At 37.0% G+C, this 144179-nt stretch overlaps 1 protein-coding gene across 4 annotated transcripts; it reads right to left on the bottom strand.

Annotated features, from left to right (window-relative positions):
* Positions 1 to 58945: 58945 nt before the first annotated feature.
* On the bottom strand, positions 58946 to 139554 carry LOC134541506 (serine-arginine protein 55). Of its 4 annotated transcripts, none has more exons than XM_063385004.1 (11): positions 139392 to 139554; positions 131438 to 131564; positions 123284 to 123354; positions 104967 to 105068; positions 103218 to 103244; positions 98120 to 98189; positions 92495 to 92568; positions 89742 to 89942; positions 87350 to 87475; positions 63284 to 63409; positions 58946 to 59552 (listed from the first exon to the last, which is right to left on the bottom strand). In XM_063385004.1, exons 2-11 carry the CDS (start codon positions 131561 to 131563, stop codon positions 59441 to 59443), a joined length of 1035 nt encoding a protein of 344 aa, XP_063241074.1. In that variant the 5' UTR covers position 131564; positions 139392 to 139554; the 3' UTR covers positions 58946 to 59440. The 4 variants fall into 4 exon arrangements, with proteins under 4 accessions (XP_063241074.1, XP_063241073.1, XP_063241076.1 ...); XM_063385003.1 differs by lacking the exon at positions 104967 to 105068 and adding an exon at positions 104827 to 104934; XM_063385006.1 differs by lacking the exons at positions 104967 to 105068; positions 131438 to 131564 and adding exons at positions 104827 to 104934; positions 131608 to 131731 and having other exon boundaries at positions 139392 to 139402.
* Positions 139555 to 144179: the final 4625 nt, after the last annotated feature.

The following is a 144179-nucleotide window of genomic DNA, read 5'->3' as shown; positions in this document are numbered from 1 at the left end:
TGAAGACTGTTTCTTTTATGTGCGAATAGTTTCCTGCACTAAGCGAAGCATGTAGAAGTCTATGACGATCAAATAATTCTTTGGGGTGGTCCCAATACACATAGTTAAAGTTCCGATCACTTTCTAGCTTTCTAACCTTCACATGCACTGCTAGTTCACTGAAGAGATTAGCAAGAATGTCGATTTTTTCACGATCTTCGTCTTTATATATGCCACTCTCCTGATCGTTATCGTGAAAATGTGCATTCGTTAACTCTAGCAGTTTTTTGTACTCCTGTAAATCTTTGTGAGAATAGCCTTTAGGCTCCCTGCGAAACAGCAATGCGTACAGACTTGGAGTCCCGTGCGTTTTGAAATCTTCTACGCACACAATATTTCCTCGTAAAAATTCTATTTCTTTAACACCGAGGAATCACTTATTATGTTTTCGGTACACTCAACGGGTCGTGTTATTATTCCGACTCGTGAAAGATCCCAGGTATTGCTGGACCATTGCATTAACTTGGTGTCCTCTTTTCCGTATTTTTTTTTTCTTGTGCATTGACTCTGTATTCGTAAAATTTTCTTCTTCTCGATCTGGTTTATATTTCCTCATCTTTACAGTTGGCATTTCGTCATCAAATTCTGTCTTCACAGTGATGGTTGGCTCTTCCTTATTTTTAAGTTCGTCGAGACGACTAGTAATTGGTTTAAATATCTCTTCATTTTCCATCTCACGTGCAAATCTGGCTCTTCTAGCAAGTAGATATTCTACACGAACAGACTGAATAGCTCGATGAAGGTCACTGGTCAAGTCCGACATTGTTCTGGCTGAAAACACATTGCAAGACCTCCTTTTATACTTTTTTATTCGTCCGCAGAAATGTATTTATTGTGGTTCGACCGACAAGCCACTGCGGCAGGTTCATCGGCACAATAAGTGGTTGCAAACCTCTATAAGATTCATGTTCTAATGTGACTCCTAAGATTGGTATACGCCTATGAAGAAGGAGCTGAACAAAACTATACTATAAATAATGGATAACGTAGGTATTTAAGACGGAATACCGAGTAGTTTGTGTTTAATTGAATGAAGTTTTTCAACCACCACGAATTATGTAACTGTAGCAATTTATTTTATTTAAATAAGAGCTAGTAACGCCTTTATTTTCCACACATTTGTGTGACGTGTTACTTCCCCCTTTTTTTCCAATGAAATAATTTTGCTACAGTCACAAATTTCTTGGAGGCTGTAGGAAATCATTCAACTAAACATAATTCAGACGCTTAGTATCAAATAAATTCTCTACTATTTAAATTTAAAGTGTTGTTCAGCCCCAACTTCAAAGATGTAAACAGTCTTATTTCGTCGCGATGAAGCAGTTCAAGTTTATCAGTCGAATTCAGACTCGGCCTGTATAACAGGTCTCGCTAGATCACCAATCACCAGTTACACAACCATGTCGCACATTGTATGGTGTGGCTGGATGTTTGCGATGCGCTCGTGTTTACTTATTACATGAATGGTATGCTGCTGTTGGCTCACGATACCGCGAGAGACGTGATGATGTGCCGAAGTCTGACCACCCAGGTCATGTGACGCAGAGCATGGGGGGGGAGTGCTAGAGATTGCATGGGGGGTCTCCACAGGGGCCACCGAGAGGATCCAAAAACCCCGGGGGCCCCCTCCCCCCTATTATAAGCGCACAGCCACCAAACGTCACAGTTACAAACAAAATCTGTAACTTCACTGTGGTCATGACTGTAAACGGGGTTTGCGTGTATCGCATTACTTGTAATGTTTACAATGTATTATATTAGCATTGTAACTTGTACTTTCATCCTATCTGTGTTAACCCAAGCATTGGAAAAGGTCTCTAAATTCAACCGGGGCCCTATAGCTCCGTACGCTGTATTATTTTTTATTTTTTTTAATTAATGTAATGTAAAATTAAAAATATTTGTAAATCTGTACATTTACATGTAAACAACTGTATCACCACAAACTAGTGCTCGCCCATCGCATTGCTTGAACCAGCTGTAACAGTGACGATATGACTACATATCTTCGCACGGTGATCGTGGGGATACACGCAAGGCTCTGGACGGAACATCCCATCATCATAACAAACAGGAGAAATGAAGAGAAGTCATACTCTGTGTATGATTTAAAAAAAAAAAACATCCAAGATTTTCACTAGCGCAGTTACATTTATTCACGTTTAGTGTTCTGGTTGCGCAATGTGTGCAACTTTACTTGGATTGTAGTGTCCTCACGGCGAGGTCATCTCAAGTCCATCTCGTGACCAATTGTGACTTTAATCTCAATGCAGCGCAATTAAGACGCATTTTTTTTTTTCACAAATACACTGTGGAATATACTCACCATGAACTTACGAAGAAACCTGGTTTCAAAATACCGAAAGATCATCGTGAACTTGCGGATTATCTTCGTAAATTTATGGCTGCTCAGTTTACTCAATTTTGACACGAATTTACAAGATTGAATTTGGAGTGTTAATTTAATCGTTAAAAAAACATTATATACACTCATTTTAATTTAATCATTATTTTGGACATACACTATTGCTAGTTTGCACTGTATGTCATAGAGAAAACACGAAGTCAGTTCTATGGCATACAGTGCAAAATAGTAATTACGTATTCCCAAAATAATTAATTTAATCATTCTTCTCCATTGCAATAATCATGCAAAGAACACTTTTTTTTCCGTGCGCTTGTATTATTAACAATTTTACAAGAAATATGTGAGCGAGTATTTCAGTACTCGCCAGACAAGAATAACATCTAACCTCGGTAATTGCAAATTATTGTGTTCTCATGTTGCAAATACAATTATAATACGAAATTCAGCCACGAAATTTAACGTACAATTCTCTAAAATAAAATATTAACACGAATCATTTTAAAACCCACATTATGATTCTAAGTATATGTTTTTATATTTGTTTTGCATAAACGAATAAAATCAGTCTGTAAATACTTCCTATTCACAAAACTTAACCTTATTGGGCTGATTGAAACTTTAAGATTTAACAGTAATAATGTTTTTATTTTTCATTGCGTCGAATATGTGTAGGCATGTAGGTTGTATTAAGAACGCTGCACTATCTCTACATTTTAAAGTTAACTGTTGTTATGCCAGGATTCTAACGTATTTTTTTAAAGTTAGCATTATTTATTTTTATGGCTATAAAGTATAATATAAAGTATTAAATTACAGTTTTACTATTATAAAGTTTTATTTTTAATACCTATGCGCGGTGTAAAGACTGCGATGTTCACGAAAGCAATATATACGAATGAATCATGTGGACCCACCATCTTTCCGTAATTTCTGTGCCATCCGCCACACATTTCCGTTCCAACAGACTTACATTCCATTCACGAAATTACTCCTACAAAATGCCGTATATCGATAGCTAAGATGATACACTTGAAAAGTAAAAATTAAGTAGTCCGAACCAAGTTTAGTTACTACGAAGACCTGGAAATCGCAAATACTGTGTTAGAAATTACAGTAAATTAATGGACATTTTACCTCAAACTAAGAGTTCTTCGAAATTTCAGATAACTGGTTCTTCGTAGAATCAACTTCTTAACTCTTTTTTTTTTGTATAACAGGATAGACGCACACGAGGAAGAAATAAGTGTATGTTTTGCACTAGTCTCGACCAGTTTTTGAACAATTTTTTTTTCGTATACCAAGATTATTCGTGTGGGTTTCATGTTCAAAACATATAAGTGAAGTTTCGCCCCTAGATTTACGAAGGTTGCCATAAAATTTACGGATATCCCTGGTCAAGAGAGTGAGCATGTTGGGAAGGAGAAATAATATTCCCTGGCGAATTCCTAAATATATAATATTTATTATATATATATACATATATATAATTCACACCAACAAAAGGAAGCAAACAGCGAGAAAAGTGGATGTATGAGGTTTCTTCCTTCCCCCCCCCCCCCCCCCCCACTTTGTAAATCTGCGGCACACTTCACTTCACAGGAAAAATTCGCGGGTTCAATGACCTCCATGATGAACTCCACAGTTCTACATACACTCGGTCAAATGCCACCCACTCATTGGCTGCTGTCTTGCGAGGCGTCCCAACGTAGCAGCCTGTGATTCGTATAAAGCTTTGGTCGGGGGTTTTCTCATCGGCCCAGAGTCATCCAGGTTGAGTTGTGAGCCGATAGCAGAAGCGCAGCACTGAGGTATAACTATAACTAACCAGTGCCGCACCAGTGAAGGGTGCGGGAAGAGGTGCGGGGATGCGTGGACGGGGTACTCACGTGAGGTGGAGCCGCGCCATGGACGCGGTGGCTGCAGCCCTCGCCGCGTGTACTCGCGCCGCGACGCGCCGCCCGCCTTATAAGCAAGTCCCTCCTCCTCCTCCCGGCCGCCAGTGACACCGGGGGAGGGGGGGGGGACACTTCCGTCACGAGCCGCCGAGGGTCGGCGGTCCCTTCCGGGTGCCGAGCGAGCCTGGAGGGGCCCGGCTTCGAGCCTGGGGAGGGGCGCGGGACACCTCCCAGGCCTTGGGACCACGCGTCGAGCGAACATTTCCACCTCACTCTGTCGTCGAGAACCTGACTCATCGTGCAGAACAGGTCTTGGCTGGATCACCAATCACTAGAGGCCGGGAAAATTCGCGGATTCATTTCACGATAGGCTAAAATATAAATAGTTATACCTCAGTTCTGCCTCTGCTATTGGCTCACAACTCACCTGGATGACTCTGGGCCAATGAGAAAACCCCCAACCAAAGCTTTATACGAATCACAGGCTGCTACGTTGGGACGTCTCACAATACAGCAGCCAAATGAGTGGGTGACATTTGAACGAGTGTACGTAGAACTATGGAGTTCATCCTACAAGTCATTGAAAACGCGGATTTTTCCGGTCCCTAATTCATGAATTGACACGTCACATTCCTAGGGGCATGCAGATTTCGCGAAAAGATTTCGGGACTAGATGGAAGTTTAAAAAAACTGTAGAATCGTCTGTGTTTAGTGATTGGAAGAGTTTCTCCCAGGTACATATCGATTGTAACAACACCAATCACAATGATTCAGTGCGGCAGTAAACGCGTCCTGAGTGGCTCGGTCAAATGAGGCAACAACTTCTCTCGAAGAAGGCCGCCAATCACAAGGAAGACACCACAGGTGCGGGTATACCTTGTTGCAGTCTAATAAGTAGAGACAGGAAAATATCGCGGATTCATTTCACGATATACTAGAATCCAAAGAACTGTACCTTTGCATTGCTTCTCTGATTGGCTCACAATTTATCTGAAGGACTTTGAGCCAATGAAAAACCTTCAACCAAAAAAAAGTATCGAATCGCAAGCGTCCCAGTTGACAGGTGTCACGAGTCAATAGCCAATGAGCAGGTGGCATTTTCCTGAGTATGTAGGGGGTTGTGGAGTATATCCTAGAGGTCATCGAAAGCGCAAATTTTTCCAGTCTCTACCAATCACCCCTTTCACATTGTGCGGTGCGGCTGGATGTTTTCGACGCATTCATGTTTGCTTTTTTACTTATACACCGGAAAAATTCGCGGATTCATTTCGTGATATGCTTAAATTGAAATAATTATACTTTTTTTTGGCTGCTTCTGCTATTGGTTCACTGTTTTGATATCGAGGACTCTGGGCCAATTAGAGACCCCCCTCCCTCAATCAAATAAGTGTCAAATCAAAAGTTACCCAGTCGAGACGCCTCACAAAGTCAGCAGCCAATGAAAAGGTGTGTTTCGTCCAAGCACGCAAGAGGATCGTGGAGTCTTATCCTGGAGGTAACTGAACCGGCGATTATTTCCAGGCCCCAGTCAAATTGGAGGTTCAGAAATTTCAGTCACGTGGGTTGTGGTAAGAGACCGGAAAAATTCGCGAATTCATTTCGTGATAGGCTAAAATTCAAACATGTGTACAATTCTGCTGGTTCTGCTATTGGTTCGCAGTTTAACTGGAGCTCTCTGGGCCAATGAGACACTATCGACCAAAGAAGCGTCGAATCACAAGCTACCTAGTGGAGACGCCTCACAATTTAGTACCCAATGAACACGCGTTTTTACTTGAGAAATGCAGAGGATAATGGAGGCAATCCTAGAGGTCATTGAATCCGCGAATTTTTCCGGTCCCTACTTATAAAACATCATTAATCGAGGTTTCCTCCGCAGCCAGCACTGCATTCTTCTGCTGGTGGAACCACGCCTGTTGAAGTTACCTTTAGTGTTTTTGCCATCACTGCCATCACTGCCATCGGGATCTGCGCCGTCGTCGCTGACGAGATCTCTGCAGTCGATGGCACAGCTTCCATGACGGTCTTCGAGGTTGTCGTCGACGATGCAAACATGATCTGCGCTGCCGTCAGGGTTCCCGTAGACGATGGAACAACTTTCATTGAGTTCAACGTTAAATCTAAAAAAATAGGTAATTATGTACTTATATATCAGATTAGTCAAACTAGGTTATCCTTACACAGTCGTAGCCAGTAACAAACTAAGAGTCGCGTCGTTTATACATAGCTTATATACTCATGGCCGCTGTAATAATATGCGAGTCAAAACAAGAACCAATTACATTAATTCACGAGTATAAAACTTGCATACACGAGTCAAAATAAAATTAAAAAAGGAATCACTAAAAATGGAAACACAATTAACCAATCAATATACATTTGCACGTACATTCTACTGATTAGGTTTGGATCCCAACAGTAGGATTCGATCGGCTGCAAAATGCAGTAGATGCAATGCCTCCAACAGTCTTTGGCTCCAACAGTATTTAGCGCCAACTGTCTTTGGCTCCAAAAGTCATTGACGCCAAACATCTTTGGCACCAAATGTATATGGCTCAAACAGCCTTTGGCTCCAACAGACTAAGCTCCAAAAGGCTTTGGCTCCAACAGCTCCAATTGCTTCAAAGTTCTCCAAATGCTCCAATGCCTCCAAAGCTACAATTGTTCCAAGTGTTTCAATGATTTAATTGTTTAAATTGCCCCAACAGTTCTATTCAGCAACGAGAGTTATTTTATCTCATACAAAAAACTTATCGCAAGTAGTTCTGCTTTTCAACAACAGATGATGTCACTTGGTCCATGCAGTGAAATTATTTTTTTTATGTGGGATGCGGGATGCTTTCTCACGATCGCAAGAGGAGGACTTCGCTAGACATCAAGGAGAAGGAAGTTCGTATTGCATAATAGTGTTTCTCAACTATCTCAAGACATATTTATCGACAGAGTAATGAATCTCTTGTGTTTGAATTCCACAAAATAAAATAAAATTGTAAAAGTGCTTATTTGGTAACAGGAATTCACTAAGTAAGTGAAACTCTGAATATCATTGCTTATCTCATTACAAAAAAAAATACATGCAGGTATTGTCTTCTCAATAATAACCAATAATGCTCGGAGGAAACCAACAATATAATGACAGGAATAATCAGGAGCAAACGGAGAAAACCGAAAAAATATTCACAGGAATATTCAGGTAGCTACACCATGAGAAAGCTAACGCACGTTTTTCCTAAATCAAGATCAGTGAACCACAAAAAAAATATAAAAAATTAAATAATTAAAAATTAAAATAAATTTAAAATGTAAAATATACAAATTCAAAAAATTAATTAATTAAAAACTACAAAATTACAAAAAATTCTGGCTTGTACTAGAACTCTTTCTTTGCTGAACAAAACAACTTAGCGCACGAAATGTAAACTAACACCGCCACTGGCTCGTGGTTCCCACAACTCTGAACAAATACGAAAGTCGCAAAAGAATAAGTTCTATTAAGGTATTCACGAACGCCTGTAAGGTGCTGCTACGTAACTTCAGAAGTGAGAAATAGCAACTGTTAGTACTTTAAGACAGTCGGTACTGTACGAACTTCCCCTAAATGATGAGGAAAGGGTGGATAAGGAAATGGGGTAGAGGGAATATGTAAAGTTTGTAAAACATCTGAAAATAAATAATGTTTCGTAAAACTTTAATTGAAGATAAGTAAGAAAAAAGAGTAAGTGCTTCTTTTTTTTTTTTTTACAAAATTGAAAAAATACTTAAGGTTCAAGAAGCAACTTTTCAGTTACTATTCGTGTCACAGAATTTTTTAGGAATAAAAATTTTAGACAATTCCGTTCTCTTTTAAACATTACATAATACAAATATCTCTATTTCGAGAAACTACGAAAAAACGAAAAAAAAAAAAAGAAAAAAAAGTCAAACATTATTGTGGTTTTTCGGCCACCAAATGTTTTCCTGAAGTCGGTCATGTTGGATAACTTAGTTTTTTTTTAAGTTGGCAACATTATACAAAAATTACAAAATAAAATTTTTCTACATCACTTTTGCAAAGTACAATACATAAACTGACTGTACTATATGAGGAATAGTAAGGAATGATTTTTTCAATTGAAAATTATTAACAGTAGTAGGGTTAAGTCGAGGTGACGATCATCCGAGCGTAATGAAAAGTGTAACGCTCAGGAGTGGGGCGTTCGATGGTAGAATAAATAAGATAGACAACTGTAAGACTCTTTGCAGGTATATTGTCGCCATGTTTGTTACAATTGTTAATCTAAGATGGTAACCAATGACGTGTACTTTATTTTCTTGTTCCATTGGTTATGTGACAAATTGAATATTTGGTTTTATCGATCAAGTGGACCATTGAAGTGTGAATTCTCACCACAAACGCGGGTGGCGGCCACATACTGTTTCCACTAAGTTTACCGCCAGATAGCTGTCAAGAAAGCAGGTCACGTGAAATTATCAATGTATACCGGTAAAATTGTAATACTGTTCCAGATTCTTGTTTCGAATGCAAATACTTACTTAAGTCAGTATTATATTTTTCGGTAGTCTCTTTAGAAGGAACTGCTCAATATTGTACTTATTTCAACATCGGCTGGTTACAAATGAGATAAATATCGACAGAATTTTTTAATTAAGTTTTATAAATGGTGCAACAAACCTTCCAGTTACTGTTAAAATATCAAAATTGCCTATACAAGATAGTGGCGTTGTTAAAATCGTATTTTAAACCAAATATCAAAGTATTTTATAAAATTTTACACCGCTAAAAAGTCATATTAGTAGTGTGTTGTAGCCGGTCCGGAAACTGGCTTCTGGCTGTGGTTAAGTTGTCGGTGTCAGCCATCTTGGATTGTGACGTCACGGCGGCCATCTTGGATGGGTGTGACCTTGACCTTTGACCTTGACCTTGACCCCGGCGGCCATTTTGTAACCGCCATCTTGGATCCGCCATCTTGGATGACATCATTTAGTTTTCTCGAACTTTCCGCCATTTTGAATTATGACGTCACCATTCCAATTTCCGTTACGCCCGCCATCTTTAACTTTTTTTATTTATTATCCAATTTTAAGGAAAAAAAATTTAAAATTTATAAAAAAATTCAATTAATAAAATTTTAATAAATTAAAAAAAAACATACATTTACAACATGGAGCTCGGAGTCCTCGGTTCGAACCCGACGAGGTCAAAAAAAAAAAATGGCGACAGGCTCCATCCTCAATGGTGGCTGCAGGCAGACTGACCCCCACCACTTTTTTCAAAGCATATATATCGCCAGTGAGCATGACGTCATGTCCGCCATCTTGAAAATCCGTAATTTTAATGCTAGAGATTCGGGAAAAGTTCCAAAATTCATTAAATAAATCACTCATTAATTTACATATTGATTCGATCCGCTCCTGTCCTCGGTTCGATACCCGATCGATGCAAAAATGTTTAATTTTATGTAAAAAATAATATTTTCAATAAACCATGTTCATCATTCTTAAAGAGACTTTAAATCCTCTACTACCATCATCCTATCAGACATCAAGACCAACATATTGGTAATTTATAATTTTAATGCTAGATATTCGGGAAAAAGTTCAAAATTCATTAAATAAATTTGTAATCTATATACTGATTGATTAGATCGACTAAGGTCCTTGGTTCGATCCCTGGCCGATACAAAACAACTTTAAGTTTTAAAAAAAGTACCACTTAAGTGACAGGTTTGAGAAAATAAAAAAACCGCAAGTTCTTTAAAAAAACCTTTATTACACAAATACTACACTACTACAAGTACAAAAAATACACAGACAAATTACTAAAGTTTTGTGGATTCCTTGATTCAAACAGTCTTCTTAATGGATTGAAGGCTTCCATGAGCTTCATGGGACAGTGTAAACAGGTGAAGTACTTTCACGTGAACCTTCAACTGCGTGTAACACTATCCTTAAAAATACTGAATAAATTATGCTGAGTAAATAGTGTTCAAAAAGGTAATCTAAAAATTATAGCCAAGGATGGATGCAAAGGTTAAATTAGCAGGTAATAAATTTTAATACAATTCGTTTAATCCTGGGTAAAAGCCTCACGTAAAACATTCTTTCACATACAAAATTAATTCTGAGTATTTTATTTAATACTGATAGCAAGAATAATTAGCGGTACAAATGCCACGGCAAAATACGTGAACACATATCCATGTTTTCTTTAGGATTAAATACTTGATAGAATACATAATATTAACTTGATAGATACTTGATGGAAAGAAATTTTACAATTAAGTATAAACGCTTACACACAGGGGTAATGAATGTCGTGAACACTAACATGCCTCATTAGAGAATACAAAAACGTCAAATGAACATGCAGGCGACCGCGGCCTAACCTACACTAGGCGGTATAAGCTTACTGTAAAGCATGATAAAGCATGATATAAAAGGAAAATTCACAAATTAATACATTAAATACATTACGTAAAAACAAGTCCTAACGAAGACTGTAGACCAGACGGGGAGAGACGTCAAACAAACTATGCAAGGTACTAATACAAAAAATGATCAAGGAAAACAATAAGTGCCAAATAGAATTTAGACGGTGACGGCCGAAATGGAATTTATAATACAGCTATTACCAAGTACCATTTACATTACTGTAAGGGTCACCACCTTACAACACTTACGTGCATTCTCCCCGCTGTCACACACTCTCTCTCTAAAGCAAGTATCTGACTACATGCTTAATTCACGACCAGCACCGACTGACTGCTAACGAACAACAAGAGCCTTCAAGGCATTACACCTAGTTTTAATTAAGCAAGAGGGCGCCACGCGCATGCGCGGACACCTCACGAGGGGAAGTCAGACACAGCACTGGACGCAGAGAGGGGGGGGGGAAATAGGAAGGGAAGGAGCGCCGAAGTCCGCCGCGCGGCGCGAAGTTCAAATGACGCGCACCGACCACTTCAACTCCCCCACCCTTGACGAACGCAACCGCGAGCCTCGCCAACCAAGTCACAAGGACACGAGGAACTGCAGGTCCGGTCACAACACTCTTGAAGTAACTCAAATGTCAAGTCAACACAATTCTATGTGTGTACAAATACAAACAATGTTTCTAAATAACAATTTCTTGAAGTGAGTTCAACACATTTCTATGTGTATACAAATACAAACAATGTTTCTAAATAACAATTTCTTGAAGTGAGTTCATGACTGGCATAATTTTCCGTGTAGGACACCTAGTAAGGATTCTCAGTGTATCCACAGAAACAAAGAGTCTTCAGCGTTTCCACTGAAATAAAGACTCTTCAGCGCTGAAGAGAAAGTTTAGAGTACGGGACGTCCCTAATAAATTCAATATCGGACAGCATCTTCTTCATCACAGAGTAGCAGGAACATCAAGCCTTCACCCAGCGCGAACCCAGGGCAAGAACAGCGGGCGTCCCCACCGCCTGCCCACGCTCGGCGCCTGGCAGGCAGGGCCATCCGAAGCGGCCGCTGCAGAAGAGTCAGTCTCCGCACGCGTCACGGCCCCTCACGGGCAGGAGACGGCGGCGACTCCATGCCACCGCTCCTCATCGGTGACGTGACGGCGACCAACGTCCCAGCAAGCAAGTGGCCTTGCAGACACGACGAACCCGGCGGGCGGCTGCGGTCACGATATCTCGGGCAGGGCGAGGAGCGTCGGGTGCGCTGCGGCGCGAAGTCCTCTTCTGGGCGTGGCGGGAGCATCGGTGGGAGGAAAGGAAAAAAAAAAAGAGAAGGAAACACGAACACCCAAACAACAACAAAAAAACTAAGTCTAAAAAAAAGAAAAAAAGTTATTGATGAAATTTCTTTAATTGACCCACATGGGCCTTTTTATATTTTCTAGAACCAGAAGGGTTACGCAATAGGACCGTGTTGTCTCCCAAAAATTTATCAATCAACAACAAAAGCAGAAATCAATTTTGAATTAACATTATCAGCCAGTTTTGGCAATTTAAAATTCTTTAAGAGTACCAAGTCATTAACAGCAAAACCATGTGGTCTCCGCGTAGCATTATAAGAGGCGGCTACAGCCTCGCGGGCCCTCTTAAGATTACAACTCACATCGTCAAGCATGGCCTCCAGGGAATCACTGTCAGAGGCGAGTTCCAGAGGCGGCAGTCCCCAGGAGTTAAGCAAAGGATGGGTCAACTCACGGCCCATGAAGGGGATGGAAGGGGGAAACCCTGTCGCCATATGGACAGCAGAATTAAACGCCACGTTGATGAATTCAAGGTCACTGTCCCACAATGACTGGTCATCCCTGTAATAAGCAGTAAGAGTGGCTTTAAGCACCTTGTTTACACGTTCAGACTGATTACCCTGGGGGCAATAGGGACTACTGTAAATGGGTTTAATAGCCCATTCAAAACACATATCCTTAAATAATACCGACCGGAAGTAACGGGCATTATCACAGGTTATCATAGCAGGAGCACCAAAAAATTTCCACACTTGCTCTCTTAAGGCTTTAACAATACTAGTCGCCTTCATATTTTTTAAGGGAAGTAGCAACACAAATTTGGAAAAGATGTCCAGAACCACTAGAATGCAAATATTTCCCTTTTTGGAGCGTGTAAGGGGGCCAAAAATATCCATATGCAGAACGTGCCATGGAGCAACCGGGGGATCCGCACAATACAGGCCAACCTTGGCACATTGCGGGGGTTTAGAAACCTGACAGTCAACACAGGACCTCACTGGTGACGCACGTCTGCTCGTAGTTCGGGCCATGCCAGATGCGCGCTGATGCGGCGGAACGTTTTTTCGATACCCAAGTGAGCACCCAACAATGAGTCATGAAAGTACTTAAGAACCATCGGACGAAGGGAGGCAGGGACCACTGCCTTCCTCTGCTTGCCTGACTTCCCTGTGTAATAAATTACACCTTGTTCCTCTACGTAGGGCGTAACAGTGCCATGATGCAAATCCCTGCGTATGTGAACGCACAGCGGGTCATCCTTCTGACAATCCCGGATACTAAGGAAAGACTCTGGGAAGACCTTGCACACCGCGGCACTAATCGGCTCAGAACAGGATACTGGCAAGGCACTGGTGTCAAACTCCTCAGGGGTAAACATCCGTGACAACGTGTCCGCGACCACATTGTCACTACCCTTAAGATGGTGTAGCCTAAAGTTAAAACGGGACAGCCGTAACACCCAGAGCCCTAATTTTCCTAGATGGTTAGGGTGGTTAAATAACCAGCTAAGTGCCTGATTGTCAGTGTACAGGTCAAATTCCTGACAGTCCAGGTACGAGGCGAACTTCTCAACGCCGAACAAGCATGCAAGCGCCTCCTTCTCATAAACGCCGAGACGCCTTTCTCCGTCTGTCAACGATCGGCTAGCATAAGCTATGGGACGTAATCTATCATTTTCGAGGTGACCTAGGACGGCTCCTAGAGCAATGCTAGACGCATCGACCTGAAGTGCGAACCTACGCTGAAAATCCGGAAGGATCAAAACGGGAGGAGAAGAGACAAGGGCCTTAAGATTATCAAAGGCTTTCTGTTGTGCGTCACCCCATTCAAAGGCTGTGTTTTTCTTGCGCAGCTTATTCAACGGACCACAGACCGCAGCATAGTCCGGTATAAAGCGTGCATAGTAACCTGTCATGCCTAGGAATCTCTGAATTCCCTTGACGCTTTTAGGGGGCGGAAAATTAACTATGGGTAAAACCTTGTCAGGGTCCATAATGAGCTTTCCCTTAGAAATAATGTAACCAAGGAACTTAACATGGTCCTGGGCCAAACGAAGTTTGTCAGGATTAACAGTTAACCCAGCCGCTCGAAGACGGTCAAACACCTGAGTTAGATGTTGTTTGTGCTCTTCTAAGCTAGCGCTATAAACAATAATGTCATCAATATAGTTAAAGACAAATTTATACTTCAAATCAGAAAGAATATGGTCCAGCACGCGGCTCATGGCCTGACTACCAAAAGAAACGCCCATGGGCACCCTATTGAACTGAAATTGTCCCCAAGGGGTAGAAAATGCGGTGTATTTACGGCAATCGGGATGCAAGAGGATTTGATGGAAACTGGCGTTCAAATCGATGACGGAAAAAATGGCTGCCTCTCCTAGGTGTTGTAGAGCGCTCTCTACCGTCGGTAATTCGTAAGAGTCCTGAATGACCTTATCATTTAGAGATTTGAAGTTGTGAACCAAGCGAAATTCTCCAGCCTCCTTTTTAGGAACTAGAAAAGTAGGCGAGCTAAAATCAGAAATAGATGGGGCAATGACCCCAGCTTCCATGAGGCGATCGACAATAATCTTCATTTTTTGTAGTTTAGGGGGTGATACTCTGTGGCCTTTGGCCTTAACAGGCGTGCGATCCTTTAAATAAAACTTATATGGCAATACATCACACCTACCTATACGACTGTTTATTACGTCAGGATAACTACTGAAAACGTCCGAAATCAGAGAGTCTCTGAAGGTCACGTCACTCATGTCAGGACAAGACATGACTTCAGGGGCGGCATTCTGCGGAATTAATTTAATTTTTAATGAAGGATGAAAGCCAAAAACAAGATGCTGATTAGCCACGTCAATCAAACAACGAGTTTTCCCCAGAAAATCCAGACCAAGGATAAGTGAATGACACAAACCAGGAATAACGTAAAAATGCCAATTCCAGGAAAATCCGGCAATTTTAATGTGAAGCTCAACTGTCATGTTAGCGCGTACTACTTCTCCGTTAGCTACACAAATAATGACGTCAGGGCACGTAGTCACACGGCCCCGCAATGCAGGAAATTTATTACATAAGGAATCAAAAAAATCAGCACTCAACAAAGAACGAGTGGCTCCGGAATCCACTAATGCCGGAACAATATCACTAAACAAATTAACATGAACAAAATTGTAAAATTTATGAAAGGCGGCTTTTCTCTGACGACGATCGCGGCGACCGCTCATACGCCCTGATCGGGGCCCGTTTCCCGGACACTGATCCCTATAGTGCCCTGCGCGGTTGCACCTAAAACATTTGCGTAAATCACAGCTCACAGCGGGCTGCGTGCACTCAGACACCGCGTGACCGAACTTTCCGCAGTTGGCACACCTAGACCGGCTGGCCTTAAGGCCGGGCGCAATAGTGGGAGGGGGGCGCCTGTCGGTAGCGCGGTCGGAGCCGACAAGGGGCTCGGTTACACTAACCGCACAATCAACGAGCTGCGGCGCGCGCGTAGCACGAGCGGACTGAGAATAAACATTCACAGCAGGCTTAAATTCTAAGTTTTTAGGCTTATAAAACCGCGATGTAGGTGCAATGGGGAATTCCTCCTTATATTTTCTAACTGCCAGCAAGCGATTCTCCACTTCAGAGCTCCACTTGCGTAAAGCATTCAAAGTCGTGGGAGGACTAAGCATGGCGCTATGTTGAAGCACAAGCGGAGAGACATTCCCTAATATAGTTTGTACTAACTCAGTTTCCGTGAGATTTAAATTTAGAACGGCCGCATAATTGGCCACGGAATTAATAAACTGAAGAGTGGGCTCGTTAGGCAATTGAAACCTAAATACTAAGTCCCGTTTACAGCTCTCAAGCACACGTGGAGGACAGGCAAATTGCAAAACTGAGCTCTTGAACTGAGCAAAAGAAAGATTCTGAGTAATTGCGTCAGTAAGTAATTGCAAAAATGCGGCTCCACAGAGACTCAGCAGGGCCTTTAACAATTCTGCCTCACTAACTAATTTCAGCCCTTCAAGACGTGATGCCGCACTTAAAAAATCCAAAACAGCTCGTGGCTTGCAGCTATCAAGCCGAGGAAGAAGCTTAAGGTTAGAAAAAAATATTTTTGTATTAAATTTTGAGTTCAAGGCGGGGCCAGAAGGGGGTGGGAACTGCCGAGACGGTACCTAATCAGCTGATTCCCAGGAGTTACGAACATGCTGGACGAGTAGGCTCCTCAAAACAGCAACAGTAGCGCCCTCCTCGAAGGAAACGCCCTCCTCTGAGAGGATTTGAACCAGCTCGTCACGGCGCAGACGATACACCCATCCCGTGACCGGTGACCCCATGGTGCATGCAAGACAAAAGAGAAAAACAAAAACGTTAATAGTCAGCATAACAAAGCAGAGTTGCGCAGTTGAAGGCTTCCATGAGCTTCATGGGACAGTGTAAACAGGTGAAGTACTTTCACGTGAACCTTCAACTGCATGTAACACTATCCTTAAAAATACTGAATAAATTATGCTGAGTAAATAGTGTTCAAAAATGTAATCTAAAAATTATAGCCAAGGATGGATGCAAAGGTTAAATTAGCAGGTAATAAATTTTAATACAATTCGTTTAATCCTGGGCAAAAGCCTCACGTAAAACATTCTTTCACATACAAAATTAATTCTGAGTATTTTATTTAATACTGATAGCCAGAAAAATTAGCGGTACAAATGCCACGGCAAAATACGTGAACACATATCCATGTTTTCTTTAGGATTAAATACTTGATAGAATACATAATATTAACTTGATAGATACTTGATGGAAAGAAATTTTACAATTAAGTATAAACGCTTACACACAGGGGTAATGAATGTCGTGAACACTAACATGCCTCATTAGAGAATACAAAAACGTCTAATGAACATGCAGGCGACCGCGGCCTAACCTACACTAGGCGGTATAAGCTTACTGTAAAGCATGATAAAGCATGATATAAAAGGAAAATTCACAAATTAATACATTAAATACATTACGTAAAAACAAGTCCTAACGAAGACTGTAGACCAGACGGGGAGAGACGTCAAACAAACTATGCAAGGTACTAATACAAAAAATGATCAAGGAAAACAATAAGTGCCAAATAGAATTTAGACGGTGACGGCCGAAATGGAATTTATAATACAGCTATTACCAAGTACCGTTTACATTACTGTAAGGGTCACCACCTTACAACACTTACGTGCATTCTCCCCGCTGTCACACACTCTCTCTCTAAAGCAAGTATCTGACTACATGCTTAATTCACGACCAGCACCGACTGACTGCTAACGAACAACAAGAGCCTTCAAGGCATTACACCTAGTTTTAATTAAGCAAGAGGGCGCCACGCGCATGCGTGGACACCTCACGAGGGGAAGTCAGACACAGCACTGGACGCAGAGAGGGGGGGGAAAATAGGAAGGGAAGGAGCGCCGAAGCCCGCCGCGCGGCGCGAAGTTCAAATGACGCGCACCGACCACTTCAGGATGAAGTAAGTCTTTTGCATGTTTGTAAATGTCTATTCAGTTTATCAGGTCGACATATTGGTACACCACAATTTTCACACAAAGACGAATTATCGACTTCATTAAAAGTACAGTGATATATTTCGTGTCGTTGTGCACTTTGAATATTTGCCAATGTTTTGTTACAAAATATACAGCTTGATTCCGATGAATGTACAGCCAGTCTATCACAATTCCTGAGGTGCCGTTTTAATCTTCCATATTGTACAAACTTGCTTAAACACCTGTTGCACTGATATTTAATGCGTTCAGAGTTATTACTACAATTGTTTATTACATAATCCCGTAATTTCAAGTTTTTGATCTTCTCACAGTACGTGCAGTCGGGTGATGGAACACCGCTGGATGCTCCTTCCTTCATTAATGCCACTGGAACTGTTGACAACCATTGTAACACTGCTGACATGTTAACTTCTGAAGCCGTTGAGGTCTGCTCTGCAGAAGATGTTGTACGCGTCGAAATCTCCTGCTGTGCTGAGAGAGCAGGTGTAGCTGTAGTCATCGTTGTCATCGTGCTCTGCACTGATGATGGTAGACGTTCGATCCAGGTTGGTGTAGATAGTGGTAATGTTGCCATCGAGTTCTCAAGAATAGCTAGATACCGGTCTATTATGTTATACAAGTCTAACTATCCGATCCGTTCATCACCACAGTCAGAGACGGACTGAAGTTCATATCACCAGGGTCTCACTTATATAGTCTCATCACTGGTACAACACATAGGTCAAAACAATAACCATGTTCATTATACTCGCACTTAACTTTCTCGGAGCATTTTTTATAATGATGATGTAAGCTATCGAGACGTGAAATTAGTTTATTACATTTTATACACTGAAACATTATTCTTTGAGCATTATTCTGACAGCTGCTTCTTTCATGTCTGCGCGCATTTGAAGGTTTAGTAAAAGATGAGCCACAATATTTGCATTGGTGCGCTGTACGCTCTTCATTAATCGATGTCTGGAATGCAGATGATGAAACTTCAGCTGATGGTGGAACAGCACGTATCGTTGTCTCCTCTGCAGTCGGTATCAGGATCTCCACCGCTGTCGCGGTCTCCTCTGCAGTCGGTATCGGGATCTCCGACTCCATCATCATTGCTGCCATCGAGGTCCCCGCTGCTGACGGTAAACAGTCTATTCCGGTTGACATAACTAAACCTCACGAAACTACCTGAAGAGAGCAAGTCCGTACTGCACCGCGGTCAGAGGTGAACTGCGGGTCCAGTTGTCTGAACCTCGCTTATATATACCCGCGGTCTACTGGTATACTACATGAGTCAAAATATTGTCTGTATTTAAAATTATTTTTTTTATTAGGTACCTAAAAATTATAGAAATAAAAAACACACAAGTTCAAGTTTTACACATTTATTTATAAAAATTACACAAATGCATGTTAGGTTAAGGAATTAAGCATTTTCGCAAGCAAAGTCTTTAATGCCGCACGAACTGCCTCTTCAACTCCGGTTCCAACTGGTTCGCAGGTCACGGGATCAGGAACACAGGTTTCCAGCTGGTCATCTTCTGCGATGTCGTCATCTCGAGCGAGACATGGTCGATGGCATCTGTGACCACGTATGCGCCTTGGCTTTACTGCAGTGCTAGTTGGGACAGATTCACTGTCTGAACTTCGACGACGAGACGAACGTCGTTTGGACGTCTGCGTAGAAGCATCACAGGTCGCAACAGGTTGCAACACGCTCATGTTTGGTGTTGCACGTGCAGACGAGGCGACTACCTCAGCGATGCTAGCAGGAAGGATTGTGTGAGGTCTAATGTGATAGACGGCACAGTTTCCAGGTTGGCGACAATCTAATAGCAGCTGAGTCGGTTCGTAGGACACAGGAAAGAGCGCAAACCGCCAATGCTGAGCGTCTCCATCACAGGTTTCTGTATATGTACGTAGATACCCGGAATCCCAGTAGCTGTACTTGACACTGCTGAAGCTAGGTCGTACTCTCACGTACACGTTAGCAGGATGAAACGTAAACATCTTCTTGCGGGTAGAACGACAACTGAAGGCACGTACATATGTACGACATTTATATATGCGGACTCCTACTAACACTGTGTGTGCCATTTCTGCATTAACTGCGAATTTGTACAGGCACAGACACGTTCAAACTTGTCACGTGGCTGCACGTCGTATATTGCACTAAGCTTGCGCAGGGAAGGACAGCCATATTCATCCTGCAAATCTACGATTTCAGCTGCTCCGTCGTCACACAGTTCTCGTAGCCATTTCTTCTGTTCAGGTCCGGCAACGTAAATTATTTCGTTTTGAAATAATAAATCTTGAAGTGTGTTTTTCACTTGGTGGTACGGGATTTTACCTTCGTCCCACTCTAGTCCGTGATAATATTTACATAGCCATTCGTTCGACCGTTTACTTTTTTCGTCTAGTAGTTTCCAAGGATACGGGGGTCGGAAGCTGCGGGTTCGAGTCCAGCCGTCGTGAGTGACGGCAATTTCTTTGAGAACAAAGCTGTTTTGGCTCTGGAAACCTTGCAGGTTGCAGTACATCTTGTCGCTAGCAATGCTCGATCGTAACTGAATTATCGTAGAAAACGAAACAGTATTTAAGTCAGAATTTTCACAAGTTTGTCTCGACAATTGTACGATGCAAGCCGATCGTGAAGTATCAGACAAAAAGCATAGGTGTTTGGTCGAATATTTCCGCTAGTCGTTATCTCGATCCTACAGTCGATGATGTTTGAATTTATACGATCATCCTGTTTGGAAACGTCAAACACCATTAACGGAGCCTTGTTCTTGAAACTGTCGGGACTCAGTATCGGTGACTGTCTCCGGCCATAGTAAGCTTGCTGAAACTTGGCATACATTTGATATGCGAGAAGAAATCTTCCACTTTCAAAGTCCATGTTCATATCAACGTACGGATAACTTTCGCTGTTTAAAAATATTTTTACATTACGTAATTGACAGTTATCGAATAAGGAGCGACTTACTCCTGCATTGAGCTGTCTTCCGGTCTGAAGCCCGACGATGATGTATCTTGGTTTTTCCGTAGTGAAGCTGGACTTTACTATCCAATTGATACGCTGACTATGAGGCAAGCCAGGATAAGTTTCCAGGCTCCAGGATCGGAATGGCACATCGAAGTTCTTGCCATTTTCTATGTTCTTCAACATCTTGACTCGTTCAACGGTGCTCACTTGGATGTGGGCAGCATCCACTCGATAGACTGTAGTGTTAGCGAGACATCTTGAGGGTTTTCTGCAGCGACGACAATTGCATTAATGTGCGTGTTGGCTAGAAGCAGTACGAGCTCTTGTTTCGAATTAATGATTATATGCTTGTAGTCCTCAGCGAAGCCGAGAAGCATGGACAGAGGAACACAAACTTCGAACTTTCCTTCGGCATAAACCGGAAGCTTATATTCATCCTCGAGAGCCCAACCGGCCATCTTTGCAGCAGTCAGTTCATTTGGTGTGAGCGAAAGGTAATTTTTCATAGCAGATGTTATGCCTACATCTCTTGTCTGGTCTACTTCGACGCCATTGAGTACATATGTAATGCGCTCGATGAGGTGAAGAATACCATTGCAGGATATTGACGTTGTTGTTGGATGTATACCATCCGCTTTTGTCAGCGTGCCTCTTATACGTAGAAATGACTGCGAAGGTAAAGTACAAATATCTTGGTGCTGTACAGCAATGCGTACTTCTGATGGTAGTGCGTACGGTCCGAGCAGGAAAGGCTGGTACTCGTGCAATTCCATTTTCGTAATGCTGTCATCAAAAATTACCGGATCTTCCACGTTGAGGATTTCGTCTTCCATATTTATTCGGCACTTGTCCAATACTAAGAAGATACTTTATGCTGTCAGGTGTTAATGCACCGATGTCTGGTAGAGAACTGATCTTATTCAAGCCAATGTGATTTCTTTTATAACTGTTCGATTTTACGAACTTTATGCCCATCGCTTCAAGTGCAGACGTAATGTAATTTCTTCGTCTTGAAAATTCACCAATCGTCCTCGCTGGTCAATGATTCTGACGACGACTTCGTGTGCGCACTTTACGACGACTGGAACGTAAATGATACTTTGCGGTACTTCGACCAGTTTATATCCTGGCGGGACCATCGTCGAAAACTCGTGCAGCATGTTGCTTAGTCTTCCGTTGCGATACGTTCCACTTGCCAAATTACAGTTTATTCTTATGACATTCACAGGCAAAATGTTTACTGCGCGTGTAGATTCGTACGTTCTTCCTGCGTCATACACCTTTGATTCGAATCCTAACATCGAACCTATGGTCCCAGGTTTTGTAAAGTCGACAATTTCACTGCATGTTAGAATGCTTTTTTGAGTGTTTGGATTTCCACGCAGTTGAAAGTCTACATCCTGTGGTAACATATCCCTGATGTAATTTGCAAAGTCGTCAATTTCGTAAGAGCCAACAGGTAACCGTATTTCATGAGCAGTCTCATCGCTTTTCAGGAAGCAGATCTTGCAATTTTCTTCGTCGATATTCGGTATGGCATTATACGTTTAAAAATCTACGAGTCCAATACACCATTCTACGTCTAAATCCAGAGGTGGGAAATGAACCGCCCACAGCTCAGATGCGTGACCTGTCAAGGTAAGTGTTATCGACATGACTAATAAATTATCATTATTGCACAACCTTTAAATAGCAATTTTTATTTGTCAGCTAATTTTTGTTTGTTAAAAAGCGAAGACACAAGTGTCCGCAGTTTGTTTGATTAGGTTTCTGTTCAGTTTCGTAATTGTAAAACAACGTAGTGGACCTGCCCAGGTACCGCCTAAGTTCAGGCGGAGGCCGTAAATTTCCAAAACTATTGTAGTACTCGGCCATTTTTCCAGACTTTACATAGGCCACCCAGTGCGTGCCGCGACCCGCCGACGTGTCTAAATTAATGATGGCACGTTCGTGCGTTTTTGGCTTGCTGGGCAAAGTGTCTCGCATAAACACGCCGCGGAAATTTGGTATTTTAAGTTTGCGTGCGTACCTGATCAAATCTATATTGGTGAGCGGGCGTTTCGGCAAAGAACTTAGGATTTTTTCATTCGTTTCTTCCTCATGCCTCGACCTGATTTGTGAGGTTGCAAGTAGAGTCCTGCGCCGTTTTTTTTACCCATGGCAATGGCTTCCATGCTGGCATTGTGTCGCTGTGCTTCTTTTAACTGCTTGCGCTCATTCTTCGAAGTGTTGACTGCCCGCACTATACCGCTCGTTGCACCGATGAGGCCGCCGAGAGCACCCAATGCAGGCAAAAGCAAAGGAAGAAATCCTCCTATAATCTTCTTGTCGAGAGTCTGTAATTTTGCTTGGCTTTTTGCACGCCTGCACCAGTCTTGCGTTTGGTCCTGCGTGAGTTAGTCTTTGACTTAATAGAGCTGGCTTGACGAGCACCCAGTCCTAATTTCGTCTTTGCCTTCATGATTTTGGAAACGCCCCACGCTGCGATTTTTTCTCCAAGTCCCGCGTTCGACGATTTACTTATATCTTCGGCTTCCTGTGCCAATACCTCGTCGTCCCGGTGTCTGGATTTCAGATCCTTGCTTAATGAATATGCGATATCGTGCTGCTTGCACTTTTCGTCCAGAGAATTAATGCCCACGTCACCGCGAGCTAACCTTTTCGCTAGTTTAGTGCCGGGGCCGCAGAATCTGTAGCCGGGAATGTGTAGCTCGAATGGCAGATTGTTTATCAGCGAGATCACGAGTCCTGCACCGATGTGTTTTTGTTCTTACCTTTTCGAGTCATTACGCACAACTGACCAGAAAGTATAAATGTGTTTGATTTTATACAATTACTTTAGTACAAGGCAGGTCGTCAAGCAAGACGTGTGTTTGCCCGTGCGCATTACGCAAGACGATGTATTTAGTGCGCGTGAATCACGACATGGCTTACTGTTGCCTTCTGCCGTACGTTGCATAATGGCGGGTCCGTCCAACTGCGGCAAAACGTGCGTTCTGCTGAGTTTACTGGAGGAACCAAACGGTCTTCGGTTCGAGAACGTTTACTTGTATTCCAAGTCGTTGCAACAGCCAAAGTACCAGCGCCTAGCTACTGTTCTACGCTCGGTGGATGGTCTGGAGTATTTTCCTTTTAGCGATAATACCGATGTTGTACCTCCAAGCGAAACAAAAGCCAATTCCGTGTTTGTTTTCGACGATGTAATGTGCGAGAAACAAGGTATAATACAAGATTACTTTTCCATGGGCAGACACGCCAAGGTAGACTGCGTATACCTGTGTCAGACGTACAGTCGTATTCCAAAACATCTCCTACGAGACAACGCAAATGACATAGTTTTGTTTCGCATGGACGAACTTATTCACGCGACGCTTATGATGATCACGTAAACGCCGACATGACATTCCAGGAATTCAAAGACTTGTGCTCCTTGTGTTGGAAAGAAGAACACGGATTCCTAGTTATAGTCAAAGACTGGCCTCTATATAAGGGCAGGTACAGACGAGGTTTCGATCAGTTTATCGTCAAACATGAGTCATAGCATTTCCAAATTTGGACGCAGCAGTCGAGACTTACGTACTGCTCTCAAGCCTCATGATGACGTTATCCGCAAATACATTTCGCTACAGGCTCAAAAGGTAGAAAGTGTGAAAAAGGAATTACTAGAGTATCTCGTTGCCATCGACCAGTGCGTGGAAGCCTCGGATTCTCGCATTCGCGGCATGATCGAAGTATCGAATGCACAAAGACGCTACGATTTGCGAACTTTTCAAAGTAGTCTGAAAGCATCACTATCTCACTTGTCAACAAATTCAGATTTAGCCAAACACAAGAAAGAAGTTTCTGTGAACGAATAAAAAAGTATAAAAGGAGGTCTTGCAATATGTTTCCAGCCAGTACAATGTCGGACCTGGCCAGTGATCTTCATCGAGCTATACAGTCTGTTCGTGAAAAATATTTACTTGCTAGACGAACCAGACTTGCACGTGAGATGGAAAATGAGGAGATATTTAAACCAATCACTAGTCGCCTCGACGAACTTAAAAACAAGGAAGAACCAGCCATCTTTGTGAAAACAGAAGTTGAAGATGAAATGCCAACTATAAAGAAGAGAAAGTATGAACCAGATCGAGAAGAAGAGGACTTGACAAGTACAGAGTCCGTGCACAAGAAGAAAATACCAAAAACATGACACCAAGTTAATGCAATGGTCCGACCATACCTGATATCGTTTACGAGTCGGAATAATGACACGACCTATGGAGTGTACAGAAAACATAATAAGTGGTTCATCGGTGCTAAAGAAATAGACTTTCTACCAGGAAATATCGTGCGCGTAGAAGCGTTCAAAACGCGCGGGACTCCGGGTCTGTACGAATTGCTGTTTCGCAGGGAGCCTAAAGGATATTCTCACAAAGACTTACAAGAGTACAAAAAACTGCTAGAGCTAACCAATGCACATTTTCGCGATAACGATCCAGATAGTGGTGTATATAAAGACGAAGATCATGAAAAAATCGACATTCTCGCTAATCTCTTCAGTGAACTAACAATACATGGCGAAGGTTTAAAAAAGCTAGAAAGTGGTCAGATATTTGACTATGTATATTCGGACGACCCCAATGAATTAGTTGATCGCCTTAGAATTCTACATGCTTCGCTTAGTGTAGGAAACTATTCGCACATCAACGAAATAGTCTCCATACTTGAAGAACTGAGGGAAGCCGGCTACATACAATGAGTCGAACCGGAATCGTTCGCGAACTTCATGCTCCTGCTAGACGAAAATACCTTCGTCGCAAAGTCATAGTTCGTGGAATTGATGATTTATTCTAGGCGGACCTTGTTGAGATGATACCATATTCCCGATTGAATAAAGGTTTCAAGTACATGTTGACAGTCATCGATGTTTATAGCAAGTTCGCTTGGGCTAGACCTGTCAAATCAAAGACTGCAACTGAAGTAGCCAAGGCCATGAACAATATTTTGCGTGATGGACGTGTACCGTCGCACCTGCAAACGGACCTCGGGAAAGAATTCTACAATGCAACCTTCAAGGCGTTGATGAAGAAGTATGGCATCAAACACTACTCTACATTTTGTAAGGTCAAAGCCTCCGTTGTCGAAAGGTTTAACAGAACTTTGCGTTCCAAGATGTGGCGACATTTCACGGCTAACGGAAATTACAAGTGGCTTGACATCTTGCCGAAACTAATAAGCGAGTATAATTCCACGGTGCATTCTACCACGAAAATGAAGCCAAAGGACATAACGGACAATCGCCTGCTTCAAACAGTGTTTTCCAACACGAAGAAGAAAGATCCACGAAAGCGTAAAGCTAACGTCGGTGACATTGTGCGAATCTCCAAGCAGAAAGGTATCTTCGAGAAAGGTTTCACTGCGAACTGGAATCCTGAACTTTTCCGTGTGACACATGTTCGTGAATCAGAGCCTAGGACCTACTACCTCGAAGATTTGGACCACAAACCTATCCAAGGCGGCTTCTATGCCGAAGAGATTCAGCCTACATTGTATCCCGATACGTACTTGGTGGAGAAGATTATAAAACGAAGAAAAGGACAGTCCTACGACAAGTGGCGGGGCTTTCCACCTCGCTTTAATTCGTGGGTGGCTGATGGAAAAATCAAGGAATCCACAAGACTTTAGTAATTTGTCTGTGTATTTTTTGTACTTGTAGTAGTGTAGTATTTGTGTAATAAAGGTTTTTTTTAAAGAACTTGCGGTTTTTTTATTTTCTCAAACCTGTCACTTAAGTGGTACTTTTTTTAAAAATTAAAGTTGTTTTGTATCGGCCAGGGATCGAACCAAGGACCTTAGTCGATCTAATCAATCAGTATATAGATTACAAATTTATTTAATGAATTTTGAACTTTTTCCCGAATCTCTAGCATTAAAATTATAAATTACCAATATGTTGGTCTTGATATCTGATAGGATGATGGTAGTAGAGGATTTAAAGTCTCTTTAAGAATGATGAACATGGTTTATTGAAATTATTATTTTTTACATAAAATTAAACATTTTTGCATCGATCGGGTATCGAACCGAGGACAGGAGCGGATCGAATCAATATGTAAATTAATGAGTGATTTATTTAATGAATTTTGGAACTTTTCCCGAATCTCTAGCATTAAAATTACGGATTTTCAAGATGGCGGACATGACGTCATGCTCACTGGCGATATATATGCTTTGAAAAAAGTGGTGGGGGTCAGTCTGCCTGCAGCCACCGTTGAGGATGGAGCCTGTCGCCATTTTTAATTTTTTTTTACCTCGTCGGGTTCGAACCGAGGACTCCGAGCTCCATGTCGTAAATGTATGTTTTTTTTAATTATTAAAATTTTATTAATTGAATTTTTTTATAAATTTTAAATTTTTTCATTAAAATCGGATAATAAATAAAAAAAGTTAAAGATGGCGGGCGTAACGGAAATTGCAACGGTGACGTCATAATTCAAAATGGCGGAAAGTTCGAGAAAACTAAATGACGTCATCCAAGATGGCTGATCCAAGATGGCGGATCCAAGATGGCGGATACAAAATGGCCGCCGGGGTCAAGGTCAAGGTCAAAGGTCAAGGTCACACCCATCCAAGATGGCCGCCGTGACGTCACAATCCAAGATGGCTGACACCGACACCACAACCACAGCCAGAAGCCAGTTTCCGGACCGGCTATAACACACTACTCATATTCTTGGAAAATTACACAAAACGTTTTACCTAAAAAAATAATAAATAAATAGCAAATCTCCGAATTATCTCAATATTAAGAAACCCCTATTAAAACTTGTTTATTGTATCCAGCGGAAACTGATTTAATATCTTAAAACAAGTATGCTCGGTTGAAGTAAAACATTATTTATTTAATTAATTAAATCATAAACCAAAACTGGAGATTTGCAGTCAACCGAAAATATATTGCTTTGTCTACCCCAGTTGCCAACGGAACACAGAAATCGGAAGTCAACATCTTATGTAGTCTCCACAAAGATTAAGATATCTAGAACTAAAAAGAACCCTACGTCCGTACATTTACTGTACTTCGTAACAGTGTAGTCAATGTGTTGTCTTACAGGAAAATTACCGGATGTAAAATAACTCACACTAATATAATTATGCGTGGGCTGGGATGTTCCTGATTGATAGAAAAGGAACATCGGAATAAGTAGATTCGATATTTTTTGGATGTGATTTTTCTCTCGTAACGTAAATCGAATGAAATGGATTCACTAGAATATGTGGCGGTTGTGACATGTGACACGGCAGCTTACGAGACCTAAGATGCACATAAAGTTCTGCCATTCCCGATTACACCCGAACAATTCACCTTCGGCCAACTTCGGGATTTGTTTTATTTTTGCGCAGGAAAAATGAATCCAAATATTAAAAGTGGTCTGTGGTTAGGTTAGCTACATTAAAACATTTTAAAACAATATGGACGGTTAGTTAGGTTAGTATAGCTACATTAAAATAAACAGAGAAATATAAAATATATATAAATAAACCCGAGGTTGGCCGAAGGTGAATATTCGGGCGTGTTCGGGCAGGGACAGAACTTGATGTACATCTTAGGCTTCCCCGGCGGCTAGGTCACATTGCCTTGTTATGCCAGCTTGTCTGGACTCGGGATGGCCTGCGAGGCAAGTGATGCGTCCCGCCTACAGACGCTGCTGTTCCGGCCGTGACGGGAACACAGACGGGAAGCCTTCTTTTCACAGACGAGAGAGCCAAACGTCCGATCGTGCATTTTCAGGTTTTTTATTTTTTGTTCATTGTAAAAGGTTAGGTTAGCTACATTATAAATACTTTAAAACATTGTGGACGGTTGATTTGGTTAGGATAGCTTCATTAAAGATACTGTGAAATCATGTAAACTGTTTCCTAGCCCTGGATAGCTACATATTAAAAAGTTGTTTGCTAAGCAACCATAAAATGATTTTACAGTATTTTTAATGTAGCTATACTTACCTAATATAACCAACCATCCGAAAATGTTTTAAAGTATTTATAATGTAGCTAACCTATCCTAATCGACCGCAAAATTTAATGCCACACCGGTTTATACAATAAGATAGAACGGAAAAAAAAAAAGCGAGCATGAACTCCGGGGAACTTCGGGTGTGGCTCTCTCGTCTGTGAAATGAAGGCTTCCCAGCACAGCCACCCACGGCCACTGTCGCACTCTCCCGCGGACCAGCAGCGCGGGGCAGGTCGTGCCGGTGTGTGAAGGCCGGTTCACAGGCGCTGCTCCGCCGTCACGCGCGTGATTGTTCCCGGCGGCCCGCAAGCACGCAGCCGTCACGCGACGATGACCATAGCGCGCAGCACTCATCACCAGAGACGTCCGCTGACGTGGATCTGAATCGATCATCCTCCCCGTTTGTGACACCTCGCGCTAAATGATAAACTTTAGGGGCCGATTCCATCACGATTTCTCCAACAGATGTTTTAACTAAGGGTAGTTTGAAGTTACCTAACTCTTTTAAACAACTTTTAAGCTTTTTTTTTTTTGTTTAATATTGTGTTTTCCTAACTTAGAGCAGCTGAGCAAACGTTCCTCTAGAAATTAAATTCCAATCATTGGCCAATTTTATTTTTTTGTTCGTTTTTGGGTCATATCAGGTTAAGTTTGTAAACAAATATAGTTTATAAAGAATTAAAAATATTTGATTAACTTAAACATTTGTTATATTAATTTTACAAACAATTTTTTTTAAAAAGCAAATCAAATGTTATTTTTAGTTTAGCTTATTCATGTTAGATGCAATCGTATACCTAGCTGTAATAAAATTATGAAAAGGTCTGTACGATGTGTTCAAATGTGATGAAAAATTTAGATGTGATTGATAAGTACTATATGAAATATAATTCTAGCCTTTTAACTTTCTTGCTTAGGTTAAATTGTGAAATCGTGTTTTTTAAATAAATATATAGCTCTTTATTCGTAGTATTTAAATATGTTAGACATGAATGAGATATTAAAAACGTAAAAATGTCTATGAATTTTGTATTAATCTTTGTGGAATAAATTTAAAGGGTTCTTGCAATAATGATCAATAAGCAAAAATCGTTGGTCTATAATAGTTCGGGTTTGTTTCAAACCAATGAAAAGAAAATAATAATAGCCACATTAACAAGTGTAATCACAACCACAAATCAAAGTATTTAATAAAAAATTTGAACTTAAACTTATTGTTTTAAAAAATATAGCATAAAATTATATTTGAAAGTATTTCTTCATAAAAAAATGTATATGCGACATTTGTTTGATTTAAACACAAGCAGAATTTCACTTTCCTTTAGCACATTCTTTATTTAGTATCATTATCATCACCATCATATTTAACTAACTATTCTTGCTTGAAAATGTGGTTATGTATATGTCTTGTTTTCGTCTTCAAATATCAGCTGACACTATAGTACGGCCATTCTGGTGTGTGCTAAACAACTGTTAAGAAGTTAAACGAACGAAATAGTTCGTTTAAAGTTAAGCACCTTAAACCAAAGTAAATATTTGGTGAAATATAATTCGTTACTAAACAACGCTTAAGAGTTGTTTAGCTCCGTTTAAATTACTAACCGAGTGTTGTTAAATTATGAAAAATATCACAATGTAGTAGCACAATTTACTGTAATAGAATTGACCTAAAATAGAGGCGAAAACTTAGATAACATGCATAGTTCTTAAAATACTGTAAATCCTTGTGTGACTTAATCGCACCATTTAATTGTTACGCTAATTTTTTGAAGAATTGACGTTTAGGTAAAGGCTTCAAGGTATTTTAGAGTGGAACAAGTTTGCAAATTGTATTTTGGAAGCATATTTTACAACAGTTTGCTTACTCAGTTTGCTTCCCAACAACCACTGGTATCCTTGTAGGTCTGCAACGAGGAGTATGTAACATTTATAAATCATTAAGAAGTACTGCAGTAACTTTCCGGGTGGTCACAAAATGTATTTTAATGTGTATAAAGAGAACAAGGTATATATTTTTTCAGAACAATAAAATAACTCATTTACGGTTATTTTATTTTGCTCTTAAAATGTTTGAATATAGGAACTTTTTAAAATCCACCGAACATTGAATATAATGAATTTACATCAAATACTTTTCTTAATACTAATGATAACCATACCTAAACGCTAATAAAGTTCAATAACAGTAGGTACTGCACTGTACTTACAAAGACAAAAATTAAAATTACTGTGATTGCAATCACATACTAAACAGATAAAATGAGAAAATTCATTAATTTAGTTATTTTTAAAAAGGTTTACTACAAATTGTTATTGTAGCATTATTGTTTGAAATATAAAATCTTATCGAAATAATACTTCCCTGTTTTAAATGTGTTTAACATTTCAATCAGGCTGAACCTATTGTTAACGATGTATCAAGGCTGGGATGTGGTTGATTCAATCGTTATGTTTGGCTTATCATAATTATTTCTGCCACCTGATTACCGCTATTAAATCACGCTGAACTTGTCATTTGGCCTGCGTTGACAGGTTTCAATTACTTTTTCTTCCTGGCAAGATGCTATCAAAATTATCGGGCACGTACATGTTTGACTCGCCCGTCAGTATAAGGTGGAACGGACGTGGTCACCCTTGAAACGCCAGTCTTGTCAACGCAAGCACGCGTCAAGCATTCTGTCAGTTGATTCCGTAATCTTCTTTCCGCACAGAAATGTATTTGAAATTTAAATGTATTTGGCTGAAATTCATTACACATAATTTAATTAGTTTGTAGCGCGTAATTATGGGTAAATATTTGGGGGTTTCTGATAAAAGAGATGGAATTTGGCAGGAAAAGGAGGTGATTGCTAGTATGACGAGACGGTGGCGGGGGGGGGGGGGGGGGGGGGGGAGGTTTTCTTGGCCGCCACTCTCGTTAGAAGTGAAACTTCAAACTTCGATAACCCACCAGAACAATAAAAGAATGAAACTAAATATTCAATAATTTATTTTAATGATAAAACTAGGCAAATCAAAGTACACAGTGACATACTTGAGTACCATCGTGTGTGCTGCATGTGTAGCTGGAAGACAGCTTGAGTGTGTTTGTCGCCGTGTGTCCGCGAGGAGTATCAGGACGAGTGTCGCGGTGAGTCAGCGGCCGAACGAAAAAGTACAGCACTGTGGCATCACTTCACTAACTTTTTTTCCCAAGAAACACTCATACCCCTTCCATCATCTATCGACCCATTCCTGAGCGTTGCAATTTTCGTTACGCTCTTATGAGGGTCCGCGCCTCGACATAGTCTTCCGGCTGTAATGAAGTTTCACTGCGTTCCGTCACGTGAACATGGCTCATTAAAGATCGCGGCCATTGTGTGGGGTTGCTTAGCTTCCAGGTTGCAGCCGCGTCGAAGGCGAAGAAGATTCCACTGACGTTTCAGTCGACCTTGCAGTCGCCATCGTCAGGGTAGCAGTTACCAGCTGCAAGGTTGGCGAAATCTTCGCCTTCGACGCGGCTGGAACCTGCAGTGCCGAGCAACTCCGAGCGCGACCCAGTTTCGCTTCTGCGAGGGTGCGCGTTCTGTGGATTGGCGACGGCCGTCTTCCGCGGGGGCGGGCGTCGGTCGTGAGGTGTCCGGCCCAAGGCCTCGCTCGCCGGCGGCCCGTCACACTCCCGAGGGCCTCGTGGCGACCTGGCCTCAGCAGTCGGACCACTCGGCCTGCCCCGTTCGCGTGGGCCGAGCTGCGGCACAGGAGATGAGGACAGCGTGTCCGAAGAACAATGGGTTTACTTGGAGAACAAGCTTACTGGTTGCTAATACTGAAAGCAACTGAATCTAATTAGTTATCCATACTAAGATATCTATAGTAATACTTCTGTATTTGATATAAAAATATATCAAAATTTACTTCAGAAGTCTTTTAAACCATTAAATCTTTTACTCTTCTGTTAGAGAGGGCACGCTCCCTTTTTTTCCCCTCTCTGAATCCGCATTTGGCTGAAAGAAGTTAAGAGGAGAAGAAGATTCTTCCAGACGAAATGCAAGGAAACAATATAACTACAACAAGACGATACAAAATGATAATATACAAGATCGGTTAAGCAAGAAACCAGTTGAAGAACATTATGGAACGAGAACTGGAAATACAGAATGGAGTATTTATGCGTGATGAACATAGAAATGAAAGAAAGAAAAGATGTTTAGAACAAATAAAGTAGCCTACACGTTTGATAAAATATTCATGCCAAAGTATAAAGCTAATACACTGTTAGAAAATACAGTTAATTGACGGACTTTTCAAGGAATAAATTATCTTAAATAAACGAACGGTTCTTCGTAATTTCAGATAGCTGGATCTGCATATAAAAATTAAGCCGTATTCCACATTCATAGTTCTGCACCCCACTGTAAACAGGGTAAACAAGCAAATGTAAGGAAGAAGGGTGTTCTTGCCAAATTTGTAAATTCATGTTCAATGCAAGTGAAATCAGTGCCCATAAACTTCCGAAGCTAACAGTAAATTTACTAATATCCCTGGATAATTTGTAACCAGCGTTTTTCGTAAATTTAAGGTGAAAATTTTTACCAGAGTATCTTAGAACTAAAACAAACTCAGCGACCCGAATGAAAACCAAGTAGATTAAAGATAAATGAATTTCAAGAATGACAGTAATGAAGATAAAGAACTGGCAATTAAAAAAACAGCACTGCTATACTCCCAACAGGTATCAGATCTAGAGGTGAGAAGTCAAGAAATGCAAACTAGATTGGAATAATCTGAAATCAAGTTGCAACCAAGCGGTAACCACTGAATATACATAATGTATATAAGTCGCAAGCCAAGGTTAAATTTTCTGGCCGATTTCGCAGAAGAATTGTTGCAGTAACAAGCTGCATCGCAGCGATCGCTTCAATCGCTGGGTATCGACAGCCGTACTATGTTAACCAGCCAAGTCCAGCCACCACCCTTCTCCACCTCTCCCACCATCCAGTATCCCGGTAGCGCTTATCAGCACCGTTAGGCGACCTTGAAGAGAAGCTTACCTTACCACTGCCTTGAGAATGATTAAACACCAAGAGAAGCCAGCCACTGGGATCTTTGAATGGTGGGATTTTGTACCCGATTGGCTATGTATCGGGCCTACATTCAGTCTTGCATTTAAAATATGGTTTAGTTATTAAATGTTAAAAACCTACTTGTTCAAACTTTATTTATCACTGCGTGCTTGTCATCGGCAGCAGTACAGTCCTCAAGTTACTGCAACCATATCGTTCTATTAGTGGTCGCAACTACAACTCCTGTAGCTCGGTGCTGCACACCTCGAGGAGGTTGTGAGAAAGGTTTAACTGTTGCGGGGGAATTATTTTTTTTTTGGGGGGGGGGAGGACGAATTTCTGATTTAAATACCATGTTTCGTAACGCAGCGTTTTGACTTAGGTTATGCATAACAAAATAGTATGGTTTGCCAAAAATTAAGTAATATTTAACGAATAATTACACGAAATACATATTCCAAAGAAAAATAGTGTGGAAGTATACAATTAACAAAATATATATGTAAATATAAATGTAAATATGCATTGATAATACTGTTCGTAGTAAAATCTCTGCAGAGTGGATTAAATTACGAAAAAATATTGAAAACTGCGATTAATGTGATAGACAATTCATATGTATATTTTTTTTTACCTGTTTGCTTGTTTTTTTTTTTTTTTGTTGGTTATCTGTGTGTTCGTTTGCTTGTTTGTTTATTTATCTGTTTGTCCCAGGATAAATTTTAAAAAAATGACGAAACTTTTTTATTAGTAGGTTCTTTGGCTAATTTATAAAAATTAGGCTAATTTCACAACACAGTTTTTTGCTATTTTACAGTTTGAAGGTGAATGTTGGCGTTGTGCTAGTTAAGGTTGCGCATGCCGAGAGCCGGCAGCCTGCGCGCAGGAACCACGGTAGCAGGATGACCACCCCTGCAGATACAACCAGGAGGGCCTCCAGGTCCAGTGACATGTAGTGGTACCACATCGTGCCGACTGCTGGCGTGGTACGTACTCCGTCCACGAGACCGCGCGCTCCAAGGGGCCCTTAAAACTGTATTCCAAGACATTCGGGTAAGGTAGCGAATAAGCACTGCCATTTTGGGATTCAACTATAACCTAACTCGCGGGCCAGAACAGAATCCCAGTAAGGAAACAAAACGGCAACCGTTTTAATAAACTGTACCCTGCGTGAGCTAGAAACTGGTTTCAAAGCATTCTAGTGGATATTTCGCAAACATCAATACATTTGTTGAAGCAAAAAAAAATTAAGAGCGCAACATCATCGTACAAAAATATAACCGCCTTTCTAATTTTCTCAAGTGCTTTTTAAGTTGCTACTTTTTCTTGTTATGACCATTAAAGTGTACAAAATGTATTCCAGGATAGTTTCGCTATCATTGAGTTTCATTTGGCACACCAACACGCTTGGTACGGCACCGTCCATCATGTTCCGCTTTAGTGAGGAAAATGGGAGTAACCCGAGAAAACTCGCCGGCGTATAATTGTGAGGGGGAAAAGGAGAATCTAGAGAAAACTCCAATCTGCCCATGGCCTAATCCACCATCTTCCCCCGCGTGTTGTAACCACCGAGTTATACCCTCTCAAGGGACCCACCAGACCCATCTTGGCTAGAAGGCAAGAGATATGTCCACTCAACCATAGTCGCACGAACACGAGACAGCACACATTCGGATAGACAGTTTGCGAATTCACGACAACCTTCACCATGTTTCCATACGTGCGACAAAATAAAATTGTAAAGGAAGTTATTAAATAGATATCCCTCACAAATAATATTGATCACTCGATGCCCGAAAACTTGTAAGATAATTTTCTACGACCTAAAACACTATAAATTTACACATTCAAAAGTTAATAAAGGCTTTGCTACCAGTGGCATCTCGTCAGGGCAAGCAAGGCAAGCAGTGCTTGCCCAGGCAGTTTCCAGACATTGTATTTTTTAAATAAATATTTTATTCAGAATAGTATTTTACTTTGGCTCGTGCCGTTAGGTGTATGTATTTTTTACACTATCTTCTTGGGACCCAGTACTGTGCGCTGTGCGCTATAAGAAAAGAACTCGTTGACACACAAAATATGCTGTTTTAGAAGCGTTGCTAGGTTTAGAAGCGCTGGTAGGACCGCTTTCAGCATGAAGGCTGCCGCAGTAGTTTCCTTTCGGAAGGGGGGGGGGGGTGGCATGTTACAAAGGTTCAGGGAGGGGATTGGCTGTAAAAACACGTGGTAGAAGCTAAGAAGGTAGCGCTTTCTTGCCGAACTGAAGCGAACATGGCCGAAGCAGACGGTGGAATTCTTCCGCCGACTGCTTCGGCTATGTCCGCTAGAGTTCGGCAGGGCAGGTGGCGAGGTCGCGTTTCAGTCGGCGGTCGTCTCTCGGGGCACGCGCATCTCTCCCGCGGGCTGTTGGCTGGCAGTGCGTGGGGGATTTGTGGGCGTACGCATCCCGCGGGTGGCGTATACGGGATCCCAGCTCGAGAGTTGCAATCTCGCTGGGGTTACTGTGAATAACCAATAGCAGTCCGCGGACCAATGGCCGGCCTGTGGAGTCGTTATTATGGATATCGGGGTGAAAGGTATCCTGAATGCAGCTCGGCGCGTGGCAGAAAGCAGTTCCGTCGGCGAAGGCACCGCAGGGGAGCTCGATGTGCCCTAGATGCGAAGTGTAGACGAACTGCGGGCTGGAAATTGCGGAGCTGTGAACTGCCGCGCGCGCAACGGAACTGAACAGCATCGTAACTCTGAAGGAAGAGATGGCGGCGCCTTTAAGTTGGGGCCCTGTTGGAGCCAGTGGTAGCCTGGGCGGCGCGACCTTCAACCGTCCCGGGATTTTGGAGGACAAGAGGGTCCGACTCGCAAGATACTTAATTCGCCTGAACGACTTACCTCCACCCTGGCTTGAAAGGTCGTTGGCTGTTGACTGGAAGAAGGAAGATGAAGATGGCGCAATGTCAGGCTGCCTTTCGCCCCATACGCCCGCAGTTCGAGCCGGTTTACTGGCTCGTCTGCCCACATCTGGTTTAACTGTGGCTGCCTGGGCAGCTGGGCTGGGCTGACGAGTGAAGTCGCCCGCCCCTGGGGGCGCATGCGCCCCTGGTTAATAATAACAACCCAGGAATACCCAACATTTAAATGCAGGCCGCAAGGCCCAATCACCCAACTCCAGCATGGTTGATTTTTCAACCCCTCCAACTCTTCTTACCTGGACCCTTCTTCCCTCTTGTCCAATAGTTACCTGCTTGCTTAATGCATGTTAATTGATCCCCGCATGACCCGGCCCAGGGTTTTCCCTGTGTCTATGCAGGTTTTACCTGGGTCACATTAGCTAGCTTTTAAGCTAGGAGACCAATGGGGCGTCAGTCATAGCGCCAATCGCAGCCATGGCTGGCCTGTAAACCCCAATAGCACACGATGCACGCGCCCTTGTCCCGCATGATTAAAAACCCGCATGGTAGAGTGTATAGGCTTCGGCCTGAGACACACTTAGGTCCTCCCCTAACCTGGATCCTCCCCTTACACACTTAGAATAATTTAGGCTAGGAAAAAAAATCGTGGCATTTCAGTAATAATTGACGTGCCAGTTTCTTGGTACACGTACCAGTTAACAGAGTTTATGATCACGTATGAAGATAATTTCTTTTGTGTTGGTACGAAAAATACCAAGATTTAATTTTTACTATTCTAGTACATTTTTATGAGGTTCTTCTCTTTATTTTTTACTATTCTAGTACATTTTTATGAGATTCTTCTCTTTATTTTAAGTACTTACTTTGCCATGTGTTGTCTGTTTATATATTTTGTACCAGATATCGATGATACTACACTCCCACTTAGTATATAAGTAATGTAGAGTAGGTATTTTACTAACAGAATATTGTAAGTCAAATATTATTTTTTTTAAATAATTTATTTTAAAAAAAGTCCATTTTTCTACCTGTCGAATAGTCAATGTTCAGTTAAGAAAACTACTTAAATAGCACCATTTTCTACCTTGAAATCCATATTTTCCCGGAGTTGTTGCTTCCCCTCATGTAAACCTCACGCCTCGCCACTGTTTGCTACATCTCAAGGGGGTGGGGAACTCGACTTGGATAGACTTTACTGTATAATGTTATTTCTTCGATTTGGTAAGAAAAAAACCGGTCTGCTATAAATTTATATTATTCCAAGGATAAGTTATTGAGAAAATTTTATTTAACTATCATCACTAGGTATAACATCTTGTCAATACCAAATTACAATTTCAGTCAGACTTTACCGAACCAAGTATTTAGGGCTACGATGTTGCGGCTTCCTCGGCTGTGGCTCCAGCATCGTGATCCTTCGATATATATTCAACCGTGTCCGCCGCACGAGATGTCTATGATTGGGCGCTCCAGACGTCCAGGCAGCAGGCTGCACCCACGAGCGCAGGAGGAAGCTCCACCTCACCCCTGGCCGTGTGATTGTGGATGAAAACCACACATATCCAGTGATTAAGGCAACCCTGAAGGAGAAATGGTCGCGTGTGAGCAGATGCCGTGATGAGCTACAGTCACGACTGCCACTGGTAGTACCACAGTGCAGTCCGTGCACTCCACCAAACCGGGGTACAACATTCCATGTTACTGCAGTGGGACGAGATCCCAAAGAAATCTGTGTTCTGTGGGGGGCATGGTAGCACCGACAAGGAATTCTTGCAAGCCGAGATCGCTAAAATAGGTCTGCCTGTGCAAGGTTTTGGTTCCTGACCAACAGGCGCACCCAATACCCAATCAAAAAGGACGTTGTAGAGTTACCCCAAAATGTAAACTCAGAAAGGATTGACGCAATGTCCAACTTTGCCAGCCTCAGCATAAGAGTCGAGGATTATAGGCACCCCAAGGGTGCAGTGTGGTAATTTTCAAAGGTTTGACCACGTGGGCAAGGGCAGTAGGACTTCCTCAGGCAACAGCCTGCCCTCACGGAGAATACCGCGACCATGCAAAGTGCACGAGGTGTGATGGCTCGCGCTGTGCCAATTCCTGGGGCTGCAGGCCGTACAAGCAGGAGTCTTGGCCACACCTTCCCCAGCAGAAAAGTAAGGAAAAGGAAACGAAACAACCAGTGGGCCGCAACAGCTGCCCAATCACCCCCCTCCCCCTCCGCCCGCAAGCTAGCCCCTCAGACTAACCGATCCAGGAACAAAACTGGCGTCCCCTGAGGTACGCAGCCCCCAGCAATGCAGCAACTAAATTTTAATTCGCCAAACCAGTACATAGTTCTTTACCGATATGAGCTAGAGTATCCGGTCATGGCAAACTTAGCCAGACCTAGAGACCAACCCCTGCCCCATAGGCCCCCAAAGAAACACCATTCGGTATACAAAAACTGTAAAGCAGGGGCAAGGACAAGTGAAGGAAAAGTTCCTAATGCCCCAGCCACCGCCCCCCCCCCCCCCCCCTCCCACCACCAAGAGGATTCTAATAAAGCTGCTCCCGAGGAACAATAAGAGGCCAGCCAGATGTAGATTAAGCCACCACCAGCTGTGCTGCCAACTGCTCCACCGCAGCCAAATCCTGCAGAAAAGCTAGCGATGGGCCCGAGTGAACCAATCGAATGTATTCACCCAGGACCCTAACCCGGCACACACCCTGGAAACAATGTGTCCCTTAATGTCCATTTGATGTAATCCATCCAAGTCACTGAGGACAAAATAAATGCAACCACAGGCTTCGTGACCGCCATAGCAGCCAGCTTTAATGCTGCACACTCTTAACTTACACTGTCATTATTTTACCTCAGTTGACAGTAGATTACTTAGGTACCATCCTTTACTGGAATGCACGAGGTATTAGAAATAAAATAATCGAATTCAACGAACAACTGAATACACATAAAATTAAAATTGTGGTAGTATATGAAACTCATTTGATTTCAACCTATCTGCTCATGATCTTAAATTATGTTTAAAGGCATAACCGCAATACTAGAAGCAACTGGGGTTTTTGGCTTCTCCAAAAGCTTATCTCGGCAGGGGTTGCCTGTTGTTTAATGTCTTTTTCTATAAGTCCAAGGCATTGTAGGTAAAAATTAACATGGTTAAATGAACAGGCAATCGTTCGGCCTTGCATGGTTATTCAGTGGGGTGCTGCGTAGTTATCTGAAGCCATCCTGAAGGTTTGGGTACCATCCGGTTTTTCCCTGCACTCCTGGAAGTGGGCAGGTGCTCCGGCAATTTGTGATGTGTTCTCGCAAGTTATCTATACTAACCTCACCCCACATTGAGCACCAAATTGACTTGTCCCTGTCATTGACCTGGGGCGATCCGCCAGGCATGCCTGTGAAGTTGCAATGTGCCCTTCCGACCCGAACTTTGACATCCAGGAATAAGAAAGGATGCTTGGAGGGGGAAACAGGGTTTAGGCCGTTGTCCCCGAGGGGTTACTACAATGAGAGAAAGTTGGCTGTGGTCCCCAAAAGGTCACTACTAGAAAAGGGAGGTTGGCAGCCGTACCCGACAGGTCGCCTTTACGACTGTGGTCATAGACCCTGAAGGGTCGCTACCAGCAAGGATTAGGAAGGAAATAATGAGGCAAGCAGAAGTAATAGAAACTAATACATATAGATGGGTTTTTTTTAGTGTATGCATGATTAATGAGGACTGTATTAAAAGAGGGTATGGGAAGACATATGCCCGCGTGAAACACTACTAGCTCAAGTGTCTCGACTAATTTATTGTCTGGAAAACCTAATTATGTCGGAAGGACTCTCCCAGACTTATAAACTTACCATTATTTTTACATAGATCATTTGATTGACAAATAGGGTTTACTCCAGGGGTTCATTAGAGCTAAAAGAGGGTGCAAGTGTAAACTGGGAGTACCGCCTGAAAATTAGTATGGGGGTTGCATTGGGAACAGGAGTCTGCCTCAGGTGGTTTGGCAGCTGGTCACAATGGCGTACCGTCGCTGCATTTGGAGCAGCGGCAGGCGCTTGAAGCTCTCACAGGCTGGTCTCGTACAGGGAGGGAGGGCGGGCATGCCGAGCTGTAGGGCCAGTGAGTCCTACTGCATGTTGTTAGACAGGGAAAGGGAGGAATCGATTGGGATTGTCGAGGGAACAGACACTTGGAACATAGTTATAATGTTACCAAGTAAATTTTATTCACTGTAAGCAATTTCCAAGAACGTATACTTTCAAAATGTAATTATATACATAAAATTAATATATGTATTATGGCAAATAAGTGGTTTGTGAAACAAATAATAATAAAGAGTTGGACAGTTTTAACACCATAGTTAATATTTTTCATTGCTTATAGACTATTTTATTTTTGCCCCTTAAGAACTGGATTTGGGCTCTAGGGATATTTCAGGCACACTTTGGTATTCAATTTCAAGAAAATTGGAAATGGACCATCACTAATACAACATTTTCTAGTTTAATCATTATTTAAATCTCTACATATAAAAACAAGTAACATCACACCTACCATAATTCAAAGATATAATATATAACATGTTTGGTCATACTTATAGACCTGTGCACCTAGAGAACGAAATGTTCTTGGTTATAAGGGGGTTATGCCACTATCAGTAGCAGAGGTGCAAACCACCTGTAGTAAGTCTGTCCTAAATATTTAGTGTAACTCAGCATTGTCACAAGGGCTGTCAGCAACAACCCTCAAACAAGGGCAGATAACATTAAACTACAAGACACTGCCAATGGCACTCTCATATACAGGTTTTAAAATAAGAGGAACTAGTGCTTCCATTCCTGATCATTCAACTGCCGCCATTGCCACAAGAGCGTCAGGTCATCGGACAGGGTCCCCTAGTACTGAACCCTGGACAGGACATGTCGGCGGCCTCCATTTGCTGCAACTGTCATTGATGCAACTCTCTTAACTTTTGTTGTAATTCTGTATGGTCTTATGTGGATTAGTTTGTTGTTAAATCAATTTTTATCTCTTAAAGTTATGTTTCTGTTGCATCCTGAATTTTGAATGCCAAACAATAATTTGCTTTTTTGATCTACCTTACCTCGAATTGTTCCTGCTGCAATAGCTTTTTGATGCCTTCGTGTGTTCACTTCATTCTCCCCCCTCCAAAGTTACTTCTGCTCTACGAATACATTTATTTAATGGCCTTCATTTACCATCATTATATGAATCATTTTCTGGAACTTTGCTGTTTCCATAATTTAACTGTCCTACACTAATGGGACCATGTTGTACTATTTAAGGTCACACCACGGATTACAGCACAACCCTGTTAAAATATTCCTGATTGTAGCATCATTTTCTTAAATCCTAACATTTTCCCCATGCATTTATTTCCTGCATATAACATTTCATGAATGGTGTTTGTTTGCTTACTAAAATTTAAAAACTGGAACCAAATAAGTTTTAAAAACCCAACTATTCCAAAACTTATCCCATCTGTTAATTTTAACATGTTTTACTTGTTGTCTCTAAAGTCGGTTTACGGACGATAATTTAACGTGATGTGATAATAAAACATTGATGAAAAATTGCATACTTTTTAATTTTCAAATATTTAGTTTTTGCAAATTTAATTTAAATAATTTGTTTAAATATAATCACTAAGAATTAGTTAAAAAGCCTGCATTAACCTGTTTGATATTATAGATTTTCTCGCAGGGTGGTTGGCACGCTCGGCTCAGATGGAACGTGAATTTTTCGTGCGCGCAGCCGGCGTTCATGGATTTATAAGACGTTATCGTTATCACGTCAAAAACAAAAAGCAAAATGTGTTCCAGAACACTTATGCTACATGTTAGTAGTGATGGCTAACGCTGTGTATTTGATATATCAAAGGTACATAACTTCCACTGTTACTTGTCTGAGGGCACCTTTGTCTTGGAAGAAATAAAAAAATTTCTGGTTCCTTGGCATTCTAATGTGTTTTCAATGTATGTAAGGAGTCCTACAATATTTTGGTTTCGCCACGTGGCGAAGAAACAGAAAATTAACATTTCCCATTATACCCCCCATGAAAAAATTATCTAAACTCAAATTTTCAGAATATAGAATACAGTAGAACCCCTGTCATACACTTTTCAACGGAGGGCACAAAAATGGTGTATGATGCGGGAAAGTGTATGAAAAGGGAATGGCAATAATAATTTTTTTTCAATCTAGCATACAAGCACAATGTCAGATTAAACTCAAATACATAATGTGTAAATAATTGCATTATATGAAAGATATGAATTCATAATTATATATACATATAATAAAACCACCAGAAATGTAAAATACAGTCCATAATCAAGTAAAGCTGACATGAGAAACAGTGGCCTTACAAAATGTTATGAAGTCCTTTCTTGGAGGGCAGGAAAAGTCACCAAGCCTAAATTAGAAATTAAAAAAATTAGGCTATTGTAAAAAGAAAATCAGGAATTTATGCTTGTTTGTTTCTTTTTACAAACAACTGTATGCAACAGAACAATTTTCAATAATATTTTTAACTTGAGAAACGTAAAATACAAAACACTCCGATCGTAAGAAAACAATAACAAACAGGTATATTCAGTTCAAAGATTAATGAATGCACAAAATATGAGATCCGTGCCTTGGTAAAGCGCGTGCACCATTTTCATAATCATTGCTAGTTTGCGCCACTAGTCTCGCTTGGTGCTGGCCATAGATGCTACTAGCGAAGTGCACAGTCTTCCTGATACTATCAATATCTATGGTGAAATAAAGTTATTTTCTTACGTTTGCAAATGTAAACAATGAACGTTTTTCAAAATAAAAGCATTAAAACGTAGTTTATCAGGAGGAATATAACAAAAAAATTTGTGAATTTTGGGCTTTAACGCTTCGTAAAAACGTATGAAACGGGAAATTAATGATTTTATAAGTGTATGTTCCGGGAAAGTAAACCATTGTAAACATAGTACTTTCGGCGGGACCAAAATTAATCGGCGTATGACACGGGAAAATGTATGAAACGGGAACGTATCATCGAGGTTCTACTGTATATGCTTGTATCAATGTCATTGTATAATCAATGTCAATTTCACCACAGTATTGGGGTCGGAAGTAGTTGTGAGGCTCCTTCAAGTGTAGTTTTTTTAATGGTTCCATTATTTGGATTGTGACTACAGTGCGTACAGTACAACTAAGCATACTACCTCAGGGTGTCCAGCAAATATCTGGTTTCAAATTCCAGTACATTTCCCACATTCCCTTAAGTATTCAAGTACAGGCTTGCCTATCCTAAACTTTATAAGTTAAATAAAAATACGTCTTGTAAATGCATTGCCTTAAAAAATTTTTAATTGCCAAAAATCTTATGGTTAGAAAAAATTACTAACCTTAAATAATGGCACTTAAGCTTTAATAAATATTTCAGGTAATATATATCTACTTACTAAAACAAATTAATTGTTGACCAATAAAAAAATATGACCATGTACACCTATACAAGTGCTTTCAGAAAAGAAGTGTAGCCTAGGCCTACTACTAAAGTTTAGGTTGTTAGTATGTTAAATAAAATACAGTTTCAGAATATGTAGAAGCAATTATGTATCTTAATTATAATTTATTATCTGTTTTCAGTAAGTCAAAATGTACTCAATGACATACTTCTGAACATAATAGTGCAAGTATGTCCGCAGTTAAAAAAACTTCCTACTATGTACCATTATATATAGCGTATAGTTAAATCAACAGTATATCATTATATATATACTTATCGTAAAGTACATTTAATTTCACATTGAAAAACAGCAATTTCATAAACATTTTTCTTCAGATGTTAACATGGCCATGTACACTGTAATTTTTCTAATCTAAAAACATTGATATTAAAATATAAAGAACTAAAATACAATCTCATGATTTCATAATCCTAATCTATATTTAATTCTACATTGAATAACACCAATAATTGTAAGTAATAAAGAAAACATTTTTCAAGCGAACCTCTAAACTTCAAAATTACTGCAAAATATATTATTGACAATCAGCCTGTTTAGTAAATTAAAGCATTCAGTTACTATATTTTATTACAACTTTGCACAAAAGGAAGTACCTTAAATCACAAATGTTGCACTAAATAATATACAACACAAAAATTAAGAATTCATGAAATTCCTTACCTCACCAAGTTGACTAATGCAAAATTCGACAAGATAGGCCTACTCTTTTTCCTTCAGAATTGTCTGTATAAAACTGATGATACAGCAGTTCTGTCCAAAGTTTAATATTAAATATGCAGACAAGAAAATGATATTTTAAAAATACACACACTTGATTAAAAAATATTTTTAAAGACTAAAATTACTTTTGTAGCTTATTTATTTGCTCTTCAATTTTTTGTATTTCCACCTGAGTGTCGGTTACTAACTTTCTTCTCTTTGATTCCAATTCTTGAATTTCTCTTGCCACCTTCACTTTTTTTTCTTGACGCTCAATCTTTGAATTTTCTTCTTTCCATTTTCTTTCAAGAGCTTGTTTGTACCTCATATGGGCTTGTCTGTAAGAGTTTATCATTGCTTTTGTAACTTCTACTCTCTCTCCAACACCAGCTACAGAAACAGCATCAAAAACACAACGCTGGACGATGAGTGATTCCTCATTCATATTTTCAATGAGGCATTCAGTATTCACCGAGAAACCTCTTTCAAGGTGTGAGTTTCCATGTGAAAGTATTAACAGTTGCTGCACAAAAGATTTCAATTTTTCCCACTTTGAACCTCTAAGAAGCATCATCCAGAAAGAATCTAAACGGGTATCTGACTTATTGTAAGATTTCATCTCTGTTTTGATGAGTACATCATTACAAAATTCTTTGTAGTCTCTGGCAATATCATCTGCTGTATTAATTCCTGCTATCAAATTGCCTTCAGTTAAAATTTCCAAAGCTGAAGAAAGATAGCAGTCACCATTTCCAGCAGCTATAACAGCAGGATTCAAACACTGCAAAGATTTTGTGAGTGGAAATTTAAGTGGCGACCGAAACATAATTTTTGCCACTAGAAGCTGAAAGCAAGTTCTGCAATCTTTGCGAAAAAGTAAGAGCTCTTTCTGGTTGGCTCCATCACATTTCCTAAGAGCCTGTCATGTAGCATATACTAAATCTACTTCACATCTAATAAGATTTTCTTTTTTCATTACATCTATATCCTTGAGCTGACAACTTTCAATAATGTCCCTCTTCACAAACTTGAACATAATGTTTTTCATCAAACAAACAATTGCCTCGTAGAGGAAAGGTGCTACTGGGGCATCTGTTTGAAAGTCCCTCAAAAATGGTTCCATTTCTGTGGCCAGAGACTGGGAAAGTGTTAGCTTGGCTAGAAGCAACTTGTCTTCTACTGAAGCAGCAATTATTTGGAAGCTATGACACTTTGGTTCTTTCTTACTTCCTGCAACACATGTGACATACTTGCAAATTCCAGGTAAAATTGAAATTGCTCTAGCTGCTACATTAGCATTTTCCAGCCACCTAATGCCACAGAATTTCAATGAAAAATTTCTTTCGCCACAAACCTCTACAAAATCTGCACGGCGAGCTGGAACATCTTTAAAAAGATAGTATAGAGCACGCAGAAATTCAATTATATTCCAAGCAGTTCCTTTGATGCCAGCTTTGAAACTGTTGTGCATAACATGAAGGCCACATGAACCCATATCAAGAATTTTAGGATCTTCTCTGCCTGGTCTTAATTCTTTAGCCATGTCCCTTTGCAACTTTAAATTTACGTTCGGGCAATCCATTGACAACTGCATGAAACAATTTAGATCTAAACCTTCCAAGGCAGCCTTCAAGCCATTCAACAAGTCAGATGCTGCAGTGTGTTCTAAAAACACTGAATTCAAATATCTAGTGGTGACATGATTCTTGGAAGTGTCCCAATAGCGAAGAGATACATCCATCTGTTGTTTCTGGGCTACTTTATTCAGAGACTCGTCAAAACCCACCACAAAAAAATTAACATTTTTTACGTCATGCATTAATTCTTCATGGAAATAATATCCAAGCCCATACACTATTGCATAAGAAGTTTTCGACTTCTGCAATTGCATACCCTTAGCAATTTCGCTATCTGGGAACATAAGTGTAAACAAACTCACACTTTTTGCTGCACTTCTCAGTGAAGCATGCGATACTACTGTTTGCAAACACCACAGAATTTCCGCTTTTGTACAGCTGTCCTTTGCTAGAAAATCTTTCATACTAACACTACTCACCTGTTGCTGCACATCTGAGTTTACATCTAATGCATTTAAATCTTGGATGCAAATATTCTTTGTAGAGTGAGACGTTTGAGGAGTGGAAGCACTGGAACACATTTCCTCACTTTGTGACTTATTAGCTAGAGTTGAAAATGAACGAATTGACACAGTTTTCAATTTGTCATTCAATGCCCTCTTATGTTCCATGCCTTTACTATGGCTTACTACAGCTTGCCTGCCCATACTATCGACTTTAAAAACGACACGACACAATGTACAGCGTGCAAGGTATATATCTGTAGGGCATGGCGAAACCCAGCTGAATTCTTCAGTCCATCTGTGTTTGAACTTAGTCTTTCCCCTTCCTGCGCGACCCATCTTACAAAAAGTGCAAAATTATTATTTTCACGTACTTGTTACTCCTCGCCGAGTTTTGCAGCACAGTTATTTTTAGACGTCTATGCACACACAGGTCACATATATTATAAACTGACACTACAACTGAACGAATTTACGCCAACATTTCATGCCATGGCCTCTCCATAACCTCTTTTAAGTATCATCACAATAATTCACTAGGCCTTCAACAAAACGGTACGTATTCGACAGTATAAGATACAAACGGTAAACAAATTCACGGACAACATTTAATTTAACGCAAAATGCCTACTGCAAACATCACTTTTCACAGTTTAGAAATGTAAAATTCAAACAAAACAAATATGGCGAACGAGTGAAAGTTCATTTCACAGAGTCAAGAACAATGCCTATGCAGGGCAGCCAACAGCACTTAACAGAACATCTCAATGTTTTACCCATGTTAGCTCCTGCCAGCACAAGCGCCATTTTCTGATTAGATTGGCTTGTTTGGAATTACACCGCTTTTGCGCATGCACGAAATGTATTTTATTTTTCACGCTAGCCAAATTGTCTGGCTGGCACTACTTTTGTCTCTCTATTCTATAACATTTGTATAGGGGATGGCACTCGTGCGCTGTATACTTCTTGCTCGCGCTGCACTGCAGCAATAGAACAGTCACGGGAAAGAAGTGATCATAGCACTGCTGCATTGTTTTTTTTGCCCTATATAGCGTCTATGCACGGTAGCCCACGGGCATAAGCGATTGTGCATTGCCATACACCAGTTTCCCGTTTTCCACGTAAATACCGTACATTCCCGCACAATCCCGAGCATTTACACAAACAAGTACATTTCCAGTACTTCCCGGAATTTCCCGATTGCTGGACATCCTGTACCTGTGTATCAGTGCAATCATAGTTGCATCTCTAGCTTGACAGCAAACTTGAGCATTCTCCACGTTCCACAATTATTTTCCAGCATGTGGCCAGCTGGTTCTCTTCGCCTTCGCCACAACCTTTTAGTCTAGCCACATTACCTCCTCTCTTGAGGGGCGTGTACGGAGTTTTGCACACATCTGATGTTGCACTGTCGTCAGATTCGCTGCGGCAGTACCTCACTCTGCCATGACATCGAGCTTTTGTTCTGCAAGCCAAACTTAGGTTTAAATCTCTTGAACCATTGCAAAACAATGGTATGTTACTCAAAATCTTGATTGGGAAATAATGGACATTGATCTAAATGATTTCCTAAAAAAAACACATTACACATGTGTAGGGACAGGTACTTTTCGCGAATTTGGCCCTTTTTTTTTTTTTTACGAAAAAATGAATTTTGTGATTTTCCACTGTATCGTCACGAATTTGGTCAAAATTTCATTATTTGAAGCTTAAATTGCCACAAACACATATAATTTAGACATAATTCATCTTCCGTTCTTAACACCAGCGCACCAATAAAAAAGAAAACAATAAAACACTACATGAAAATACATTTCACCGTGACAACAACATTATTAGGCAAAACTAGGTAAACAATTTTTCTCCAGCCATAACCACAAATACCTCATTCGGTGGCAATAATATCACGGCGAGGTTAATGACCACAGATGACGGTAATCCAGGACCGTTTATATTTTGCATTTTAACATTACAAGCTTCAACATTTGTTTCTCGTGCCATGAAGTTATCAAAACAATGTGTTACCAACATAGCAGTACGAGAATGCGAGAAAGAACACGAACGTTTAAGAACAATAAATTGTTGTTCAATCATTCGATCAATCGTGTTCGATAAATAAAAACGATACCGCGTTCAAAAACGCCTAAATTTTGATATCAACAAAAATTACAAGTGTGTTTTTTTCTTCATAATTTACTTAACCATAAAATACTTCAGGCAATTTTAAACTGCAACAAACAAATTGATGGATGTAATTTTTTTTTCTTTGGTTGTGTTAGGTTACTGCACATGCGTGCAATTATTATTGTTCGGTGGCTATTCGTTGCGGTAACTGAACGAATATTGTGTTGACAGTTTTCTCGCTGCTTCGCGATGCCGAAGTATGACAAACACATTAGATAGGGCCAAAGAATTTTTTTTTGATGGTCTCTATTCGACAGATAAGGCAGTTTAATTTTGTAAATACTGTAATTGCAGGGTCAGTTGGGTCTGTAGAGACTCAATTGTTAAGCACATAAGCAGTGAAAAGCAGGGTATGAAAATCCTGATTTTTTTTAAAAATAAAAAAAAAATATTTTTTGGAGTTAAAATCAGGTTTTTTTGATTAAAATACGATTTTTTGATTAAAATATAAAAAATTGTAATCTGTGTAATATACAGCACATTTTCATGACTGTTTTCATGACTTGACTTTGCTCTACAGTACAATTAATAACAGATTAATTCATTTTGGAAATTTTTTTAGTATAGTAACATACAGCGAAACCCCTTATTTACGTTACCGTTATTTACGTTTTCCCGTTATTTGCACTATATTCTTCAGGTCCCGTTTGGTTCCCATATAGTCCAATACAATACTTTCCCGCGAATTACGTCTCAAAAATCGAATCAATCCCGCTATTTACGTCACGAACAACCATAAACAACCAGAAAATACCGTGGAGCTAGTAGGCAATGAACATTTTAAATAGCAAAATATACATATTTTATAACATGAAAAGTTGCTTTTATTTCTAAACATGTAATAATTTAAGCCTAGGCGTGTAAAAGTACGAGTAATTATAGCAGGAGACAATCTAAAATGCACGAGGGAAAAACGTAAACTCATGAATGTACAAACATGGCTGCTTGTAAGTTCTGATACTGTATTTATGTCACAACTTAGCCGAAATACTGGTACGAGACATAAACTTCACAAGATAAAATGAGCGGTGTCTTGGTAACTGTTTTATACGTCTTTTATAATTTGGGAAGTATTGTACAGTTGACGCCATATTTTTTAAACTAACCATTTATTTCTGGGGATCGTAAATAATTAATTATTGGTATCAAGACATCATGATAAACGTAAACTTGAACATGTCACGGCAGCGAGAAAACTGGTGCGTATACCAATAAACTGGTATTAGAACTGGATAAAATTGGTACACGGGAGGTGGAGCTTATATTTTTTTCCGCTAAGCTCGCATCTATTGGTTGGCGGCTGATGGCGTCATGAGTCTGGGCGGAGCATAGAGTGCGCATGCGCCGCCGCGTCGTTACAGCAGCTGACCGAGTACAATGACCTTTCTCCGCGTTTGGCGCGCTATTGACGGTAAATATTCATCAATTTGCGGCCTTTTCTTAAAAAATTTTTTACTGTGAGCAATGTGTATGTAGCCCGTATTTGTTATAAACCCTGCCGGTTGCAACTGTATTTATAATTTGGAGAGGCAAATAATCTCCTTGAACAGCCAAAAAAGCAAGCAGAAGAAAATTTCAAATTTATTTTTTAGGAAGTAATCAGAAAAACATTTTGGCTTTCATTCTTTTTTTATTTTTGTCAAATGTGGTAAATTAATAATTGATTAAATACTAAAGTAAAATTTGTTGTTAGTGTGTTTGTACCTGCATTGTAGTATGTGCTATTAAACAAAAGGAAAAAAATTCTAAATAAGGTAAACTGTACTCCTTTTTATGCTTTTCCCTTTATTTACACTTTCCCGCTTTTTACACTTTTTTACTTTGTCCCCATGAAAAGTGCAAATAAGGGGTTTTGCTGTAGTTAACATTAGGGAAAAAAAGATGTCTTATAGAAAATAACTACATCATTGAAAATATATCATATTTAAATGTAACTTTGTCATTTCTGTCATCCCTTATAGTCCAATTGTTCTAAATAAAGTAATTTAAACCAAAACCACAATTTCCTTTTTTTCTTCTTCTCAGAATTGCACACATACGAGAGTATTCAAAGTAAAAATCTACATAAAATATTACTTATTTAAAATTTTTAAACAAAAATACAAGTTTGGCAGTTTTTTCTGTACCCAGTCAATTTCTTAATGTTGACTAAACCAAATCAGACATACCAAAGAACTGAAAATTTCCTTCCTACAGTTCTAAAAATAGAATTTGATATTGTGGAAGACAAACCTGTTGCCAAGGAGATATGACACACACAACACAAACACATGAGGTGGAGGAGAGAGGAGAGAAAATGAGGTGGCATTTAAAGGTACATACCACCCACCTATATTTAACAAGTGTTTTAAAATAACTATAAATACATTGTAGAAGAAATTAAGTACTATTCAATTTTTATTCTATCTTTGCAGCAGTCAATTTTTATCTAAGTAGGCATGATTACTTGGTTTAAACAATACCATACCTGCCAACTTTTTAGTTTGGTCATCAAGAAAACTTTTAAATTGGGAAAATGTATCGTAAATCAAATACGGCAATTTTTTACATTCTTTATGTGCAATTATTTTCTATTTTTCTATTCCATTTGGTTTCTGCTAATTTACTAATGCCATGAAGGGCATATCGATGGCCTAGAATGAAAACCTCATACAGTCAATATTGTAAATGTACTGGGAAACTCAACCTATCCAGAATGTGCCAATTTACACAGTGTTCATATGAAAAGCAAAATGATCAAGTACAAAACAAAAGCAATAGTATTCACTAAAAAAGATTACTTAAAAACATACCTTGCTATATCACATGTTTGTTACATATTTCAGTCATCTCCTTATTATCATCCTTGATGCAATTTCAAGACTTAGAATGTGCAGCAGTTGCCTTCTTTGCTTTACCTAATAAATCTGAGGTAAACCTTTGTTCATAACAAACACAGTTCCTTGATTTCAACACAGAAATAGACTGCAAAGTTTCAGATGACACGGAGGACCTAAATTGGTTTTTTTTTTGACCATACTGAAAATGCGCTCACATTCTGAATTACTGTAGGGGATTGACAGAATTGATAGCATTATCTTTGACAGTCTGTTATTCTTCAGGAAGCCATCTATTCCACGAACTCTTGATAATTCAGCCCAATTGACATCAACAGTACCTGCTTTCATCACTTCCAACCCCGTGTGTACAGTACTGGTGAAAAAGCTATCAATCTTCTTATTTTCTTCCTCAGAAAGCACGTTTTTCCTATGCTTAGGACACCTAACGTGTGTAGTTATGTCGGACCTACCTCCATGAGCAATACTAAAATCACACCGGCACACTGCAAAACACAAAAGTGTATCCTTTTTGCGATTTCAGAATACACGAGAATTCGTTGTTATACGCACCACGGTAGGTCTGAATATATTTCTTGTTGGCTAGCTTACTAATGGTTCCCATCACGTAAATACACACGAAAAAAAAAACCAGTTGCACAGCACTACATTGGAACTACAAACAATAGTCAGCCATTTTGGCCATAATATAAGGAACAAGGAACAGACCAAGGAGGTAGGGCTGACGTCACAATTGTGGACCGTTCCTCCGTTTAAAGAAGCACTTTTTCGTTGCGGTAAGTGGAAAACGACCGTAGACAGTCCAGTCCAAACCATATACAAATAACTAAATATCTCTTGTTTTGTTTTCATTCCGCCTTCCGTCGGTGCGTCGGTAACATGGCCGGTACAGTAAAAGTTGGCAGGTATACATGGCCGGTACAGTGAACGGTAATAAACCACCACGCAAAAATAAATCAGTAAGATATTAAAGACGTCCGTAAAACCGTAAAATAGTATTAAAATCCGTAAAACTTACGGACAATCCGTAAAAGTTGGCAGGTATGCAATACAGTATAGGAAATATTAACGTTCATATTATCATATTATAAATTGATTTTATTCACTGATTTAAAAAAAAATCATGATTTAAATCATGATTAAAATCACATGATTAGAATCACGATTTAAATCATGCTGATTAAAATCAACATACCCTGGTGAAATGCACAAAAAGTCACTCATTTCTTCCACTGCTACTGTAGCACTGCAGCATACTATTGGTGTTTGTGCGCAGCAAGAAAAAAAAGGAAAACTGAAGCGCATCGTTTTGCTATGGAGACCACTGAGGTGTTTCTCAAAGCGAACATCCCACTTCATAAATTTCAGGACCCCACTATTTTAAGCTGAATGAAGAAATACGTTGAAGGTTTGTATTTATGCCGACATCAATATCTGTAATCATGGAGTGGCTTAAATTTAGAAGCTCTCAAAACCAAACCCAACTTAAGCTAGTTGGAAATGGGCAAATAAAAATTAACCTAAGCTAAACTTACCAAATATAAAATAAGACTTACCTAAACCAACCAAACCTAAAACTAAACAAACCTAACATTTTTGGCCTAGCATACCACATGAGTTAGGAATATATTTTATTGATAAACCTTCCCTCTAAACCCAAAAGTTTTGACATTCTGGAAGAGTAGCTAATCTCCTTGTCTTTAAAGCTTTTGAGTTTGAAGGGTTTTTCACTTCTAAATGATAGTTTTAAACATTTTGATCAATCTTAATTGAGTTCATTTAACTTTTTCTTAAAAAAAAGGTATGCTTAGATACATTTCGCCACTTTGTTCCCTCACCGCTTTTGGCATATTTCCTCACCGCTTTTGGCATTTTTGCTCACTGCTTTTCACTAATTTTATTCACCGAAAAGTTCCTGTCCCTACACATGTGTTATGAAATTAATGGCATCTTACCTGTATACCCTGCGCAAATTTACCGTTCACTGGTGAATTCTTACACCTTTTTGAAGCTCTTGGTTCATTTGACTGGTATTTTCAATTAGAGCTAATCCATTAATTTTTTTTCATTCCGTGTTTTCTGGAATTCTTCCTGTTTCTTGTACAGTACAACCCGGTTATAACATTCCCGTTTTTAACATTTTCCCGCCTATAACACCATAATTTCATGGTCCCGTCATTTCTCCATTTATCACAATGCTTTAATTTCCCGCCTGTAACAATATTAAAATTTCTACATTCCCGCCTTTAACGTTCAAATTTGCTTTGATAACTGCCACAATTTGCAGTATCCCTTCCTTCAAAGTCATAATTTAGAGCGAAACCATAGCTAGAAAATACAGCACGCATATACAAACATCAGATGTTTACTAGACACCTGCGAGTACTCGAAATTCGAGTTTCGAGTCGAGTTTTTTAGTAATACTCGAACTCGAGCTCGTGTCTTTTCAACAACTCGAAATTCGAGCGAGCTCTACTTGCACTGTGCCTATAAAAAAAAAGACTCTCATTATATCGGAATAAAAGTCTTACAACACTATTATCCTTTACTTTATAATGTAACATGATCGACCATTTACATGAACACATCATTTTTACGTACCCGGGATTTACGAATTTCCGTGATTAATTTTTTTTACTTCTTTAATTTTCCGCATAGCATTAATGTATCACTTTACTGCTTTATGCGGAAGTATTTCCCGCTTTATGCGGAAAGATTTCCCGCATTTTACTGTAAAAAGCGTTTAAATTGTCCGGGGTCTCATCATTTACGCCATTAAATGTGTGATATAAAGTCCCGTTTAAAATTTTTATGAAAGTTCCTGCCAGTAATGGCGCACGTAAATATAAATATGAAGAAAAGACAAATGAACAACAACTTACGAAGAAATATGGATGATGTACCATAACTACAGTACAATTCCAATAGTTATCTTAAGATAATTACCATAAAAAGAACTAAAGATTCTTTGTAGATACCATAACTACTGCAGAAGCATGATAGTTACCACATTTGCACTATAGTTGCCGTAATAACCGAGATGTGTATTTACCGTGATGGTAATGTATTTATTTAGGACATATTAAAATTAAAGAACATTATTGAAAAAAAAAAGGATGTTAAATATTGATATGTACGGTTGGCACATGTTGCTAAGAAATAATGTGATCTGAAAGAATGCAGTACTACTACGAAAAGTGAAAAGGGTACTCGTGGATTTTTAGGTTATGGCAGTCTCTTTCGTTTTTTAGTAATATCGGCCGAAAATTAACAAGAGTATTGGAAGTTGGCAGAAATGCCGATTCAACTAAATATTGGCAAAATCGGCTTCTTCAGTACAGCTCTACATTTGATGACATGAGTAAACATATTTCAGACTACAGGACATTGAAAAAGACTTTAATTTCCATGTAGGTTTATTGTGCGTAAGTTTTTTTTGCATGTGTAAATTGAATTAAGTAAAATGCTTCTATTTTTATTACTTTAAATTGATTAAACTTAATGACAAGTTACAGATATTTGACACTAATTTTGAGGTTAAACAATTTGGTAAATATGTAGAGTAACGGTATATGCGGAAAAAAATGCTAAAAATCCGAAAATACTTTTATTCTATGCTCTTTCACTTCCTATTTTCAAATCAACCGGCGGAGATAAGAAATTCCAAATACTTTAGGAGATATACAATTTTTTAATTTTGAACATGTAGAGTAGCAGTATTTGCGAAAAAAAAATTCTAAAAATCCGAAATTACTTTTATTATATGCTCTTTCACTTCCTCTTTTCATTAAAACCGGCGGAGATAAGAAATTCGAAATACTTTAGGAGCTATAGAATTTTTTAATTTTGCAATACAACACCTGTACAACCATTAGACCGACACCATTTTTGTTATTTTGCCGTGTGTTCGTGAATGTTTAATAAATAAAATGGTCGATTAGGTCAGGTCAGTTACATTATTAATACTTTCAAACTAAGCGGACATAAAAAATAATGTGAATTAATTTCAATGGTTCTTTAGTTTTAAAGTATTTATAATGTAACTGACCTGACCTAACAAACCCGGACAAATGATTAACATTAACAACTCACGTAAAATATTTTTGTTACTTATTACTTGCGCAACAATATCCAAATAAATAAGACTTTAAAATTAGAAACGTTAAAAACCTACCTAAGTTGGAGGCGGGTACATTTCCTTTGCCATTAGAAGGAAATGATGTAGTCGTTCACCTACGTCGCGATACCTCCGACGGAACATTAATAAATAAATAAATAATCACGTATTGGTTCATTTGAATACTGGCCAATCACGGAACTGTCACGTGACAAAATTGTCCAATAAGAAACATAATAGATACTCGTAAACCAGAAACAATGTTGATCGCCGCATGAATACCCAGGTATTGTGATGAAAATTTAAAAATTCGATATTCCTAAAGTGTTTGGAATTTCTTATCTCCGCCGGTTGATTTGAAAAGAGGAAGTGAAAGAGCATAGAATAAAAGTATTTTCAGAATTTTAGCATTTTTTTTCCGCTTATACCGCGACTCTACATATTTACCAAGAATTTTACTAAAGAATTCCAGCCACACAGGTTGCCAGCGAGAGACGCTTCTGTTCTGCTGTAAACACCATCTCCAATCGTAGAGCTAATTTAACTCCTGAACGTGCAGAACAAATTATTTTTCTGCATGATAGATTGAAGAACAGAATTTAATACTCTATGACAATCTCTCTCAGAATTTTTGTGCCGAAAAGTGGAAATGTTGAAACAATGTGAATGTACTTTTCAAACAACATGATTTTTGGTGCTCAGTTAGTTGAAGCTCAGTAAGGACTCCAGAAAAATTGACAAGGATGAAATTATTCCAAAGATATGTTACATTTACACAAACATATACGTACTTGTAAACTTTGGTTATGTTAGTTGGATGATATCAGTTACTAATGAACCAATGGAAACAGGTTAGATTCAATGGAAAACATGTTTTTTTTCCTAGCAGTGCAAATTATAAAAGCACTCTGTAAATAGTTACCCAAAATTAATAAGCCCACTTCATTTTAATACTTTATTCAAACATTATACCTACTAAGTTTAAGGTAAAAATAATTTCCCAAAAGTGTAACTGTATCACAAAAGCTCAAGCTTCGAGAACTTTCAAGTAGGCTCGCTCGAGCTTGGCTCAAAGTAAAATTCTTAGGCTCGCAGACCTCTAATGTAGGTCTATCTATTTAGTAGGCAAACAATGATAATGGTTTCTTTTTTTATTTCCATATTTTTCTCAAAAGTTCTCACATTTTATTACTCCATCACAGTAAATTTATGTGCAATAAACTTAAAAAAAAAAAAAAAAACTCGAACTCGACTCGATACTCGCGAGTATTTTAGCAAACTCGCTCGAGCTCGACTCGAAGTGAAAATCTTCTGCTCGCAGACGCCTAATGTTTACATTTGAGTAGTTCACCATAGACGTGGTACACACGCACTCCACAACTTGCACCGGATCGACTATCAATATGGCGTCCTGTTCGCGCTTGTTAGCCTATGACTTGTTCCTTTATACTTATGATGCGCATTTTGTGCACTGATACATGGTCGGAAACAGTGCTACTATAGTCTATGGTGCTGGTTTTTGTTTCAAAGGTTTAACACCTTGAGATGGTTAACTGTTCTATGGATATATTCACGGCTTTTGTTTGTAGTTAACCTTTACCGTAATTATTTTTTTTTTTTTACTTATTGTAGTCACGGTCGTATTTAATTAAAATACGCCGTATTGAAATTTTATTCAGGTTTTTGTACGGTTATGATGGCCGATAAATATAAGCGAAAATATATTCTGTAGCTGAAAAAATTCAGTTTATTAACCAAGTGGACAGGAACCCCAACAAAACGCGTGTTGTGATTGCAAAAAAGTTGAATATTTCTGTTTCGACTCTGAACTGTATCGTACAAAACATTTTTTTTCTTTAGCATATTATTAGGTATTATCTATAAATAAAATTAACCAATTTTCCACTCTATTGCTGTACTTAGTGTAATACTCCTGTATTTTGTGTTGTTTTACCTATATATTTTTTAATTTAATCAATCCACGCGTAATTTTTACAAAGTGAAGATGATTTCCTGCTTATAACATTTTCCTGCTTATAACATTTTTTTATGTTGGTCCCTTGGAGAATGTTATAACAGGGTTGTACTGTACTTAGTTTTGCATCTCTTATGAAAATATTATTTCACATCGCAACTCTTCATTTTAGTTTGTTTCTTGGATGACTTTTAATTGATTAATATGCAGCAAAATAAATTTCTTGTCAGGCATAGTATTTTGCCTGCTAATTTTGACGTAGCTACATTTTAAACAATTTATTTCCGTTGATTTTGTTACGGGAGCGTGGAAATCGTGTTTTTTACTCCCTACGATACTTTTTTTAGTGTGACTCATATTACCTGCCCTTACTTCTGTACTGCCTATTTCTTGCTCCTATCATTTCCATTTCAGCTCCCCCATTGTCTGTATTTACATCATCAACCATTGCACACCTTCCTCTTTGTTTTTGTTTCTTCTTTCAATTGTTGTTTATTTTCTGCATCATGATAATTTATGCCCTTCTTGTCTGCATAACTCCTATCTAGTCACCTCGAAAATTGCCTGTTATGCATGTTTAGCGTTGTCAAGTATGTGCACAACTGTTAACCATAATAGGTTGTTTCCTTCTTAATGTTCTACCTCTGTTTCTTTCCTCCACGAACATGTGATGTGGCATCATTGTGTTTTCGTTGCATGTTGTGGGGGAAGGGGCGAATGGACATTGCCTACGCATCATCCTATTGTGATTCCAGCAACATGTGTTCACTCACAAAGATGTTCACTGTTGAACTAGTGGTGTACAATGGCAAAAAAAAAAAACCAGCAGCAGTCGCTGCTGCTACTACTAAGTCAAGCTGCCATTAAGAGAAAATCATTACCAACAAAATTAAAACAATTACGAATATTTTACAAATTAAAGCTATGATTTCATTGTTTTGTACTGCATTTTTGAGTTCACAAGTATGTAGTCATTTACAATAATTAATTGCATATATTTCCAGCTACCAAGTATTAGAAATAGGAAAGAAAATCACATGTAATTACTTGAGACTGATTTAAAATTTATTTGCTTAGCAAATAACTTACATAACCAAAATACATGTGTGTGGTTATATAGCAATTAATAATCAAATTCTATTCTAAGAACATAAAGACAAAACTTCTGAATTTTACACGCTACTTTATAACTGTAATCAATCGCACCATCAGATACAATTACCTGTTCTTTACACATTCCACATGGACCCAGTCAGTCAACCAGCCTCATATCCAGTTATCAGCAGAAAAAATGGGATAAATTAAAATAAAAAAAAATTAAGTGGGCAGTACAAAACATTCTCAATGTCCAACTATGCTAGAAGGACCAAATTCACGAGACTAATAGGCAAATGGAAACTCCTATAGCCTAAACACTTCTCAAGGGATGCACACCTGAAATGCAACTGTACAAAGTTCAGTTAGTTAACACACGTAACCTGAATAAGATAAACACTGCAGTTCTCTGAGTCCACACGCCTACAGACATCCAGATGTTCTCAATCATCCTTCTTCGGAGACATTTCGTCATCCTTAGTCTCTGACTTTGACCGACTCCTGGACTTGGACTTGCTTCTGTCTTTGCTGACAGAACGAGACTGTGACCTGTCCCTGAAAATAATCCCAAAAACTCTGTAAATGCTACATGAGAAGAAACCAGCACAAAAAAATACCTGGCATACATTCTGTAAGCAGTAAGTATTATATAACCATATCAATCTTGACTTCCTAATGAAAATAATAAAATTTAACATTACAAATTTCTTTCAGGACTATATCAAACTTTAAAACATGTTAAACGTATCATAACAATGTTATGAACACTTATTTACCACCAACCAAATTATACTGATGTGCCATAGAGAAAAAGGGGCACATTCTCCTTAATTTAACACACTTTTAATAGCTTCACTTGTAACTATGTAATCAAATCTTGGAAGTCTACTTTAACCGAGTTCCAATTGTCATAATGATTTTAAAATTTGCATATATATGTAGTTTAGATGACAATACAATAATATCCTGACTATGACCCAAGAGAGGGGGTCAAATGACAAATAACCCCTACTTTCGAGCTATGGGCAAAAAACCACAACTTTCTAACTGATGCTTTTTGTCTATCTATGAGGCCGCGGCATGGTGTAAAATCTGCCGGGGGAGTGACACATACAACTTTTTTTAGTCTATAGAACTACCCTTAAAGGTTCATAGAATACTGACTGTGGAAATACTATCATTGCAGTCTTATGGTAATTCCTTAATTCCTACATTGTCCAATCCAAAATCAGGTACGAATAATATCAATGACCCCATGATATTAAGGGAGAAGCAGGTGCTTGAGAATGGGATGTGCTAGGCCACTTACATGAAAAAGTCTTTTTAGTAACTACCTAAAGGAACTCAAAAAAGAGCACTCTCATCAATTTTACAAAAATCATGTTGACCAGCATAATATTTAAATAATTTGTAGAACAACAATAGACTTAACTACAACTCTGTTCAGCCTAGCATTTGTAATAAGCTAAAATAAGAATCAAATTAGTAGGGTTGTGTGAATGTTCGGTATACCGATACCGAAATCGAAATTTTGCTACTTTCATTTTCGATTTCGGTAAGAATTTCATCTGTCGAAGTTCGTTTTTAGCGAAATATTTCGAGCCAAACGAAAGTTCAATAGCTTACCGAAGTTCCGTTTGTTCTAGTTGAAAAAGAACTCGTAATTTAATAAAAATGTACAGTAGAATACCGGTACAATAACGTACCTTATTATAAAGTATATTTCACTTAACGAATTTTTTTAAGTCCCCGCCAAAAATCGTATCTTCGCCATGCAAAACGATTTCAGTTTAAAGTATCATATTTTCACTATAACGTAAAAATTCTACTAGTAGCGTGGCATTACTACACCAAAATTTACTTAAACTGGTAAATAAATTTCCAGCTAAATGATTAATGTAGTAGAACAAAGATACACAAATACCACCGCAACGTATTTTCTAACCTCTAAATTCTCAAAACAAAGTTAACAAACAGTTGCGCGCACAACCATAGATTATACCGTACGTAGTATGCGACGTGAGCAACACAACACCATTCGATACATCGAAAGACGGAAGTATGAGAGAAGTATTAATTATTTAGACAAAAGTGTTACGCTACGCTAAAAATACTGTTTGATGTCTGTGCCGGGATTGTTTATTGTTATTGTTGAGTTTATTTTCAGGTTACGTTATTTAGACACCGCATTGTATTTGTGCTACAATATGAATGATCCTGGAGATAAAAAGAAACGAAAGCAATTCACGCTTAAGGAAAAAGTGGATATACTCAGAGAACTAGACAAGGGGAAAAAAGCAAGTCGCAGTTGCTAATACATATGGCATTGCGGCTCTCCTGTAGCAATTTTTTATATATATTTTTTTCTCTTTGTAAAGATATGTATGCATGTTTCAGTACTAAGTACAAAAACTTGAGGTACCTGTAAGTACTTAGCACTGAGATTCTACTGTAATGTCTTTATATGATTTGCTTGTTATTACTAATAATGTAATAACATATGCAAATCATATGAAGACATTAATTAGAAAAAAGATTTCCATTAAGATTAATTTACGTGGTGATGAAAAAAACTCACATTAATGAAAATACGGTAAAATCATAATTTGAACAAACATGGCAGATAAAGTAAACAAAATTCAACCGTGATTACAGTAGGCCTAGGTATCAAAACAAAATCATGCAATATTTGAAAAATTACCTGATTCATTTGCTTTCAAACAGTAGTGTAGGTACTATATTCATAAAACATACATTCCAGAACTGTTAGTACAGTATTTAGTATTTACCGTATACACATAAACAAAGAACGTACCTACTTTTATTCGCGCACAGCCAAACAAAAACATTGTCATCTGCTTTATTTAAATTTTACATACTCTGACTGGCATATAAAATCCTCATAATATACAGCCAATTAGACAAAAAGGTCAACAAGTCACTGCGTGTAATGACCACTTGGCAGCAACCATTTATGTTTTGTTTTGACCATGTCCCTTGCCTGGTCTACAGCTTCCTGAGCTAGCCATGTGTGACAGTGGTGCAAGATGGCTGCCATTCCGCAGTATTCACGTATTTTTTCATCAGTACCATGCACATGATAAATATATTATCATAGACTGCGACATTACGACTGTAAAGGAAATAGTCTGTGCGCTGAAAGATCTGGATTGATTCTTGAAATTTACGAGTGACATGGGGCTGTGTTGTGTGGTCTAGGGCGGATGTTGATTATATTAAATGATAATATTTATATATATATATATATCAAAAGGTACCAAAATGATTTATGTAATAGAATTTATTACTGAAGAGCAAATTTTGGGGCAATTTTTTCTTTGTTAATTAAAAAATTTCGCTTAACTTTCGTTAAGAATATATTTATCTCATAGAAAAATTCATTTTCGTTTCACTTTCGCGAAACTTGATAAATTTTCTTTCACTTTCATTTCGTGTGGAAAAAGTCACTTTCGCACATCCCTACAAATTAGTAAACAAAACAATTTTAATAAATAAAAGCACAAGTGCTTGGTAAGTTGTCTTAGGTTTCCTATTACTAATGACAATTCGTTAGGATGGAGTCATCATGAAAAAGAGATCAATGAACACTTCTTTTTCATTAAAATGTGCCATAACATTCAGTTAAATAATTCAGTTATGGGTCAAAATATAATTTTTGAAAATAAATATTGGATATTTAAATGAAAATTCATAGCAAGTAGGTACATAATAATTGTAAATTGCTGAGTTAAACTAGAGTATACAATCCTAATCAAATTATGTTTCGATTTAATTAGATACATATATTAACACAAAATTTATAAAAAAAATTAATTAAAAAGGGAAAACAAAGTTATATAAAAAAATATGTAGTGATGAACATAGAACCAGCATTTAAGACTTTTTTTTTGCAACAAAATGAGCTTGAATTATGCAGGGAGAAATTCAAATAAGAAGCAAAATAAGTTTTCAAAGAGTTGGGTTTCAACTTTGTATTAAACACAACCAAGCAAACATGTAGTAGCTTCAAAAAACATAAAAATTAAGTACTACTATATTCTAATAAATAACTATTTGAAAATAATAGATTCTACATAAGCTACACTACCAACTAAAAATGATGCACTGAAATAATTAGTTGCGCAACCACACAATGATAAAATAACTACTATGCATTAGTTTTTCGTACATGACAATTAATTGTTCAAAAAAAATTAACTACTCATGTTTACAAATAACATGCACCCTACACAGAAAATAACTATGAACAAAACAACAGTACTTACTTCGACTGCGATTTGGCCTTGGTGTGAGACTGTGAACGGGACTTGGATCGAGCCTTTGTTTCAGACTGCGACCTGGAGCGAGACCGCGACCTGGACTTTGACTTAGACTTTGATCGCTCACGGGATCTGTCAAAAAATGAGCGGTATAAAGACTAATTGCAGGGGAAAGTAAGTGCCATTACGCACTACACCAAAGCTAAATTGCATAAGAACCATATTCAATTACACAATGTAGTTCAAGCCTGAGGTTTGCAATACTTATACAGCCCAGCATTTATGGTAAAAATACCACACAAAAGATCAAGTTTTGTGATTCGTCACCCAACAGAAAACCTATGTAATTAAAATATATTAAAAAATTGATGAACTTAATAAAAAGTTTTGTATTGTAACAAATATTAAAATTTTAAGAAAAATAAGAAGCCTAAAACTTCCTGAAACCTTTTAGACATGAACTTACTACATACATGTTCTCATGCAGTTAATTGACTCAACATACTCAACATGCACAAAATCCACTAATGCTCTTCTGCCATTTAGTTAAATAAATGCATAATGCATGCCAAATACCTGCAAGATAAACATGAGGAAAAAAGAACATTTGTCAGTCACTTGACTTAAAATGGTCAAGTAAACTAACAAAAACTTTATACTGCCATACTAGATAAGCCCAAACAAATGGATCAAAACTATTTGCAGCACAGTTTAAAAACAAACAAAACATCTAGCAAAATCTTTGGGATTATGCATGCAAAATGGGCACTTAAATTGCAGTATGGGAGTAATTTACAAGAATAAGAATCAAATAGATGTATGTACACAACATTTACACTAAGTACAAACTCATGAAAAATAAATTTGTTTTGTACTCCTAACTAAAAATAGGCCCCAAAGCAAGTAATTTAACATCTGAAAAGAGGAGCTCAAATTCAAAAGTAATATTTTTTTACATTTTAAATAGCATTGTTAACTCTTCCCCCCACCCCTCCAAATTTCCTGGTGCATTGCAATATTACCAAAATAACATCAAAAATCATGCCAATATACCATATATTACTGAAATCCAATTTAATACGCCATAAATTAACAGAAATGTAACAAAAATCACGAAAAATAAAAAGCACTTTTATCAAATATTAAATGGCAACATATATTAAATACAACTAACTGTACCAAAATGTAAGACCTAAATATATTGGAAATTTTTTTTACTTTTTTAATCTTGCAACTGTTATTAGTAACTCATTTTACCTTAACGGAGTGGCACATATTTTTAACACACAAATACTTGCTGATACTCAAAATGAAACTCTTTCGGTAAAATAAATATCAAGAAATGTTAAAGTGTCATATGTATAATAATACACCATTTTTATGAAGAGAATTCATAAAAAACAAAAACCATAACACTGAAAACACTTTTTTTAAAAATGAAATTAGCCTTAAAATAAAGCCATAAAATCTTGTCCCCATTTGTAAGTATAATAGTATTTCTCAAAGAAAACTAAACAATAACTGTTAAGTCTAGCATAAGACCAAATAATTGCTGGGCGAGATTGTATCAGATATACTGTATTCTCACGAAAATAATGTAAATGGATATGTGAAACTTAACTTTTTTTATTATGAGTTAATGAAAAAAACGGGAGTATAAATCACAATTGGGTAAATAGAACTTAAAATTTAAAAATGGGTAAATTTTTTCTGTATTTAATAGAGCTTTACTAGTAATCCTCATCAGTAAAGCAATTTACACTGGGCCTCTTTTGAAACACCAAGTCCAGTTGGGTAAAGGTGGCAGTTCAAAAGCTGGTCAGTCAGCTGGCCTTCAGCAGCAGACAATGAACAGAAGCAGAAGAAACTTCATTTGCACCCCTACATCAACATGCATTCTAGGTGTTCTCTCATTTGTCACGCACGTACAGAAGTTCAAGAAACCTCTGACTAATGTGGCTATGTGAACCAGTTTAGTCCGTGCGTAGGACGTTCCTTCATAATAAGTTTTCCCACCAATTACGATCACAGAATTATTCCCATCATCACTTTCATATGTCCAAATGTTAATTCTTCTCATTTTAAATGTTTGCATTTATTCAGCATTTGAAGAAAAAATAATTATATTTAAACTTTTAAAATATATACTGTTTAACCTTTTAACAATTATTTCCAAACAATAAGAAACAACATTACCGTCCAAACATTTATTTACATACCCACGCTGTTACAGTTTTAATTTTCGACCTATCAACTGCTTGCATTTGTATTCGACTTTGAGGCTGTTCTACCTGTACACATTTCCCTCATTTGAGGAATAATGTCTGACAAATACAGAGCAAACCACTAGCCATTCATTACATGTTGGCGTGACATGTGATGGAACTAGCACAGCAATTCGAGGAACTAAACACAGATTCATTGTTTGTTGAACGTTGTAAAAACCTTTTATAACGGACGTACAGAGTACAAATTTATTTGCAGGTCTTGCTATATTTTCCATTTTTGGCTGGAAGTAAAAACCTTTATGACGGATGTACTAGAGTACATTTTTAGGGTACACGAGTACTCAAAATATAGAGTAGTCGGGTTATAGGTACGTACTCTATTTGGGCGTAATTACAAAGCTAGAAAATTTTTAGTATAGTACGGGTCTCGGCCACCACTGTAATTGTCTATTCTAGATTTACATCATTCTTCATGAGCCTCTGCCAAGCTCAGTAGTTGAGTACACGTTGGAGTTAGTATTTCATCATGTAGACTCAGTCCCGAAAGAAATGATCATCATTGCAATAGCAGAGGAACATTGTTTTTTTATTGCAAGTGAAATTCCATTTATCGAGATGGACACCTGATTAAGGCTAAAAAAGTAAAAATCAACATTTTCATGTATATTAATTGATGGATGGGTCTGCAAATTTCTTACTAGTCCAGTCTAGCTAAGTCCAGTAATATCATCTTAAAGTAGAGTCCAAACTTGCAAGATTATATGGTGAATAGCAATAAAACCAAAACAGAAAAAATAAGGGTAAATACACCAAAATGAAAGTCAATGCACAGCATAACACCGAAATTAAAAGCAAACCACAAAATGCAGCGAATTTCACCTCAATTACCTCACTTTGTCTGTTAAAATACAGAATTGAATTTGCGAAGCTTATTACTTAAAGAGTTCACCTTTACAAAAAAAAATACTATTTTATACCCTTGTTTTCCTTCCTGGCTATTGTATATATTTTTTGAGGAAATGCAGCAAGCTACACTATTTTCTTACCTATAATAATTAGCAGGCACATTAGTCAGTGAGAACTGTGTGGGGGCTGGATGAAAACAAACCACCCACAATGACTACAGTTTTGTTAAGGAATGCTGTAGTGCAAAGCATCAAAAATTTCAGTCAAAAGCAATGTTGATAGACACAGTAGTTACATAAAAACCTGTGAGAACACGTGAATGTATTTGACACCAGTCCACGGATATTTCCAACATGCTCACATGCAAACGCCTACCTGCATGCACGTGCCTCCGGCCATACGCTAGCGGCTTAGTCCTGATACTAAGAACCCTAAGTAAGCTTCTATGCATCTCCCCCTCCAGTTGTGCCAACAACATCACACAGCTTGCATTTGTATTCAACTTTGAGGCTGTTCTATCTGTACACATTTCCCTCATTCGAAGCATAACATCCAACAAATACAAAGCAAAGACCACTAGTCGTTTAATACCTTTTGGTGTGATGTGTGATGCAACTAGTACCACAATTTGATTGTTTGTTTCATTGTTTGTTGAGCGCTGAAGTAAAAACATTTTATGACACGTTCTAGAGTACATTTTTATTTGCGTGTTTTGCAATTATTTCCAATTTTTGGCCGGATGTTCTCCGTTTTAATAAACGTATAACCGAATTACTCGTAAATCACGTACAATTTTTTGTCAAGTATGTTTTAAAAACCATAAGGGGTACATGAGTACTCAAAATACAGAGTGGAGTCGGGTTTTAAGTACCCTCTTTTATCGCATAATCGTCACACTCGCATAATCATCGCACTTATATTTTTGGCCGTCAAAATTGGGATTAAAAAAAACTTCTCGCGTAAACATTGAATGATGTTTTTTGTCCCGCTATTAAATGCAGAGCGCTTTGTGTAGGTATCTTTTCCATATAAAACTATGTATTTTAAAGTAGAAATATAATATTTATTTGGAAATCACCACTATTTAATTAACGGAAATACAAAGTTGTATGACATGTAAATATTTTATAGACGTTTTTATAAGTTATTTCCTTTATTTGATTGTCTGTGTCGTCGCGGTGTACCGCTTGTAAACATGTAGCCAACGCTAGTTGGCATCATTCGTGTTTGGTTATGTTGCTTCCCGTATAGAGTGCGCGTACATACTAGTTGAATATCGATATCTCGCTGATTGCATGCAACGCGCGCTCTCTGTCGAGAGCTGAGTTAACTACATTTGATGACCCGCATTCTTTCGTGGTAAATGTATACTACTGCAATAGTTACACGTTGGTTCATGACACAGATTCAAGTGACTTGCGTTCACGTTTGAGTTTGGTTTTTCTATTTAAAATTGAAGAAAGGTTTTTGTTTAATGAATTATTAATATAAATTGTTTGGCGTGCTCTTGTATACTCCACCTTTTTTAAATTAACATACTTTCCATGAACGGGTTTTGTTTTTATAAATAACTTTACCTAACAAATTTTTTTATTTTCCGCATAATCGTCGCACCCCTACTTTTCAAACTTTATTTTAGAATAAAATGTGCAACGATTATGCGAGAAAATATAGTACTCTATTTGGGCGTAATTACAAAGCTAGAAAAATTTTATTATAGTACGGGTCTCGGCCACCACTGTAATTGTCTATTATAGATTTACATCATTATTCATGAGTAGAGACCCCAAAAAATGGTGAAGCGCGAAATTCACGAAATAACGCGAAAATTTGATACTTTAAACGAATTTTGCGACTTTCCTTTGATTTCGACATAGTCGCGAAATTCACGAATTTTTGCATGAAATTCACACATTTTCGCGCGAAATTCACGCTTTTACACACAAAATAATGCCCTTATGTCGAAAGTTCAATTTATTTACGCCATCATAACCATAGGCATGAAATAAACATAGACTGAAAGACTAATGCCCTGAATCTTCGTTTTGACGTTACTGAAATCCACGTATTTTTATTAGAGTTGGGCCGATTCCTAAAATATACAGATTCCAATTCCATTTTCGATTCTTAAATTAAAGGGTCGATTCTTCGAATCCGATTCCGATTCCTTAAATTTTATCTGACAATGTTCAACAGAGTAATATACTCAGAAAAAAAAAAGGTTGTTTATGATTTTAAAAATGTAATTGCATTGTGTTTCATTTTCTGTGCAGAAATTAACATTATATACAGCTTATATAATGTTAAAAAGTATATTCATTACCATCAAGTTATGCTAACTTGAATTTCTAGCACAATTTGGGCTTTTAACCTTGCATATATTTAGACAAAACACATGTTCAAACACTGCCAATAATCAAAGATGTCTTATGACGTAAATTGTAAATAATGTTATAACTTAACCAACTTTAGATACCTTACATTAATTAATTGTCAAAAAAAGAGGTTTGTACAGTTAGGTTAAGAATTTTATTTTCAAGCACAACTAAATTATGATCCAAATAAAATGACAATATAACCTCGTTTATACATATTTCAAGGGACCAGGGCGAAAAAAAATAAAAAAAGGGAAATGTAAAAATAAAATTTTATTATCTCATTATGATGGAAATGACAAGAAACAAATATGCACCACACTAAAATAAAATGTCAGAGATGCTTACGTTTTAATATGTTACCTAGAACTTAATTATCTCACTTGGTGAAAAGAATAAATCTATCCAGTCTTGCAGTTCTTCACAACCGTAAAGAGAAAATAAATTTTCGGTTCTTGAGTAAGAAACTTCTGTGCATGTTTTAGCATCTCACAATTTCCACATTTTATGGTGTGATTTTCTTACACAAAATATTTAAACTCTTCAAATAATCGCGTGTTAACATTTAATTCATTTCAGAAATTTATCGGAAACAATTCTGTTAAACTAACACAACTACTTTCAAAAGATTGTTTATGTTTGGTAATAAAAATTTACGAACGTTTCAGCAGCAATGTTTGGAAATTCAGATTAGCCAACTGCCTTTCCAAAATATATCTAATGTAAAACGAGCATCGCTGAACACGCACAAGAACGCCGATTTACAGCAATTTGGTTATGTTGCTTTTAAACTTATTTTAATATGGCCGCCACTGTAATCCACTGTGAATTTGGGTAAAATCTCATTCAAAAATTATTTCATTTTAATTCTTTAAAGTTTAAAGAGCAGAGATGTGAAACATCTTAATTTTCACGTTCACGTCACCAAAGATTTGGTTCATGGCCGTATGGTTTACCATGGCAGATAGCAAAAAAAAATTAGGATGTTTACAATGGCAAATGTAGCTGCCATGATCAAATAGTTAACGTTTACATTATTTTACTTGCCGTTTACGTTTACATAATTTTCTTTTAACATTTATGATTTTGTCTAATTATTTTTGAAGGTTTACTATTAAATGCAGCGCTGCTGCAACGTAATTTTCGAAAAATGCTTTCGCTTAAAGCGGGAAAGTAGATACTGCATTTGTACTGTAGGGAAAATGGCGGTGCAAGTAAATAAATAAATACGTTAATCACCATAATTCGTAAATCAGTAACGTAAAAAAAGATTGTATTATGTAGTTTAAAAATTATGTTTGCATGCATTTTAATATTTTCTAACGTTGCATAGGAGATGTATTTTGCAAACTTAAAAACAATGCAGGAATCGGTCATGGTCGATTCCAAAACCATTGTATTCTGAATCCCACGATTATACTGGAATCGGTGGAATCGACCGATTCCGGAATCGGAATCGACCCATCACTAATTTTTATTACTCTGTTTACAAGAAGTAAATATTGCCAACGCAAATGAAAACAAAATGTAATAAATGTCAACAATCGATAAGTGCACTACCAACATAACAAAATTGACTGTCCAGTTTTCGTGTTGAATAATGGTCGTTTCTGCTGCAAGGCGCACTGTTGTCGATTTTCCTAACCTAATTTAATCGCATGGAGCTAAGATGGCAGTCATTTTTGCGTGCACATATCTATGAGTGTTTACAAATACTGTCCACATTTTGTAGTGTTTACAAATACTGTCCACATTTTGTAAGTTTTGTGATACAATTTAATTTATGACTAAGATGCCGAAAACTTCGACGCGAAAGATGGATGAAATCGGATGGATTTTATATTTTTGATGTGGCAAATGACACACACAAAACAAAACAGAAAAGACAATTTTTTTGTCAAGCAAATTCTACCATGTCTAAACAAATCTCGATAGGCGACAGCGTGAATAAAGCAAACAAGCTTGAAAGTGCAGAAAACAAGAATTTGTTTCTGATTTTGTTAATATGATGCTGTAAGTTAACATTCCTTTGGAAAAAGCTGATCATCCAGCTATGAGGGAATGGTTTAACACCCATGTTGAAGAAGGTTAGCCTTATTTATTTAGAAATGTTTTCCCCCTCTAATAAAAGTTCATAAGCATATGTAGGCCTACAATATTATCGATTAATTACCTTTAGGCCCAACTTACCTTTACTTCAAATAAATATGCAAGTACCTCAGATTAACAAACACATAAATACGATGGATTGCATTGTGAAATGGTGAGCACACCACATGATATTTTTGACTGACTGATTGATGGTTTGACTCTCTAATCCAGCAGTAATCTCGAACAGGTTAGGTTAGGTTGGCTTAGAATTGTTTTGAGTAAATTAGCCCCTTAATATTTTCAGCCATAACCTTATAAATGCTACCTATTTATAAGTATATTGTAAGTTATGTATACATTTTAGGTGCAGGTGATTTGCCATCAGCCAACACTCTTGGAGAAACTTATGTTCCAAAAATTGGCCAGGCAAATAAGGAAGCAGTAAGGCACGCTGTAGAAGACTAACAGATTGTATTCTTGTGTGATGAAACGACAGACCAAGTGGGCCGATGTAAGGCAGAGTCTGCTACTTTGTAGTGCCTATCCGCTATGAGGTTATTTTACACTGCCAATGGCATAATTTTTTCACCATTTTTGGGGTCTCTACCGATTGCTTATTTTTACACCGATTTTTTGCACCACTTGCCTTTTTTTACACCGATTTTTTTACACCGCTTTTGTCATTTTTTTACACCGAAATGAGCCAGTTTTAATTACCATTTTCTGGGGTCCCTATTCATGAGCCTCTGCCAAGCTCAGTAGTTGAGTACACGTTGGAATTAGTATTTCATCATGTAGACTCAGTCCCGAAAGAAATGATCATCATTGCAATAGCAGAGGAACATTGTTATTGTATAACAAGTGAAATTCCATTTATCAAGATGAAGGGCACCTGATTAAGTCTAAAAATTAAACATTTTCATGTATATTAACAATTGATGGATGGGTCTGCAAATTTTTTACAAGTCCAGTCTAGCTATGTTCAGTAGTATCATCTTAAAGTAGAGTCCAAATTTGATTGTTATTTTGTAAATAAAAAAATCATTTGAGGTAAATGGTGGAGAATGTTTTATTGTAAAGGTTAAATTGCAACTTATGCAAAAATATAATAAAAAATGAATATTTATGTTCTTTATTTATATTATTACTGGACTTTTTTGCAAAATAGCCATTTTAATATTCAAAGTATCTTTTTTTTTGCATAATGGTCACACATATAATAAAATCAAGTTTGAAAAGTAGGGGGTGTGGCATTTGTGAGAAAATTTATTTTTCGTAAGGTAAAGTTATTCATAAAAACAAAACCCATTCATGGAACTTACGTTTATTTAAAAAGTAGAGTATATAAAAGCATGCAGAACAATTTAAATTAATAAGTTATGCAACGAAAACCTTTCTACAATTTTAAATAAAAACAAAATGTGAATGTGAGCCTGAACTAACGCATAACTATCGTCATAATACACATCACGAAACTGTGCGGGCCATTAAATGTACCGTATTTACTCGCGTAAAGGCCCCCCTTTTTTTCCCAAATTTTCGACTCCAAAAAAGATTTTTCTTTTCAAGTCGTGCGCCTTTGTTCGAATGAGGAGGCGGGGGAGGCAGCGACGCGGCAGGAGGGAGAGAGGCAACGACTCCACAGGGGAGAGAGGAAAGCTAGTCGCGTCCTACCTCGCAGACAGAACCTTCAGAGTGTCAACTGAAGGAGCTCTGTCTGATATTAAACAAATAAGAGCTGGCGTACCACAAGGCAGCATTCTCGGCCCTGTCCTATTCAACATACAGCAAAACCCCTTATTTGCACTTTTCATGGGGACAACGTAAAAAAGTGTAAAAAGCGGGAAAGTGTAAATAAAGGGAAAAGTAAGAAATACGTTAAAGTTGATTAAAATACAATCGCATCCTGCAGCGTTCATAACAAATACGGGCTACATTACACATACGCATTGCACCACAGTAAAAAAACCTTAAAAAAGGGCCGCAAATTGGAAATTTACCGTAATAGCGCGCCGTGCGCCAAGAAAGGTCATTGTACTCGATCAGCTGTTGTTACGGCGCGGCGTCTGTTCTCTGAGCTGCGCATGCGCAGTATAACTCACTCAACGCTCCGCCCAGACTGTGACGTTCCATCAGCAGCCAGCCAATAGATGCGAGCTTAGCGGAAAAAATTATAAGCTCCACCTCCCGTGTACCAGTTTATTGGTATACGCACCAGTTTTCTCGCTGCCGTGACATGTTCAAGTTTACGTTCATCTTGATGTCTTGATACCAAAAATTAATTATTTACGATCCTCAGAAATAAATGGTTAGTTAAAAAAATATGCGTCAACTGTACATTATTTCCGAAATTATAAAATACGTTTAAAACATTTACCAAGACTCCGCTCATTTTATCTAGTGAAGTTTATGTCTCGTACCAGTATTTCGGCTAAGTTGTGACATAAATATAGTATCAGAACGTTTATACATTCGTGAGTTTACGTTTTTCCCGATTGCATTTTAGATTGTCTCCTGCTATAATTACTCGGACTTTTACACGCCTAGGCTTAAATTATTATATGTTTAGAAATAAAAGCAACTTTTCATGTTATAAAATATGTTTATTTTGCGGTTTAAAATGTTCACTGCCGACTATAAAAGTTACGTTTTTCACAATGTTTTTAGGCCTACTATGGTTGTTACGTGACGTAAATAGCGGGATGGATTAGATTTTTGAGACGTAATTCGCGTGAAAGTATTGTATTGGATTAAATGGGAACCAAACGGGACCTGAAGAATATAGTGCAAATAACGGGAAAACGTAAATAACGGTAACGTAAATAAGGGGTTTCACTGTATATGCATACGACTTACCACGCCCTGAACACCGCCTAGTAAAGATAGGTTGCTATGCAGATGATACTATACTCTACAGTAGATCACATAACCTCCAGCTGGCCACGACCAGACTCCAGGATGCATTAGCTGTGTACCAGCAATGGTGCACATCCTGGCGAATAAAAGTAAACACAGCTAAGTCAGAGGCTATTGTGTTTACCCGCAAAAACCTTCCGCCTGTAGAACGCAGGCCACCAATACATTTGTTCAACGAACAAATCCCTCACAAGGACGTAGTAAAATACCTAGGCGTACACATGGACAGGAAACTGCTCTGGCGCCATCATATTGATGCCAAGCGGGCTCAAGCCCATGCTAGAATGAGCTCACTATATCCAGTCATGAGTAGGCGATGTGGAGGCACAGTAAAAAATGATCTGCTGCTCTACAAAGCACTCATTCGCCCCATAATTACGTATGCAGCCCCAGTATGGGCAACTGCTGCGAAATCGCACTTAATAAAGCTACAACGAGTACAAAACAAATGTATTCGAGCAGTTACAGACGCCCCAGTGTATTGTGCTGTAGCAGCCATGAAGTCAGAAACCTTACAAGACTTCTACATCAGAACTACACAAACTTTTTACAATAAATGCGCAAATAGTTTAAATCCACATATTTCTACATTAGGAAATTATGATCCAGACATTAATGAGAAATATAAACGCCCAAAATCTATCCTGTCACACCGCCCGTCTCAGACGCGGACGTGGCGGAACTACTCTCTGATTGGCCGGCAGCCCGCAGACCAATCAGCGTGCCCCCTCCCCCTGCTCCAAACGCGAGAACACGCGCGCGGAGCGCACGCACACAAGCTGGCAGCTCACGTACATTAAGTTAATATTAAGTTAAGTTAATATTAGGCCCCAATTATATATAAGCACACATCATCCCACTACACACTGCACAACACAAACTATCAGGCGAATCAAATAGTCGTGCTTTGGCCCAGCGGGGCCCTAATGGAATAAATAAATTATCCTTCGAAGATTAACAGCGTAGATGCTAGGCTAGAGTCTTTCAATGACAGAGGGTAGCAATTTCTCTAACTGACCGACTGCCTTTTGCTGGCAACAGGTCGACCTGAAGCTATGTCACCATTCTGGAGTCTAGCCCGACGCCACAGTTCGCGACCGCCCCACTTACACGATCATATTACACAGCCACAATGAGTGCTAACTGGCAGCACGACGGGAAACGGCATAAGCCGCCCCCAAAAGACCAGACCTGACCAAACCAATGCTGACTAAAAGTCCAAGTGCCCCACCCCTTGCATAGTAGAACTTCTACCACGCCCCACTCTTCTTCCAGGACCATCCTTCTATTCCTGTAATCCACCTGCTTGTAATAATGCATGACCTTTGCATCCCGCATGTATGTGCCCAGGGTTTTCCCTCTGTCTATGGAGGTTTTACCTGGGCCCAACTTATCTAGTTTTAGTCTAGAATTAAGAGTGAGGGGAGTTAGTCATGGCGAAAACGTCTGCCATGGCTGGCCAATCCCCTCCTAGCACATGATGCACGTGACCTTCTCTACATGGTTAAAAACCCGCATGTTTAGAGCGTATAGGGCTTGCCCTGAGATGCACTTAAGAGTCTTCCCTACCTAGACCCCTCCCTTACAGACATAGTTTTAACTTAGGTTAGGAAAAAAAACGGGAGAGAGGAAGCGCCATTCAGGGGGGGGGGGGAAAGGCAGAGGCTGCGCTATTACAGGGGGGGGGGGGGGGAGAGAGGCAGAGGCAGCGCTTTGGCAGGAGGGGAGAGAGGCAGAGGCGTGGCTTTACCTCCCTCCTGCCAGCTAGCCGGCCAACCAGACAAAGGAGTGTCCGAATCCTTGACCCACTTCCCTTCCTACTTCACTTCCCCTCTTCTTCCCTGACAACACTCCACGACAACACTCCACATCAACACGGCAGTGCGCTAGTTCAGCTTTCTTTATCTTATGTCGGCTGCCCTGCCCTCAGATAAACCCAGAAAAACAAGTTTTTAAATTTTTTTTTTCAAAAATGTTTACAAAACAAGGAGGGGGGCTTATACGCGGGTGGGGCCACGTTGCATGCAAGTTGCATGCAATCGGTGAGATATAAGTATTGATATTCGACTACATATGCATATGTACTCAATACAGGAAGCAACAGAACCAAACATGGAAGATGCCAACTTACGCTGGCTACATTTTTGTAAGTGGTACACTGCAACGATGCAAACAAACACATAAAAGGTTTTAACGTTTAAAAAGTCTTTAAAAGAAAATTAACAGATCAGGCAACTTTGTATTTCCGTTAATTAAATAAGTGGTAATGTCCAAATAAATATTAGATTTCTAAATTAAAACACATACAGACCTGCCAACTTGTAAAGTTGCTTATCAGTAAGATTTTAAAATTTTCCGAAAAGTGCGTAAATAGGTCGCGGCATTTCATGTCAGTTATACACACCATTTGTTCACCATAAATAAGTGGGAAACATGTGTTATACACATATTTACACACAAACATCACATATTATGCAAATGAATGCTATTCTCCGTAATTTAAACAAACAAGATGAAAAGTAATTTTCAAAACTTAATTTTCTTATGCTGAACATAAAATTCACTATTTCTTTTAAGAATTCTTGAAAACCAACTTACCTACCAATCTTTTGTATGATGTTTGTTATTTTCCCCCCTGAATTTTGCCACACTCAAGTTAAAATTGAATCGCTTATTTATGAAAGGGCATAAGTCAACTTTTTTGAAGAAATGAGTTACATACAGGATGCCAATCTGTGGGTGTATACGCATCGTTTAGTTACTAAAAGGCACTAGTCTGATGCATGGAAGTGGGTTTACCGACCGCCAGAAAATTTAATTTAGTTTAGTTATGAAAAGGAATTAGTCAGTGGACTTATGTCCTTTCATAACCAAATGATTACAGCTATTAATCAGTGGACTTATGTCCTTTCATAACCATATAATTGCAGCTAGTTACAAAGAGAAAACAAATAGCAGTATACTCTTCCGACCTCTTTGGCAGTATCATGCAGTGTTGCATGCTGGTATATTCTGCTATCATTTGTTTTGTTGTGTACTTTCAGTTACTTTTGGTTTGTTTACTAGTAGAAAATGAGTGAAATGGAGTCTAATAAGACTTGTGTGGAAAATGATTGTAACCATTCCATGAAACGTAAAAAAGGTGTGCGAAATGTGGAAGAATACAAATGTCAAAGAATTAAACGAGCTCATCTGCAAGGAAAGGAGTATGCAAACTACAGAGGGAATGTTGTGAAAACTAAAAGTACTACCGAGTCGTGCAGGTAACCTAATTCTTCATATTATTTTCTTTTAAGATTTATATTCATTCATCTTTCAGATTTCACTCACGTAAACATAATTCAGTTTGTAGAAATGTATTAGTTAACTACCTATTATTGATAATTTGTAAATATTTAAAATAGCTCGCACGACTCATAAAAAAATTATTTTTATTGTTTTAGATGTGCAAGAAAATGCTATGACAAGATTGACATTGCACAGAGAGGGAAATTACTTGATGCTATACATTCCTTTTCATGCAAGAATGAGCAAGACATCTATCTTCAAGGTTTGCTTGACGCTGTGCCAATTAAACATCGCCGACCAAGGAATGGTGACAAGTCTGGAAAAAGGTCATCCTCCTTCACTTTCCATGTAGTTATTCAAGAACGAAGAGTGAAAGTGTGCAAGAAAGCATTCATTCAGTTATATGGAGTATCTGCCAAGAGGGTAAGGAGACTGCAAACATTGTTACTATGTGGACAAACTCCAAAAGACATGCGAGGCCAACAAAACAATAGGAAGTCGGTGCCTGTTGGTGATGTTCAGGCCATCAAAGACCACATATCTTCATTTCCTGTCAAGATAAGCCACCATGCATCCAAAGAATATAAATATCTTGATGCGCAGTTGGATATAAAGAAGATGCATACACTGTTCAAAGAGAAATTTCCTGATTGTAAAGTATTCTTTCTATTACAAGATTTTCAGGGAAAATTTCAATCTCCACTTTGGGAGACCACAGATAGACACCTGTGGAGAATGTGAACAACTGAAGGTCAAGATAAAAAATCCTAATCTTAATGAATGTGCTAAGAGAGTTGCCATGGCCGAGCTGGCCATTCATGAAAGAAGGAGTAACAAGTTTTACACAAGCATGAAAGACACGAAACACATTTGCAAAAACAATGATAGTGTGTTAGGGTTAACGTTTGATTATATGCAGAACATTTCACTGCCCTGCATTCCAGTACAAGAGCTTTTTTACTATCGCCAGCTTTCGGTGTTTCCCTTTGCCATACATAACCTGAAAACAGATGAGGCGAGTTTATTTTTATATCACGAAGGGCAGGCAAATAAAGGGCCAAATGAAACATGCTCTTTTCTCCACAAATACATAAGTGACAACGTGCCTCCATGTGTTAAAGAACTGCACCTTTACAGTGATGCTTGCGGAGGGCAGAATAAGAACAATTGCATGGTAAGATTCTTGTTATCACTTACTGACACCAACAGATTTGACATTATTATCCATCGGTTTCCGATACGTGGTCATTCATATCTTGCTTGCCATCGTGATTTTGCACTGGTGAAACGTGTTCTTAAAAAGACTGATAGATACTATGTACCCATGGAGGTCTGCCAACTTATTACATCTGCAGGAGTTCCTGGAAAATTCACAGTCAACATGGTAACATCTGATGACGTGTTGGACTTCAAGAATTGGTGGCCCAGCCATTACAAAAAGACATGCTTATCATTGGAAAGCCAGAGTAAAGCAGTTCCGCGAAGCCAGAAGCAAGACTTTGCTGTATCAAGGTTTGTAGAGTTCCAGTACAACAGTCGCCATAAAGGTACTGTAGTTGCTTCCGAATTCATTGGCGGCCTTGTGTCACATACTTTTGTGCTTCGTCAATCATCCGACAAAAGTTTGAATCCTACTATTCCTGTTCAAAAGGCGTATCCTGCGAAAAATGTGCCAATTAATGCAAAGAAGATTATTGACTTAAAGAAGGTTCTCCGTTATGTTCCAGGTGAACACAGAGACTTCTACGATGAGATTATCCAGTGGCCTACCAAGCAAACAGACTGAGCTACCATGCCATTGTAACAGGCATTGTTACATAATAACATACAAAGTGTGAAGTTATATTAACACCTTTTGTACATGTTTTCAAAACAATGTGTAGTCTTACATCACTGTTGTTTAAAGTGAAATGATGCTTTAGTACATAACTTTTGTGGTGTTGTTTAAAGAGGGTATGCCTGTGATGTTATGCATTATAAGGTCAGTGAAAATGGCGTAAAGTGTTCAATAATATGGTGTACACGTTTACTGAACTATATCTAGGTTGAATTACATCATTGTATTTCGATTGGAATATTTTATTACATAAGTTTTGTTGACTTGCAAGGTTAAGTTATAAAAGGGCCTAAGTCTGTGATATTTAACAATTTTTTTCTCGCAGGTAATGAAACACTTGCAAAGCATGCACTTGTCAATGCAGTGACATTTAGGTACAGAGTAGTAAAAAAATATTAATTTTGATGTATGAAACTTATAACAGATATGATATAGTTTTTTGCATATTCCCACAACTTTTAGTGAATTGACTTATGCCTTTTCATAAATAAGCGATTCAATTATGCCAATGCAAACACTTGTAAAACCTTAACAAAATATGTCACCACGAGGGGATGAAGTTTGGAACAAGAATCTCTGAAAGGCAAAATGGCCCATTTTGCAAACGGTCAACAATATTAGAAACTACATCTAAAGCCATTTCATTAACAATGGCAGTTGTCATAGTTCTACCACAGCTATATTGTTTAGCCACATCACACTTAGGAAACATTTTTCTAAGCAGTGGGCCAATATGATCTGCAACACTGAAGGGTATGTTGTGTTCCACAAAATAACCAGTGAACAAACACTCAGCCTGAATAACCTCATTTTCAACACTATTTGTACCAAAGTAAGTGTTATATCTTTTTATTTTCCTGTTGGTATTTGAAATTACTTGCATGTTTCGCACACTTGATATGGATAGTGGGTAAATATGTACTTAAGTGGTATTTGCGAAAGAAAATTTTAAAAATCTGAAAATACTTTTATTATATGCTCTTTAAATTCCTCTTTTCATTAAAGCCGGCGAAGATAAGAAATTCTAAATACTTTATGAGATATCGCCGTTCTTAATTATGCTATAGAAGATGTGTGTAATCATTCGACCGTTGCCATTTTTGTTATTTTGCCGTGTGTTCGTGAATGCCTAATTAATTAAAATGGTCCGCCGGCTTTAATGAAAAGATGAATTTAAAGAGCATATAATAAAAGTATTTTCAGATTTTTAATATTTTTTTTTCGCAAATACCGCTCAACTACATATTTAAGCACATTTTATACCTTTTGTTGGCACATAAGTACTATATTAAGAAAAATAATCGACGCCTTGACTCAAACAACTTTATTTCTTTCTTGCTTCACTACATAACGAAATGTATGTGAAACTCAAATACACTTCCAAACATAACTGTATCGTAAATATTTTGCTTTAACTGAACCACTATAGTTTTTAATTAATGTACACCAAACCACTATTTGTTATCAAACACAACACTACACGCGTGGACATAACCTGCAATCTCGTACACGACGGGCCCATCTACAACAGTCCGAACCTGTGGCCTCTGGATGGTCCGTGTCCTTATCCCATTGATAAAGGTTACTATCTTAAAGTGAATGAATGACGTCACATGTCGCACATACGACTGTCCAGTCTACAATTACGATGTCTGATGTCTGAATCTAACGATTTCTAAAGTATTCACCACAGCGCAGTAACGTGGAAGCGCGGCAAAAAATGTCGCCGGGTCAGTGCAAATATATGGTATTCTGTACTGTAAACTACAGTACATGTACCACAAAATGCGGTTAAAACAATCTTGCAGCACGTTAAAATCGGTACTTCCTTTCTTCTTGCCGTAAAAACCATTACAAAACTGTGGTATTGTACGTGACATTAACGGCACTGTTCCAACAAAAATACGGTACAAAAACTGTATATATGGTATTTACCGATGCAAGTACACTATTTTATGGCACGAGATTGAAAACGCTAGCCCGTGCCCCGTGAGTCAATGTAGAATTTCAGGCCAGAAGAAACATAATGCGTAAAATTAATGCCGCTCCCCGTAAAAACGTAAGAACTGCAATCACCCGTACAAATTACGGCAGAATCGTACAAGTTGGCAGGTCTGCACATAGTTTCATATGGAAACAATACCTACACAAAGCACTCAGAATCTACCTAATAGCAGAACCAAAAACATCATGCAACGTTTACGTGAGAGGTTTTATTATCAAAATTTTGATGCCCTCTAATATAGGTGTGACGATTATGCAATAAAACAGGCTCTATTTTATTACCAGCAACTAAATTATACTGTTGGTTACATTAGGTGCACCAGTTTACGGACATTTCCAACGTGTTTACATGCAAACGCCTACCCGCATGTATATGTGCCCCTGGCCATACGCCCGTGGCTTAGTCATGATACTAAGAACCCTAAATAAGCATATTTCCCTCCTCTATCTGAACCACCAACATCTTCACAGCAGCAGGTAACAACAGAACCCTGACTTACAGTGATCCAGCTACGAGCTTGAGCAAGGCCGCTTCATGCAAATAAAGGAATTTGATGCTGCTCTGTCCAAAGCTGCAATAATTACTGAAGGATATAGAGTAGAACCCCCGTCATACACTTTTCAACGGAGGGCACAAAAATGGTGTATGATGCAGGATAGTGTATGAAAAGGGATTGGCAATAATAATTTTTTTTTTCAATCTAGCATACCAGCACAATGTCAAATTAAACTTAAATACATAATGTGTAAATAATTGCATTATATTAATGAAAGATATGAATTCATCATTATAGATATATAATAAAACTACCAGAAATGTAAAATACAGTCCATAATCAAGTAAAGCTGACATGAGAAACAGTGCCCTTACAAAATGTTATGAAGTCCTTTCTTGGTGAGGGGGGGGGGGGGGGGGGGGAAGTCACCAAGCCTAAATTAGAAATTTAAAAAAATAGGCTATTGTAAAAAGAAAACCAGAAATTTTTGCTTGTTTGTTTCATTTTACAAACAACTTTATGCAACAGAACAATTTTCAATAAAATTTTAACTTGAGAAACGTAAAATACAAAACAATCCGATCGTAAGAAAACAACAAACGGGTATATTCTAGTGATGGGTCGATTCCGATTCCGGAATCGGTCGGTCCCACCGATTCCAGTATAATCGTGGAATTCAGAATACAATGGTTTTGGAATCGACCATGACCGATTCCTGCATTGTTTTTAAGTTTACAAAATACATCTCCTACGCAACGTAAGAAAATACTAAAATGAATGCAAATATAATTTTTAAACTACATAATACAATCTTTTTTACGGAACTGATTTACGAATTACGGTAATTAACGTATTTATTTACTTGCACCGCCATTTTCCCTATATAACAAATGCAGTATCTACTTTCCCGCTTTAAACGAAAGCATTTTTCGGAAATTACGTTGCAGCAGCACTGCATTTAATAGTAAACCTTCAAAAATAACTAGACAAAACCATAAATGTTTAAAGAAAATTATGTAAATGTAAACTGCAAGTAAAATAACGTAAACGTTAACAACTTGATCATGGCAGCTACATTTGCCATTGTAAACAACCTAATTTTTTGTTTGTGCTACCGGCCATGGTAAACCATACGGCCATGAACCAAATCTTTGGTGACGTGAACGTGAAAATTAAGATGTTTCACATCTCTGCACTTTAAACTTTACAGAATTAAATGAAATAATTTTTGAACGAGATTTTACCCAAATTGACAGTGGATTACTGCGACCATATTAAAATAAGTTTAAAAGCAACATAACCAAATTGCTGTAAATCGGCGTTCTTGTGCGTGTTCAGCGATGCTCTTTTTACATTAGATATATTTTGGAAAGGCAGTTGGCTAATCTGGATTTCCAAACATTGCTGCTGAAACGTTCGTAAATTTTTATTACCAGACATAAACAATCTTTTGAAAGTAGTTGTGTTTAACAGAATTGTTTCCGATAAATTTTTGAAATGAATTAAACGTTAACACGCAATTTTTTTAAGAGTTTAATTATTTTGTGTAAGAAAATCTCACCATAAAATGTGGACATTTTGAGATGCTAAACATGCACAGAATGTTCTTAGTCAAGAACCGAAAATTTATTTTCTCTTTACGGTTGTGAAGAACTGCAAGACTGGATGGATTTATTCTTTTCACCAAGTGAGATGGTCCCTTGAAATATGTATCAACGAGGTTATATTGTCATTTTATTTGGATCATTATTAACTTGCGCATGAAAATAAAATTCTTAACCTGAACGTACAAACCTCTTTTTTTACAATTAATTAATTGAGTTAATAATGTAAGGTATCAAAAGTTGGTTAAGTTATAACATTATTTATAAAATACGTCATAAGACATCTTTGATTATTGGCAGTGTTTGAACACATGTTTCGTCTAACTACAGTAGAACCCGTTTATAGTGAACCCGCCTATAATGAATTCCCGTTTATAGTGAATTTCCGTCTCGGTCCCGGCAAAATGATGTGAGGTTATGTATTAATTTATTGGATATAGCGCACAACTTTTGTCAATGTTGATACGTTTTCCCGTGTACCACGAACAAATTTTGCCGACATAATGCACATTTATCTCAAATATTTTCATATAATTACAAGTATTTTCACAAAACGTCTATTCTGGATCACATTAACGTTTTTCTCCCCAATATGCTACTCCATTGTCTACTGTTCATAATATAAACAAGTCGTAATTGAGTGGCCTCGGTAGGCTACGTGTAGCCAGAAATAGTGCTCAGTTTGGTGAAAATAAAAAATAGTTTTCCCTGCATAGTTAAAGAATGGGCGAACGCGTGTACATTAAATAAGTTATCAAAATTAAACATAAATTACCGCCACACAAATACGTATGTACATTATAGCAGCAAATTCAATATTTTTACGTCTCATTTTTATCGTTCACGTTTCGGACATTTTGATCGAGTAAGGTTTTTAAGACTACCACTAGATAGAACTCTGTGGACTAAATTTTTCCATAGAAAATAAGAAATTTTCGTTCCAGCTTTAGCAACTGCGATACTAAATGATACGTAGTGATCTTTGATGCGCCAGACTCGTTATTTTTCGTTTATTTACTTTTGATGGTAAAAAGAATTTCGTGTTATTAAGCTGCAAATGTGCTTCAATAAGAAATACGTACATAAAAAAGGGTGAAAAACGCGTTAAAAAACGTAAGGCATTATCTGTGCGAGATAAAGTGGACATTATTAAAAAGGTAGACTCCAACCCCACTGTCCCGCACGTGTTAATATCAAAGGAACTGGGAATTGCAACATCCACATTAAATACAATATTAAACAAGCTGAACAATCTTCTTTCTCAAGCTGCGAATACGTCACAGAGTATTAAACGCCTGAAAAAAGGAAAATACGCCGATGTCGAAGAACCATTAATAGATTTAATAGATATTAATAGATATTAATAGATATTTGGCCATATTTACTACAAATTTAAGTATATTTGAATTTAACGAATTTTGTAATCATTTATTATTAATAATTATTTTGTACATGTGTAGTGTATTAAAAATAATATCTGCATTTGCTCATAAAACTGTTGCTTTGAGTATTTTCATTCGTTCTTTTCTTGGCTTAGGCCTATGTGTAGTTAAGATTATGCTTTTGAGTATGTATTGCCAATATATAAGTTTTCCCAGATATAAAGTTTCCCCTCTATAGTGAACATATAAACTACTCCCTTCAGATTCATTATAACAGGGTTCTACTGTATATGCAAGGTTAAAAGGCCAAATTGTGCTAGAAATTCAAGGTAGCATAACTTGATGGTAATGAACATACTTTTTAACATTATATAAGCTGTATATAATGTTAATTTCTGCATAGAAAATGAAACACAATTATATCAATAATATATATATTATATATAATTATGCAATTATATTTTTAAAATCATAAACAACCTTTTTTTTTCTGAGTATATTACTCTGTTGAACATTGTCAGCTAAAAATTAAGGAATCGGAATCGGATCGAAGAATCGACCCTTTAATTTAAGAATCGAAAATGGAATCGGAATCGGTATATTTTAGGAATCGGCCCAACACTAGTATATTCAGTTAAAAGATTAATGAATGCACAAAATATGAGATCCGTGCCTTGGTAAAGCGCGTGCACCATTTTCATAATCATTGCTAGTTTGTGCCACTAGTCTCACTTGGTGCTGGCCATAGATGCTACTAGCGAAGTGCACAGTCTTCCTGATACTATCCATATCTATGGTGCGATAAAGTTATTTTCTTACGTTTGCAAAGGTAAACAATGAACGTTTTTCAAAATAAAAGTAGTGGTGCACCGATGCGGATACCGATGAATCGTAATCGGCGATTATGGGTACTTACCAATTAATCGTAATCGGCGATTATCTTAACGATTACTTTGCAGATTATTTACGTCCCGGCGTAATTAAGTAGGTTTTTACCGTGTAATATTTTGTTACACATTTTAGGACGAAATACGGTAATATTTGTATATATTACAAAATTCATCTAACTGCGTCATATCATAATTACAGATATTTCGTTACGTTTAATAAATCTCATTGCCTCAAACAATAAAAAATGCATTTTTCCTACACGTTTATTTACGTTTCGTCTTTTGTTTAGTGGCCTTGTACATTACGTATAGCCAGAGAAGTAAAATAGATGGCACGCAATCTAAATACCACAAACAGTTGCAGTGGATTCTATGACAATCGATCTTTTCGAGTCGTAGTAGCGGTTCAAAATCGTGGTCCCGATACCTTCTAGTTTTATCACTGCGTTTTACAAACTCGTTATGGACGTCTTTGGTAACATTATCCATTTGTTATTTGTATGTGACGTGAAATGTGAAAAAGTACTTATAATTTTATATATTCAGTCAACATAAATAAAATCACATGTGCTAGAGTTGGTTTTTAGTCATTTTTATATAATTATAGTGAGATGGCGAGTAGGGAGAAAAAAAGTGAAGTGTGGAAACATTTTTCTATAAACTCAAGTGAACAAAATAAAGCAGCATGTTTACATTGTTAAACGGTAATTTCTTGATGCAACCTTATGTGATAGTCAATAATAATGCTAGTTTTCCGCAACAAAAACTTACCCATTGTAAATTACAATTATTAGACTGTAGTTCAAGTTGTTTACAATAACAAATATTTAAATAGAAGTTAATTTAATTTCCCCTTTCAATGACTTAATAGTGTATTTTATATATTTTTATACTGTTATTATAACTGTATTCTCAATTTTACCTAATCTTGTTATTAAATTCACATGGGAATAATTGTGTGCATTATTACAGTTAAAAAAATTTCTTCATTATAATCGGTAACTGAATCGGTATCTGCCGATTATTGCTCTCATAATCGGTAATCAAATCGGTAATCGGTAAAGTCATATCGGTACACCACTAAATAAAAGCATTAAAACGTAGTTTATCAGGAGGAATATAACAAAAAAAAATTGTGAATTTTAGGACTTCTACGCTTTTTAAAAACGTATGAAACGGGAAAATAAAGATTTTATAAGTTTATGTTCCGGGAAAGTAAACCATTGTAAATATAGTACTTTCGGTGGGACCAAAATTAATCTGCTTATGACACGGGAAAATGTATAAAACGGGAACGTATCATCAAGGTTCTACTGTACTATTATGTAATTACTTTTGAAGAATCCCTTATAAATTAAGTCCAACATTGATTGCTTGAAACAATATTCTGTAAACTTACACAATATTAAATATTTATAAAATAACATATTTAATCACGAGTATATAATTACCAAAAATACTTATAAGTTGATTATTTTTTCATATGTAAATGTACCTGTGCCATAAATTTTAAATTAATACATTTCAAATGCTTATGTTACAGGAAAAAAATGTATGCTATTCAAATTGCTCAATAATTCTACTGAATGCAAAAAGCATTAGGACAAAATAACATACATCTTATGGAGAAAATGACAGCACCGAAACATTTCAACGTACTCGACAAATCATATTGTGAGGGTACATCTAAAACAAGTTTCATTGAAATTATAATTACCGTATTTTCTCATAACTACCACACTACCTGACCGCAAATTCAAAACATATTTATCCCGTGATCTTTGGCATGGTCTTTAGTACCTACATAAAGTGCTCGGAATCTTAACAGCAGGATCAAAAACACTATGCCACTTTTATACATGTATTTCTTTTTTCAAAATTTTGACTGAAATAACAGTGCAATGCCATAAAACACAGTAATGAAAAAAAAAACTACAGCATTTACCTACCCTGATAAGTCAATAAAACTTCCATAATTGGGTTTGGAATTGGACATGGGCAAACAGGTTCTACAGAACATTTAACTACCTACACCAGCTATTTATTCAACTTACTTTGACTTGGAGCGGGAACGTGACTTGGAACGTGAGACAGACTTGGAACGTCCGCGGGACTTTGAGCGTCCACGAGACTTGGACCGACTGCTACGTCGGCTCCTTGATCTGCTGCTCCTTCTGGACCTGTAACACCAATTTTGTCAAGGACGCCGTCCTACATAACACAAATATTTTTCCCAAAAAAAAAATCCAAACATGTTGCTGTGACTCTTTAGCACAAAATTTACTCTCATATTACACCAAAATTCACACAATGTGGTTTCCAACTCAACCATCAAGAACCAACTCAGTCCCAAACAAACTGAAACATGCTCATCACTGCAAATGGATGTGCTTCCAATACATTATACTGTATTCTTGCCACAAAAATACTATTAAAAGTTTCAATACTTTCATTTCATTAAAATTCTTAACGTAAATTACACACACACCTAAAACTGTAATTTATTTTGAGTATCAAACGTCCTCTTAGAAAAGTTTGCAAAAAAATATCAGACTGGCAGAATATTTTTCTAGAATTTTTATTAAAACAAATAACCTTTTGTCAGAACACCAAAAAAAATCTTAATATCCAATTCTTAGCATATAGAATACAAATTGTAAGGTTTTGAAAGAAAAAAAACATTTTAAATAAAATTTTAGAAGAAACACAGTTGAATCAATATGGAGCCTTTCAGTTATTTACTGGTGGTACTGTTTTTTGCAGGTTGGAATGTTACTATTTCTGGTATTTCGTAGTTAAAGGCCAATTATGAAACAAAGCATGCTATGTAGTACTCTTTTCTGTGTCTATGAATTGTTTTTAATTTAAAATACCAATGTTCAGGTTTGTTTAAAAATACGTTAGAAACTAAAACTGAAGTTTTAGGGTAATGCCAAGAATGTATGTAGTACAGTCAAACCTCTAACTATCGAACTCGCATGTATCGATTGTCCGTGTTTATCGTATACGTACTTTCTACGGTCCCGGCAAAATTGCCATACAACTAAGGTTAAAAAAGTCCGCTTGTACCGATGTTCGAATTATCGTTTTGTCCGCATTGATCGTACAAAATATGTGGTCCCATCACTATAAATTATAATAGATGATCATTTAACCATAAATATTTTGCAGAAATAACAATTTCTTAGACAGAAACCGTCATAAAAACAGTAACGATAGTATACAGAAGTAGTAAAAGCACCTTAAATCTGCAGCCAAGTAATGGAGCACGTAAACATGAAGAAAAGACAAATGAACACCAACTTACGAAGAAATATGGATGACGTACCATAACTACAGTACAACTACAAACCCAATTGTTATCTTACGATAATTACCATAAAAAGAACTAAAGATTCTTTGTTGATACCATAATACTACAGAAGCACGATAGCTACCACATTTGCACTATAGTTACCGTAACAACCGAGATGTATATTTACCGTGATGGTAATGTATTTATTTATGACATATTAAAATTAAAGAACATTATTGAAAAAAAAGCATGTTAAATTTTTATATGTACGGTTAGCACATGTTGCGAAGAAATAATGCGATCTGAAAGAATGCAGTACTACTACAAAAAGTGAAAAGGGTACTCGTGGATTTTTAGGTTATGGCAGCCTCTCTCGTTTTTTCAGTAATATCGGCCGAAAATTAACAAGCGTTTCGGAAGTCGGCAGAAATGCAGATTCAACTAAATATTAGCAAAATCGGCTTCTTCAGTATACCTCTACATTTGATGACATGAGTAAACATATTTCAGACTTCAGGATATTGAAAAAGACTTTAATTTCCAAGTAGGTTTATTATGCGTATGTTTTTTTTGCAAGTGTAAATTGAATTAAGTAAATTGCTTCTATTTTTATTTTTTTTCAAATGATTAAACTTTAATGACAAGTGACTGATATATTTCTGACACTAATTTTGAGGTTGAAATATTTTTTCAAAATCTAAAAGTGAAGTCCACATCTATTGAATGTCTGCATCTACTTAATTTTTTTGTTGGTCCCCTGAAAAATGATAGATAAAGGTTTGACTGTACTCTTTTCTGTGTTTATGAATTGTTTTTAATTTAAAATACCAATGTTTAGGTTTGTTTAAAAATACGTTAGAAACTAAAACTGAAGTTTTAGGGTAATGCCAAGAATGTATGTAGTACTCTTTTCTGTGTTTATGAATTGTTTTTAATTTAAAATACCAATGTTTAGGTTTGTTTAAAAATACATTAGAAACTGAAACTTAAGTTTTAGGGTAATGCCAAGAATGTATGTAGTACTCTTTTCTGTGTTTATTAATTGTTTTTAATTTAAAATACCAATGTTTAGGTTTGTTTGAAAATACGTTAGAAACTGAAACTGGAGTTTAGGGGTAATGCCAAGAATGTAAGTAGTGAGCAGCACTTGCCTGGAGCGGGTGCGAGAGCGGCGGCGGCCAGAGCGAGAGCGCGAGCGAGACCTCGACCTGGAACTGGACGAGCGAGAGCGCCTGCTGCCCCGCCCGCGCCGGCTGTCCTCAATCAGGCGGATGCGGCGTCCATTCAGCTCCGTGTCATCCAGCTTGTCTATGGCGTTCCTCATGTCCGAGTGGGTTGCAAACTCCACCACGCTGCATCGGCAAAACCAACAGTCCCCCTACTCATCAAACTATAAATTGGAGGATGCAAATAAAGGCTAAACAAGTATAACATCCCAATACCAACATGATTTCTGAATCTGGAAACAAAATGTTTACCACAGACCAAAATTGAATTATTTTACATGTTTTATTGAGTACAAACAAATAACCCCAAAAAAAAAAAAAAGTCTGTAATAATTCCAATGTAATTAAAGTTGAACATTTACAAATAGTAAAACCTTTTGTAAGAAATTTTTTAAGGAAATAACTTTAAAAAATAGTGTGTTTTAAGTATACATTAATAAATTGAGAAATGGTAACATTATTTAAAGATTGTTGGCTATCAAATACAGTTCCTTCATCCAGAGACAAAGTAAGCGCATTGCACGCAATTGAATAGCTATCAATATTTGACTATGTAAGCACGCACAATACAGTCATTAGCATGACCAAACATGCCAACTATATTTTCCTACACGCTACACAACAGCAACTGAACATATAAAGGTTCTGTTACAATTTAAATTATGTTTGAAGAGAATTTATACATTGTATAACTTTGTATTTTTGTTAATTAAATAAGTAAACAGTAATATCCTAACGAATAATGGATTTCAACCAAGGAAAAACAGTTTTTTTATGGGAAAATGTTTTTGGGCAATTTTTTACATAGAAAATAAACAACATATATCATATAAAGAAAACTGTAGGACCTAAATATTTGACCATATTAGTCTAGAATCATAATGTGCAGAAACATCTCAAAAGGGTTTTCCTGTAAATTATTCATATGGACGTATCCGAAGAGCAAAGCGATACTTCTAAACACAATAAATCACAGCGAAGCACACAGCGGCATTGACAGTGACAAAAAGAAAGACTCAATAGCATACCAACATTTAAATAAAGATGGCAGAAAATCTTAACACAAATGTTTCTAAATTTAAGTATACCACTGGTGAAAATCATAAATATTCACAACTCTTCAGGAACAAATAAATTGAATGAAAGTCTACTTGTTGACATCATGGTCTGTACAGTAAAAATACTAATGACCATTTCTATACAGACCACATCTCCATTTTTCTTGGTAATGTGACCACTGATTTAAATTAGGTGAGTTACATAACCGCAAATGCTCTAAAAAAAAACATACATTAGCTTTATAATGGAGATGAACACTATTTTTGTTTTGTAATTGTGTTTATTTTACTGAAGATTGCTTATACTAAAGATAAAATTCATACAGGGTTTATCACAAGCAGGGCCAAGGTGTAATTTTTTTTTTAAATTAATAAATAACACAGCAAAAGCAAGACCACAGTGCAAAAAATGTTGTAAAATATTAAGTGAATGTGCAGTGTTATATTTAACAAAGATTAACCTCACAGATAATGGTAAAAATGTTTATCTTTAGGAGCAGGTGGTCTGCCATGTAAACAGATATTTTGGGCTTTACAATGATGAACTAAATTATCAGTTTTAATAAAGTTGTTTCTTGGGCAATCCTTTAAGTATGGATGTAGCAAAGAAAGAATATGCAAGTCAAAGCACAGTAATAAACACTACTTTTAGGGTTAAAAATATAATTTGCTAGTCTAATTTTTTTTTTCCCCTCTAAGAACATTACGTCAAGTACACACACACAAAGAGGGGAAGACAAAGGGTGAAAGTTTTGTGACAGCTGAGGGAAGAAGTGGAGGGATGGTTCTTAGTCTTCGCAGCTGCCAGATGTAACTGCAGTGTCACTAGTTGCCTGCCCTGCTGCCGGCTACATACTTCAACCAAGTAGCTCTAGGTGTGGCGTATCATTTTACCACAATAGAGAGATAAAATAACACATATAACACATATAATATAACTAGGGACCCCGAAAAATGGTGAACTGCGAAATCCCACAAAAAAAATTTCAATTTTTAAAGGTTTTTTTTTTGCAAAATTTAAACATTTTTGTGGATCATAAGGTTGGCACGAGTTGATCGATGCCATTTCTGAAAACATCACGTGGTGCATCATAGATTTTTAAAATGGAAATAATTTCTGTACCTTGAATGTGTTTCTTTCTACAATGCCAATCAATATTTTTACGGATGCCTAAAACACAAGGTTACCTAAAACATCTTGTACTGTCATATCTCTGGTAATGTAAGTGTAGAAGCAGAATGGCTTTGTTTTACAAAAGAAGCTACTACACATTTTATATTCATACCTCGTTTAATGTTAGCTTTTCTTTAGTTATTTGATGTGACACAAAAAATGTATTCATTCTTTAACTGGCGATAAGCCTTATTTTTTTAGAAAATTTCCAAACATGTTAAAAATAATACTGAATTAACCTATCTTCTTGTTTCTTTAAAATTACGTTTTTGTGATTATACAGCTTAGGCAAAGAAATATATTTCTTACACAGATCTTTTGCACATTACATTTTAGTAACAATGTTTAGCACCGATTTTGCTTTAATTTATCACCGCTTTTGGTTAATTTTATTCACTATTTTCTCAGGTCCATAGATATGGCTAGTTACAGCCACAGTTACTCACCCTTCATTTCTGCGTTGCTTGTGAGCATCAGCATACGTCACTTCTCCAGCCTGACGCATGTAATCTTTCAAATCCTACACAACCCAATAAGTGTGTTACTGCAAGAACCATTTAAACTCTAACAATTTTTTTTTAAACTTAGGCTAAGTAGTACATATTAAGACATGATTGTTGAACCATTCAGTGTATTTGTCTGAATATAGGTCAACCTTTAACATAAGTCAATATCAAAGTTTCAGTACCTATCAAAGTTTAAATAATCACTCAGCACAAAAATGTTAGATTGTTTTTAAATTAAATTCATTAAAATTTATTAAGATATTCTATTTAAAAAGACATTTTTAAAAAAACATTTGGTTTTACTATAAAACCCTTTTGGTTCAAACCATTGTAGTTTAAACCAGCCATCCCTACCCATAATAGCAATATTGAAAAACATTCATTCAAGCATTTTTTTTAAATACAGTAAACCATTTTAACTTCAGGATCCATAACTATGTTTACCATTACTAGGATAAAAATATATGTTAAAAGAGTTAATTACTAAACTATAAAAAAAAAAAGGCCAGCATTTAATTTAAGTGTTCTTGAATTCACTCTACGTTTGTACAACACAGCCCCATCACAAAATGGTTGCTCTACAAACCAATATGTAATGATAGTCCCGCAATCAGCAAAAAAAAAGCTATCATCAGCACTACTTGATCACAGAACAAGGTGGTTTACATAGATGTCTTACATGGTGAAGAGTGAAGCAAAGCAACATCAACATTTCACAAGTATAAGGTTCCAGAATGTGTATCTCAAGCGCTACTAGCAAGATTTTAAATTAGGATTTTTCATTTTTGTTTTGAGATGTTAAACTACAGTGCACAAATTTCTTGCCCATGTAGATGAGAAACATTTTTTTAAGCTAATTTAATGCCTACGGTATGTAAAAACATTTGTTCAACATATTAACTATACTTTATATTTAGATTTAAAAAAATTGATGACTTTGGGACCAATTTCCTAGCTATTATTCTCAATATATTAGTTCTTTAAAAATTGAATTTTTATGCAAATGTTATAAATTTTTTTTCATTATGAATTTACATATTAACATTTTTTTTAAATGCTAGCTTCTGAAGAAAATATATTTTTAAAAAATATCAACTTATATTCAGACAAATACAGTATGTAAAAACCATTATTTTCTTTATAAAAGCTATCACCAGTAAGTGAAGACAGACTTTACAGCAGCAAGTAAATTTTTTTAATAATTTTAATAACTAATAAATAATTCATAACCACCATGGAACTAAGAAATAAGCCAGCAAGGTAGCCACCAAAGCAATTACTTAATATTTAAAAATGCTTTCAGATACAAACAGATTTCCTAGCAAATTAAACCATAACTAAAACATTTGCAAATTAATTAAAATGTTTAGTCAAAACCCACTGAAAAACCATCTGAGTTAAGCCCTTGAATTAGTTAACTATTTTACATTTCAATCAATAACTTCAGTTTTTTAATAACTAAAATAAAATGTATTTACTTAAATTTAACTACTTTATCAATTACAATTGATTATTTTATACAACCCTAAAAAAATTATTAATTGATATGTAATAACATCAACCAACATAGAATAAACTTAAATTTATTACATCTGAACTATTTTTAGTAAACTGTTATAAATGTTAAAATAACTGATTAATTTTGATACAACTGTTATTTTTGGTATTCTATCATTCAAAAGTAATCCTTATATATCTTAGCACTTATTGTTTAGGGACCTCAAAAAATGGTGATGTGCAAAATTTGCAAAATGTAACGAACTTTGTGTTTTGAGTATTTTGCACCAAATTGAAATATTTTGTTGAAAAACAAAGTTGGTTGCGAAAAACAAATGCTTTCCATGTATTTAAATCACGAATACTTAATAGATAATAGCTGGTAATTTACTGAGCTGTTGGTATCAACAGTAAACACGGATTGTACCTCGTTAGGTTGGTTAATAATCGGTACAGTTTAAAACTTGAATTTGCCAACTTGAATTTTAATTCGAGATAATATTTTAGTTGAATTACACATTTCTTCATAATAGAATGGATATGTGTTTATGACTTGAGTTCTTTTAAAATTTACTTGATTTCTTTTTTTTCCTGTTAAAACAAATGTTTGATGTACACCCTGCGTAGACTGTTAGCTGTTGGTTTACAAAGTTTTTTTTCTTCAGTTCAGTAGTTTTAATATATACCATTCTTAAAATGTGTGTTGCTAAAAAAAAAGGGAGGGGGGAAACAAAGTGCACTTGTGTCTACATGCAAGCAGTTTCTGTAAGTATGTCGCTTGAAACCTCCGGCAAACTAAAATTAAATTTCACTAATTGAACTACACAAGTGAATATCAAATTTTTAACCAAAAAAAATTGAATATATTATGCAAAAATTTATAACCAACCGAAATTTATACAGCTTCTTTATATTATTTTTATATATGTCAAATTTGCACAACTTTTGCCTTATTTGTACACTGCTTTTTGTCATCTCTATTTACAATTTTTTGGGGTCCCCATTTTGTGCCAGTAAAATTAATAGTTTATACACATTAAATACTTTAGCAAAAAAATGGTGGCAGACCTGCTTAGCATAGCTTAGATATATTAATAAAAAGTGTGCTCAAAATTAGGCATTGGCAATATCTCACTATATCATCACAACTTTCCAAAAAAAAAAAAAGCAATTTTTACAAGTAAATTGTATTGAATTTTTAAAGGTTGTTTATTACATCTTCATTAAATCATTGTTCCTTTCAGCTAATGTTGCATGGTCACCTTAATAACATTTTTCCATCCGAGAAATTTTATCCTTTCAAATCCTATACATATGCCAATATATCAGTAATATAGTTGCTTCATCAGTATGCTACTTTACTCCCAAAATATAATCCAGATTGGAAAATATTAGTTAATATTGCATCATTTAGGTCAGATCTTGAATATATACCAGTAACTTGATAAAATCTAGTATGTATAAACATGAGACTTGCACTTATCTTGCAGCATTAGTTATCATCAACATTAATTTTTCATTATCTTCAGTAAGAGATTAGCATAAACAATCACCACCAGAGGTGGGAGGAGGTGGACACACACGTCTGGTATTAATGGCAAGTCTGCACGCAATCCGGCATTTGGCATATCTGGCATTGGTGGAAGATAACCATGTTTTCCATTCGGCATTGGTAGGCATTAGTCAGTCGCATAGTACATCCGATATCGGTGGGTGGTAGTTGCACAGTACATCCAGCATCGGTGGGTGGTAGTCGCACAGTACATCCAGCATCGGTGGGTGGTAGTCGCACAGTACATCCAGCATCGGTGGGTGGTAGTCGCACAGATGATCTGAAATTGGTGGGCGGTAGTTTCACAGAAAATCCAACATTGGTGGGCAGTAGTCGCATAGAACATTCGGCATTGGTGGGCGGTAGTCGCACAGTACATCCGGCATTGATGGGTGGTAGTTGGTAGTTCATCCGGCATTGGTGGATGGTAGTCGCACAGTACATCCGGCATTGGTGGGTGGTAGTCGCACAGTACATCCGGCATTGGTGGGTGGTAGTCGCACAATACATCCAGCATTGATGGGCGGTAGTTGGTAGTTCATCCGACATTGGTGGGTGGTAGTCGCACAGTACATCCAGGATTGGTGGGTGGTAGTCGCACAGTACATCCAGCATTGATGGGCGAGAGACACGGTATGTAAGGCATCAGTGGGTCACATGCATCCATAAATAGTGGGAGATCAACATGTACATCAAGCATCGGTGGGTGGTAGCCACCGTACATCCAGCATCAGTGGGCAGTAGTTTTGACGTAATCCATTACTGTTTAGCGGTATTCTCAGTACATTTAGCATCAGTGGAAAGTTGCCACACAGTATATCCATATTGGTGTACAGCATTGTTTAAGTCCTCAGTGGCTCAACAATATCATCATAGCATCTGTGTATCAGCAGAAACTTCCAAGCTTCAATGCTAAGCCAGGATTTTTATTGCATCCAATTCTCAGTATTATACTTTTGAATTAGTGTCTCAGCAACCAAACCATGCATGGTGGCTTAAAAAAATTACCTACAACTGGTATCTGAACAAGGCTTAGCCAAATTAAGCAGCACTGGCGTACTTGCACTTAGTAATACTGGCAATAAAACACAAAATTTTATCTTTTTTTTTTCAAATCAAAACATTCATTCTACATTTCAAATAAATATACTATTCTGTCTTAATTTTTTCATCTATATTTTTCCGATGTTGCATAAATTCCACAGAATTTGCATAATCCCAGCAAGGAAAAGTTGTGAGAGATAATGAAATTTATTTTACTAACAAAACAATAAATGTTAAATCAGGAATGTTTAAAAATTTAAAAAAAAAACTTTTTCCAGCAATTTAAAAGAAAATATATGATCACTAATTTCAAGCACATCATATAGTAACTTTCCTCTGTACAGCTTCATCATCTAACCAACTGCTGATACAGAATGTTACTTGCTAACATTACATAGTAGCGAGGAAAGAAGTGCACAAATACTGTGTTGGCGCCCATTTACCTTTCGGACGTGCGACCTCTGACTAGACAATTGGCCACCAGGCAGGACGAACGAGCAGGAAGGGACACGAGATCCAGCCCAGTTCGTCCAATAGGGGGGAAGAAGTAGAAGTTTTTGTTGGCCGGACCGGGCTGCCATTGGTCAACGCCGATGCGGGATGCGCAAAGCATGGTTCACATGGATGTGTGGTCGTTAGTTCCAGCCTTGGGTAAACGTGGGTGGGACGCCACTCTGTTCCCTACCACCACACCGGTCGGCCATCTTTCGAACCCTCTAATACGAGTCATCTGTCTTAGGACCCTACGCCAGTCACGGTACATCCCTCCATGGCGAAGAGGACACGGCTCTTCGGAAAAAACAGCGTTAACTTTTAACACATGTTTGCCAAACCAAGCAATCATATTTTAAAAGAAAAATAATTTTATACTATTATGTATCACAAAAACTTCAGCCAAGAATAAACAAATAGCTGGGCAAGGTTTTTAACCAGATCACTGACAATCTGTGGATCTCCATGTGCGATCCAACAAACACGGCCACCCGAGTCCCGTCCCAGTTGACGCACACGACCTCCATGCCTCCTTGATCACGCCCATCATTCCTCCGTTGGATGGACCGTTTGATGACGCATCCTTCATGCTCCAGCCACACACATAAAGATCCACAGCGCTTTGATCAAACACATACACAACGCACATTAAGTGTTCAACATGAAATCAAATACGGCCTTGCCCAACCATTTAGGCTTGTATAATCAAATGTTAAATTTACTAATAAAATTTTCCAATAAAATCAAATATTTATCAAAGTTATCAAACCAAACATCATTAATTCCCAATATCACATGTATGCTACATTAATTTTCCCAAACCAAATATTTAAAAATTTATCAAAATAATGCAAAATATAATTTTGATAACTGTTAAGAGGCTTGTACAAAAGCTACAAAAGACATAGCCTTTTTGAATTGATAAATGCTTACAAACACCAAAGGAACATTTGAAACCATTCAACTTTTCACAAACTCACCTGCCAACTGACGCGGCTAGATAAATTCTCCACAATCAGGCGATATTCTGTTCTTGTTGGCGGCCCATACCTGTAATGTGAAAAGTTTCACTGTACCAACGGCCTTAAAACAAATATCAGTCTACAACAGCACAAGTACAGTGATTATAGAATCTCCATCTGATAGATTCTCTCAAGTAGAAAACCAATGTGCACATTAATTCAGTAACTATTAAAAATTACATTTTGAATAAAAACATGTAAAAATTGTGATGCAGATCCATGGGTGGGATTCATAATTGAAGACTTAATTGGTAAACAATACTTACTTCGTTAAGTAGTGCTTATTCTATAAGCTTAATTTACTGTATTTACCTTATTATATTGCTGATTTTTACCAAAACTGTGGAAACTAAAGTAAGTGAGGGAGGGGGTCACATTATAATAAAAAAAAATTATCTTGCTATTGGGAACAGCTCAGTTGAAAAACTACAGACACTGACCAATGTGTCACTTATGCCACTTTCAACCGCTGTTAATAACCACAACCTGAACCTCCACTTAGTTGAAAAATTACACCCGCCTGCATACGGCATCACTTATGCCACTTTAGTCAGGAGCTTCCTGGACCTCTGCAAAGGTGTGACAGAAGAGATGCAGGATGGAGACAGTTCAAATGGAGTTTCGTCATTGGGTTCTTTATGCTTCTCTTTATTGTGGCTGTTTAGGAAGGCATCCCACGCCATCCACTTTCCCAGATGACCACCATATTTCACCACATCTTTGCTCTCTGAACAGTCGCTGCTTTTGAACTTCAAGTTCTAACACACCAATATGTGGCTTGGTGTTTCAAAAGAGTCCATGTAAATTACTCTACAGAAAGTCTAGTAAATTTGGAACAAAACAGTAATTTACAAAAAAAATTCTGCAATTTCCAATCCATAGTCTCGTTTCATAAAATTATAGTTTGGGGTCGCACTATATTAGCGTAAATATGGTATACACGTGAAGAATTCATGTTTACACACATCCCTTTTCATACCTGGGGAAGTAATGATAAAGTAGCTGTACTGAATGCCTTTGTTAATCACACCACATAGGACATACTTAACAGTTATTTCCAGCACTTATGATTATATTATTTTCTGTGAGCTTCTCAAAGCCTACATAAACCTACTTAGTTTTCTTATTTACCACTTTACACAGGACTGTTTCTATGCTGCTCTCTTCCTTGTGGAACGAGGCACACAACCATGACATGCATTACTCATAATCTTGTTGTGTCAGACAAGAAATACAAGATGCGCATATGGTGTACCAACGGCCTTGTAACAAATATGAGTAACATACCGTATTTACTCACATATAGGTCGCCATCGCAGATAGGTCGCACCCATAATTTGAGGTCTTGAATTTGGTATTTAAGATTCCCCCCAAATAGGTTGCACCGGTAATTCATTACACATACGCATTGCACCACAGTAAAAAAAATTAAAAAAGGGTCGCAAATTGATGGAAATTTACCGTCAATAGTGTGCCGTGTGCGGAGAAAGGTCATTGTACTCTATCAGCTGCTGTTACGGCGCGCCAGTTTATTCGTATACGCACCAGTTTTCTCGCTGCCGTGACATGTTCAAGTTTACGTTCATCTTGATGTCTTGATACCAATAATTAAATAATTACGATCCCCAGAAATAAATTGTTAGTTTAAAAAATATGTGTCAACTGTACAATACTTCCGAAATTATAAAATATGTATAAAACAGTTACCAAGACTCCGCTCATTTTATCTTGTGAAGTTTGTCTCGTACCAGTATTTCGGCTAAGTTGTGACATAAATACAGTATCAGAACTTAACAATCAGCCACGTTTATACATTCGTGAGTTTACGTTTTTCCCTCGTGCATTTTAGATTGTCTCCTGCAATAATTACTCGGACTTTTACACGTCTAGGCTTAAATTATTACATGTTTAGAAATAAAAGCAACTTTTCATGTTATAAAATATGTATATTTTGCGATTTCAAATGTTCATTGCCGACTATAAACGTTACGTTTTTCACTATGTTTTTAGGCCCACTAGCCAAGCAAAATATTGCAAAAAAAAAATTTCTCAAAAATTTTTTCATCACATATAGGTCGCACTTCATTTTTCCCCCATCAAATCTGGTAAAATTGCCGCGACCTATATGCGAGTAAATACGGTAAATAACATAGCGTACCATAACTCTCACCCTGCACACCACGATTCAGTGCAGGTCATTAACATAATATACAAGACATGAATAGGACCTAAAGAAAATGTCAATTACAAACAAACGTAAATACTGAGAATGCAAATTCAAGGTTTCACTGTATTTTTAATTTTTTTTTTGTAACAGAAATCGCAGATAAATTCGAATGTACTTAGGTTATACAACAAATTTCATAAGTAATTTATACAAAACAAATTTACAAGTATTACTGACATTAATTATTAATTTTTAAAAATATTAATAAATGAAATTATTTGTAATAACCTAAAAGACAGTTTCAATTCTAGTCTGTTTGTTTCTATTTTTAATACGTAGTTTTTAGTTTTACTTCTTTCTTGTCCCTTCCGTAATGAATTACACTTCACGGGCATGGTCTTCCCCCCCCCTCCCATAAAGTTTAATTTTTAATTGAGAACCTGTTTAATCGTGGCCTACAGTATCAGGGTTTTCTCCCATTATGTATACATTATAGTAAAATAATGTCATAAATATTTTCAAAATTATTCAAAGTACCAAACACCATTTCAAACAAAAATAATCAAGGTTATATTTACTTTAAAAGTTAAACACAATATTATGTTTGTATTTTCACATGACTGTAACACATTCCATGATCACAACTGTAATAAAATGAGATTAATGCTCAAGTCAATGACAGCTCGCCTGATAGAAAACTTATATGGACGAATAAACACTGCTTAAAATACTGTGAATTCTTGGAAAACAAGCATTAACTTATTTCATGAATATTTATTCAAAAATAGCAATACATAGTTTAAAAACATTAATCAAGGTTGGCAAAAGTAAATTCTTGTTTCAGCAACTATGGTTTTAAAATAGTACTAATTAAGTATGATTACAAGCAATAATGCTTGTTTCCATAAATGCTTATGACTATGAACACCACTCGAAGAAGGTATCACCTTTTAACTACAGTAGAACCTCGATGATACATTCCCGTTTCATACATTTTCCCGTGTCATACACCGATTAATTTTGGTCCCGCCAAAAGTACTATATTTACAATGGTTTACTTTCCCGGAACATACACTTATAAAATCTTTAATTTCCCGTTTCATACGTTTTTACGAAGCGGAAAAGTCCTAAAATTCACAAATTTTTTTGTTATATTCCTCCTGATAAACTACGTTTTAATGCTTTTATTTTGAAAAACGTTCATTGTTTACCTTTGCAAATGTAAGAAAATAACTTTATCGCACCATAGATATCGATAGTATCGGGAAGACTGTGCACTTCGCTATTAGCATCTATGGCCAGCACCAAGCGAGACTAGTGGCGCGAATGATTATGAAAATGGTGCACGTGCTTTACCAAGGCACAGATCTCATATTTTGTGCAGTCATTTATCTTTGAACTGAATATACCCGTTTGTTATTGTTTTTTTACGATTGGATTGTTTTGTATTTTTTAAGGCCACTGTTTCTCATGTCAGCTTTACTTGATTATGGACTGTATTTTACATTTCTGGTGGTTTTATTATATGTATAATATAATTATGAATTCATATATTTCAGTAATATAATGCAATTATTTACACATAGGTATTTATGTTTAATCTGGCATTGTGCTGGTATGCTAGATTGGAAAAAAATTTCATTATTGCCATTCCCTTTTCATACACTTTCCCGCATCATACACCATTTTTGTGCCCTCCGTTGAAAAGTGTATGACAGGGGTTCTACTGTATTGGTAAGTTCACCTAGTAGTAACATGCACTTTATATTATATATATTTATAAAAGTTGAATGATGTATCAATTAGTTATTTTAAGTAGTTTGAAAGCCCTTTGGTCTCTCCAGCTTGTTCCTACTTGTCAACATTGTAATGATTTTGTGATTTATTAAGAAGTTTTTCTTTTAAATGTACGAGCTTAATGTCTTTCTGAAATTAACAATGATGTGCACTTGAATTCTGCAAATTTAAGACAACCCTTATTTTCTGAGCTTATTGAGTCAGATGTCTTATAAAGGAATAAATCTAGTATCTTTGCAACTATCTGAAATGGATACTTCACCTTATGGTGAAGTATTATGACAGGTTTGACACAATAAAACTTTCTGATGAGCATTTTCTAGTAAAAGCCATTCTACCATGTACTAGTGCACATTCTTGTACCTAAAATAATCTCAAATGTAAAAACCAAAATGTTTATTTTTCCTCAAAGTTTCAAGAAAAACAATCATTTCACTTCAGTCCACCATTATTTTTTATGAAAACTAAGTACCCAAAAACACTTAACTGCAATCCAACTGGCAAATAAAGTGATTATAACTAAGCTACCTCAACTCAATAAGTTTTCTTTAATTTTCTGCCCTTTAAATATCATAATTCACAAATAAACTTAAACAAAAAATAATATGGTAAAAATACTCTGCAAAAAATTAAATAATGCACTAATTATTTCAGCCAGCATGAAATCAAAATTATGGCATCATTTGGAAGTGCTCAATAAAACAAACACACGCCCCCCCCCCCCCCCAGTTGAAATTAACAAAAAAAACATACAAATGGGAACCCCATTTAGTATTTTTTTTTTATCATATTATACATTCCAGAATGTTTTGATCATTATATGCAGAGTAATGAAACCTTGTTATCAGGGATATGTATGCCATCACTTTTTGAAATATCTCCAAAAAATTCAGCAAATATCACAAGAATCTCAATCCATACGCTTCATTTTATTACACACTATGACCAAAGTAAAATATGAATAGCTTTAAATAATTACTACCTCTAAAAATAAAACTATGTAGATGCAACTGGACATTAACCCTAAATATCAAAGCACTTCAAAATTAATGCCATTTTCATAGCTAAGAAACCAGGACAGGAACAACGTACCTGTCGTGAATACGGACATCCATATCCCTGAAACAATTAAACAGATTGTTGTAATGTCAAGAAAAAAATAGGGATAAACAACACAAGTATGCTAATATAATGTAAAAACATAACCTAAAACTATTCTCTTAACACACATTGAAGAAAAGATTTTAAAAATGTTTAGTTTTTTCTCTATAAAAACACTATTTTTTAATGTGAAAAATAGTAGTTATGTGGTAAGAAATTTATAAAAAAATTTCTATTTATGCATAAAATTTCACAATTTTGCCATGCAAGGTCTGATATCAAATGTGATAATTTCCAATGAAATGTTGACAAATATTTTTTAAAGGTCATCATTCTATAGCCTGTAAAACACCTATCAAACTTTTAAAGATCACAAATGTTACAATTTTTTTTTTTAAATCTGCAACAAACCATTTCCCCCCCCCCCCCCCCCCCCAAGGTCTACTTAAAAGTTCAGTTGTGAATTTTGTTTACTCAAAAAAAATGTATGAAATAATTAAATGAACTTGCATACAAAAATCATTCCTGAAAATTACCACAAAAAATCATCAGTATGATTTCCATCTATAGACAACTACTGCTTGGCACTTACACCAATATATATTTTTAAATACATAACAAGATATTAACCACTGCTCAATAATGAAACAATACAAAATTAATCATCCTACTTTTCTTGGATAACTGTTAGTTGTTCGACTGAAAATGCACACAGCATATTTTTGGCTTGCCGTATTTGAATGTTTAAAATAAAAAATATTATTAAAAATTTAATTTCTTCTTCAGTATTTAGATCAGATGTAAAAACTACCAAACTCAGGATATGATTTGGGGAGGGGGGGAGGAAAGGAGGGGAAGAAACAAACTCTAATGCTACTAAAACTTAATTATGGTCAACCCTCGTAATAAATAAAACTACAGCATTAACTTGCACTTTTGATTTCTGCTCTCTTGTCTGACAGCTAAAACTTCCTAACTTATGTTTCACTGCTGCACAGACTAATATCACTTTTTTTTTATCACTGCATATTAGTGAAAGCAGTATGCAAGCATATATTCCATGCGTATTAGTCTTATTAGACTACAGAATCTGCAATGTGTTGTGATACTGCCTGGCAATACTCATAATTATTACCAAGGTTGGTACTTGTTACAATAGAGTGACTTCATTGCAGTTTTCTTCAGTTACCCCATACCAATTGATAAAAAGAAGCTATCTCCTTGTAACGACACAGAAAGCTAAGATCAAAATTTTCAACCACCACTGAGTATCGCAAAAAAATTCCACTACACAATTCATGCTTTATTATAATATTTTGTACTACTTAAAAAAAATAAGAAATATTTGAAATAAAAAAAAATAAAAAATGGACCTTCCAACCAAATAAAATTATACCTACATTAATATGTTAGGCACAAGGATGAAACTACCTAACAGAAGCGTAGTCCTGAACTAGTCTTAACGTTAAATGAAATGAAACTGAATGCTCAGTATGGTATGTGACCTTGATTCATGGAGCAACAACTGAACATCAAGGTGCCAAGGTGGTACCGCGGTGGAACTACGCCTCTGTTCCTAGCCCCGCCCAACACGTCTTACTTGTCCCGAGGCCGGCTTCGGCGGCGCGGAGCAGGCCCCCGGCTCCGACTGCGGCCCCTCCAGATATCGCTACCACGCGGAGTGCCGCGAGCTTTCTCTACAGAGACTCTGCAACAACAAGCAAGGGACAATCGGCTTACTTGTCCATCCACGAGGATCGCCGGCGACCGTAGCCGCCGCCACCAACACTCCCGTAGCTGCGGTCTCGGCGGGCCGTGCCGCGGGCATGCTCCACTATAACCCTGCAAGCAAGAGAACAGAACCGCGGTTATGAGCGGGGCGCCCGCCTGCGGCCCCTCCAGTCCTCACAGCCGTCAGAACATCTCCTAAAAAACTTCACCACACACACATTAAACACAAGCGCATCATCAGAGAATTAAACAATCGACAAAACACTTTCAAGTACAACAGTCCATTCACTTTTAATTTCAACCTTAATTAACCACTTTATTAAACGGTCAGGCCAAATTGCATCGTAAAATATTTTGACAGATCAAGAATGTGTAATTTAATTTAACCTATGCAATTATAACCAAAGAAAGGAATTTCCAATTATTGATACTGTTCCAATATTTGTCCCAACCATCTGATGTTTCATAAAAACAAAAGAAATAGAAAAAAATTCTGAAAGGGTAAATTATATTAATTAAAGTTTTTATTAGCAGTGAATGTAGCAATAAAACAACATCCCTCAAACAACAGCAAATAACAACATCTTTCAAATGGCATCAAAATATTAACCAAATACCAACAAGTCAAAATTCACAACATGCTCCGGTTGACACTGCAAAACAACTACCAGAGTGGCTGGCATGACATACTTAAATTGCAATTTTCAGTCTTTCAAAATATCCATAAGCAATCCTAGTTTCATATACTACACTTACACAAAATCCATCTAATTTCAACGAAAAGCATCCATATTAACATTAATTTTTTTAACTTAATGAACTTATGAACCTTTTTAACCTAACTAATTAATTCCACAAGACTTTTTAACATGTGCCTTTCGAGACCATCAGTTGCCAGCCACCCTGTTTGCAATAAACAATCAGTATCACAGAAGATAAAACAGGTATTAATACTACTAACATAACCATCATAGTAGAAACACAAGTACTCACATATCTACAAAAACAGAATGAAAACACTTTTTTGCAGTTGAATGGTTTGTGATTTAACTTCACACAGTAATAAGAAATTATTAAAAAATTACTGACTTTCAAAAATAATTTACAAATTACATAAAAGTTAAAAAGAATGTCCACCCTAGCAAAACCTCATTTTCTTTCCTTTGATAAAACAATTACTTAGGAGGCCTATGGATTCATGTGTGTAAGGCAAGTGATGAAGTCAATCTTTCTGGTGTATGATAAACATTCTAATCCATACGACTCAACAGTTGTACAGGAATTTAAACTAGGTACCTTTTTGACTTTTACTTCGACTATTTTATAAGAAAATAGTTTTTTTATGCTTGAAGGGTTAGTTTAAGCAAATTCGGGATGCTTTTGAACCAAAAAAGATGATCAGTTTTCACAACACATCCCTCTACCACAATTCTTCCCCACAGAACTCGTTACTCGGGACAGACAAATTCTAACACCCTAAACCATCCCAATGATACCTTGACTTTAAGGCATCTGAGATTGAAAAAGTAAAGAGAGCAAAACCTCCAACTCATTATAAAATAAAATGTCACTTTTAAGTTCTCAAGACACTGCATTTCCAGTGGCTTGTCCACTACAGTTGCAGTAAGACTTGGCGATTGTAAACCATATTTTATATTGTGGCGTTGCAGGACACTGCACTTCCCAATTTTTTAGTGATCCAGCACAACAGCTGAATATATTTTAATTGTGTTTAATAGTATTCAATTTGTAAAGGTTTTGTGTGTTTTTTATAAATATTTAGGAATTTTATTCTAAAAAGCAGTTTGATTTTTTTTACAAGTTTTAAATCTAGTGACTAGTTTTTTTTTGGACATATAAAGGTAGTTTTCTTTTTCTTATTTTATATGAATATGCTATTAATACAAAGAACTTTTACATTTATAATCAATTGGTGACATTTCCAGAGAATGAGACAGGTTTTCAGAAAGAATAATAAGACATTTATCACATTCTGTGTTAGAGAGATTAGTCAAAACTGTGATAAAGACAATCAGTTGGGAATCCAATATTAGTTATAGTAAGAAAAAAATCACTAGCCAATTGGAAGGTGTTTGTACAGAGAAAGTACCCACCTATGTAATGTTTCAAGGTTTTTTGCGCGGTTTGCACTATACTTCATCTGGCTAGTCATCGCTCATAGAGGTCCGGCTGATCTGTGGCTCACATATTTACAATTTAGATGTGAGGATTATACAACTTTAACAGCTGTGGGTCCAGGATACATTGATGATAAACTTCTAGAATGTTAAATTTGAATAAAAATCAGTCTTCGGCCAAAGCTAATGATGGGCCAATAGTGAACTTTTTCACTGTCATAAGGACATCAAGTTTACTTGGTACTACCTTGAGTTCAGAAAGAACCAAGGGACATTTTAGTCAATTAAAAATCAGTACTTTGAATAATTTTGCCATATTTTTGACCTCAAACGAATTATGTACTGAGCAATGAGTCACTATGAACATAAATAATTTTGTGTTATTGTACACAGTATGAGCAATTTTCCTACAGTGATATACAGTCGAACCCCGATTATTCGTGACTATGTAACATTGCAAAACCCTGCCCTCCAATATAAATAATTTTCTTTTAAACTTCTTTTATGTGTAAGCAGTAATAAGTCAAATGTTTTTTGAGTGATGTATAAGTTAGGAAACAGTATATTCAGAAATTATGGATACTAGTATATGTTATTTTCACCTGCTATGTTTTTAAGAAGGTATTTATTATTTTATTAGACATTTTCTGTCATTAGTAATTTTTATGTAATTATTCACAAATGAGCCGTTGTACTAGATTTTTACCTGTTTAGGCCTACTTTTTCAGGTTTTTTCTCAATAAGTTTAATTTTGTAAAGTAATTCGTATTATAATTATTGTTCTTAAATTTTATTAACGTGTTGTAATATAATTATAAATCACGGGACTGTGTCTGGGCTTGTGTGATGGTTAGAAAGAGAGGCATGAGAGGCCTGTAAGTGTAAGTGAGAAAGGAACAGTGCTTCCCCGCCAACCGAGATAAAGACGGTAATTCCCCCCTGTATGGGAACTGAGTGATAACTGCTCTCTCACGGTGTGGGAGAGAGAACGAGAATGGAAGTCCCCGATTTCGATGTGAAATTGAAAAGAGACTGATCAGGGGAAGCCCAGAGTTCTGTATGTAAAAGATTTTTTCATGTATTGTAACTTGTTCTGTGATTGGCTTGTATCTGTAAGAGTGAATGAAGCGTGCGTGTGATTGGTCGGTGAGGTCATGTGACGTCTACTCCCTGCGTGGAGGAGACGAGTTTTTGAGATCACCAGTCGTCTGTCGAACGCTGGACGAGTAGGTCGCGTTCGATGGCTTCTCGCTAAATTATGATGTAATTTACGAAGAGATAATTTCACGTTGGTGGTCGGAGCCAGGCCTATTATTAAATCAACCTAATTTTTTATATATTTCGTTTTCGGGTATAATTAGAAATTACGGCCACCTTCGTAGGCGTTTTGGCTCGGGGCGAGATTCGTTTTTGCTGGGTGCGGCCCTGTTCCAGGTCGCACCATCTTCGTATACTTGCAGTAAAACATTACTGAAGGACGATATTTTTTCCGGTAAATTCTCATCACGCGAACTACGAGCATCTGTTCGACGGGCATATGTATGTGGAATGAATGAGCAGCCTCTCTTTTTGAAGTGTTTGACTTCGTCGGTATATTCTATTTGAAAAAATAAAAAACAACAAAAATTACAATCGGCGTTGAACTGTTTTATTTTGTATATAACGAACCGTTATATTTGGCGCCCGATCGCGCGGCTTGAATTTGGACACGACCCTGAGAGCAAGACGGACATTTTCGGCGGTAAACAAAGATGATCTCCCAGAACTTTCGGCGCAACTGAGCGGTGAATGCAGTTTTTCTCCTCGGCGAGAGACAACGGGCTGTTGCAGCGAGTGAAGAGTTCCAGAGAAACGACGGAAAACGGTACTTCGAGGGACAGAGCGACCCAAGGCACCGTGGGACTTCAGGCCTGTCGCATCGCGGGACTTCGAGATCGTCACTTCGCGGGACAACGTGGAATGAATCGCCGATGATAGCAAGTGGAAAATTTAAGAAAACTGTATTATTTGTATTGGTTTAGAGAATTTAATTTGTATTTGTGTAAAATTTTGTAATTTGTGTATGTCAACATGGATAACGCTAGTACCAACAGCAGCGAATCAGATTTCATGGGTTTTCAGGAAAATGTAGAAAATTCCAAACAGTCAAATCCAAATTTGGAAACAAGTTTAATAGAGCAAGATTTTTCATGTCGACAGGAAAAACCTGTAAACATGGAACATCCTGCCGAACTAGGTCAGGATATGGAATCTCACACAATTAGCAGCCCAGTTGAGGTTATGGGGGGGTCAGATATGCTACAGAAATTAATGGAAATGATGCAAGGAATGACACAAAATATTGAACAGGGTTTTACATATCAACAGGAGTTAAAACAGGAAATGAGACAGGGACAACAGGAGTTAAAACAGGAATTAAAACAGGATCTTACTAGCAAAATTGAACAGGGACAGAATGAAATCAACAACAAAATAGATCAGGCAATTCACAAAATTGAGGGAAATTCACAAGAGATTGCGAAGTTAAGGAGCGAAATAGGCACACAGTTGCGACAGGAATTTGGCAGGGTGGAGAACAAATTTGATGACTTTAAAATTAATGAACAGGTAGCCACGTGTACGAATGTGCAAATGAAGCAAATGTAGGAAAATGTGAAAGGGAAATAATAGTGTCAAAAGAAAATGTGGAAGTTGTTGTAGATGATGTACATGAGCAGGTAAACATTGCGAATAGATGTGAAAAATTCCTAGATGAGGGAAACGGAATGTTTGGACAATGTAGTTGAAAAAATTATTAAATTCAGAGGTAATACACACAGGATCAGGAGTTTGTGTAAACAGATGGAAAGAGTGGAGAATGAGATGAAAGCATTCTCAAATACACTTAAGGATGAATTTGATGAGGAAGTATTCAGTGAATTGAGTTTGACAGATTGCGGAGAAATGATAAAAGGGAAATTTTGTCAAAATGTAAGCAGTAATGTACGAAGATGTGGGTTGTGTGCATTGAATAGTGTACAAACTAAAAAGTTTGCCCTGATCCATGTGAGAAAAACTGTGCAACATGATCAGAGGTTTTGGGTGTGGAAGCATGTGTACAGAACTATCGCCGAGATAGTAAACAGTTTTTTGTTCTGTTCAAAGGCAGAAGAAAGTTATGGTAAATGGACAGGGGTGATGCAACCTCTGGAAACAGTGTGTGTAGACTTGTTTGGCCCACTGCCAAGATGGAAGGGTAGAGTCAAAACCAGTTTTGTGATGTTTGATGTTTTTTAAATTTTTTGCAAATTTTGCCATTTTTTTTATGTTATTTTAGTTTTTAATTTTTGAATTGTATCCTTTTTAATAATGTTTTGTATTTTGTAGTTTTTGTATTTTTGAAGAATAGTTATAGTGTAATGTAGGAATGTACAAATAAGATTATAACGGCAATTGGTTACAAGATTCTTACAGAGATGGAAGATAAATAACTGTGTTAATGTGAATATTTTCTGTTTTGAAACAACAATAATAATAATGGTATAGATTCTTTTTGAATATACATTTACTAAATATTACGTGAAGAAATGCTTTATATTGTGAAAATTTCATTGCACTTGGGTAATGTTTGGGTTGTTTAATGTGGTATCATGGGAAGATGTTAACTAAAATTTATGAGCTATGTTTTTGGAAAATGAAAGAATTTTTGAAAAGGTTTAATATTTTAAATTAAAATGCCACACATTGGTAATGGTAAATATTTGTTTTGGATTAAATAACAGGGTGTCAATATCTTATATTAAAGGTATGAAATGTAATGCTAAACGTTAATGAATAACAGTCGTCGAGTTTTGAACCTGCAGAAGCAGTTGTGTGTTCTTGATGGCAAGAATTTAGGTGAATTTTTCGTATTGTCCTAAATAATGCAGCAAAGGTATTTTTCTTGGTGTAATGTGTTTTGTGAGGCAGCTGGGGTGGCCAGGAGGTTAATTTTAAATATGTTTCCGGCATGGAGTCCGATGTTTTTTTTTGCAAGGGTGCGTCCCTTCTCCTTGGTCGCTCCCACCCCTCATCAAGGTTAATTTTATGTGCTGTTGTTGCTGAAAGGGGAGATATTTTTTGAAACCTAAGGAAGGGCATTTGTTCATGTAATTTGTTTTTGAAGAATAGAAACATACGACTGTCATAATGAAGTGTTTGTCATGCCATGACTATAGAATTGTCAACTTGTTTGTGGAAATTTAAGTAAGGTATGTAAAGCTTAAAATTTGATGTGTAATGACAAGTGCAGTGTATATTTGTGTATAGCTTTGTATAATTTTTTGTGTTAAATTTCAGTAAAAGGTTAGCCGAGCTGACTAGCAGCTAAAAGGGTTATAATTGAGCGCCCCTTACCTTTCGGCTAGCTCAGGAGCTAGGAAAGATGGAGAAAGGAGTTGGAAAAGAATTGTGGTTATTGTTTATGTGTAAAAGGTTAGCCGAGCTGACTAGCAGCTAAAAGGGTTGTAATTGAGCGTCCCTTACCTTTCGGCTAGCTCAGGAGCTAGGAATGAAAGATGAAGAGAGTTGGAAGGACAGTGTGTATTTTTTATGTAGGTTAGCCGAGCTGACTAGCAGCTAAAAGGGTTGTAGTTGGGCGCCCCTTACCTTTCGGCTAGCTCAGGAGCTAGGAATGAAAGATGAAGAGAGTTGGAAGGACAGTGTGTATTTTTTATGTAGGTTAGCCGAGCTGACTAGCAGCTAAAAGGGTTGTAGTTGGGTGCCCCTTACCTTTCGGCTAGCTCGGGAGTTAGGAAGAAGGGAGTTAGGAAGGAAAGAGAAGAAAGTTGGTAGGACTTTGTGTATTTTTGTGTGTAATTTGTGTAATAGGTTAGCCGAGCTGACTAGCAGCTAAAAGGGTTGTAGTTGGGCGCCCCTTACCTTTCGGCTAGCTCGGGAGTTAGGAAGAAGGAAGCTAGGAATGTTTGAGAAGGAAGTTGGAGGAAAAAGAACTGTATTTTTTATGTGTGATGATAATGATGTCTTTGTGTTTTTTATATTATGATTAATGAGAATAGAAGATGTAAGTGAATAATGTCAAATGAAAATGCAGTATGTTGATGCAGAATTAAGTTTGTGTGTATTTGGTATAAATGTTATGAGGTGTAACATTTTTATTAGAAAGTTTGAATATGATTGGTGATGCTGTGGTTTGTTATAAAAAAGTTTTTAAAGTTTTACATACTTAATTTAATGTTTTTTAGAGTTGTATTTGTGGTGGAAAGTTTACTATGTGAGTTTCAGTGTCTTAGGAAGTTGATGCATCTGTTCAGAAGTTAGTATTTCTTGGGTTATCAATGTTGAGCAGACTAGTTCTAATTTTGAAATAAGTGTTGTCCAGTAGTTTAAGTTATGATGGAGCTATTGTGAAGATACTTAAAATTTTAGAATTTGTTTTTTTGGAGGGAATTTAGGAAAATTTGGTGTCAACAGTTTTGAAGCGATAGTGTTGTCAAAGTTTTGTTAGTGCAGATATGAAGAGTGGAGATTTTGGTTAATTTGTGGGTTAAAGTGGTTATTTCATGGGATTTGAGGAGTTTGTCAGAAGCAGCAGAGAATCAGAGTAACAGCGGTTTTTTAAGGGATTTTAAAGGAGATAGTTTGTATGGAGGTTATTTGTCGTCGTTGAGGTTGGAAGTTTTTATCGTCATTGAGAAGTTTTTATCGTCGTTAAGGTGGTCGTGGAGACGTAATTCCTGGAGTTAAGATTTTTCGTCGTCGTTGAGGTAGTTATGGAGGTTATTACAGCTGGTGTCGAGGTTTCCACAGTTGTAAAAGTAAGTTGTTCAGAGTTGTTGTTATTGAAGATTCTTCGTTGACCAGGGGGTGTATGCTTGAAGCTTATAAAGAGACCAGTTTCAAAGTTATTTGTATTTTGCACTGACGAGAGAGAAATAACCGTTTGTGAAGAGTTGTTGACACTTTGTAGTAAGAGATATGTTTTCAAATTTTTGGCTTTTTAACAAAAGAATTGAGGTGGTTGCAGTTTTTAAGTAACAACATTTTGTATTTCTATATAAACAAGGGTGTAACGACTGGATGCATTTATTTCTAAGGATGTTTTTGTATTTATTTTGTACAAGTTAGTTTTTCACTTTTGTAACTTTTCAATTAAATTAGTGTTAATTTAATTGAAAAGTTGGGGGGGTTATGTAACATTGCAGAACCCTGCCCTCCAATATAAATAATTTTCTTTTAAACTTATTTTATGTGTAAGCAGTAATAAGTCAAATGTTTTTTGAGTGATGTAGTTAGGAAACAGTATATTCAGAAATTATGGATACTAGTATATGTTATTTTCACCTGCTATGTTTTTAGAAGGTATTTATTATTTTATTAGACATTTTCTATCATTAGTAATTTTTATGTAATTATTCACAAATGAGCCGTTGTACTAGATTTTTACCTGTTTAGGCCTACTTTTTCAGGTTTTTTCTCAATAAGTTTAATTTTGTAAAGTAATTCGTATTATAATTATTGTTCTTAAATTTTATTAACGTGTTGTAATATAATTATAAATCACGGGACTGTGTCTGGGCTTGTGTGATGGTTAGAAAGAGAGGCATGAGAGGCCTGTAAGTGTAAGTGAGAAAGGAACAGTGCTTCCCCGCCAACCGAGATAAAGACGGTAATTCCCCCCTGTATGGGAACTGAGTGATAACTGCTCTCTCACGGTGTGGGAGAGAGAACGAGAATGGAAGTCCCCGATTTCGATGTGAAATTGAAAAGAGACTGATCAGGGGAAGCCTAGAGTTCTGTATGTAAAAGATTTTTTCATGTATTGTAACTTGTTCTGTGATTGGCTTGTATCTGTAAGAGTGAATGAAGCGTGCGTGTGATTGGTCGGTGAGGTCATGTGACGTCTACTCCCTGCGTGGAGGAGACGAGTTCATGAGATCACCAGTCGTCTGTCGAACGCTGGACGAGTAGGTCGCGTTCGATGGCTTCTCGCTAAATTATGATGTAATTTACGAAGAGATAATTTCACGTTGGTGGTCGGAGCCAGGCCTATTATTAAATCAACCTAATTTTTTATATATTTCGTTTTCGGGTATAATAAGAAATTACGGCCACCTTCGTAGGCTTTTGGCTCGGGGCGAGATTCGTTTTTGCTGGGTGCGGCCCTGTTCCAGGTCGCACCATCTTCGTATACTTGCAGTAAAACATTACTGAAGGACGATATTTTTTCCGGTAAATTCTCATCACGCGAACTACGAGCATCTGTTCGACGGGCATATGTATGTGGAATGAATGAGCAGCCTCTCTTTTTGAAGTGTTTGACTTCGTCGGTATATTCTATTTGAAAAGATAAAAAACAACAAAAATTACAATCGGCGTTGAACTGTTTTATTTTGTATATAACGAACCGTTATAACTCGATCATCCGATTCGCGGATTAACAGCGATTTAAGTCCATCAAGTCCAATTTTTTAGTTACATAAAACCAATGATTCAATATGTATGTAAATGTTAAAATACTTTGCAAAATGTATGTTGGGCAAAGTACTTTGACTCAGTCATGTTTATATACACAGAAAGTTAAAAAAAATACTACAGTGAAACCCCGTATTTACGTTAACGGTATGAACGTTTTCCCGTTATTTACCTCCTTTGTTTTTGGCCCAATTTATTTTCCATAAGGCGGTATATGTTGTTTCCACGCTTGTTACGTCGGAAAAATTTCTTCATTCCCGTTATTAACGTCTCGTTCAGTGTTTACAAATATCAAAACATGGTCGCCATAGAAGAAAGATACATCAAAAGCTGTGTATGTGAATGCGTTCGCGTCGTGAACAGTGCAAGTAACCTTGCACTATTCACAATACTTCTATTTCCACAGCTTTCCGCTACGAGCGCTGGTAGTATCATTGGCTTAAGCGGTAAATGTATTTGACACATCTTTAACTCTTTGTCGTTATTAATATCTGCTAGAAAATGGAGAAAGTGAAACAACGAAAAACTATTACTGTTGCCGATAAAATTAAAATAATTGCCAAATTCGACGAATATGTTGGATCACGTGTGGACCTTGCGAAAGAACTTTCGATCCCTGTGAGTACTCTTAACACCATCATCAAAAGCCGGGAAACCATCACTGCAAATGCCGCGCAATGTGGGCCAAGTGCTAAAAAACGTAACTATGTGAAGGACTCGAAATTCAAACAGCTGGAAGATATTCTTCTTGAGTGGTTTTCTGGTGCACGTGCCACAAATTTACCCATAAATGGTACAATACTGAGAGAAAAAGCACATGTTATTGCCTCTAGGCTGGGAATTCAAGATTTCTCAGCTTCCAATGGATGGATTGATCGGTTTAAGCAGCGTCACAATATTGTTTACAAGGTAGTTTGTGCCGAAAGCAAAAGTGTGGATGTGGAGACACTGGAACATTGGAAGGAAAAGCTACAAGAAAAAATTGCTGGGTTCGACCCGAAAAATGTTTTCAATGCCAACGAAACAGGGTTGTTTTTCAATGTTCTACCAGACAAAACCTTTAGTTTTAAAGGGGAAACGTGTCACGGAGGTAAGCTCAGCAAGCAACGGATTACTGTGTTATTGCTTACCAATGCAGATGGAAGTGAAAAATTCCCCCTTTATGTCATTGGCAAAGTGAGGAAACCTCGGTTTTTTTTAAAAACATCAAGTCACTCCCAACAAAGTACGAAGCAAACACCAAAGCCTGGATGACCAATGCTTTGTTTCAGAGCCAGTTGCATGCATTTGATTCAAAAATGGCTTTGCAAAATAGGAAAGTTCTTCTTTTCATAGATCAGTGCTCTGCTCACAAAGCAACCATCCAGCTTCACAACACTAATATTGTCTTCTTCCCAGCAAACTGCACGAGTGAGCTACAGCCCCTTGACTTGGGTATCATTCAGGCATTCAAGGTTTTGTACCGCAGATACCTAGTTTCAAGGGCAGTAACAATGCTTGATGTTGGAAAAGACCCTTCTTTGATGAAGATAAATCTGCTGACTACATTGCATTTTAGTGCAAGAGCCTGGAAAGAAGTGAAAACATCAACAATTCAAACTGCTTTGCAAAAGCTGGATTTGTGTTCCCAGAAAAGGCTTACACTCTCAGTGAAGATGATTACAGTGACATTGAAGATGTTGAAGGACATGAGAGGGTGTTGCAGGAGAAATTATTTCAAGATTACGTGGATGTGGACAGTCAGGTGATCACTTCAGAAGTGCAATGTATAGAAGATATTGCAGAAAGCCATGTCAGTACTTCTCAACAGGATACTGACGAAGATGATGATGATGATGATGATGATGATGATGAAGAAGTGACAACACCCACGAGTAAAGATGCTCTTGCTGCTCTTCAAACTCTGCGAGACTACATTGGAGTATCTGCTGGTGAAAACTGTGATGGTGTTTTTGATAATTTTTATACTTTAGAGAAGCTGATCATGAGCATGAACACTCAAAGATGCAAGCAAACCAAGACTTCTGATTATTTTACAAAGAAATAGACCTAAGTTAGGCTTGAAAGTTTTTGCACATAAGCCTACAAAACTTTTTTATGGTAACATTTTATCATGGCACAGATTGCTTCAATGTTGTATTCACACAATTTTATACGTTATATGTTGTAAATTTATTTTTGTTTACATAGGCCTAATGAAGGATTTTTTTAAAGATATTTCGTTCACTGTGTCTTTTTTTGATGTCTCTGACTACTGAAGTAAAAGGAGTGCATTAAACCAGGTATGTTACATTTTAAAAATATGTTTCCCTCAATTTACACTTTCCTGGTATTTACACTTTTTGTCTCTGTTCCCCTGAAAAGTGTAAATAAGGGGTTTTACCGTAGTACATACATATGTATGTACATACTATTTTTGTGTTCCATGTTACGTGAATAGATTATACACTGGTCCGGCCTGTACACTCCCGCGCGCAGCACGGCGCCGTGCCACGGAGATTACCCGGCGCATGGAGACAGTCCATTAGTGTACGATGTTGAAGCGTGAAGGTGGTGAAAATTATGTATTGTAACAGTGATCTGCATTCCGACGGATTATACCGTAGTGTTGTGCAGAAGTGTTGAGCGTAACATTTCATCATGACATCAAATGAACAGAAAATAAAGCGAGTGGACTGTCAATCGACAGCAAAACAAAAATTATAGAAAGATTTCAGAGTGGAGAAACGATTGCAAAACTTACGACTGAGTTTGATGTCGGTAACACAACAGTGTGCGACATCATAAAGAATCACAAAAAAATTCTTCAGTTTGCTTCACAGGCTGACACTTCAAGTGGATTAAATAAACGCAAGACGATGAAAGAATCCACATTTAGCAGCTTGGATGCTTGTTTGTTTAAAAGGTTTCAACAGAAAAGGTCGGAGGGTGTACCACTAAATGGTGTAATTTTATCACAGCCGGTGCAAATTTTAAAAAAAAACTAGGACTGACAGAAGAATTTAGTGCATCGCGAGGTTGGTTGGCAAGATTTAAAGATCGCCATGGAATAAGAGATTTGCATACCTGCCAACTTTTTAGTTTGGTCATCAAGGAAACTTTTAAATTGGGAAAATGTATCGTAAATCAAATGCGGCAATTTTTTACATTCTTTATGTGCAATTATTATCTATTTTTCTATTCCATTTGGTTTCTGCTAATTTACTAATGACATGAAGGGCATATCGATGGCCTAGAATGAAAACCTCATACAGTCAATATTGTAAATGTACTGGGAAACTCAACCTATCCAGAATGTGCCAATTTACACAGCGTGCATATGAAAAGCAAAATGATCAAGTACAAAACAAAATCAATAGTATTCACTAAACAAGATTACTTAAAGACATACCTTGCTATATCACATGTTTATTACATATTTCAGTCATCTCCTTATTATCATCCTTGATGCAATTTCAAGACTTAGAATGTGCAGCAGTTGCCTTCTTTGCTTTACCTAATAAATCTGAGGTAAACCTTTGTTCATAACAAACACAATTCCTTGATTTCAACACAGAAATAGACTGCAAAATTTCAGATGACACGGAGGACCTAAATTGTTTTTTTTTTGACCATACTGAAAATGCGCTCACATTCTGAATTACTGTGGGGGATTGACAGAATTGATAGCATTATCTTTGACAGTCTGTTACTCTTCAGGAAGCCATCTATTCCACGAACTCTTGATAATTCAGCCCAATTGACATCAACAGTGCCTGCTTTCATCACTTCCAACCCCGTGTGTACAGTACTGGTAAAAAAGCTATCAATCTTCTTATTTTCTTCCTCAGAAAGCACGTTTTTCCTATGCTTAGGACAATTAACGTGTATAGTTATGTCGGACCTACCTCCATGAGCAATACTAAAATCACACCGGCACACTGCAAAACACAAAAGAGTATCCTTTTTCCGATTTCAGAATACACGAGAATTTGTTGTTATACGCAGCACGGTAAGTCTGAATATATTTCTTGTTGGCTAGCTTACTAATGGTTCCCATCACGTAAATACACACGAAAAAAAAAACAGTTGCACAGCACTACATTGGAACTACAAACAATAGTCAGCCATTTTGGCCATAATATAAGGAACAAGGAACAGACCAAGGAGGTAGGGCTGACGTCACAATTGTGGACGGTTCCTCCGTTTAAAGAAGCACTTTTTCGTTGCGGTAAGTGGAAAACGACCGTAGACAGTCCAGTCCAAACCATATACAAATAACTAAATATCTCTTGTTTTGTTTTCATTCCGCCTTCCGTCGGTGCGTCGGTAACATGGCCGGTACAGTAAAAGTTGGCAGGTATACATGGCCGGTACAGTGAACGGTAATAAACCACCACGCAAAAATAAATCCGTAAGATATTAAAGACGTCCGTAAAACCGTAAAATAATATTAAAATCCGTAAAACTTACGGACAATCCGTAAAAGTTGGCAGGTATGGAATTGTCCTTGGAAGGTGAAAAACTTAGCGGCAATACCGAAAGGGCAAGCACATTTAAAAAGGAGTTCCAGCGGATTATTGACAGACACAACTTAGTTCCGGACCAAGTGTACAATGGAGACGAGACTGGTTTGAACTGGAAGTGCCTACCAAGTAAAAACACTTGCAGCATCAGCAGAAAAGTCTGCGCCTGGCCACAAATCGAGTAAAGAGAGAATCACAATCATATGTTGTGCTAATGCTAGTGGAGAAGATAAACTAAAATTAGTGAGTGTCGGGAAAGCAAAACAACCATGATCATTTAAGGGCACGGGAATGAAATATTTTCCAGCTGATTACTATCACAATAAATCTGCTTGGATGACTCGAGAAATTTTTAAACTGTGGTTCCATTCCAAATTCGTACCACATGTTTCTGAATTTTTGAAGTCAAGAGGTTTGCCAGTCAAAGCAGTGCTTTTCTTAGATAATGCACCATCCCATCCAAATGAAAACGAGTTGAAATCAGCAAATGGAAACATTTTTGTATCCTATTTGCCTCCAAATGTGACTGTGCTCATTCAGCCAATGGATCAAGGTGTAATTGTAACATTAGAGAGGCATTACCGACGAGAACTCAAACTTACTGCTGGAGGATGAAAGGGCAATGGTTCTGTTCTGGAAAACATTAACTTAAAGGAAGCAATTTATCTTGTTGTTAAGGTATGGGGAATGGTCTCAAAGTAAACATAGTCAGATCCTGGAGGAAGTTGTATTGTGACAAGAAGAAAACATAGAGGAATGGCTACAAACTGACGTCTTGCTTCCTGGGTATGAAATTAAAAGTGATGACGACATTGTCAGTTCGAACACATGCGCGGCTGCCGATGTCAGTTCAAGTGATGAGGGCGACGGGGAAGATTTGACTCCAGCAAAACGTGTGAATCCGCAAACTGCGTTAGAGTCAACAGAAACACTTTTACAGTTTATGGAACAGGAAGAAGATAGTGAGTTCTCAGATATTCTTACATTAAGAAAAGTAAGATTAAACATCAAACGAAAAATAAACAAGTCGCGACAGAAAAAAGTAACAGACTTCTTTAAAAAACTGTAGAAGACTTAACAAATTTTCCTTAAAATGTGTTCAAAGTTCTAAACATCTAGTTTTATAATGTTCTTAAAATAACTTTTGTAAAAGTTTGTACCAAATTCCTTTGTTATAAATTGCAAACCGCTCCACTTCAACTCCTCACTGTGAATGTGAGTCACACTGTAGGGGCCAATAAATGCAGTTTTTGCACTAAGTCCACGTTCAGCAAGCTAAAAATAAAAAAATCTAACTTTTAAAATTCATATAAATAAAGGGGGATAAAAACACCGTGAATTATACGAGACAGAGACACCATTTCAAAACCATGAAATCAAGTCTCAATGCACTGGTATGAAAAATCTTATCTCGAAAAGAATTTTAAAAGCAATCGTTCTGTAAAATAATAACCAGCCCGGTGGTGTTACTGACAACAGAGCAATGAGCGAAGTGTGGCAGCGTCGGCACGAGCGCAGTCGCTTACGAGCGATGAAATGAATGCGTGACCTTGGCAGCTATCAGCTGTCTTGGGCCCTCGGAATGGCCAGGCGGCTAGCCACACACCTCGGTGCAAAAACGACTCGCGTGCCCACATCTCCGCACACGAAAGACTTAAAAACCACTGCTGCCTAGCACTAAGCAGCTTGCTTCTATGTCAACAATGCACACACACACACACAAAGCATGTGTATATTTATATGTAATCTCCGAATGTCCACAGATGGCTGTCTGTGGGCTAAGGACCTTTGAGGCATGACTCGGCTAACCACGATTTTCGATTATCCGACTCACTCATCCTCTTCATTAACATGGATAATCAGGGTTCTACTGTATATCTATGACATTCAGCTGTTAATTCTTATTTGAAACATCACTCCAAATGCATTAATCTTCAAACCTCTCTTTATGAACAGTCTCGAGTTTACTACCTACCATTATTTTGCAAGAGCTTTCTGTATGTACAATTCAGACTTTAGCTAGTCTGAGAGAGTTTGGATTGAAATAATATATTAATGCAATAATATTATTTTTAACAATTATAAAATAGTTATTTTCATCATAAAATTGGTCTTCTTGTATAATTAGGGTGAAGCTATTTTATCTAGCATTTTTGGATCAACAAACTAAAACTCTCACCAGAGATGGTTGAGGCTGCAAATTTTTGAATCAATTAGAGTTTAGTATTTATACCTTTCAGTTGAGTCCAAACTAGAATATTTTTTTAGACAAGTCCTCAATGAGTAGTTTTGGAAGGTTTTTTATGGTATAGTTTTATAATGGATAATGGCATAATACTTATGATCAAAATAAATAATGCATGCAAAAACTTATGAAGTGATTATATATTGGTAAACGTTTAAAGAATTCCTTCTTGGTACTACCAAGCATAAACAAAATAAATTTGAATGGCAACCAGGTTTAATACTATGTTTTTACCTTATTTAGAAATATTTTAAATATCTGGTAACTTCAAAACTGTGGCTTTTAGAGAATAATCACGTAGTCTGTTTATGAATAGAATTTAACAATGCAATGAGCACAAATGAGTAGTTATTCAGTTTCCGTAGTTTGTTTTTAAACCAAGTTTATAGAGTGAAATGGGCTAAAATGTGTGTTTTCAGAATAATTTTCAGACATAAAACACTCGGTAAAGATATTTTAAAAGTACCATAGTACCATAGTATCTTCATTTAAAGACTTGTTGAATTGTTTTCACTTTATATATTTAAACATATTTATAAGGAATTTTAAACAAATACATGCATGCCCCTACATACCAATTGTAACTACAAAACAAATTTAAAATCATAAGATTCAATTACCAAAAATTTTTGTAAACCAATGAAGTATTAAAATATATTATTTTAATTAAACATTCTTTCAATAAAACTTTATTTGTTAAGAAAAATCAGATCAATCAGGACTGTTAAAGATCGTGGCACGAGAGAAGAATTTCACAAGAAAAAAATCATGGATTTTGATAAGTTTGAATTATTTATTTTGCAATTGTTGCAAGTTTTTCAAATGCAAATTTTCAGAAAATGTACGTTATTTAGACTTCTCCTTAAGAGGTATTCTTTAGGTTAACCTTCTAATTGAATTTCCATAATTTCGTGCAAAAAGAAAGATTAGTAATTAGAATATGAACTGAAACTGTAATCGAGGGAATTTGTGAAATCTGAATTGGAATATAAGACATGTGGAATCAACCCATACCTATTAAATTTAATAAGCAGCTTTCTTACAAAAAATATATAAATTTTGTTACTTTGAGTGGTTTGGGAATTACAAGCTTCTGAACGTTAAAAACATTTGTGTACAGCACATCCTTTTCATGAACACAAAATTAATTTAAAAGTCAAAAATCTTAAGCTGAAACTCATTCCTAGTAAATCTGGGTGACATGTTTGTCCAAAATATTAGAGTGCAACCTGATGACATTTATGAACCAGTTGACGTGTGAAAAGATTCAGTCGATTTTTTTTAAAGTAAGAAACAAGGCAAGTAATGTTTAAGTTTAAACTAATCAAGGTGTAGAGGTTTATCAAGATAATGACAAACAAGATTGGAACTCATTCCATTTATGTTTGCTTACATCAGAATGTAAATCTTGCTTGCCAATATCAAAAGTCAAAATGAAAATTATTACAAGGTATTACAGATACACATTGTCTACAAAACTGAAAATGAGACTTGTATGCTAACAAGTATGGTGGCATGGAAGCTGTAACCTGCTATTAATAAAGATTATTAAAAATTTTCAGAACAAATAGAAGACTCTTTCACGAAATGGATATCAACTCACAGTTGTTAGCTTATTACAAGCAACATTATGGTAAAGTTATGTCAGAGGCTGAAGCAACAGAATGTGCAATATTTTATTGCCACAAAACAGTATGAATTTCTTAATTTACAGAAAGAATGTCTTAAAGATGGCGTACTTTTTTTTTGACTTGTGCAAGAAGAGGTCCTATCATTCCACTTTTATTTATGAATGACTTAAGTTTGAACAAATCTATTAAAATGAACACAATCTCAAAAGAATTGACGCTTCTTAAGATCCCCAGAATAAATAAAATATGGAACTGAAGAATTGAACCAACTCATGTTAGTTCTTATGTATTAATCTAAAAGCAGTAAACTGTGAATACTTGTGTTTCTGTTTAAATTGTTAATTATTCAACCTACCTCTCGCCTAGAAGTTCCTTTCCATTTAATTCATATACAGCATCATCAGCATCACGGTAGTCATCAAACTCCTGAAGAAAAAAAACATCAGTTACACATCAAAACTAACAACTCATATAAAGCTCAAGTTCAATTTAGATTAAAACACTAAATATTAGGATAAATTTTCCCAGATAGAGCTATAAAAATTTCATATTATTTAAAGTTACACACTGGCCCAGCATTAACTAAACAAAATTCTTGTTTAAAATGCAACTTAAAAATAATAAAAATTGCTTCACACTTAAAAATTAGAAGAACTTGCATACTTACATATCAACCAAGAAACATCAAGATAAAAATATATAACATGTGTTCACACAAGTCAGTAATAAAATTTCCCTGACCAAAAAATCAAATTTCCCAGACAATCTTTTTTTAAATTTACTATTACCCATCATAATCACCCACTCCTTGAATTAATGCCCTAATTTGTTCCATAAAAACAGAGTGCTAATCAAAACAGTGCTAAATGGTTTTCATTTGATCCCATAAGAGTATAATAATCAACATAATTCGTTTTATAATCAGGTAAGTGTGTTTGCTAACTACCAATTTATTCACTAACTACTCCCATTAATATCAATTTACAATATTAATATATTTCTAAAAAAAAAATACATTTAAAGTAATTTCAATTGAAGAGGCAAACTAGCCCCAAAAGCTTCTGGCTGTTCTCATTAGAGCAAATGCTGATGTGGGATGGCATAATAAAAACATATGCTTTATACTGGGGCAATTGCAATGTTTATGCATAATATAAACTACTGAACTATAATATTAACTGAGCTTAAGTAAATACGCAATGAAGGAAGAGAACACCTATTAAAGGGGATAATAATGTTTATTGATTCATCACATTAATTTGTTGCCTTGTATTTAATGCCACACAAGCTACGTTCCCACTATGCTTGCACAGAAATAAAAATCCATGTTAATGAAAAAAAAAGTGCTACTTTGAATCAATGACCATGCTGCTTCTAATTATGCCATAATTTATTATTGATGTCTTTACTTCAAAATCACGCAAATCAAATAGCATTACTTCGAGGGGTGGGTGTACTTAATTTGACACTAGAATTACATAACATAAATAAAAATTCAAATGAAAAACTTGTGAGCACCATGCTATAGTGTATATGTACACTAATAAAACACCATCTAAAAAAATGCTTTCACAGTCTGGGTGATTGCAGACTGAAGAATGACATTTCCCCTTTAAATTATCATCACTGGGGGATTTCCATGGCTTTTTGTGGAATTCAATAAATTCCATAACTTTTCATGACCAATTCCAACATTCATGAAGACTTCCTGATTTTCTCACTTTCCAGAATATAGACACCTGTTTAAATACATATTACGTTAAAAGAAAAACCATGTTATTTCTAAATTAGATAAGTACATCATACAAGAAAATTGCTTACACAAATACCATACCATCACAGCAAGCTGGTATTCTAGAAATAATGAAACATTAAACCTCGTCTACCCGGACTAACTGGGACCAGACAATACGGACAATTTAAAAGCTGGATAATTCAGGTAGAATGGGTAACAAGCAAACAAAATCCTTAAATAAGCAATTTGCTGTTTATTACAATAAAAAACTAAGTTTTTAACAAAAACACAGTACACATGTTCTATATTGTTAAAAAAAAACATTAAAACATACAAAAATGACTTCACATAGTTTCTTAACAAAAAATTAACCCACTTTCCTCTGTTTAAAATATGTATGGCATTTGAATTAAGCATTGTCACGCGAACAGGGTTGGGAAAAAGCCACTATTTTTAAATAAAGTCCAGGCCAGTGGTCAAAACTGGTTTTAACAGGTCAAAATTGGTTTTAACAGGGAGAAACTGGCCAAAACCGAACCTTTTATTTTTATGCTATTTTTTTATCTTTGAGGGTGTGTTGTATGCATAATCTATAATGGTTACTAGTCAGCACTAACCTTTTATACACAAAATTACAAAATCATTTCCTAAAAGTTACTTTTCTTAAACAGAAAAACTTAAAAACTATTTAAAATACAATTTAATTATTTCAATGATTTTTTTCAAAACATTTCCTGGCATTTTCTTCACTAGTAGCATTCCCTGACTCAGGTCTCCTTTATTTTACAGAAAAGTGGACACAATGCTTTAATTTAAAGTTAATTTGTCAGAAAAAAGGAAAGTTGTAAGAAGGAAATAATGGCAGCAGATTGGAAAATATGGTGATAGCAGAATTAGGGAAATACGGCTGCAGAAAGGGAAATATGGCTGCAGAAAGGGAATTATGGCTGCAGAAAGGAAAATATGGTTGCAGACAGGGAGCGCTAGTGCTAATGGTGTTTGTCTCTCTGTCAACAAGTTAGATAACATATAAATTTAGTAATCTTGTGTAATACTGTTGCAATTGATACATTAAGAAAGAAACTTCTATGTGAATAAGAATATAATTAATTCTGTTAAGGGTACTCTAAAACCTGGTGGTATTGGGGGAAGGAAAAAAGACAGTATTTGGTCATTTTTGAGTGTGTAACATTAGAAGACAATGGGAAAAAGTTACTAAAACAGAAGTGTAAGAACTGTGCATGTCTTGTTAGCTCAAAAGCTCTCAGAATGAAAAATCATTGGTTGACTTGCTCAGGAAAATGTACTACTACTACTACTACTAGTTTTGAAAGTCCAGATGATGAATATGAGGTTGAAAGAATGTGCAACAATGATACTTCCATGAACTCTGAGATGGACTTGGACTTACTCAGGTACAAGAAAGAGTAAAAAATTAAAAAAAAAGATAACTCTACAACACAGACATCCCTAACCACAAGAACACCACCAACACACAAATATCAGCCACAGATAACCAATTTCACAGTAAAAACGACAACTACCATGAAAAGCGCACTTGAGTCTGTAGCTCGATTTTTTTATGCCTGGAATATACCATTTAGTGTTGTAGAGTTGACACAAAAGCTACGGCCAGGTTATGCTCCACCAAACCGAAAACAAATAGCAGGAACTCTTCTTGATTCCACATATGATGACTTAAATAAAATCACTGCCCAAAAATTATCTGGTAAGACTCGTTACATTAATGCAAGATGAATGGAGTAATATACACAATGACCCCATTATTGCAAATGTCTCTACAGGTAAAACTTCATTTTTTCTTTCTGCTGTTGATGCTTGTAAAAACTATAAAACCAGCGAGTACTGCCTGCGCCTAGCAAAATATGAAATTGAAAGCAGAAAAGAAGTACGGGTGTTAAGTAGCTAGTTTTGTTTCTGATAATGAAGCAAAAATGAAACTAATGAGGACAGATCTTGAGACTGAATTTAAAGATGATTGTTTCATTTCATATGGTTGTATGTCACACTACTTAAATCTGGCTGGTGAGGAAATATTCAAAAAAGTCAATCAGCTTGTGAAACACATCATCGAGGTGCAAAAATACTTCAGAAATCACCATCGTGCAGCTGCTTGGTTGAAAGATGGTGAAAATTCATGCAAGCCCTAGCTTCCAGGTGAAACTCACCGGAACAGCCAACTGGCTTGCTTGGAAAAATATGTTATATATATTGTTGAAGATCTTGAGAATGAAATTGATGAGAACATCACAAGCTTGTCAACAACTTGGCAATCTACAAAGAGGCATGGTCATTGATCTCCCAACTCAAGCCAGTTGCCACAACTTTGGATAAATGTCAAGCTGAAGAGTGCAGTATTTTAGATGGATTAGTAGTTTTCTTAACACTCTGCAACGACCCAGCTTTGAAACCATATAAAGAGATCTTGCAAAAGCTCTTCAAAGAAGCAATAAGTCCACAGAGTGCAAGATCAATGAATCCAGCAGTATGGTGGAAAGAATTAAGTAAAAATAAAAACCTTGATGATAAATTCACCTCCTTCATAACCCACCTCTATGAATGCCCAGCCAGCTCTGCTTCGATTGAGAGAGTTTTTTCAAACTTCTCTTTTGTTCAAAACAAGTTAAGAAACAGATTGGGTCTGACAACCGCTAGCAAGTTGATATTGTGTTTCAAAGGACTGACTCAACTCCACAAAAGCAAAAACACTGTGAATGATGAAGCATTTGATATTGATTGGTAGAGATGGATACTTTTAAGCTTATTTTCTGTTTGTAGAAATACAACATTTACCAAGGAACATTAGATTCATCCACCTTTAATCTTTATGTTTATGGTGTTATTTTCTCTTAAATACTGTAGTATATTTCTTTCATAGTTGAAAAACACTACAGTGCAATTGCCATTTAATATTTTGTTATTTTTTGTAACTCATCATAGTGTATGTATAACATTAACACACTATGAAGTGAAGTGGCCTAATTGTGTTGATAATGTTTTGTTGCGTCTTGGTTCCTATTGTTTTTTTGCAAAGCAAAAACTTTGTTAACAATCTATTCATGTTTTCACAAAGATAAAGGGAATTTTGATATCCTTCTGAATGCATTTTATAACTAATTTTTAATGTGTACTCCAATTTTCATGTTTTACAATTTATTTATTCTAAGCATCCTGCATATGTATGATTACCAGACACTGATAATAAAAAAGGAGGACATTTCACTAAAAAGAACAATATATTAAAAAAAAACATTAATTAATTGCAATGGAGTACAATATTTTACAATGTTTTGGCATTTCATGCAGTTTCAATATAAAGAATCAAACAAACTGGGCATATACAGCATGTTAAAAACACGTTTTTTATGTGATAACTATTTTTAATACAATGGATTATGTGAATAACCAAGTACATCAATCCTATACAAAAAAACACATGTTCAAAAAGTGAATAACCCAGTATAAACATACTATATCCAAAACGCAACATAATATTACATATACCACACAAAATAACATATCTTCTTGTGTATAACAAATTAATATTTACATAATTAGCAGACATATGCATTTAATATTTTTCAGATGAACTAATTTTGTTTAAGATTTTAGGGTTCTTAAGCAGATATGAGTAAAAGTTTTCGCAGCTTGTTTCTTTGAAGTTGTAAACTACTGCGGTGATGGATTTGACAGTTTCTGGTAGAAGTCGGTTTCTCTCCTTTGTCCACTGACTGCTTATCATGGAAAAAATTCTTTCAACCGACGCATTGTGTCCTGGTATAGAGAAAAAAAAATTCACATATTTTTAAAAGTTCTGAGAATTGGTCTGAATTAGCGCATTCACTAAAAAAATGTTTTCCATATCACATCCAAACTCCCATCAAAGAAACTTTCATCTTGTTCCTTGAGGAATGCTGTCAAACGACAGTACTGATCAAAAAGTCTGACAAAATCGACAGCAATACCTTTGTTCTTCAAATATGTAATGCTTGGTAACAAATCGTCGAATTCAATATTTCGTCTCTATTTCAAGTACATCCACTTGAAACAAAATTCTTCTAAATTTGTTGTCCATTTTTCTAAATAGTTTATGCATGCTCATACAGAATCTGACATTCACCTAAAAAATCAGAACAGTGTTCTTCCGTACACAATCCGGCTTGTTTGCTATTATTAATCAGTTCTCTCACTTTCAAAGGAACAAAGGTGTGACGGTGCCTTTCTTTGAGGCAATGAAGTGTTGCCTCCAGATGGTTCATAACTTCCAAAATACAATTCATTTCCTTTTCAATAGCCTGTATTTTTGAATCGAAAACAGACATAAGAGAGTGTAGAAACCACAAGTAAATTTCTGAAAATTCATCTTCAAAAAATTTCTTGATTATGTATGGTGGCTGTGGTTGACTAAGAAAGTAGGATTTCAAAGCTGTAAATAATTTAAGTATTCGCTCAATAGCTGGGAAAAGACTTAACCAACGAGTTTTACTGTGCGATAACAGTTGTTGATAATCTAGATCAACTGAGTCGCAGAATTCCTTGAGAGATTCTGTGCGAACTGTATACACGGAAAAATAATTGAAATTTTCATGACTATTGATTCAATATCATATTTAAGCAAGTCAGTACCATGCTGCAACGTATTATGCAAAATATGTGCTGGGCAACCAACTCCTACGATGTCTCTACCGAGCCTGATTTTTAGAAATTAATACACATTTCGTCCCTCTTTTCTGTTCAGCCCACCAAAGTTAACGTTTGCATTGTTTCCAGAATACGCAACACATTTCGAGGCAAGGCCATATTTTTCTAAGGTCATCAAAATAAAATTTGTTATAGTATTCAACTGTTAGTTTTCTAGGGCTTGTATTTCAATTACCTTGGTTTTTGTCCCACCTTCTTTTCAGTCAAAATATTGAATAAGAATGGGAAATATCTTCATTGATCCATGGTTCCTGGCTTATGTAGCGACACCAAAACATGAAATACTTCCCAATGTCTCAACAACAATGTCGATTGCATGAGGAGCAATGACTTTTCGAATAATTGCTTCGGCTTTAGTTCTAGCACAATATATATTTTTTGCAGTTTTCGAGTCTCCAAAATTTTTTCTGTTCAGGCTAGACGTACAATCCATTGACTTAAAATAATGGTGGTGCTTAATGGTGTGAAACGCCAATGCTCCTTCTGCGGCGCTTTCATTACTGTTTACTTCATTTACAAAATAAGAACTTGCTGTTGTAGTTGATGAAGAGCTGCGAACAATTTTCCTGTGTTTCTCACTACTCACGTGGCGTTCCAAGTCTGTAGAACCTTTATTCGCTACCGAAACGTAACAGTCGCACAACACACACTTAATTTCATGCTCAGTTCTTCCACAAACAAAATTTGGGAATTTAGTTTTTAAAGTGTCACTAAATTTACACTTTCTTTTAGACATTGTATCACACTACTACAAATTAGCGCCGCATTAATGCATAAACAATTAGAAATTGATGTGGCTTTTACAAACGCAGAAACTACTTGTGGACTTGTGGTTGTTACACCACTGAATTCATCGATTCAACACAAACTAAGCATGCGCTGTGTCCTGCGTGTACACGTTGAGCTGGCCGTTCATAGTTCATCCTCCTGCCATCTATAATTATTTACAATAAACTTGCAACACACCACACGTGCTTCTGCATGTGCTGCTACCTGTCAAGCTGTCATAGAACTACTTACTAGTGGGGTGACTCTGCGGACAGCGCATTAGCGCGCACCGCGCATTTTACTCAGAGTGTAACTGCAGGAATTATCTCACTTTATAAAAAAGCCGGACATTTTGGAGCATTAAGGAAAATCCGGCCGGACACAAAAAAATACATAAAAAGGAGGACATGTCCTCCTTTTGCCGGACGTCTGGTAACCCTATGCATATGGTTACATTTTATGTAGTAATTGATGTAGGAATGTAAGGTATGTTGAAAAGTTCTTAGGTGTAGGAGATTGGGAGTTCACAAGAAGTAAATGCTAACCAAAGCGGTCAAAACTGGTCAAAACTGAATAAAGTCCAGGACGGCCAAAATTGGAAAAAACCACCTTTTAGCCGACCGATGGTCAAAACCTTGCCAACCCTGCACTTAAACATCACTAGTGTAGGCTGGAGTGGTATCGGGCTGGCGCTCCAAGCACACCATGATGTTTGTCAGCTGGTGTGCTTTCTTAAATTTAACAAAAAAAAACATTTTACAAACATAATTCCACTATTTATGCAGGAACTTAGCACTAACTCAAACCAAAAAGTAAATATTTAGTGCACTTAATAATTCTTGCTAATGTCGTTCAAATTTTTTTTTTGCAAACATTACATGACTAGTGTACAAAACTGATTGGATTATCCGGATCAACGAAAGCAGGATAAACAAGGTTTGGCTGTAAATCCAACAATATGCATACGTATTTAAAAACTTATAACCACTCATACCTAATGAAGAATAAAAAACTGGAAATGCTTTGCAATTAACGTGAACAAGAACAGATAATAAACATATACCAGTTAGTTAGATGCGCTACTGGGATTCCAAATTCTACCCAATTTTTTTCCCTCATTGCTTAAAAGAAAATTAAGTACAGGCTTAGGGCAGTAAAGTGCACAATATAATTCTTTAACACAAAGGTATGACTTAATGGCAAATAATAACTTAAACTTAATGCCATACATGCAACTTAAAAACTTTTTATTTATATTTGCAAAAAATTGTGCTCTGTACTTACACAAAAACCATAACCGTTCTTGATGAGAACATCACGAATGCGGCCATAGCCTCTGAAAAATCGTTCAAGGTCTTTCTCTCTCACTCCGTATGGAAGGCCTCCGACATACACCCTTGTCCCTACCATGCTGCAACGAACAGAAAAATGGTAACCTTAAGTTAATGACTTACCACAAAGGCAAATCCATTCTTCATTGCGACTTCCTTGATTCTACCGTATTTCCGGAAGAACTTCTCAAGGTCGCGTTCTCGCACCCGGTAAGTTAAGCCACCAACGAAAACTCGGGTGCCCATTCTTAAAGGAAATAAAAAATCCTATCACACACTTCACTATAGCGAATCTGGGAATTGCTGTCTAAAAATTACAATTTTCCAGTACTACCTGTAAAGGAACTTCTAGAAAAATGTAACTTGAGAAACATAAACAGTCATTCCCTCTAAATTCATTACAAACTTATTATCTGAATCAATTTAACAATGAAACTACCTAGTTAAAATTATCCCTAAACTTTTAATTAAATAATAGATATTTAAATGCTAAACAAAATTTAATTCAGCAATGAAGAAAATATATGAATAGAAATAAAGATAAAAAAGTTAATTGGTCACTTGACCCATAGAAGTGTTTCAAATTAAATTAATACCTGCTCAAAATGCTGAATTAAAACATCAAATACTATAAATGAATCTCCCTGAGGTGACACAGACCTTGTCAATATCTATGAATTCTTTACGAGAGGCCTAAAAACATGTTTTAAATCAGATATAAAATATATTAGTACATGGATTTACACATTTCTTTACAATTAGAATAAATGTACATTTCTAAGCAGTAAATAAGCAAAGAAAAATAATTCTAAAATAATAAAATATTAATAAACCTAGTCCCTTTCACCACAGAATGATTCAAATATAAAACATCTGTTACAATATCACTGAAAGGCATTAATTCAACTGCTAACGCAAGTTTTCTGTTTATGGTACATTTGATGCCTTCATACAAATTAAGTATTACTATGTGAGAAATTTGCCAAGCATTAATTATTGTTTAGGCAATACATTTTTCACCATGTTTCTAAGGCTCATGGTACATATGTCCTGGAAGAACAAAATCACTCAATTTGCTATCCAAAGCACTGAATCAATTTAAGAATGTTCCAACATGTATTGATTCTTCAGGAGGTAAACATAACTCACAAAAAAAATTTACACCAATCCCTCACTTCACACAACTAATGGTTCCCAAAACGGTTCGTGTAATCTGAAATTGCATATTCTGAAGCATTGGTCTCCAAAATGTGTAGGGAAATATTCTTTACATAATATAAATGCTTAGAATAAAGTTGAACGATAAATATGTCGCATGATTTATCTTTATAAGCATACCATAGAATAATTTGTATGACACATACCACCCTGTGTAATGGGAGATGGGTGGTTATGTATCTACTTATTGTCAAGTCAACTGGTTGGCTTGCTCGTCCGGGCATGACCAACTCATGTCACGTACCTTTCCGTGAACGTTCCAAACCATCCTTTACTGACAGTGAAACTGATATTACTGTCCTGATATTAATATTTTAATTCTTCAAAAATTTAAGAGCTTATTTGCGTATCACCGCTTGGTTCACACCAATCCTGTCAGACCTGTGATTTTCTTTTCAATACACCATTCATTTAACAACCTTTTCCATGTGACTCATATGTTCATTTCTGTTCCTGTATCTAATTTCAAATATACCACTACTATAACCAACAGCAACAGATTATATAAACATTTTGATAAGAGTCATTTTGTACGATTGTATGCACAAGTTGACTTGCTTAAAACTAAAGTGCGGCCAATGTTAAATGTGGCCTTTATGACAATCTGCACGCATAATACTTACAGTTTTGTCTCAAATACTTGAACATGATGCGTTACGATCTAACTTAGAAGCTGATTCCAATATGATTCCAACTACAGGTGCTTACGCACATATAGTTACCGGAAAAAAGATGGGCAACCGTTTCTTTGTGTTTGTGCGTGCGAGATCCCTACCACTTGCTAGATTGAAGTTCATCACGGCCCAGTCTGTGGCTGGGCAAAAACGGTGGCCCGGCGGCATAAATGCAGACACAAAAACATTTAGTCCTTAACACTCCACAAACGCAACAGAACTTATCATAGCTGATGTTTATACAACAGCCGATAGCGTAGTCAGACCTGCACACGTATCTTCCCCCCCCCCCTCGTATAGCTAACTATGCCATGGTACATCTTTTGGTTACAGAGTTAAAGCAGACTTCGTGGCGTTATGCCCGAATTCCCCCCCCCCCCCCCCCCCCCCCCCCGCCAGACAATTTTGTGCTAGCAAATTTACAGACACGCTTTTCAAGACTGGGGCAGTAAAATTAACTATATGCTAAATGAATTTGCATAATTTTGATGTGCTAAGTAAGGAATTGGTGTTGTTTATTTTGGTACCATTTCATGACTAATGACCAGTCATTCAGTTTCACTACTTTTTCGTGTATTTTGGGACTTCCAGAACCTGTAGATACCCTAGTAATACACTTATTATCTTATATTTTTTGGCATTTGTTGGATTATCCTTTGTGTAAAGAGTTACTACCGTAGCCAGTTTTACACAATCAGGTACCACTCCTATGAAATGTTATATGTTTTGCAATGAATAATTGAATATTTTTTATTGTTTTGTATTGTTCATATACATTAGCAGTTTTTATTAAAAGTTGTTAATAATATTTATAATTTCTGCTCTAGGGTAGGAATTTTTTTATTTGGCTCAAACTTTGTTTATAATACTCTATTGCTTTTATGGGTGTACATAATGATTGATTAAATACACCTGTAATTGAGCTTTCACCTAATAGCGTAATAGCAAAGAGTCCTCCCCCCAAATTCACTCACATTCCTTTTTCTTTGTAGGTCCTTACCCCCCCTTTCTTCCAATACCTTTATCTCACTCAGTTAATGCTGTTGCGATTTTTCACCATTCTTTCAGTTTAAAACTTTTTTAAATCCCTGAATACATCACAATTTAATTGCCTGAATTTTTACACCAGAACTCCACTAAACTGACTATAATAAATTAATTTTTTAACTGTCATCTTTTAATTTATTAATGTTCTGTAAATTTTTTGGTAATATTCTTGGAAGGAAGTGCTTATATCTTGTCTCGTAACTATTTTTTGTTCCCTTTATCATTTACAGAGAATTAATTAACCCCCAATGCAAAAGATGGGTGTTAAAATTTTAAAACCTTTGACTGTGTGTGTCTTGTCAGACATTATTGCTCCCAAACTGATAGGCAGGTTTTACAACTTTTCTTTTTATTAGAAGGCTGGTTGAATCAAGATGTTTGTTAGCATGTTTGATGAAATTCTGTTGATCCATTTAAAGATCAGATCTTTAACTTTTTTAATGTTAGTTAGCAAGGATGTAGAATACTAACACGCACCCACACACACAAACACACACACACACAAACTATGTTACATCTCTGCATTGTAATGCTCTATAGAGATAAATATATTGGATTCAAACATAATTTTGACTTTATGAACATTAAGATACAGTTAACCTTCGATTAGTCGGACCTCGATATTCCGGACATTGGATAAGTCGGACAACCATTAAAAATAAATAAATAAATTTTAAAAATTTGCAAGACAATATTAATTTCTTTAACTTATAAGACACCACAATAACAATGGCGGTGTTCAATAATGTGCAAAAAAACAAAGTATGTACAGCGTGGTATGGGCAGATTCTTTGAAGGGGGGAAAAGTGGCAATTCGGATGTCGGAGACTTGACAAAGCTGCCTTGCCAGCGAAGACGTGGCGTCATAGCCGGCCGGCCGGCCGCTAGCTAGAACACGTCCTCTTCCCCTCTTGGCGGCTGTTGCAAGGACTACTGTGCGTCACAGACGTGCTGTTAAAAAGCAGGTGTACATGTCAGTATGCGGCTAGCTTATTGTTAACACTCGTCACAATTCCCCAGTTCCGCACGCCGCGATTTTTTTGTGTTATAAGCATTCACATTTCACAATGGGACCTAAAAGAAAGTGTGTGACTGACTGTTGCTGAAAAATTAAAATAGATAAAAAAAACTTGAGTCTGGAGTTTCCATCATGTTCATACAGTAGGCCTAAGGTAAGTGTAGTGTTCCCGATCCCGAAAAGTGTTACTGATTCCGACAGTGATTAAATTGCTACTCGTATTAAATGAAGGTCCGAAAGTTTGTGGTAGCCTAAAATTCTGAGTTTTTATACCGTATATTGGTATGTATAAGCAGTGCCGATATTTTGAGCCTTCAAAATTGGAAAAACTTTAAATTTTTATGCCCGGTGTTGTGTACGAGGTACATGCGGCGGCAACGCAGCAACAGCTGAGTTGATAGATACGCACAGCGCGCCGGCAGACTACTGTGACCTTGCGCGCGACCTTGCCTGGCCGTCTCGTGCTCGCTGCTCACAGTTGACCTTGCTAGCGGCCATACGCAGCTACGGACTTGTGTTTCGCTGCAGAATGTTTGCAGTGCTTTACTTAAAAGACGCTGAATAATTAATTATGTATTACATTGCAACTGTCTTTAAACTGATACCACTTTGTATACTTTTATTTTGTAACACTGGTATGTAGTTATCTTTGGGTGTAACCTAAAATTATCCACTCGATAACTCGGACAAATCATAATTCGGACAACTTCTCCCCCCTTTTAGTCCGACTTATTGAGGGTTTACTGTATCACATATACATAAAGACAGTTCCTGGGGTTATTATTTAAAATTTGGGTGTGACTTAAGTTTATTTTGTTTTTTATTCATTAATGTTTTTTTGGCTAATGCAGTAATTAAAGTAATGCATTTATGATTGTTTGAATAATGTGTGTGACTAATCCTCTACTTGTAATAATTTTCTTAAGTTTTTTCCTGACTATATACCTAAATTTAATTACTTTGTGACTTAATAGTTTACCCTTTAATATATTATTTGTTGAGAGTCACTGGTTAAATGATTTAATTAACTATTTATGTTTTATATTCAGTACTAGTTAATTTATCGGTTTCATTTAAATAACTTTTTTTTATTCCTTTCTAGAGTATTCATGTGTTCTATGTTTTACAATCATGTTTTTATTTTTCAAGCAATTTAAATGTTTCTGACGATTTGCTTACTTTATAATATATAAGCCCATAGGCTTTATATTTTTCTGTGTGTATTTACGTTTTTATGTGCCTTCACGTATTCAAGTACCATTTGCGTAAATGTTTTGTATCTCATATCTAAGTCTGTTCCTTGATCCTAATGGTATGTTCCGTAATACATTGATCCTGTGGTACATGATACTTGCTGTTTTAATTTAGTACAGAGAAATATCCTGGATACAACAAAAATTGTGATTAACAATGAATAATAATTTGATAAAATAAAAATCATAGGCCTAGATAATTTTTTTTTAATTTCTAATATTATATTGTAATATACTAAATTAAAATACCAAGCATCATGTACCACAGGTTCAATAATACAGGATCACGCTATCAGGATCAAAGGATATACCTATGTAATAAGGAACAATCACCTTTTAATATTCATCATTTGGTAACTGTAAAGTCGACTTGTGTGTTTTGGAGTCTGTGAAAGGGTTATGTGTATGGTTTGTAACTTCAATATACATTTGTTCTTGTGGTCAGAAGTTGGCATCCATGTTGACTGTGAATTATTTTCTTTGAGCATTAATAAAAATGTGCTATCTCAGTGTGTCAGACACACATCTACAGTAACAGTTTGTCTAGAACTTATTATATTTTTTCAAAATACAAGTGAGTAATGCAAGTGTTTCTGAAACATGTTTTGTACACTCCTAGGCCTATCCATTTGCTAGCTAGGTGGTCTGGGGTGTGATATCTGTTTACTCTCTACTCCAATGTCTATGAACTGAATTACATGTAGACCCCAGCAACCTTGGATAACATAGATAAAATAAGACAACTGACTAGTTTTACAAGGTGATATTTTTACCATTTTACAAAAATATTAAAATAGTTTGCAATTAAAAAATTTAATTTCCTAATTTACCTACACTTCTTATTCAGATATGCATTCTCCCTTGATAATTACCAAATTTATTGGAAAAGATGCTTGATTCAAGAATTATTTTTAGTCACTAAGTAGAATTGCAATAACCTGTCAACTCTGTCCCATCAAGGCCTGTCTACAACTGCTATGTACTCAACTATGTCCAACGGACACCGATCACTGATTGGCCCATGTGACGCTCTGATGTCATGCATGGTGTGGGCGATGGTCCGAAACTCCCTGGTCCAAATACATTGGTCAACTTGAACTTTTTGTCCCAATCTGTGTCCTTTGTTGGCATAGAAGAATGAATTCTCATTTCTGGTTCCAGTTCCAAAAGGTGATAAGAAAATAATGGATATTTATTAGCATATACTTTTGCATTACAGAAAATAAAAAAATAAGTGAACTCTCACAAAATCTATTAAGTTAATTAAATATTCAAAACTAGTTGCATACCCATTTACAAAACATGAATATAAACAAAAACCACTAAAATACAATTATTTTGGTGCTCTGTATTTTCTGTGCTCTGATGACAACTTTAGAAATTAGTAGAATTGGACATCCCCATCACAGACGGAGCCATTTTCCATGTGAGAATTTGACGTTATTCACATTAGGATAAGGACACGGACCACCAAAGGTTCAGACTTTTGTAGATGGGCCTTCATCATTCAATCCATCACTTGCATCCGTTAATGCCACGCATCTAACCAAGTGATTTACAACTTCTCTTCATCCAGTCCATCAGAATAGTTTCTAAACAACCCATGTTTTTATTTCGGAAATTCATGTAGATGTTTGCTATTTATGCAGTGTATGTACGTTATGTACTCAAATATGATTAGTTATTAAATTGTTGAGACTTCAGACATGAGTTATACAAAACATCTGAACAAACTAGGTACACGATTACCTGAGGCCTGTATTCTAGTAAAAATTGACTGGAGGGTACAAAATCATAGAAATCAGTCAGTATATCAAATGTTAAGAGCTTGCGAGAAGTTTTGATGGATGGATATAATTTATCAGACCATCAGATTGCTGCAGGTCACATGTCTGATGGAAGGATGAGACACGGAGGCACAAGGGTTTTGTAACTGTCATCACATTTTTTTTAGCCTAAAGTATCAATTATGAAACTAATCCACAGTTGTGTTTAATGATTAACGTACCTTTTTAATGAAAACAGTTTTTTTAAAAGACCCTTTTGTTTATTAAAAAAACATCAACTAAAACCTGTTTATTTGAAGTTTATCTAGAATTCAATTGGTGATTTACAAGCTTAGGTAGGTCCAAAGGTGATAAGCACTTAAAATTTCACAGATCGGATAACCGACAAATCGGGCCAAGTGACTTTCTTAGATAATACACTTAAGTTGCGCTATTGCGAAAACCACATGTCGAGGTCGTCACTATCCAATGTAAAATCGTAATACACATGTAGCGAGCATCAGCACCAGTTGTAAAATTGTAATAATTAATTTTAAATAGTCGAAAATACTGTGAGGTACAAATAAAAGTATAAGAGAAATACTTTTCAAATAAATAAATTTAGAAAAACCTGTTGAAATTTTCAAAATAAAATTACTTAATATTTTTACCTCAATATACCAATTGCAAAATGTCGGTCATTACATCCGTCGTCTTGCATAGGCTACAAACCATTTTTAAGACGCATTGCGGAAAATGAAAATTAAATCGCCAATATCAAGATCAAAAATCGACATTCACAATTAAACTAGCAACAAAATAACAAAATGTAACTGAGTAAAGTGTTCACAAATTACACCAAGCCTTTCGGCATATGAGAACGTTCATTTACGTGACACAATAATCAAACGGGTGGAAATGAATACCTTACCTGTCACAGAGTTAATGCAATAAAACACAACACTATCCTCCAAAATTGATACCACTCAAGTAATTAATTGTATTTTATACATTTATTTTGTACTACAATTCTCCACGATACATCAAAATCTATAACGCTTCTACGGGGTTCACACGACAGGAAGAGATCTCACAAAAAGTTACCAGAGACAACATAACTTCCTTTCATAAAGTAAGAGATGAAGTAAAAACAAAATCCAATTTCCATTATTCTAGAAATTGAGAAAAAAAATTTAAAATTTAATTAAATATATCTCAATACAAGCATCATATAAGCTGACGTCCCTCGGCCTGTGGTCCCTAAGTCCCTGTTCCGAATTGTCCTGAGACCCGCCCCGATTTGCCTGCGTAGCTCCAGTCGGAGAGAGAGTGGAGTTCAGGCCAACTAGGCCGGGACCGTGAAACATGGGACCAGGAGGGAAATTTGCATAGGTAGAAGGAAATGAAGATGGTAGCAAAAAGAAGATGTTGCTGCAAACCATTTTTAAGATGCATTGCGGAAAAGGAAAACTAAATTGCCAATATCAATATCAAAAATTGACAATCAACATTAAACTAGCAACAAAATAACAAAATTTAACGAGCTCCTTTATTCCGTTGAAAAGCCCTATCGCCGCCTGGCCGACACGTTGCAGGACGAGCGATCTCCCCCGCCGCGACCCGGACTCCCGGAAATACACTCTTGACAACAAAACGCGACTCGAAGTGACCGCAGATGCAGTCCCGTGACAAAACGTACTGGTTAAGAAAGTTCAAATGTGCAAAGTAGCGCACACGCGGCCTGTTACGTCTGCGGAGATAGTTCTGTGACGAAACGTACTGACTAAGAGAGTTCAGCAGTGCAAAGTAGTTCTGACACGGCTCGACACGACTGCGAAGGCAGTCCCGTAACGAATTATACTGGTAGCGAACAACCATGCCGTGCTACGTGTGTCTCGAGCGGAGCGGAGCGAGCACACGTCTGCTAGGCTCCGAGTCTTGCTAGCCGCTATCTCCTCCGCCCATCCGCGCGTCGTAGCTTGCGGGCCACAGAGGAGGGGAAGGGGAAATAGGCCGACGTGGGAGAGACTCGTCTCGCGGCGGGCCAGGTTGCGGTTTACATTTCCTAAGCATAGCATTTGAAAGAAATTACATAATTATTTAAGAAAACGATATTACAAGTAATTGAAAGTTATATGACAAAACGTAAACACAAATTAATTAATTAGTTAAGAATTAAATGTCAAGTTAAGTATTTGTACAATTTTAGACACAATTTAGGAATTAAGAGTTCTGTTATGTTACAAATTATATACAACATGGATGCTCGTGTTTAATTAAAATGTACATGATGACACTACAATTACCAGGTAGAAAGTATAAATATTTACAAACACATTATTGTCTGCGGACGTGCCAGGGCGCACGCGGGTGCGTACCTGATCGTATACACTTCACTGACGGTGCACTAGGGGAACATACCTCCCTTAGACCCACGTCGGTGGACAGTTACGGCCTCTATATCTAGGAGGGCACGACGACTGTCGACAAAGCTAATATAATTGACACAATACATACTTTAAAATATTGAATTTTAAGGATTTTAAGTCAATAGGTAAGACAAAGAGACTTAACACAATTGGTCACATTAACTTAAGAAAACAAAGGAATTATTGAATTTAAAAAGTTTTTAATTTTAAAATCCTTTAAAGTAGGTACATAATTAAATAGTCATCTACCTAATGTAAAAAAAACTATAAAAGTACAACTGTAAAAACCTATTATAGGAATAAAAATAAAATAACTTTTTCCAACAACAAATTTCATTTCTTCAAAAAACTTAACGACATCCATTGGCTTAACCAGAGGGGGGGGGGGGGGGCTTTAGGGGTTTAACCCCCCCCCCCCCCCCCTTAGCAAAAATCTTTAATTAAATTTCTTATTCATCACTCAAACAAATTTCATATTAAAAATTAATAAAAAAATTTCCATTACAATATTTAAATTTAAGTACCGAAAACTGCTAAAATAGCACTATTTTACACCTTAAAATCCAAATTTTCCCGTGAGAGGACTCCCGGACCAACCGCTTTATTACGGGGGGGGGGGGGGCATGCTTCTTAACACCACCCATACACAAATCCTGGCTACGCCACTGACGATATAATTCACTTGCAACTGAATCAAAGCATCCACAACACATTAGATAGTATGCTCACACACACGCAAATTAAAGCTCAATACAAGATAAGAAATTTTGTATCCCTGTATTATTTTATCAGTGTAAATTGTATCATGTCAATAATATAATAAAGATTTAACAGACACACATAATCTCATGATGTTAGTAATTTTCAGGAGAATGCTTTCTGTGATGTTGGTAAAGTTACTATTTAACCTAGCAATCGTCATAAAGTTTCAATCAAAACATTGTAGAAATGTTGCTTGGCAAGGTCTAATGATGGTTAAAGACTGTAAAATAAAATATCAGAAGTTAAAAACCATTAGTTTAAGAAACAAAATCATTTAAAACTGTTTCCACACTGTAAACACTACACATCAGCCAATTTTTTGGGCATAACCCATTATTGCGCAAACAATAACCCGAAGGAAAAAAATGCATCCCACACTTACCATGTAAATAGGCATATATGGCTACCTCCTCTTAAATCTAAAGAAAAGCCAGCAGTTAGTAATGCTAACATGATGTTCACGAACAAGTAGTTTTTACAACTCATTTTTTGCCGAAAGTTGTATAACCTAGCCCTGGAAAAATATGTGGTGTAATATTGCATGCATTGGTAATAACACGAGTCCCGACAGTCTACAAAATTGCGGTGAGCAACGGGAGAATGTATATAACTACACCCATAAAACAGGAGTGTAAATGGCGGATCGTAAAAGGGAAACTTCAAATGAATTAACAACACATGGTCTCTAGTAACTAAATACAATTTATAATTTAGAGATATATATTATTTTGTTTGTATGTTACGATCTCGTCACATAAATACGATCTAGCCAATATACGATAGGCTCCAACTGCTATACAATTGCTCCAAGTGCTCCAATTGGCCATCAGACTCAAGTGTTTCAAGAGCTACAAAGCTCCGTATGCTCCAACAGCTCCGTCTGCTCTAAAGCTCCAAGTGCTCCAAATCTCCATTGCTTCAATAACTCCAAATGCACAAGAACTCCAAAGCTCCAAAGCTCCAAAGCTCCAAGTGCTCCAATGCTTTGACGCCGACCGCCAATGCTCCTCTATGTCGCATAGACCGCTATGCCTCATCAACGTCTCGCAAAGGCGTGTGCACCGAATGTGCTCGTGCGCGCAACAAAGTGTAGTTCGTGCAACGAGGCGAACGCCAGCAACGAGTGCTACGTCGGCAGGAGGATCCGGCCGGGTGTGGCATATCCCTCCGCCGAACTACAACAAATGCAATTATGTATATTTTTCCTCAGGTTTTTATTAGACATTATTTTCATCATTTAATATTTCAGTCCTTTCAAAATTATGTTTCACTGTGCGTCTTGTCCCGAACCTGGCCGGTTCAGTTTCCCGCGAAATTCACACGTTTCCGCGAGAGGGCTGGCGGGGGGAAGGGGGGTCGTGCGCGGCGACACCGACAGTGTCCTTCAGGAGCTCGAGGAGGCCGGCAGCCTTCATGCGGCGCGGAACCATCAACTCTTGCTTTCACCGACATGTAGTTTCAATAGTTATAATCTTTTCTTAATCTTTTACGTACAGTTTCGTGGTCGGCCATAATTTACCATGAGGTATTTCACTTAAATAAATCAGTGCTCAAAAATGAGTGTTCAGCGTATACGTAAGTACTGTGGGGAGTCTATGAACGTTATGTCGGCGCTTCACGCAACAACATAGCTTACCGGCTAATTAGTTTCAGCCCGCATGGGGCAGCCAGTAGGCGACACGTGCCACTAAACTTATTAACGAGTCAGTCTCTGGGACACGTCTAAGAGTCACGTAGAGTCACCGGAGTTACGGGCCTACGTGTTATTAGGCCAGTAATAGTGAAGTGTTTTTTTCGTCAAGGTATAATTTGTCATGTTAGAGCTTATTTTGTAACCGCCGCATCGTGTGCAAGAGTACGTCCTTCACGCGCAGTAAAATCATGAGCCGCCACTAAGGAAGTGGGCTGCGCGTGTGACTATTTGATTCGGGACAACCGTTACGGCCAGAACGGGCAGCACTATGTATAGGGCTGTGCTGTAATAAATTTATCAGGCAGCAACCAGTAACTTTGTGTTCTTCTTCAGGCGTCCCGAGTGGCCATAACAGCTCGGGGGGCCCTACTGCGTTAACCCCTACCTCTAGCCACAGGCCGAACCCTCCCTGAGATCACGAACCATATAAAATTCACGTACAAATCAAAGGAGGTAGAGGGGACGGCGTCAGCTTCAAGTGCTACAATTGCTCTAATGAGCTGCAACTTATCCGAAGTTTCCACAGATTCAAGTGCTCCAAATGCTCCAACATCTCCAAAATATAGATTTCTCTGAGAGCTCCAATTGATCCTGACGTCGTACCGACCGGAGGCCATTAATCCCGGCCTCGAACCGCCAGTATTGGCTCCCGCTGGTGGAACGCACCCCTCGCAAACTCAACCCGGGTCAAAAGCGGATTAGATACGCAAGTACTCCCAGTGTATAAATTTTGTCACGGAACTGCACCTGATACAAACAACCGATAATAATTCAAGGAGTTAGCTCATCAAGCCATCCCCTTAAACTAACACGTGATAAGAAATGTGCATCGTAG

Source organism: Bacillus rossius (assembly GCF_032445375.1).
Source record: "Bacillus rossius redtenbacheri isolate Brsri chromosome 4 unlocalized genomic scaffold, Brsri_v3 Brsri_v3_scf4_1, whole genome shotgun sequence".
Lineage (NCBI taxonomy): Eukaryota > Metazoa > Arthropoda > Insecta > Phasmatodea > Bacillidae > Bacillus > Bacillus rossius.
The sequence above is the reverse complement of the archived record's forward strand: the minus strand, read 5'-3'. Positions and strand labels throughout refer to the sequence as shown.

Coding starts and splice junctions, on each gene's coding strand:
- LOC134541506 (XM_063385003.1), bottom strand. CDS start 131,563: ATGGTAGGGACAAGGGTGTATGTCGGAGGCCTTCCATACGGAGTGAGA. Junction 103,245..104,826: donor CGAAGCCGGCCTCGGGACAA/GTAAGACGTGTT, acceptor TAATTGTTTCAG/GGATATGGATGTCCGTATTC. Junction 87,476..89,741: donor CGCTCTCGCACCCGCTCCAG/GCAAGTGCTGCT, acceptor TTGGTGTTACAG/GTCCAGAAGGAGCAGCAGAT.